This window comes from Tachypleus tridentatus, chromosome 10 (genome assembly GCF_004210375.1).
Source record: "Tachypleus tridentatus isolate NWPU-2018 chromosome 10, ASM421037v1, whole genome shotgun sequence".
NCBI classification, from domain to species: Eukaryota; Metazoa; Arthropoda; class Merostomata; order Xiphosura; family Limulidae; genus Tachypleus; species Tachypleus tridentatus.
The window spans coordinates 174,593,677-174,710,486 of NC_134834.1; the positions used below are offsets into that span (position 1 = coordinate 174,593,677).

Consider the following 116,810-nt stretch of genomic DNA (forward strand, 5'->3'; position numbering starts at 1 on the left):
GGAGCACATGAAATGTGTGATTGATTTTCTTTCCAATGTTTCTAACACTTAATTAAAATATGTTATTATGCACAAGCAAGAAAATTAACGTTTATGTCAACATATTGTTACAAAACAGACATCTGATGACATTAGAAGTTTAATACAACAAGTTATACCAGGAATGTTCATCTTCACTCCATGTTATTTAATATGAGTGATTTCACAAATTGCAATAGATATAGCTGTCTTAAGAAGAAATAAGTTTTAATCTAACTTATAATGGGAATGGCCAGATCCAGTTACTTTCAATAGTACAATCGTACACTAGAAATAGTCTGAAATATATGAATACAACGAAGCTTACTAGGAATGTTGTGTCTTCAGTTAATATCAGTAGCTGAAGCAGAGATACTAAGAAATACGTATGAACAACGAATGTTACTCCTTTGTTGCTTTTAAGTTAAGTTTTATAAAATTTCAGCATAACATGTAAACCGTTCTTTCTGCAAGAAATTATGGAGAAACTTCGTTATGTATTTTATTACGTTTTGTGAATTTTCTATTAAAATGAAAAGGAGTAAAAGTAAGTTTTCAGACGTATGCTTACCACAAAATATTAATTTAGACAGAACCCAGAAGAATGAGAGTTAGAACCACTGCCATATTGGGTTCATTGAGGAACCAACTATTTTTACTGAACATGGTAATATGAAAATTCTGAAGTATTTTAGCTCTTCTCAAATATTGATAGGGAAACCACATTTATAGTGAATATTTCATTAAAACAACTAAGCAAAGGAAATCGCGCTAAAATCTACAATAATTGGGTTATTTCATAGTAAGAATGATAAGTACATTTTATTCGGAACTTGAAATTAACTTACGATTTGAGAAGAAATTATAGGCTTAATCAAAATTCGCGTCATTTTATCAGTCACCAACGTTTAGATTAATATTAAAAAAAAAAAGACACATAATACTTCGTTGTTTGAAAATTCTTCCACTATATACGAAACGAGTCGCTTCTTCGTTTCACAATGTTAAAGTTGTGAAAACCTAAAGTTCTTCAGCTTAATTAGGAAGAGGAAATACCCTCAGTGTCTTTGAGTGTCAAACATTTTTTCAGGTTATGCAACTTCAAGTCGTATTGTCTTTCTACTTTGTTATGCACGATATAACTTTGACAATATATATTTACATTAAAGTCAGTTATATTGGATCTAAATATTCAAATAAACTCACTTTAATATTCTGGTAATTGTACATTTTAACTATTTTAGAATATTGCAGGACAGGCTGAACTGTTTATCTAAGAGAATTATAAAAACGTCTCTTGATTTTGTTAGTTGTTAAGTGCAAAGGTATCGAAACAAGAGTTTTAGTGACGTAAGTCTGCTAACTTACAGTTGAGTCACTGTAGGCTATGTAAGGACATCAGTAGCTGGTTTAGTTCTATATGTTCATACGATTTACGATTGTTTGAACTAACTATTATTAGATAGCAGTCGCTTTTCTTTCACTTCCATCTGTAATGATGCGAAATATAGGAGTATATCTTGACATTTACGGTGTATTCTTTAACATTAAAAACAAACCAACAACATAACCACAGGTTGTAAAATGCGAGTAAACACTCGACGTACGTATGCACGAGATTTCAAGATAGGTAAACTTTGCATTCCACACTAAAGTTTACCGTAATAAGCTAAATGTTTTTCAACATGTGAGGCACTTCAAATTCAAAATAGAGCTCAAATACACAGAAACAAAATTTACCTAGAGTTTGTTCTGGCAGCTAGTGAACAGAAAGAAAAGAAATGTTACTTGCAGATGATGTTTTACTTAATTATAAAAACACTAAAACATGAAAAAACCATCCACTTTACACAGAAAAAACTAGTTCTAATAAAGGATGTTTCCCTTTATAATAGAAGCTAAATAAATGACTTTATCAAAGACGTTTTATTGAAAAATACAAGAACCAATATATTCTATTTATAAAGAATTTCTAACTTTATAGTAGAACAATAAGGGGGTAGTTGTTATGAAGGATGTTTTAGTGAATAATACGAGAACGAAGAGATTTTCTTTATAAAAGATGTCTAACTTTATAGTAGAACAATAAGGGGGTAGTTGTTATGAAGGATGTTTTAGTGAATAATACGAGAACGAAGAGATTTTCTTTATAAAAGATGTCTAACTTTATAGTAGAACAATAAGGGGGTAGTTGTTATGAAGGATGTTTTAGTGAATAATACAAGAACGAAGAGATTTTCTTTATAAAAGATGTCTAACTTTATAGTAGAACAATAAGGGGATAGTTGTTATGAAGGATGTTTTAGTGAATAATACGAGAACGAAGAGATTTTCTTTATAAAAGATGTCTAACTTTATAGTAGAACAATAAGGGGATAGTTGTTATGAAGGATGTTTTAGTGAATAATACAAGAACGAAGAGATTTTCTTTATAAAAGATGTCTAACTTTATAGTAGAACAATAAGGAGGCAGTCGTTATGAAGGATGTTTTAGTCAATAATATTAGGTTGAGGAATAATGCGTGAGCGTTTTTAAATAATTTCATTCAAGCATTACATGCAAGACTATACAATACTTCAATGCATGAACACATTACACCCAAAACATTTATTATGATACTTTATTTCATGTAATACCTAGGTATATAGTATGCATTGTTTTAAACGAAATTGCAAGAAATTAAATGCGAAAAGGAGATGGTGTCGAAAATGCTCGATTTTGTCCACTTGACATTCCATTTAATGAGCTGAAAATGAAAGCAAAAATTAAAGACATATGAAAATCAAACACACCATCTATTAGAGCAAACAATTATCTACCAAATGACATGAAATATTTTGCGAAAGCATTTCATTTATGAATATATTTTTTTAACTTGAAAAAACGCTCACGAATTATTCCTCAACCCAATACAAGAACGAAGAGATGTTCTTTATGAAAGACGTTTAGCTCTGTAATAGAACAACAGTGTAATAACAACAATAGTTTATCTAATAAAGACTGTCTTAACAGTGAAGGGGCAAAGGTATTCTTTATAAGGAATGTCTTACTTAAAATAATAATTATTACACAAGAACCGATAATTTTACAAAGGAAGAAACAGGATGTTTGACTTTAAAAATAAAGTAAGTTTTCTTTATAAGTAGAAAAAGAATTTTCTTTCATAAATGGTTGATTGGTTGATTTGTAATGAATAAATGATTTTTAATTTCATAATGGAATAACAATGGAATTAATCCTTGTAAAAGGGCTATCTTGAAATTGTTCATTTTCTAACTTATACTCACGCGGGGCAAAGGCCATGTCTGAGATTATCAGGCTCAGGTATAACCGTATGACTGTTGTGTTTTTTTTTCGGTTCTATATACCAAACTTATGGATGAAGTATATATTGTTTGTTTGTTTTGTTTTTTTTAAATTTCTCACAAAGCTACTCGAGGGCTATCTGTGCTAGCCGTCCATAATTTAGCAGTGTAAGACTAGAGGAAAGGCAGCTAGTCATCACCACCCACCGCCAACTCTTGGGCTACTCTTTTACCAACGAATAGTGGGATTGACCGTAACATTATAACGCCCCCACGGCTGAAAGGGGCGAGCATGTTTGGCGCGACGAGGATGCGAACCCGCGACCCTCAGATTACGGGTCGCACGCCTTAACACGCTTGGCCATGCCGGGCCTAGAGTATATATAGTTTTTATAAATCGCTCACAGATGAAAGATCGGAGTCATCATGTCTTATTGAATCCCAGACTTTGTTGTACACACAGTATGACTCCTTAATAACTGAGTCACTGCAGGCCCAACAGATTTCCTCTTTAACAGAAGAAATAGAAATACATTTATTCAGTGCAACGATTTGTTTTGCAATCGTCGCAAACCAGTTATAGAGTTTCTTATGCAAAGATCTCTCAGTGGCACAGCGGTAAGTTTAAGGACTTTTGGTGTCTCATTCCCCGCGGTGGACATACCAGATACCTCATTCTGACTTTGATTTAAAAATACCCTTATGTATGCTATATCTAGCTTAACGATTGTAACAGAACCATTTTAGTTTGAGCGACAGTTTATTTTAACAAAAACTGAACTTATTATCGTACAAACACAATTGAGTTGTTTGTAACTGACAACCTTGTTTCCTGTAAAGGTTTATAATAACTAAAACTGATCTTATGAATCTTTCAAACACAGTTGAGTTGTTTGTTTATAACAACGTTTTTTTCTGCAAGGGTTTATAATAATTAAAACTAAATATGGACACAGCTGAGTTGTTTGTAACTGACAACCTTGCTCCCTATAAAAATTTGTGCGTTATGAATCTTACAGATAACTGAGTTATTTTAGGATGATCTTTCTCTGTGTAAAGTTTCATATATTTATAAACACAAAATAACCCTATCAGTTTTAAAAGAATGTCTGACAATGTTATTTTCCGGACAATTTGATTTTATGTGAAGTAAGTTTTAAAGAACAATGTACTACAACATGAAACTATGTAGAATGGAAGGCAGCTGAAGACGAAAGGCGAAAGACTTTCGAAACGTCGTCCTCTACACTTGTGTTTCCACAACAGGTAGTTGACGTCCATTCTACAAAGTTTCATGAATACTCTGCCTAAACAATCTATCAAAGAGTGTACTACATATTTCGCTTGAAGACACACTTGAAACTGTTTTTTTTCTTAGTTCAGTCTCTACCAGCGTGAAGATTATTCCAAAAGTCACAAATGATAATGTTGATTTGAGAACAATATTGTAAATTAGGAAGGTAGAACACCTCCACCTTTAAAATGGTAATGTCTTAAAACCTGTTTATTCTAGAACTATTGACTTTTACCAGAAGGACAGTGAAAACCATAAAGAAATTCGTATTTAAAGTGCCTGTAATACATCTTAAGATTTATAATTTATATGTTGACAAAACTTCACCAAAGGCTCGTTCAGAACCAATGAAAACATACTTTAAATTAGTATGTTTTAAGATTTACTTAATTCTAGGGTGTACTAAACTTTACAGAGGCATGTTCAGAATCGTAAGAGCTACATATTTAAAGTGATTATGTCTTTAAAACTATCTGTTCTAAGTTTAATCAGCGGCATATTTAAAGTGCTTGTGTCTTAAAACCTACCTGTTCTAAGTTTACTCAGTGGCATATTTAAAGTGATTATGTCTTAAAACCTACCTGTTCTAAGTTTACTCAGTGGCATATTTAAAGTGATTATGTCTTAAAACCTACATGTTCTAAGTTTAATTAGCAGCATATTTAAAGTGATTATGTCTTAAAACCTACCTGTTCTAAGTTTACTCAGTGGCATATTTAAAGTGATTATGTCTTAAAACCTACATGTTCTAAGTTTACTCAGTGGCGTATTTAAATTGATTATGTCTTAAAACCTACCTGTTCTAAGTTTACTCAGCGGCATATTTAAAGTGATTGTGTCTTAAAAGCTCTGTTCTAAGTTTAATCAGCGGCATATTTAAAGTGCTTATGTCTCAAAACCTACCTGTTCTAAGTTTACTCAGTGGCATATTTAAAGTGATTATGTCTTAAAACCTACCTGTTCTAAGTTTACTCAGTGGCACATTTAAAGCGATTGTGTCGCAAAACCTACCTGTTCTAAGTTTACTCACTGGCATATTTAAAGTGATTATGTCTTAAAACCTACATGTTCTAAGTTTACTCAGTGGCGTATTTAAAGTGATTATGTCTTAAAACCTACCTGTTCTATGTTTACTCAGCGGCATATTTAAAGTGATTGTGTCTTAAAAGCTCTGTTCTTAGTTTAATCAGCGGCGTATTTTAAGTCATTATGTCTTAAAAGCTATCTGTTATAAGTTTAATTAGCAGCATATTTAAAGTGATTATGTCTTAAAACCTATCTGTTCTAAGTTTACTCAGTGGCATATTTAAAGTGATTATGTCTTAAAACCTACCTGTTCTAAGTTTACTCAGTGGCATATTTAAAGTGATTATGTCTTAAAACCTACATGTTCTAAGTTTACTCAGTGGCGTATTTAAAGTGATTATGTCTTAAAACCTACCTGTTCTAAGTTTACTCAGCGGCATATTTAAAGTGATTATGTCTTAAAACCTACATGTTCTAAGTTTACTCAGTGGCGTATTTAAATTGATTATGTCTCAAAACCTACCTGTTCTAAGTTTACTCAGTGGCATATTTAAAGCGATTGTGTCTTAAAACCTACCTGTTCTAAGTTTAATCAGCGGCATATTTAAAGTGATTATGTCTTAAAACCTACATGTTCTAAGTTTACTCAGTGGCGTATTTAAAGTGATTATGTCTTAAAACTTACCTGTTCTAAGTTTACTCAGTGGCATATTTAAAGTGATTGTGTCTTAAAACCTACCTGTTCTAAGTTTACTCAGTGGCATATTTAAAGTGATTGTGTCTTAAAACCTACCTGTTCTAAGTTTACTCAGCGGCATATTTAAAGTGATTGTGTCTTAAAACCTACCTGTTCTAAGTTTACTCAGCGGCATATTTAAAGTGATTGTGTCTTAAAACCTACCTGTTCAAAGGAAAGTAAACTTCACTAGTAGAACATTGAGAATTAAAAAAGAACATATGATACCTAGCTGTTGTTTGGTGCTCTAAACCTAATCACAGGCAGTGTACGTGTCATAAATATTGGACAGGAAAGTTTGAACACCGTAAAGTGTCTTTTAAAATCACTACTTAAATAGTTTTGACTTTATTCCTTACTCCCTTAATAATAGTAGATTGGTGATAATACTAAACTGTTTGTCATTGTGCCGGATATTAAAGGTTTATGAACACTACATTAATGTATTTTTGTAGGTATACAGGCAAGTTGATTGAAGATGACCGAAAGCACACAGATCATATCGTGTATCAAGTTTCGAAACATCGTGTTTCGTGTTACATTGTCTTGAATAAAACTTATGATTTTCATTGACTGTAGAGTGAAATTTAGTTTCTATTGAACAAGTACTTATTAACATATAACTTCCATGAAGTAACTAAACACTATGAATGTATACAAGATATAGCTGAATTTGAGTTTGAGAACGATTTTCTTCGAAGGAGAAACACGTTTACTTCACATAAAATCGACATATATCGATACCATCTTGCTCATTGCGGGTATTTAAAACAACAAAACTGCACATAAGATTTAGAAATACAGTTCATATAATTTATTTGACAATAATCGGTATTTCGGATGAAAGGAATTTTGAAATGTGTTGTCACTATTGACACAACATGAACATCAAAGAAACTAAAACAAAAATTCAGTAATAATTCGTCAGCAGTTGAAATGTATCTTTAATAAAGAAATATAAATTACACCTATTTATGATAATGTAGCGTTGATTTGATTGTTATTTGCTGAAAAACGTAAAGCTACACAATGTGATGTTTATGTTGTACATACCACAGGCATTGAAATCTGATATTTTGGAGTTGCAAGTCTTCTGACTAATTGCTGAACCCCTAGGGGCTTTTAGTGCTGAAAATTAGGGAAACAACTGACAACGTTTGTGACAGGACAATTCACTGAATGTTATAGACACAACTAGGTCTGTTTGTCATAGGACAATCCGTTGAAAGTTTTGATACAACAAGTTCTGTTTGTTTTAAGACAATCTGTTGAAAGTTATAGGCACAACGGTTTCTTGTTATGATGACACGATTCTTTGAAAGTTATAGACACAACTGGCTTTGTTTGTGAGAAGACAGTCCCATGAAAATTAGAAACACAACTGACACTACTTTTGATAGAGCTGTCCGCTGGAAGCTAAAGACACAAGGAACATCGTTTGTGATAAGGAAATTCACTGGAAGCTAAAGGTATCACTGACATTGTTTATGATAGGACAATCCGCTGAAAGATAAAGACACAACTAACACTGTGTCATAGGAGAATCCCCTGGAAGTTATAGACACAACTGGTTCTGCTTGTAATGTGACAATTCGTTGAACGTTATAGATACAACTGGTTCTGTTTGTGATAGGACAATTCCATGGAAATTATAGACACATGTGACACTATTTGTGATAGAACAATTCGTTGAAAGTTAGAAACACAACTGTCTCTGTGTGTGATATGTCAATCCCCTGGAACATAGAAACACAACTGTCACTGTGTGTGATATGTCAATCCCCTGGAAGTTAGAAACACAACTGTCTCTGTGTGTGATATGTCAATCCCCTGGAAGTTAGAAACACAACTGTCTCTGTGTGTGATATATCAATACCCTGGAAGTTAGAGATACAACTGTCTCTGTGTGTGATATGTCAATCCCTGGAAGTTAGAAACACAACTGTCTCTGTGTGTGATATGTCAATCCCTGGAAGTTAGAAACACAACTGTCTCTGTGTGTGATATATCAATCCCTGGAAGTTAGAGATACAACTGTCTCTGTGTGTGATATGTCAATCCCTGGAAGTTAGAAACACAACTGTCTCTGTGTGTGATATGTCAATCTCCTGGAAGTTAGAAACACAACTGTCTCTGTGTGTGATATGTCAATCTCCTGGAAGTTAGAAACACAACTGTCTCTGTGTGTGATATGTTAATCCCCTGGAAGTTAGAAACACAACTGTCTCTGTGTGTGATATGTCAATCCCCTGGAAGTTAGAAACACAACTGTCTCTGTGTGTGATATGTCAATCTCCTGGAAGTTAGAAACACAACTGTCTCTGTGTGTGATATGTCAATCCCCTGGAAGTTAGAAACACAACTGTCTCTGTGTGTGATATATCAATCCCCTGGAAGTTAGAGATACAACTGTCTCTGTGTGTGATATGTCAATCCCCTGGAAGTTAGAAACACAACTGTCTCTGTGTGTGATATGTCAATCCTCTGGAAGTTAGAAACACAACTGTCTCTGTGTGTGATATGTCAATCTCCTGGAAGTTAGAAACACAACTGTCTCTGTGTGTGATATGTCAATCCTCTGGAAGTTAGAAACACAACTGTCTCTGTGTGTGATATGTCAATCCCTGGAAGTTAGAAACACAACTGTCTCTGTGTGTGATATGTCAATCTCCTGGAAGTTAGAGACACAACTGTCTCTGTGTGTGATATGTCAATCCCTGGAAGTTAGAAACACAACTGTCTCTGTGTGTGATATGTCAATCCCCTGGAAGTTAGAAACACAACTGTCTCTGTGTGTGATATGTCAATCCCCTGGAAGTTAGAAACACAACTGTCTCTGTGTGTGATATGTCAATCCCCTGGAAGTTAGAAACACAACTGTCTCTGTGTGTGATATGTCAATCCCCTGGAAGTTAGAAACACAACAGTCTCTGTGTGTGATATGTCAATCCCCTGGAAATTTTTACTCCTTTGTTGTTAGGATACAAAAATTATGTTATAAACACAATGATATTAATAATGAGTTATTATTAACTAAAACTTAGCAGTAGAAAGATGTTTTAGTTCTGATGTTGTTGATAGAGCTTTTAATAAACTAAGAAACAGGAATAAAAATATTAAATTACAACACTTACTGAAAAAAAAACCGATAAAATAACGTTTGGTACTGTTCTCTGTACCAGGCTTATTCTGTCAAATAATGAAGAAATGTAAAAAAATACATATTTTTCCGATATACAAACCGATAAAAAATTATCCAACTTCTTAATACAGTTAAATATAACATTGGTTTAATAGAAAACATTTGGTATATGTAAAATATGATGTGAATATAAAATTGCTTACATTGGGCAAAATAGAAGAAACATAAAATTAATGAACACGAATGAAACGTTAAAAAAACAATGATATTACATTATGACCTTTAGCATAACACATCAATGAAACTAAACAGAATTTAATGGGGAATTTATTTAGTGTGGATACACTTGAATCTATTGAGATAATTAAATATTATAAAGTACATTTGAATTATTAAATAAGTATGATAGACCTGGTGGAAATGTTGTCAGTAGATGGTGAGAAATTCTATAATATATAAACTGGTCCTCTGGTAATTATGTAAATGTGGGTTATATTCTTGAAAACGTTACATTCCTGAAGATGGCGCATTTATGTACTTCGAAGCATGTAGGGCGTACGAGACTGTTTTCCAGTTTCGTCGGGTTGTTTATTGATTTTAATATCGTATCATAAGTTACTGGTATATTATTGTACTTTTAAGAGCGAAAACTGTCTTATTTTTAGAATTATGTATTAAATAATCATTGTTTATGTCATAATCGTGAGTTTTTAACATTGGCACTGTTTATGAGAGGACAGACCGCTGGAAGTCAAAGAAAAGCTGACACTGTTTATTACAAGACAATCCGTTGAAAGTCAGAGAAACAACTGACAGTGTTTGTGATAAGGCATTTCGCTGTAAGTTAAGGACACAACTGACAGTGTTGTTGATAGGACAATCCCATGGAAGTTAGAGAAACAATTAACATTATTTGTGATAGGAAGATTAGCGGGAAGTTAAAGAAAAACTGACATTTTTTGTAACAGGATAATCCACTGCAAGTTAGAGAAACAACTGGTTCTGTTTGCGATAGGACAATTCGGTGAAAATTATAGACACATGTGACACTATTTGTGATAGAACAATTCATTGAAAGTGAGAAACACAACTGTCTCTGTGTGTGATATGACAATCCCCTGGAAGCTAGAGATACAACTGGTGTTGTTTGTTTTTAAAATTCCTTGGCACATGTGTGATGTTATACGCTAAAAACTCACGATTAAGTGGAATATCAACTTCAGAAGTTGGATTACAATATCAGACACTATAAAGTGTAATATCAACTTCAGAAGTTGGATTACAATATCAGACACAATAAAGTGTAATATCAACTTCAGAAGTTGGATTACAATATCAGACACAATAAAGTGTAATATCAACTTCAGAAGTTGGATTACAATATCAGACACAATAAAGTGGAATATCAACTTCAGAAGTTGGATTACAATATCAGACACAATAAAGTGGAATATCAACTTCAGAAGTTGGATTACAATATCAGACACAATAAAGTGGAATATCAACTTCAGAAGTTGGATTATAATATCAGACACAATAAAGTGGAATATCAACTTCAGAAGACTAAAGAAAAGATAACGAATATTGTGCTTTGGTAAAAAACAAGTTTCTCAGCTGAAAAAGAAAAAACATACAGTGTATTTATTGCATTTATCTCTATCTAAAGAAATGACTGAAGACTGAACGGCGTGAGAAAGGAAGTTATGAAAACTAAACAGGAAAATATTTCTAAATGAATTACGTTGGACAATAAGTTTGAAATTTTATTAGCAAAGATAAAACAAGCAAATGAAGAATGTTATAAACTAGAGTTATTACCAGAGAAATACAGTAGATTTTAAATAATCTTAACTTTATAAAAAATAATTCATAGTTGGTGTTAAACGATAAACAGTTTGGTGTTTTAAAGACTAAATTGGAAACTTTCATTTATGGTAAACCTTTTCTATAATCATTCAACTACATCGTAAGTCTTGTCACACTAAAAAAAACTAGTGGTTTTTACTCCTTTGTTGTTAGGATACAAAAATTATGTTATAAACAGAATGATATTAATAATGAGTTATTATTAATTAAACACAGAGCAGTAGAAAGACGTTTTAATTCTGATGTTGTTGATTGAGCTGTTAATAAACTTAGAAACAGGAATCAAAATATTAAATTAAAACCATTTACTGAGAAAAAGCTATGAAAGGATGTTTGGTAATGTCATTTGTACTAGGCTTATCCTGTCAAATAACGAAAAAAATGTCAAAAACAACAACATATTTTTCCGATATACAAACCCATAAAGAAAATTATCCAACTTCTTAATACAGTTAAATATAACATTGGGTTAATAGAAAACATTTGGTATATATAAAATATGATGTGAATATAAAATTGTTCACATAGGGCAAAATAGAAGAAACATAAAATTAATGAACACAAAAGAAAAGTTAAAAACGTAAATATTACTTTATTACCTTTAGCAGAACACATCAGCGAAACTAAACATACAATTTAATGGGGGATTAATATTCAATATATTTGAATCTGTTGAGATAATTAAATGCTACAAACTACATTTAAATTATGAAATAAGGGTGAATGACCTGATGGAAATGTTGTCAGTAGATGGTGAGAAATTAATTCTATAATATGTAAACTGGTCTTCTGAAAATTGTATAAATGTAAGTTATATTCTGGAAAACATAACATTTCTGAAGATGGCGAATTTATGTACTTCGAAACATGTAGAGCGTATGAGACTGTTTTCCAGTTTCATCGGGTTGTTTATTGATTTTAATCTCGTATCATAAGTTACTGGTATATTATTGTACTTCTAAGAGTGAAAACTGTCTTATTTTTAGAATTGTGTGTTAAATAATCATTGTTTATAAAATAATGGTGAGATTTTAGCACTTGTACTGTTTATGAGAGGATATTCCGGTAGAAGTTAAAGAAAAACTGACACTGTTTGTTACAAGACAATCTGCTGAAAGTTAGAAAGACAACTGACACTGTTTGTTACAAGACAATCTGCTGGAAGTTAGAAAGACAACTGACACTGTTTGTTACAAGACAATCTGCTGGAAGTTAGAAAGACAACTGACACTGTTTGTTACAAGACAATCTGCTGGAAGTTAGAAAGATAACTGACATTATTTGTTACAAGACAATCTGCTGGAAGTTGAAAGACAACTGGCACTGTTTATTACAAGACAATCTGCTGGAAGTTAGAAAGACAACTGACACTGTTTGTTACAAGACAATCTACTGGAAGTTAGTAGGACAACTGACACTATTTGTTACAAGATTAGCCGCTGAAAGTTAGAGACACAACTGAAACTGTTTGTGATAGGACAATTCACTGGAAGTTAGAAAAAACAATTGACATTATTTGTGATAGGACGATCCAAGGGAAGTTGAATAAAAACTGGCATGGTTTGTAACTGGATAATCCACTGCAAGTTAGAGACACAACTGACATTGTTTGTGATAGGACAATCACTGGATGTTATAGAAACAATTGACATTATTTGTGATAAGGCAATATCCTGGAAGTTAGAGAAACAACTGGTTCTGTTTGTGATACGACAATTCGTTGAAAGTTATAGATACAGCTGGTTCTGTTTGTGATAGGATAATTCCGTGCGAATTATAGACACATGTGACACTATTTGTGATAGAACAATTCGTTGAAGGTGAGAAACATAACTGTCTCTGTGTGTGATATGTCAATCCCCTGGAAGTTAGAGATACAACTGGTGTTGTGTGTTTTTAAAATTCCTTGGCACATGTGTGATGTTATACGCTAAAAACTCACGATTAAGTGGAATATCAACTTCAGAAGTTGGATTACAATATCACACACAGTAAAGTGTAATGTTAACTTCAGAAGTTGGATTACAATATCAGACACAATAAAGTGGAATATCAACTTCTGAAGTTGGATCACAACATCAGACACAATAAAGTGAAATATCAACTTTAGAAGACTAAAGAAAAGATTACGAATATTGTGATTTGGTAAAAAAACAAGTTTCTGAGCTGTAAAAGAAAAAACATACAGTGTATTTATTGCATTTATCTCTATCTAAAGAAATGACTGAAGACTGGACGGCGTGAGAAAAGAAGTTATGAAAAACTAAACAGGAAAATATTTCTAAATGTAAAATTACGTTGGACAAAAAGTTTGAAATTTTATTAGCAAAGATAAAACAAGCAAATGAAGAATGTTATAAACTAGAGTCATTACCAGAGAAATACAGTAGATTTTAAATAATCTTAACTTTATAAAAAATAATTCATAGTTGGTGTTAAACGATAAACAGTTTGGTGTTTTAAAGACTAAATTGGGAACTTCCATTTATGGTAAACCTTTTCTATAATCATTCAACTACATCGTAAGTCTTGTCACACTAAAAAAAACTAGTGGTTTTTACTCCTTTGTTGTTAGGATACAAAAATTATGTTATAAACAGAATGATATTAATAATGAGTTAATATTAATTAAACACAGAGCAGTAGAAAGACGTTTTAATTCTGATGTTGTTGATTGAGCTGTTAATAAACTAACGAAAAGGGACAAAATATTAACTTAAAACCATTTACTGAGAAAAAGCTATGAAAGGATGTTTGGTAATGTCATTTGTACTAGGCTTATCCTGTCAAATAACGAAAAAATGTAAAAAAATACATATTTTTCCGAAATACAAACCCATAAAGAAAATTATCCAACTTCTTAATACAGTTAAATATAACATTGGTTTAATAGAAAACATTTGGTATATATAAAATATGATATTAATATAAAATTGTTTACATAGGGCAAAATAGAAGAAATATAAAATTATCCAACTTCTTAATACAGTTAAATATAACATTGGTTTAATAGAAAACATTTGGTATATATAAAATATGATATTAATATAAAATTGTTTACATAGGGCAAAATAGAAGAAATATAAAATTAATGAACACAAAAGAAAAGTTAAAAACGTAAATGTTACTTTATTACCTTTAGCAGAACACATCAGCGAAACTAAACATACAATTTAATGAGGGATTTATTTAGTATGAATATATTTGAATCTGTTGAGATAATTAAATATTATAAAGTACATTTGAATTATTAAATAAGGACAAATAACCTGATGGAAATGTTGTCAGTAGATGGCGTGAAATTCTGTAATATGTAAACTGGTCTTCTGATAATTGTATAAATGTGGGTTATTTTCTAGAAAACATAACATTCCTGAAGATGACGTATTGATATTATTCGAAAAATATGGAGCGTATGAGACTGTTTTCCAGTTTCATCGGGTTGTTTACTGATTTTAATCTCGTATCATAAATTATTAGTATATTATTGTACTTTTGAGAATGAAAAACTGTCTTATTTTTAGAATTGTGTGTTAAATAACCATTGTTTATAAAATAATGGTGAGCTTTTAACAGTGACTCTGTTTATGACACAACTATCCGCTAGGAGTTAAAGAAAAACTGACAGTGTTTATGATAGGAAAATCCGCTGAAAGTTATGGACACAACTGGCACTATTTGTGATAGGGCAGTCTCCTGGAATTTAAAGAAACAACTGACACTGTTTGTTACAAGAAAATACATTGGAAAGTAGAGAAAGAATTTATATTATTTGCGATAGGATAATCCACTGGAAGTTAGAGACACAACTGACAGCATTTGTGATAGGACAATCCGCTGGAAGCTAGAGACACAACTGACACTGTTTGTGATAGAACAATCCGCTGGAAGCTAGGGACACAACTGACACTGTTTGTGATAGGACAATCCGCTGGAAGTTAAAGACACAATCGACATTGTTTGTAATAAGACAATATGGTTCCCCGCTAGTATAGCGGTAAGTCTACGGATTTACAACGCTAAAATCAGGGGTACGATTCCCCTCGGCTGGCTCAGCAGATAGCCCGATGTGACTTTGCTATAAGAAAACACAATAAGACAATCTGCTGGAAATAATCGGATCTTTTTACTTATATTGTTTCAAGTAGCTTTAACATAAATAAACACTATATATTGAATTAAGATTATCTTTAGATCACAGAAAATTCTTAAACCAAAAATAAAAAGCATAATTATTTATACAGAAATTGCTCCTAAAAATCTTCAAGAAAAATTACAGTTAATAATAATTAGCCCTAATAATGAGTGACAGGTAAACCACTAATAGCTTTTATGATCACTTTGTCTTCGGTCGTCATCACATGTGATCAGTTTTCCGCCCTTATCTTAAGAGCACGTGATTAGGTTGAGCTTGTTTAGTGAATTATTAATCACTAAGTTAGAACTGTGTATGAAAAGCTTCATGTAATATGTCTATCAGATTTTGACAAAGTATTTATTACTCTTTTCTTTAATAAATATATTAAAATCTATTTAATATTGTAAATACTAGAATGCTTATTGAATTAATCGAATTCAATGCTGTAATTTACATAAACACAAACTTACGTCCAGAACAATTTCAGAGTCTGTGTTTATATGACCTCTCGTATATAAGTTCTGATTGTTTTAATTCACTAGCATTTTTAAGGTGACCTTGCTAAAGTGAGTTTGCCAGATTTGAAAGTGGATTTTGGAAACGAGCAAACCAAAGGTAACTACTTCTTAAAAACAAAAAACACGATACATGTTTAGATGTATGTTGGAGTATCTAAGATTAAGATAGAGATTATCAGTTATTGATGTCCTGAAGTTATTGTGTGAACTATGTGACCTATAGTGAGAAAACACGTGCACCGTGTAAAATAACTGACTAATCACAATCCCTGATAATGTTTAATAAAATAATAACTTTGAACAGTGAAGTGTTTGGTTTGTGTTAGATTATGTAAAAGTAGGCGCAAAGAACGTTAGCTGTTATGTTAATTTGTAAGATTAAATTTCATAATAACCTCATTAGGCTTTGTGAAAAGTGGCAAAACATTATAAATAAATTGTGCTTATCACAAAATTTGCTAAAAGGAAAAAGCTTTGAATCAATAATATACGTGTCAATGTTATTGCCCTCTTTCAGTGATGTTGAGAAAACCCACTTGTAGAGAAATATATATGCAAAAAAAGCTCGTTTGGGTTGAGAAAATATTTTACGTAGAAGAGCGAACAAAGTTTCGACCTTCTTCGGTCAAGAGCCGTTAGATCTAGTCAGGATTACGGAAACAAAACATTGTTGGTTTAAACAAAGTATCATCAACCTGCATGAAAATAACAATGTTACTTTGTTTAATGTAACTTAAAGATAAGTTACAATCTTACTGAACACTGTATATTGAAGTTATCGACAAACTGACGATCAATGCAACATGCCAAACTTAATTCATAAGAATAACTTTCAGAAAACTAAATTTACATGAGAGTTAGACACGACAATCTTCGCGTAATATACTTTTAAGAGAACTAAACACTGTTTATAAGAGTTGCAGACACAAATGTTTGTCATAAGACAATCTTACTTTGTGTAAACACTAAACACTATTTATGGGAGCTACAGAAACAAATGTTTGTGACAGGACAATCTCACTTCGTGTAATATAATTTTAAGAGAAGTAAAGGCTATTTATGGGAGTTGCAGACACAAATGTTTGTGACAAGACAATCTTACTTCGTGTGATATAATTTTAAGAGAAGTAAACACTGTTTATAAGAGTTGCAGACACAAATGTTTGTGACAACACAATCTTACTTCGAATAATACATTTTTAAGAGAACTAAACACTATTTACAGGTGTTGCAGATACAAATGTTTGTGACAAGACAAACTTACTTCGAATAATACATTTTTAACAGAACTAAACACTATTTATAGGTGTTGCACACACAAATATTTGTGATAGAACAATCTTACTTGGTGTAATATAATTTTAAGATATCTAAACACTATTTATGGAAGTTGCAGACACAAATGTTTGTGACAAGACAATCTTACTTCGTGTGATATAATTTTAAGAGAAGTAAACACTGTTTATAAGAGTTGCAGACACAAATGTTTGTGACAAGACATATCTTACTTCGAATAATATATTTTTTAGAGAACTAAGAGAACTAAACACTATTTACAGGTGTTGCAGATACAAATGTTTGTGACAGGACAACCTTACTTCGAATAATACATTTTTAACAGAACTAAACACTATTTATAGGTGTTGCACACACAAATATTTGTGATAGAACAATCTTACTTGGTGTAATATAATTTTAAGATATCTAAACACTATTTACAGGTGTTGCAGATACAAATGTTTGTGACAAGACAACCTTACCTCTAATAATACATTTTTAACAGAACTAAACAATATTTACAGGTCAGTGATGTCGAGAAACCCACTTGTTGAGAATTTATATAAAAAAAGTTTGGGTTGAGAAAATATTTTACATAGAAGTTCGCTCTTCTATGTAAAATATTTTCTCAACCCAAACGAGCCGTTTTTGCATATAAATATTTACAGGTGTTCCAGACACAAATGTTTGTGACAAGACAACCTTACTTCGAATAATACATTTTTAACAGAACTAAACACTATTTATGGAAGTTGCACACACAAATATTTGTGATAGAACAATCTTACTTGGTGTAATATAATTTTAAGATATCTAAACACTATTTATGGAAGTTGCAGACACAAATGTTTGTGACAAGACAATCTTACTTCGTGTGATATAATTTTAAGAGAAGTAAACACTGTTTATAAGAGTTGCAGACACAAATGTTTGTGACAAGACATATCTTACTTCGAATAATATATTTTTTAGAGAACTAAGAGAACTAAACACTATTTACAGGTGTTGCAGATACAAATGTTTGTGACAGGACAACCTTACTTCGAATAATACATTTTTAACAGAACTAAACACTATTTATAGGTGTTGCACACACAAATATTTGTGATAGAACAATCTTACTTGGTGTAATATAATTTTAAGATATCTAAACACTATTTATGGAAGTTGCAGACACAAATTTTTGTGACAAGACAATCTTACTTCGTGTGATATAATTTTAAGAGAAGTAAAGGCTATTTATAAGTGTTGCAGACACAAATGTTTGTGATAAGACAATCTTACTTTGTTTAAACACTAAACTATTTATGGGAGTTACAGAAACAAATATTTGTGACAGGACAATTTCACTTCGTGTAATATAATTTTAACAGAACTAAACACTATTTATAGGTGTTGCACACACAAATATTTGTGATAGAACAATCTTACTTGGTGTAATATAATTTTAAGATATCTAAACACTATTTATGGAAGTTGCAGACACAAATGTTTGTGACAAGACAATCTTACTTCGTGTGATATAATTTTAAGAGAAGTAAAGGCTATTTATAAGTGTTGCAGACACAAATGTTTGTGATAAGACAATCTTACTTTGTTTAAACACTAAACTATTTATGGGAGTTACAGAAACAAATGTTTGTGACAGGACAATTTCACTTCGTGTAATATAATTTTAACAGAACTAAACACTATTTATAGGTGTTGCACACACAAATATTTGTGATAGAACAATCTTACTTGGTGTAATATAATTTTAAGATATCTAAACACTATTTATAGGAGTTGCAGACACAAATGTTTGTGACAAGACAATCTTACTTCGTGTGATATAATTTTAAGAGAAGTAAAGGCTATTTATGGGAGTTACAAACACAAATGTTTGTGACAAGACAACCTTACTTCGAATAATACATTTTTAACAGAACTAAACACTATTTATGGAAGTTGCACACACAAATATTTGTGATAGAACAATCTTACTTGGTGTAATATAATTTTAAGATATCTAAACACTATTTATGGAAGTTGCAGACACAAATGTTTGTGACAAGACAATCTTACTTCGTGTGATATAATTTTAAGAGAAGTAAACACTGTTTATAAGAGTTGCAGACACAAATGTTTGTGACAAGACATATCTTACTTCGAATAATATATTTTTTAGAGAACTAAGAGAACTAAACACTATTTACAGGTGTTGCAGATACAAATGTTTGTGACAGGACAACCTTACTTCGAATAATACATTTTTAACAGAACTAAACACTATTTATAGGTGTTGCACACACAAATATTTGTGATAGAACAATCTTACTTGGTGTAATATAATTTTAAGATATCTAAACACTATTTATGGAAGTTGCAGACACAAATGTTTGTGACAAGACAATCTTACTTCGTGTGATATAATTTTAAGAGAAGTAAAGGCTATTTATAAGTGTTGCAGACACAAATGTTTGTGATAAGACAATCTTACTTTGTTTAAACACTAAACTATTTATGGGAGTTACAGAAACAAATGTTTGTGACAGGACAATTTCACTTCGTGTAATATAATTTTAACAGAACTAAACACTATTTATAGGTGTTGCACACACAAATATTTGTGATAGAACAATCTTACTTGGTGTAATATAATTTTAAGATATCTAAACACTATTTATAGGAGTTGCAGACACAAATGTTTGTGACAAGACAATCTTACTTCGTGTGATATAATTTTAAGAGAAGTAAAGGCTATTTATGGGAGTTACAGAAACAAATGTTTGTGACAGGACAATCTCACTTCGTGTAATATAATTTTAAGATAACTAAGCATTATTTATGGAAATTGCAGACACATATGTTTGTGACAAGACGATCTTATTTCGTGTAATATAATTTTAAGAGAACTGAACACTGTTTATGGGAGTTACAGACACAAATGTTTGCAAAAGGACAATCTTACTTCGTGTGATATAATTTTAAGAGAAGTAAACATTATTTACAAGAAAATGGAAATTAACTTACTGGGTTTACGTGAAGATATACTTGTTTTTCCAAGTTGTTTAAGAAAATGAAATATCTTAGGTACAACGTAAAAAAATAAATAACACTTCTCACAACTGCTACTGTTTGTTTTAGGACAGTATCGTACCGTGTGAATGATATTTGGTTAACTAACTACTAATCATATTATCTTAAAGACAAATTACAGTTTGTATTGCTTGTTCTACGAAAATTTTGTACTGTGAGGAAACTTGGAATAATTGAACACGATATACTTAACATTGAGATGTGATTGTAAAACAGTGTTCTTCACCATATCAGTGTTTCCTTCACTCCAGATACTCTGCGAAAGCCTCCTTAGGTTTGGTAGCTAAACTTTACCAGTTTGTATGCCCCAAGCAGTCATCACTCAGATCTGAGTTCTATCTGTTGGTGTGTATATCTTGATGTAAGTTTTATCTGTTGGTGCGTATCTCTTAATGTGAGTTCTATCTGTTGGTGTGTATATTTTGATGTCAGTTCTATCTGTTGGTGCGTATATTTTGATGTGAGTTCTAGCGGTTGGTGCGTGTTTCCTGATGTGTGTTCTATGTGTATGTGTGTATATCCTGATGTGTGCTCTATATGTATGTGTGTGTATCCTGATGTGTGTTCTATGTGTATGTGTGTATATGCTGATGTGTGCTCTATGTGTATGTGGTTATATCCTGATGTGTGTTCTATGTGTGTGTGTGTATCCTGATGTGTGTTGTATGTGTATGTGTGTATATCTGATGTGTGTTGTATGTGTATGTGTGTATTCTGATGTGTGTTGTATGTGTATGTGTTTATATCCTGATGTGTGTTCTATGTGTGTGTGTGTATCCTGATGTGTGTTCTATGTGTTTGTGTGTATATATTGATTGTTTGTTCAGTTTTTCATCGGAAACTTAATTTCCTGTAACTTGAAGTAACACCAACGCCAATGCGTTCCTAGTTCCATTTAAGCCAATAAATAATGTCTTGGTTCTCTGTTGATAATTAAATACCATAAGTGGAATCAACCCTCTTTTCGAGATATATTATAGTCCAAGGAGGCGCCGCTCAGAGTTTAATCTGAAACACTAAGTTTCAAGTATCTAATGGCTGTAATACTTTCTATTTTGTTGCATTATTCTAATTTGCATTTGATAGAATGAGCATTTCACTTTCTAATTAAATTCTCGTAGCCCATTATTTTTCAGCTTTAATTAACCATTTTAGGTGTACTTATCCCATTCTTCTAGCTGATCTGCTCCACAGAAGATGCACTGTAAAAGAAATCATTGCAATAAGTCCATCCGCATGAGATGAACTATAATCAGCTGTAATCTCCACGTCAGGCAGTTTGATATAGCTTACGTCATGTTGTTGATATCTTTCTTTGACCATCTTGCTGTGGCCACAACAAGTTGTGTTCCCTAATTCCCTTCTGTGCTCGAACTCTAGAGATGGTGCTTGCTCTTCACAAAAAGAATGTAGTTATCGATTTTTTTTTATTAAAAAACAAAAGTTGTCATAATAATTGTCTTGGAGCGGCTGCCATTCAGGTAAAATAACTGACTGGCTTCACTGAGACATTTTCTGTCAACTCAAAGATTTCGGAGCGTTCGAACGTTGGAAGTGTTTCTTAGTTGGCTGAAACACTGCAGATAGCTTCTGATATTTGGAGGTCTTATACAAATTATTTCAAACGTCATGGACACTGAGATTACGTCATGAGACACCAGAGCGACGCTTGTCAGACCCTGAATGAAGTTACATAGAGTTGATCAGTTGGAGTCATGTCTTGCTGTGTAAATAACACAGATCATTGGTACCCATCGTCAAACATCAACTGGGTCCTCTGCATCTGTTCTTCATTACTGCCACAATGAATAACTCAATATTCCGCAGAAACACATCTGACGAAGCTTTTCAACATTTAAGTCGTAGTTATCTAATTTGTCCTCAATGAGATATTCGACAGTGTCAAAGATTTAACCATCCATGATCAGCAGAGACATGTGTAGCTTTGTATTGCTTTCTAGCATTTCACTCTGATTCAACTGAAGAACTTGTTTCATTGCAGCATCCAAGTAAGATGTTTATCTGTGTAGCCTGTTCTTTTCATGCTGAGAATATTCTGCTTTAGTGTTTGTTTCAGATAAAATTAGCTGAACACCAACAGAAACAGAGTTTTGACTTTTCCTCCTCATATGGATGTGTTTCGTCTATGTTATAGAAGTTGCACTGTCTGTATTTTCTCAAGTGGCTATCCTGGTTGTGTCTTCTCAGGTAACTGAACTGCTTGTATTTTCTCAGGTCGCTACACTGGTTGTGTTTTTTCAAGTCACTACACTGGTTGCATCATCTCAATTGGATACACTGGTTGTATCTTCTCAAGTGGTTACACTGCTTGCATTTTCTTAGATTACTGCACTGTTTGTATCTTCTCAGGTGACTGCATTGTTTGCATCTTGTAAGGTAAGTGCACTGCCAGGCCACTGAACCCTTAAAGGATATCAGGGTATCCTGGCTCGCTCGCACCTACGAGGTCATTGATTAACGTTTTCAGTATGGGCTGTGAGGGCAAACAAGTGGAATATTTGTTGGTGTGCGCCTCAGAACCAGGATCATTTGTTATCTTCCCACCTTAGACGAACTCGTGTGCACGTGTCTAAAGAAAGTAACGGGAGCAACAAACGGTGAATTAGAGACGGCGATCTTGACTCACAACTGAGTTTAGTAGAGACGGCGATCTTGACTCACAACTCAGTTTAGTGAAATCTCTAGTCATGGCCTCGATCGTTCTTAGATCCCTGCAGAATAATCAGTGGTTCCAAGAAATAGCAAGTGTGAGTTAGCGAAATGCTAGACAAGAATCAACACTTAAATTTAAGTCTCTATTAAGTGCCACAGAAATAGGTCAAAGTCTTGTGTTAATTCAAGATTTACAGAAGCTCAGCATAATATTTGCAAGTTCATGGCATAACTGATAATCTTGCCTTCTGTTCGAAATAATACAAATAAATGCTATGTAATATAAAGAGATCTTATTTACTTTAAATTATTCTTGTTAAAGCAATAGCAGTTTTCGTTTTTTAACTGTACATGTCACTCAACTACCTCTTCAACAGCTAAAAAATCTTATGTTTATCTGTGTAATAATATATTATTTCCAATATATTAAAAATCTTTCGAGAAAAGATATAATACTGTGTTAGTGTGGACTGGCTATTTATACATGTAATGTTTGTATTATCAAAACTATACTGATGTTTGATGGTGTCCAGTGAAACAAATACATTTTTCGGCCCTTAACTTACCCCATTATTTCGTTCTTTCAGTGATTTCAGCAGTCGCCCCTCCCCCTATTTGAGTTGTTGCCTTATGCGAACGCACAACCAGCATTACCAACGATACGGCTTTGGTCACTGTACACCAATCCTCAGAGAGATAAACTTCAAATCTAAATTTTATATATAATGTATTGTTTTTAAAATTCGAGAAGAAGTTTTGTATGATATAAGATTATAGAGAAACAAATATGGACGACCAGTTTTTACTTACTTATTTATTATTGTTTTTTGTTTTTTTTAAAGTTAGTGTTAAAAATGAACAGTCTTCAGAAGAAAGCTGTTCTTGTTCTTGGAACCAGGTTACAACTGAATATTCATCTTTTTACTTTACAGAATCTTTGAAACAGAAAGAGGTGTGAAATCGACTGAACATAAAATCATCTTATTTGAATTTGAGTATTTTTCTTTTAAAGAGAAAGTCACGTTGGACTATTTGTTGTGTCGACCAAACGGAATCTAGTAAATTACTCTTAAGTGATTTTAACGTTTTACTTAATGACCAGGAAACATCATTTCATTTTTGTTTGTCTAAGCGGTATAACTAACGTGTAAAATATTCCAACTAAGTTTTAGTTCCGAGAAGTTATGTTGTGGTTTTATTTCTGAATACTTTTTGCACTATAAGGAATTATTTCAGAAAGTTTAAAAATTAGTTTATTTTATATTACTAAATATCTGTATAAAAATTGAGGGCTTTACTAAATGAATCCTATGCAAACCTTGTGAATAGTTTTTATTTATTCCTATGATGAAGTGGTATAGAAATAAAAACATACCTACCAGTTGAACTCTAGAACAGGGGAGAAAGCCACGTGAAACACGGTGTTCTGTTTGAGATTGTTACATACAGAAAGTCGAAGAAGGGTTTAAGATCACAGCTACTGACTTCCCACGACCCCGAACTTCCCGGGCTAGAAGGATTGACACCGCTGCGGACACGCCCACAGGGTTACGTAAGCAGATGGTGGCTGTGTCTATGAAGGGTTAAAACCTTTCTTTCAGCCGTTGGGAGAAAAAAAAATGAATGAAAGGAAGGGGATATCGACAAAAGGACAACAGGCAGGAAGTATCTGAGGCGTGTATAAACATACATATGTGCAGCGATCACATTTGGTGTATGCTAAAATCCGTCTGCAAGCGTGTGAGTTCGCTATAATGCCTGAAGCATGAGACGTTGCCATGGCCTACTGGCCTAGGCAAGGCAAGGGCGCCCAGTGCTGAAAAACCTGCCTGGAAGTAACGGCGAGAATTCCTAGTTATACACACGTGATTACGTCTAAAAAACAGACGCGTCACTGAGTTTTGTTTTTTATGACTTTGCTTGTTTAACGGCAGTAGTTCTGTGGTCAAGTTAGACATGTATTTTTCAACCGTAAGCAGACAAACACAAGCAGCCATGTTGATGCGATGACGTCATTGCGAGACGGAAGAGGTAAGCTTGCGAAAAACATCCTGGAATTGAAAGACTGTAACCGACGGATCTCTACCACTTCCATCATCGTCCCTGAGATAATAGTACCATCATATGAATATAGAATCAGACCTTATGTCTGTGTTGTGAACATCAGGAAGTATATGGTAAGTTGAAATACATCACAATTCTCCCGTTTGATGCAGCTTTATTTGACACAAGTACGTATCATTATTTACCTTCTATATCTTTCAGTACAGATTAATAATTGAATTAAATACTCATATGTATATATATATATAAATTAGAAGAAGAAATAAATCACTACTATTAACAAATCAAATTCATGTTGTAACAAGTCCGTGCTATAAACGACATTAAGTCTCATGCCAGACCAAGTGAATAATATCATAATGAAGCGTTATACAAACTTATAAATTAGAAGGAATATTTATTTCACAGTAAACCAGTCTTACAACTTATACAAACTGATAAATTAGAAGGAACATTTACTTCACAGTAAGCCAGTCTTACAACTTATACAAACTGATAAATTAGAAGGAACATTTATTTCACAGTAAGCCAGTCTTACAACTTATACAAACTGATAAATGAGAAGGAACATTTACTTCACAGTAAACCAGTCTTATAACTTATACAAACTTATAAATAAGAAGGAACATTGACTTCACAGTAAGCCAGTCTTAAAACTTATACAAACTTATAAATAAGAAGGAACATTGACTTCACAGTAAGCCAGTCGTATAACCTAGACGAAAACATTAAAAGAAATGATGGGAACGTGATTCATATAGTAGTTATTCGTGAGAAAGTGTTACCAGAAAACAACGATGAGCTTGTGCGATGACCATAAATGGAGAAGATTTTAAAGTTTATTTTACTATAATACAACACTGTAGAAACTTCTAAGAGTTTATCGTATATTAGAGTGTGTGTTTGTGTGAGTGTTTTTCTTATAGTAAACCCACATTGGGTTCTCTGTTGTGTCCACGAAGGAAAACCAACTTCACACATCAGAGTAACTAATATTGTATGATATCTTATATCTTGGTATATTATAAGTAAAAACAAAGAAGCAAATTAATAGGAAGACTAAATATAAATATGTTTACTTAATCAAAAGTAACACGGCATTAAAATAGGTTAAAACCTATCTCAAAGATAGTTATATTATAAATATTCAATCATATAAAAATCAAATAACAGTTTGCTCGATGGAGCAACTGACATAAATAATACTAAATGTACATATCACAAAACGTGGGCGACATAAGCAACAATAAATGTTGATGACACAAATGTAAGTGATGTATATATAATACTAAACGTTCCTAACATCACATGTAAGTGATGTATATATAATACTAAACGTTCCTAACATCACATGTAAGTGACGTATATATAATACTAACGTTCTAACATCACATGTAAGTGATGTATATATAATACTAAACGTTCTAACATCACATGTAAGTGATGTATATATAATACTAAACGTTCCTAACATCACATGTAAGTGACGTATATATATACTAAACGTTCTAACATCACATGTAAGTGATGTATATATAATACTAAACGTTCCTAACATCACATGTAAGTGACGTATATATAATACTAAACGTTCCTAACATCACATGTAAATGATGTATATATAATACTAAACGTTCCTAACATCACATGTAAGTGATGTATATATAATACTAAACGTTCCTAACATCACATGTAAGTGACGTATATATAATACTAAACGTTCCTAACATCACATGTAAGTGATGTATATATAATATTAAACGTTCCTAACATCACATGTAAGTGATGTATATATAATACTAAACGTTCCTAACATCACATGTAAGTGATGTATATATAATACTAAACGTTCCTAACATCACATGTAAGTGATGTATATATAATACTAAACGTTCCTAACATCACATGTAAGTGATGTATATATAATACTAAACGTTCCTAACATCACATGTAAGTGACGTATATATAATACTAAACGTTCCTAACATCACATGTAAATGATGTATATATAATACCAAACGTTCCTAACATCACATGTAAGTGATATATATATAATACTAAACGTTCCTAACATCACATGTAAGTGATATATACAGTCATGTGTAAAAGTTAGGACACCCTATGAAAGCCTGTGTATTTCCGTAACATTTTTGGACATATAGATATTTAATCTCAATTTCAACAATACTGAGAGATTATAGGAATATAACTAAACAATTAAAACTGAAGAAAAGACTTTTCAAGATCTTCTGTAAATGTAATTCTACAAAAATGCATATTCTAACTGAGGAAAAAGTTAGGACACCCCATATTTATTCCCATTTAAAATGGCTCAACTCACACACAGGTGTATCACACCAGGTGCACGTGATTAGAAGATCGTTACTCAGCATTTTGAATGAGGCTTGCCCTATTTAAACCTCAGTTTTATGTGCTCCTGTTGAAGTAGAGTGAGCACCATGGTGAGAGCAAAAGAGCTGTCTGAGGCCTTCAGAAAGAAAATTGTAGCAGATTATGAGTCTGGTAAGGGATTTAAACAGATCCCAAAAGATTTTGAAATCGGCCATTCAACTGTTCGGAAAATAGTCAACAAGTGGGAGGCTTTCAAATCAATTACCAACATGCCCAGGTCTGGTTGTCCAAGCAAGTTCACCCGGAGAGCAGACCGCAAGATGTTAAAAGAGGTCTCCAAACACCCTAACATGTCATCACGGGACCTACAGCAGGCTCTGGCTACTGTTGATGTGAAAGTGCATGCCTCTACAATCAGAAAGAGACTGCACAAGTTTAACTTGCATGGGAGGTGTGCAAGGAGGAAACCTTTACTCTCTAAGAGAAACATCAAGGCCAGACTGAAGTTTGCCAGAGAGAATGTAGACAAAGACCAGGACTTCTGGAATAATGTTCTTTGTACAGATGAGTACAAAATTGAATTATTTGGACACCAGAACATAAGACATGTTTGGCGTAAACAAATACAGCATTTCAAGAAAAGAACCTCATACCAACTCTGAAGCATGGAGGTGGAAGTGTCATGGTTTGGGGCTGCTTTACTGCAACAGGACCTGGACAGCTCACAATCATAGAATCCACCATGAATTCTACTGTGTATCAGAGGGTGCTTGAGGATCATGTGAGACCATCTGTATGAAAATTAAAGCTGAAGCGAAACTGGACCCTGCAACAATGACCCAAACATATCAGTAAATCCACCAAGGACTGGCTAAAAACTAAGAAATGGAAAGTCCTGAAATGGCCGAGTCAAAGCCCAGATCTTAATCCCATTGAGATGCTGTGGGGTGACTTGAAACAGGCTGTACATGCAAGAAACCCTCAAACATGTCACAGCTGAAAGAATTCTGCATAGAGGAGTGGGGCAAACTTTCTTCAGAACGATATCAGAGACTGGTAAATGGCTACAAGATGCGTTTCACTGAAGTTATTTCAGCCAAAGGGGGTAACACTAGCTATTAGGGGGTAGGGTGTCCTAACTTTTTCCTCAGAATATGCATTTTTGTAGAATAACATTTACAGAAGATCTTGAAAAGTCTTTTCTTCAGTTTTAATTGTTTAGTTATATTCCTATAATCTCTCAGTATTGTTGAAATTGAGATTAAATATCTATGTATCCAAAAATGTTACACAAATACACAGGCTTTCATAGGGTGTCCTACCTTTTTCACATGACTGTATATATAACACTAAACGTTCCTGACATCACATGTAAGTGATACAAATGATAATAAAGAGCCATTTCATGGCATGCAAGTCGTATGAATAGTACTAAAAGTACATCCCCCAACATGCAAACTATAAACATAATTCTAAAGGTACATCCCCCAACATGCAAACTATAAACATAATTCTGAAGGTACACCCCCCAACATGCAAACTATAAACATAATTCTAAAGGTACATCCCACAACATGCAAATTATAAACATAATTCTAAAGGTACATCGCACAACATGCAAATTATAAACATAATTCTAAAGGTACATCACATAACATGAAAGTGATAAATATAATCCAAATCGTCTATTCTAATATATCTGGGAATGGTTGTCCTGCAAGTATAACTACAGCTTTATCTGATCTGGGTAGCAATAGAAACATAGTAAAATATATTATATTACTGTTTAACTAAGACATCATTATTATTAACCCTGTGTTTCGGATTAGAATATGTATTATATGATATTACTGTTTAACTAAGACATCATTATTATTAATCCTGTGTTTCAGACTAGAATATGTATTATATGATATTACTATTTAACTAAGACATCATTATTATAAACCCTGTGTTTCAGATTAGAATATGTATTATATGGTACTACTGTTTAGCTAAGACATAATTATTATAAACCCTGTGTTTCAGATTAGAATATGTATTATATGGTATTACTGTTTAGCTAAGACATCATTATTATAAACCCTGCGTTTCAGATTAGAATATGTATTATATGGTATTATTTTATAGCTAAGACATCATTATTATAAACCCCGTGTTTCAGATTAGAATATGTATTATATGGTATTACTGTTTAGCTAAGACATCATTATTATAAACCCTGTGTTTCAGATTAAAATATGTATTATATGATATTACTATTTAACTAAGACACCATTATTATAAACCCTGTGTTTTAGATTAGAATATATATTATATGGTATTACTGTTTAGCTAAGACATCATTATTATAAACCCTGTGTTTCAGATTAAAATATGTATTATATGATATTACTATTTAACTAAGACACCATTATTATAAACCCTGTGTTTCAGATTAGAATATGTATTATATGGTATTACTGTTTAGCTAAGACATCATTATTATAAACCTTGTGTTTTAGATTAGAATATGTATTATATGGTATTACTGTTCAGCTAAGACATCATTATTATAAACCCTGTGTTTCAAATTGGAATATGTATCATATGTTATTACTATTTAACTAAAACATCATTATTATAAACCCTGCGTTTCAGACTAGAATATGTATTATATGGTATTATTTTTTAGCTAAGACATCATTATTATAAACCCCGTGTTTCAGATTAGAATATGTATTATATGGTACTACTGTTTAGCTAAGACATCATTATTATAAACCCTGTGTTTCAGATTAGAATATGTATTATGTGGTATTATTTTTTAGCTAAGACATCATTATTATAAACTCTGTGTTTGAGATTAGAATATGTATTATATGGAATTATTTTTTAGCTAAGACATGATTATTATAAACCCTGTGTTTCAGATTAGAATATGTATTATATGATATTACTATTTAACTAAGACATCATTATTATAAACCCTGTGTTTCAGATTAGAATATGTATTATATGGTATTACTGTTTAACTAAGACATCATTATTATAAACTCTGTGTTTCAGATTAGAATATGTATTATATGGAATTATTTTTTAGCTAAGACATGATTATTATAAACCCTGTGTTTCAGATTAGAATATGTATTATATGATATTACTATTTAACTAAGACATCATTATTATAAACTCTGTGTTTCAGATTAGAATATGTATTATATGGAATTATTTTTTAGCTAAGACATGATTATTATAAACCCTGTGTTTCAGATTAGAATATGTATTATATGATATTACTATTTAACTAAGACATCATTATTATAAACCCTGTGTTTCAGTTAGAATATGTATTATATGGTATTACTGTTTAGTTAAGACATCATTATTATAAACCCTGTGTTTCAAATCGGGATATGTATCATATGTTATTACTATTTAACTAAGACACCATTATTGTAAACCCTGTGTTTCAAATTAGAATATGTATTATATGGTATTACTGTAAAGCTAAGACATCATTATTATAAACCCTATGTTTCAGATTAGAATATGTATTATATGATATTACTATTTAACTAAGACACCATTATTATAAATCCTGTGTTTCAGATTAGAATATGTATTATATGGTATTACTGTTTAGTTAAGACATCATTATTATAAACCCTGTGTTTCAGATTAGAATATGTATTATATGGTATTACTGTTTAGTTAAGACATCATTATTATAAACCCTGTGTTTCAGATTAGAATATGTATTATATGGTATTACTGTTTAGTTAAGACATCATTATTATAAACCCTGTGTTTCAGATTAGAATATGTATTATATGGTATTACTGTTTAGTTAAGACATCATTATTATAAACCCTGTGTTTCAGATTAGAATATGTATTATATGGTATTACTGTTTAGTTAAGACATCATTATTATAAACCCTGTGTTTCAGATTAGCATATGTATTATATGGTATTACTGTTTAGTTAAGACATCATTATTATAAACCCTGTGTTTCAGATTAGAATATGTATTATATGATAATACTGTTTAACTAAGACGTCATTATTATTAATTACGTGTTTCAGATTAGAATATTTAGTAAATGATATTACTAGTTAACTAAGACACCATTATTATAAACCCTATGTTTCAGATTAGAATATGTATTATATGGTACTACTGTTTAGCTAAGACATCATTATTATTAATTACGTGTTTCAGATTAGAATATTTATTAAATGATATTACTATTTAACCATTTTTATAAGACACCATTTTTCGCGAATTATTGTTGACATTAGATTTGTTATTGTCAACATTTTGTTCAGAATATCTAATTAAATAATTGGTTACTTAATTCGCTCGAGGATTGAGCAGTCCCGTTGAGTCTCGCTCACGAAAAACAACAACAACAACATAAAAACAAACCTATATGTACATACGTATATGTAATTTGGTAAAGAGAGGTAGACGTGAGATATTCTTCGACAAGCATTCCTTCAAACTATGATTTTTCAGGGTGAGCTGGGATCTGTTATTGCAGTGAAATATGTAGCTCTAATAACGTTTTGATACAAATGCGAGTAATTATTACAAATGTTTTATGATCACGTTACTCTATTGTAGCACACATGTTTCGAAAGTACAGAGATTGTGAATACTATGTTAGTTCACACAATACTTGTGGTTTTCAGTTGAATGTTACCTCCCAGTTTTATCTTTATTACATTTTACTATCTATGAATAATTTTATTCAAAAGAGTATATTCTAAAAATTGTAATTGTTTTATCGTGTAAAATAAGTTACCATATCCTCACAACAACGTTTCAGTAACTGATGCTACAGCTTAGGTCAGCGGCAGGTCAAAGGACTTACGACGCTAAAATCCATGGTTGTATACCACAGGTAGAGAAAGCGTAGATGACTCATTATTTAGCTTATGTTATTGTTATACATAAGAAACGTTGTTTATTGACAACAACGCTTAAGGAGTTTCGAAACGAGTGACGTTTCGGTACTCATGATGAGGCTTCTTTTCTGGAGTTTTAAATATTTATGAACAGCAACACTTCTTTCGGCACTTGATAACTTTCTTCTCCTTTTGGAGTTCGAAACGTTCAGAAATTGCCTTTCGCTAGGCGTTCCTGTGTTTAAATCAGTCATTACTAATATCTAACTATAAGTCAGAACATGTGTTCGATGGAAAGGTGTGGGTTATGTTCTTCTGGCAGTTTTGTTATTCAATGGGAATAATGCTGTGTTAGGGCCGAATTATTACTTAGTGATCACTTAGCTATGACACTTCTTTAATTCAATTAATTAATTTAATACATGATAAATAAGGAGAAACTGAACAGATTACGAACTTTTACCAGACGCGAAGTGACTAGAACTTTTTCTATCAATTAGATCAGTAAAGCCTGAGATTGAAAACAGTATATTAAAAACTATTAGGTATACATAAAAATCTGATAGCAGATCACAGAGTAACAAATATATGACATAATGTATTTAATTCTTGATGTTCTACGACCAGATAAATGACCAAAGTTTCTCTTTCTTGGTTTCAGACAGATACAGTCTTATAAGTAATGTAAAAATCATGATGAAACAAAAACCGATATTTAAATTTTGACCACTTATCCATTTCTAGACATTAGGCTTAAGAAACGAACTATATTTTGGTATTTTTTAAAATTATTATTATAATGTTCTTGCAAAAAGAAAAATTTAGGATATGGAAATTGAAAAGTACTTAGCTGCATTATTGGAAATTGAAAAACACTTAGTTGTATTATAGCATTAACTTGAAATACACAAACGTAATAGTAAAGATTGTTCTAAATAAGACAAATAATTCGTACGATGCTTCAATTTTCAAGGTATATGTTTGTTATTACACTGATAGTAAAAGAAACAACCACAGCGTATTAGGTTTTTACATCTAATTAGTTTGCTTTCAGTAAAAGTGTGCATAGTGAGTGGAATCTTTATATTTTGTCACTTATCTGATATTCAGTAAACATGTATCCAATCAGTGAGATGTTTAAGTTTTCCCCTTTTTTACACATCTCGAGAAATTTAGAGCACGTTGCTATTATCTTAATATTAGTTCTCTTTCTAAAAATGGTAACCTTTGAGTCCGACTATGTACAGGCAGGGGAACTTAAGCCTAGTCATGCTTACCTCGGTTTTATAAACCTTTTTATTCCCAGAAAAAAAAAAAACAGGTATTTTTTTAATGTTGCATGGAGATGTCTTTGACAGTCAATATCACGTGTAAAAACACACATATTTGTGACACAAAGAAGTTTTGAAAGCGCTTTCCATGGACTTAAGCCTAACCACAAAAAATAACCCGAATCAATTATGCAATTGAACATCTGTACTAAACATTATTAGATAAAGCAGGTTTTCGGTATATAGCATAGTTAATATAAAATTATTATTAATTTAGTCGCTTAAAAATGATGTCATTGTTATATTAACTTGACTTATTACTTCTGTCATTGACATGAACATTCTTTGATGACCTAATTTACTATTTCTGTTATTTATCTGAACATTCTTTAATGACTTGATTTAGTACTTTTGTCTTTTACTTGAATATGCTTTGTCGACCTGATTTACAACTTCTGTCACTTGTGTGAACATTTTTTGATGACTTGATTCAGTAATTCTGTTGTTTACCTCAACATTCTTTGATGACTTGATTCAGTACTTCTGTTGTTTACCTCAACATTCTTTGATGACTTGATTCAGTACTTCTGTTGTTTACCTCAACATTCTTTGATGACTTGATTCAGTACTTCTGTTGTTTACCTCAACATTCTTTGATGACTTGATTCAGTACTTCTGTTGTTTACCTCAACATTCTTTGATGACTTGATTCAGTACTTCTGTTGTTTACCTCAACATTCTTTGAAGATATGATTTACTACTTCTGTTGTTTACCTCAACATTCTTTGATGAATTGATTCAGTACTTCTGTTGTTTACCTCAACATTCTTTGATGACTTGATTCAGTACTTCTGTTTTTTACCTCAACATTCTTTGATGACTTGATTCAATACTTCTGTTGTTTACCTCAACATTCTTTGATGACTTGATTCAGTACTTCTGTTGTTTACCTCAACATTCTTTGATGACTTGATTCAGTACTTCTGTTATTTACCTCAACATTCTTTGATGACTTGATTCAGTACTTCTGTTGTTTACCTCAACATTCTTTGAAGATATGATTTACTACTTCTGTTGTTTACCTCAACATTCTTTGATGAATTGATTCAGTACTTCTGTTGTTTACCTCAACATTCTTTGATGACTTGATTCAGTACTTCTGTTATTTACCTCAACATTCTTTGATGACTTGATTCAGTACTTCTGTTGTTTACCTCAACATTCTTTGAAGATCTGATTTACTACTTCTGTTGTTTACCTTAACATTCTTTGATGACTTGATTCAGTACTTCTGTTGTTTACCTCAACATTCTTTGATGACTTGATTCAGTACTTCTGTTTTTTACCTCAACATTCTTTGATGACTTGATTCAATACTTCTGTTGTTTACCTCAACATTCTTTGATGACTTGATTCAGTACTTCTGTTGTTTACCTCAACATTCTTTGATGACTTGATTCAGTACTTCTGTTATTTACCTCAACATTCTTTGATGACTTGATTCAGTTTTATTTATTTGTTTGTTTGTGAATTTCGCACAAAGCTACTCGAGGGCTATCTGTGCTAGCCGTCCCTAATTTTGCAGTATAAGATTAGAGGGAAGGCAGCTAGTCATCACCACCCACCCACAACTCTTGAACTACTCTTTTACCAACCAATAGTGGGATTAATCGTCACTATATAACGCCTCCACGGCTAAAAGGGCGAGCATGTTTGGCGCGATGGGGATGCGAACCCGCGACCCTCAGATTACGAATCGCACGCCTTAACACGCTTGGCCATGCCGGGCCGTACTTGATTCAGTACTTCTGTTTTTTACCTCAACATTCTTTGATGACTTGATTCAATACTTCTGTTGTTTACCTCAACATTCTTTGATGACTTGATTCAGTACTTCTGTTGTTTACCTCAACATTCTTTGATGACTTGATTCAGTACTTCTGTTATTTACCTCAACATTCTTTGATGACTTAATTCAGTACTTCTGTTGTTTACCTCAACATTCTTTGAAGATCTGATTTACTACTTCTGTTGTTTACCTCAACATTCTTTGATGACTTGATTCAGTACTTCTGTTGTTAACCTCAACATTCTTTTATGACTTGATTCAGTACTTCTGTTGTTTACCTCAACGTTCTGTGATGACTTGATTCAGTACTTCTGTTGTTTACCTCAACGTTCTTTGATGACTTGATTCAGTACTTCTGTTGTTTACCTCAACGTTCTGTGATGACTTGATTCAGTACTTCTGTTGTTTACCTCAACATTCTTTGAAGATCTGATTCAGTACTTCTGTTGTTTACCTCAACGTTCTGTGATGACTTGATTTACTACTTCTGTTGTTTTTCATATACTCATACTTTCCCAAACTGACTGATTACTTTTGACTTTCTATCTGGCCATACACTGCAGACCTGAATTATTACTTTTTGTTTATCATCTTATATTTTTCCGACCAGATATATTTTTTCTGTTTTTGTTTTTATCTAACCACACTTTGCTGACCTGATTTTATTACTTCTTGATTTGTTTTCTTATCTGATCATTCTTTGCATACCTGAATTAAATGATTACTTCTATTTTATTTATTTAACCATGCTCTTTCCATCTGACGTATTACTTCTGTTGCTTTTTAATCTAACCATACTTTGTCTTTCTGACGTGTTACTTTTTGATTTTGACTCTACACAGGGTTTATTCGTAGCTTTTATTTGATCATACTTTGTCCACATAAATTATTCAATTCTGGTTTTTTCATGGACGTGGACTTTATTTCTGGTTATTTTCTGACAAAAATTAAAATTAATGCATGTAATATTTCTTACCGGCTTTTTTACTATCGGTAGTTTGACATTGAGGTACTGTTGACTAGCTGCCATCGTTCTGGAGTATCAGATGAAATGAGGATGACTTTGTGAAATATATTTGTGATGCGAGATCTGTAATGAGCGTAATCTTAAATCTGTCTTGGTTGGTGATGACGAGAAACTCACTCGAAGTAGAAATTATCTTAAAAGGCTGAGATGTGTATTAAAGCTTTATTAAAATAAAGTAGAGAATCACGTTTCGACCTTCTTAGGTCATATTCAGGTTAACAAAAATTAAAATGGTTGCATTGCGAACTCATATTTTATTGGCGTAGTTAACTACACTATCCCTCCTAAGCCTCACCTCAAGTATAACCTTTAATATAATTTAAACTGTTATCTTCCTAAACTTAACATTGTCCCCACCCACCAGCAGACAAAGAGTTAATACACTCTTTTTCTAGATATTAAGCACAAATTTTGCACATATAATCCTTTGTGTAGGTTTGTGCAAAAACAGAAAAACAGTTTCACAGTTATTTTGCTAAACAAAACAATTAAAATTAATGTTGTTTTTTTTACTTCACTTCTTATACCCTGTGTTCATCTGACCAGAACTCAATACTACTGTTTTCATATTTATACTGGTACTTATCTGTATATATGTATACCGAGGTATTTACCTTGTGGTGTTTATATCATCGTCTCTTCATATTGATTCTTATTTGTAGACAACATGCTGGTATTACTTGATGAAAGTTACAACAGCTGGTAGGTTCTCTTGCCAGAATTTTTGCAGTTGAAATATCTTTTCTTGAACATGCTTACCACCACCACCACCACCAGCAGCTGATCATGCTACTTTTACCAGCATATCCATGACTAGTTCTATGAACACAAAGCAGGCGGTAGCTCTGCCTATATAAAGGTGGTTCGGGTTGTTCATTAAATGTATTCTAAATATCTCGTCAATAAGTCATCAGAACTTTACAATACAAACTACACAGTGGTTCCTTTAATAACAATTTATATGTAGTGACTGAGTCACAAGTTCTGGTAATGTCTGTAAACATAATAGTTAAAATGTTTGAATTTCTTGTTCTTTCGTCTGTTTCTTTTATATTACATGATAAATCAAAAACCAAAACAATGGTGTTAACCAGTTTCACTGAAGTGACATGGTTTTAAACGGTGTATTTGCTTTTACAAGTGTTATTAGATAGTAGTAATTTAATAAATTTATAATTCCAGCCTAAACGATGCTACCATTACCCCTTGAAGTTAACTTTCTTACAGAAATTTTGGGCTCCTTTCAAAAGCTCAAGTATACGATGAAACAGTAATTACCAACCAATAATAGATAAAGAGTTGGAGCCTCATTGTATTTAGAGCTTGGTTATAAATACTACTTTCTGTGTCTGTTAAAATAATGTATTAAAATAATAAGCAAGGAAGTAAAGAACAACTTTTCAAAACAATGATGTAATTGTAAGGATGTATAATATTAATCCTTCATAAACAATACAAACAAGATGGTATTGACATCATCAATACATGATAGCACAGGTAAGAATTAACATGTAACAACATATATAATCATTATATCACAGTTTGGTTTAATTTATTCTATTTTTGTATGTTAAGATTCTACTACACTGTGTGCATGTAGTATTATGTAGTGATGATGTGAACACCATCCCTACTTTCTTGTTTCTATTGTTTTTGAAGGACTGACACCAGCTATCATTGTTTATAAGTCTTCCCCTTGGTGGACTTAGCAGCTAGCTTGATGTGGCTTTACTGTAAGAAAAAAACAAACCTGTTTTTTTAAAGTTTTTCTTTACTTGTTTATATCTAACTAGTTCTCCTGACATATAAGTTCTACCAGCATATATCAGACTAGTTTTATAAGTTATCTGAATACTTCTACCGGTATACATCTGATTAGTTCTGACACTATATATCAGATTAATTCTAACGGTATACATCTGATTAATTCTACCACTGTATATCTGATTAGTTTTACCGGTATATACATGACTAGTTCTATCAGTACACATCTGACTGATTTTATCCGCCATATATCCGATTAGTTCTACTGGTATATCATGACTAGTTCTATAGGTGTATACATGACTAGTTGTATCACTACACACCTGACTGATTCTACCGCTATATATCTGATTAGTTCTACTGGTATATCATGACTAGTTCTATAGGTGTATACATGACTAGTTGTATCACTACACACCTGACTGATTCTACCGCTATATATCTGATTAGTTCTACTGGTATATCATGACTAGTTCTATAGGTGTATACATGACAGTTGTATCACTACACACCTGACTGACTAGTTGTATCACTACACACCTGACTGATTCTACCGCTATATATCTGATTAGTTTTACCGGTATACACATGACTAGTTCTATAGGTGTATACTTAAGCTAGTATTTCTCCGATCAGGTGTATTATTTAAACCTACACCTTGTTTACTTCAAGATCACGATATTAATGGCCAAGTGTTTCCTCTTACATCACGTGGTTAACAAATAGTTCTGTGTAAAGCGGATCTGGGCTTTTGCATTGTAATACACAACTGGTAGTTAAGGTTAGGTCTACCTGTCCTTTAAAATGTTATAAGATAATAAACACCTCTTTAATTGAATGTTAGCACTGTTTCAGGAAACATATTTGCTATTCAAAAATATCTGATGATGATTAAATAGATCCATTTAAAAGTAAGAACAATCACAACAATTATAACAACGAGGTAATACTTTAATTATAAGGTTACAACAGGTCGTTCAGGTGTCGATTTTGTAAAATACCTGATAAGTGACAATTACAAACTTTCGATGTGCAGTTGTGGACGCTCTCTAAAAATTTGGCTTTAAATAATATTTTATAAGTGGGAAAACTCAGTGTTTTCACTGTAACGTATAAAATACGCTAGTGAGATCTGTGTTCATATTATCAAAGAAACACACTAGTCAAATCCCAGTTTTCTCACAGTAGTGTATAAAATGTTAGTAAAATCCTAATGTTTCATTGTAACGTATAAAATACGCTAGTGAGATCTGTGTTCATATTATCAAAGAAACACACTAGTCAAATCCCAGTTTTCTCACAGTAGTGTATAAAATGTTAGTAAAATCCTAATGTTTCATTGTAACGTATAAGATACGCTAGTGAGATCTGTGTTCATATTATCAAAGAAACACACTAGTCAAATCCCAGTTTTCTCACAGTAGTGTATAAAATGTTAGTAAAATCCTAATGTTTCATTGTAACGTATAAGATACGCTAGTGAGATCTGTGTTCATATTATCAAAGAAACACTCTAGTCAAATCCCAGTTTTCTCACAGTAGTGTATAAAATGTTAGTAAAATCCTAATGTTTCATTGTAACGTATAAAATACGCTAGTGAGATCTGTGTTCATATTATCAAAGAAACACACTAGTCAAATCCCAGTTTTCTCACAGTAGTGTATAAAATGTTAGTAAAATCCTAATGTTTCATTGTAACGTATAAAATACGCTAGTGAGATCTGTGTTCATATTATCAAAGAAACACACTAGTCAACTCCCAGTTTTCTCACAGTAGTGTATAAAATGTTAGTAAAATCCTAATGTTTCATTGTAACGTATAAAATACGCTAGTGAGATCTGTGTTCATATTATCAAAGAAACACTCTAGTCAAATCCCAGTTTTCTCACAGTAGTGTATAAAATGTTAGTAAAATCCTAATGTTTCATTGTAACGTATAAGATACGCTAGTGAGATCTGTGTTCATATTATCAAAGAAACACTCTAGTCAAATCCCAGTTTTCTCACAGTAGTGTATAAAATGTTAGTAAAATCCTAATGTTTCATTGTAACGTATAAGATACGCTAGTGAGATCTGTGTTCATATTATCAAAGAAACACTCTAGTCAAATCCCAGTTTTCTCACAGTAGTGTATAAAATGTTAGTAAAATCCTAATGTTTCATTGTAACGTATAAGATACGCTAGTGAGATCTGTGTTCATATTATCAAAGAAACACTCTAGTCAAATCCCAGTTTTCTCACAGTAGTGTATAAAATGTTAGTAAAATCCTAATGTTTCATTGTAACGTATAAGAGGTTAGTAAATACTTTGTTTCTACACGGTAACAGACACAAAGGTTATTCAAATCTTATAGCTTTTGACAGCAACGAAGAAGAGTGTTCATAAAAACAATAGGTGCTTTTCCACTGTAACAAAGAAAAACATTACAAAATGTGTTTTATCACAGTAAAATATAATAAAAAATTATATATATTTCAGTGTTATCACAGTAAAATATAATAAAAATTATATATATTTCAGTGTTATCATAGTAACATATAATAAAAGGTTATAAATATCTATGTTATCATAGTGAAATATAATAAAAAATTATAAATATATCAGTGTTTTCACAGTAAGATATAAAAAAGGTTATTAAATATCTCAGTGTTATCACAGTAAAATATCAAAAGGTTACTATATGTTCCAGTTTTATCAGAGTAACATATCAAAAGGTTATTAAATATCCCAGTTTTATCAGAGTAACATATCAAAAGATTATTAAATATCCTAGTTTTATCAGAGTAACATTTCAAAAGGTTATGAATATCCCAGTTTTATCAGAGTAACATATCAAAAGATTATTATCCCAGTTTTATCAGAGTAACATATGAAAAGGTTACTATATATTCCAGTTTTATCAGAGTAACATATCAAAAGGTTATTATATATTCCAGTTTTATCAGAGTAACATATCAAAAGGTTATTATATATTCCAGTTTTATCAGAGTATCATATCAAAAGGTTACTATATATTCCAGTTTTATCAGAGTATCATATCAAAAGGTATCAGAGTAACATATCAAAAGGTATCAGAGTAACATATCAAAAGGTTACTATGTATTCCAGTTTTATCAGAGTAACATATCAAAAGGTTACTATATATTCCAGTTTTATCAGAGTAACATATCAAAAAGTTACTATATATTCCAGTTTTATTAGAGTAACATATCAAAAGGTTACTATGTATTCCAGTTTTATCAGAGTAACATATCAAAAGGTTACTATATATTCCAGTTTTATCAGAGTAACATATCAAAAGGTTACTATATATTCCAGTTTTATCAGAGTAAAATATCAAAAGGTTACTATATATTCCAGTTTTATCAGAGTGACATATTAAAAGGTTACTATATATTCCAGTTTTATCAGAGTAACATATCAAAAGGTTATTAAATATTCCAGTTTTATCAGAGTAACATATCAAATGGTTACTATATATCTGTTTTATTACTGTAAATTTCCAGTATTTCTCAGTTTTATTCCAGCAAAATAATATTCGTTAGTCCTAGATAAATATTTTAAGCTAACAATCCAAAACAATCTGTACTGTAAAAGTATAATAACAAACAAAAACTAACAAGAAGTATTCGTGTTCGATATACTAACTAGTATAACCAAACTGTTAAGAAAGTAACAAAATAATGTTATATATCACTAATGGAATACAGAAACACTAGCTCGAACCTTTGGTTTAGAAGTATATTTGTTTGTTCCTCTTTGTCTCTTTTAACCAAAGAGATTCATTAAGTCACTCATACTGTATGTAAATGTCACTAGCGAGTCACACCTTTAATAACCAATTACAAACGTTACAGTTATTGTGTCAAGTTAGCAGCAGTAATACAACCAAAAATATTTATGCAAGTACAAAAGTAATTAAGAACTTGAGCCAACCTTGATAATATAACAATTTTAAACAGCTATACAGAACATATGGAGTGTCATATTTTAATAAATACATAAAGTTGGCTACAGAAAGTAATAATTAATGTAAAATCTTCTGCAAGAGCCGAAAAGGAAAATGATAATTTTCTAGAAAGAAGAAAGTTCAGTAAAAATCAGAGCACATAATATGCAAAGATACAATATCAATTAATATGACAAATACAGTGACTATTAAAACTGACGTGACTAAACTAATGACATAATCTCGTATCATATATGGGACTATTACGTAACTCTTAGTAACTATATATAATAAGAGCTGAAAACAAACGGTAGGTAAAATCAGTAGTAGGCTACACAATAAAACTGTTTATTATCACCCTAAACAGTATTCCAAGGTATTAAAATGTAAACATGAAAATATTTAAAAGTCTGTGATAACCTATTAAACTTCTAAACACATAGTCTTTTGCAAGAATTTTGTTGACTTTTCCACAAACTAGAATGAATTTTAGGTTTAATTTCACATTGAGAGACCCCGATGATGTTGAATTAGCATGAGTTTACGAGCTTCGTCCAAAAAACCTTGTAATGATGAACAAATTATATTGTATGTAATAAGCTTAAAATATTTAATACTGTAACGTGTAACATTTGGATTATTTGTCTTTGGGAATGGAAACTTATAATTTCAAAGCTGAAAGTGTCTGTTTTATTGGAAACGTTAAACTACTTGAATGTTTGATACCGATGTCTAAATCCAGAAATTTTTCATTGTTTTAAGTGGAAGAATATTTTTTTCTAGAGTGACCTCTCTTGGATAACTTTGTCTGGTTGTGTATAGTAAACTCTGATAATTTAGTGTAAGAATGTCCTTTTTTTTTTTTTTGCACTTGCAACTGTGACCTTTGGGCTATGATTTTATTGGTGATATAGGCATAGAGTAATGTGTTTACTGACATAAAGTAGTAATTTACACGAAATATTAACTGACTCTGAAAGTGTTGTTGTTTACTTTATCAATATGAAGACTATTGAATAACACTATGTAACACAGATTTTGTTCCTGGATAGTATGTGTTATTTCTTAATTGCTTATTTTGTAAAAGTACAGAAAATGACCATCACAAACTTTGCTTTTGTGATCTGGATAATGAAATTTAGAAATTAACCTATTTTCTATGTAAAAACGGGCAAATTTGCACATTTTCATTGACATAAGGTCTGAATAAAACAATACATGAATCAAGATTTACATATATTTATACTAACGGTATACAAAATGAACAAAATGTTTAGAAGTGAGTAGTTTTCGAGATTTGCGACTCTAATGTAAATCACTTTCACGTATCAGCCCCCAAATATAGTTTTCGTTATATGCTCCCAGGTCACAAAAGGAAAGTTTGAAGAGAAAACAGATCTTTTCCATTTACTTTAGGCATAACCAATTGGGACATAACACTTTCTGCCCAGGAACAATAAAAAGTATAAATTTTGTTACACCGTGTAATTATTTTAGTTTTACTTGTGTAAATATCACTGAAATCAAATGTTTCTGTTGTTACAGTTTTAAGGACTTTATATTCAACGATAATGAGTGCATAATACTGGTTCGTTTGACGATAACATATTCCTTCAAATGTTCCTTAATGTATTTCAGAACATTATCCATCATAGCTTACAAATCTTTCCTCATAACACTTTTAACTCCAGCAATAAGTTTGAATTTGTATGATGCTTTATGTAATACAAAATAATTTAGGTATAACATTGCTTGACTTAACTGAATGTAAAACAAAGTCTGACAAAAATACTAAAACGGAACTGTGTTAGCAAATAAAGATTGCTAAAACTTCAGTTTTTCACAATAATGCTTTCAAAAAAGGCTTATAAAATATCACGTTTTTACACAGTAGCTTAAATAAAGATTATTAAACTGTAAGTTTTCTACAATAATAATGTCTTCTACCAATACTTACAATGGTCATGTGATTAGGGCACTCGACTCGTAATCCGAGAGTAGCGGGTTCGAATCCCTGTCCTACCACACATGTTCGCCCTTTCAGCTGTTTAGATGTTATAATGTAACGGTCAATCTCAGTATTCGTTAGTAAAAGTGTATACTAAGAGTTGGCGTTGGTGGTGATGACTAGCTGACTTCCCTCTAGTCTTACACTCCTAAATTAGAGACTGCGAGCTCAGATAGCCCGCCTGTAGCTTTGGGCGAATTCAAAAACAAACATGTAAACCTAGATATTTCAATTTGATTATTTTCAATCTCCCACTTTTGATAGCTTCGTTTTTTTTATGTTTATTCACTCAGACTGGCTTTTAAATTTGATTTTCACTTGTTAATCAAAATATTTTGTCTTGATGACTTCTATTGATTTAAACTTTTAATTTTAGTGTGAAATCATTGACCTAAAGATTTTAATTTTACCTTGGTAGTAATTTAGAGTTTTAATTCTATACTTATGTAGTTTTGTGGTGGATACCTTATTTTTGATTATAAATAGTTCTTGTGCTATGGTTATGAACAGAACTTCGTTGCTTGTCATGGGCTGTATGAGCTTCACTTTTGCTACATTATTTGTTTTATTTGACAATATTTGTTTTAAGAGTCTTGTGACATAACCTAGATAAACTATATTATTACTAGATAAACAGTAAAATATTTCAACAACAATCGGTTTATGAGTCTTGTGATATGAGCTGTATGACAAAGGTAAACAGCAAAATATTTCTCCGGCAGTCATTTTAATAATCTCGTGACAGATGATAAAGTATTGTTTATTTTCTCATATCTTTACAGCACAAATCGATCTGATCCTGCTCTGTGCTGATTGGTCTTATTGGAACACAGAAGGTGGGGCTGTAGCTAGGCGTGTCTTTTCTGAGACAAAAACAATTTAAGATTATTTGAATGGTAAGAAGTTTCTCTAGACGAAAATACAAGGATATCAGGTCTTCACTGTATGGTAGAGCTTGTAAGTGACACCTGAGCCTTGGCGAGTTACAGTTAAGATAAAAAAAACAATATCACTTAGTGTTATTAATTAATAATTTCAATAAGATATTTGTAGCTGTTATAGTATAATTTGATGAAATAATTATTTTAGTGGAAAGTAGTACGTAACATGTTAAATATATGTGGGTTGTGATTGTTACGTTGTTTGCAATTGGTGTTCGTTCACTTTCACGGACCAATACAAAGAATCAATGCACAACAATTTGCTGGACTTCATCACGTGGGAACGTGGAACTGCCAGAACTAAAGTGTGCTATCGTAGTTTTAGATAAAGAAAACACACTGTAATGATTCTCGTTGACAGAGAAGGAGAAAACTCTTACATCAGTCAATGTTAGTCCATCATAGTATTCCCAAAACACATAATACTAAATAATTGACATCCCAATGTATCATGAATATTAGATTCAAATGGTTTACTTGTTACAGTTATAATCTTAACAATCAGGAAGTCTCAAATGGCTAAAATATGATGTTCCAAAACGTCATGTGTTACTGCTACCACCATCTGTTAGTAAACAGCTAATTTCTTATGTAAACTGTTAACTATATAAACTTTTCACAGATATTATCTTAACGTATAGTTAAAATACAGCTTTATGGCAGTAGTATTCTCTATTGAAGTTATAGACAGAATGATGTCATTCAAAACACTGATGGTAACTTATCACCACTTAAACTCAAAATATAACAGAAGTTATTAAATAACCTGACTCAGCCGTCATAATGGCTTAAATTATATAACATAAAAAATCATAAAGGAAGGGGGTGCATATTACAGTGTATATCTTATTCAAAGGTCATATAACAAGAGACAGTTGATCCTTGGACACAAAGTATGATTGTGTCACATAACAAGTGATACTAATCTACATCAGTTACGTGATGCTTTTCCTCTGTTTCTAACACTAACTTACCTACCGGGGTAAATTTTTAACTCACTCATCTTAATATGTTAATCCGTTCAAACAAACTTAGTAATTATATTAGAAAAATACCGGGTGTGTCTTTCACGTTTAATTTATGGTTAAAAAAACCTCCCATTGTGTAGCAACACGAAGCAAGGGATGCCAGAAGACATTACTGGATTTCTTAATCTGTCAATATCGGACCCATTTCGCTATAAATGAAATATTATCTTGGGATGAATGATAAATCCAACCATTAGATGGAAAGGAACGTAGTGTAATGATTTTGGTTTCCTGGAAAGTAGTCATCATTGTCTAATGGTAATTTTTTGTGCTGTAGGTTTGAGAGGTCGATTAATAATCAGACGCGGATGACATCTAATAGCTCATGTATTTTCTAGTGAATACGTCCATTCTCCTTGTTCAAAGTATATACTGAGAGATCACAATCGTACTGTTTATTGATATATGATATTCGAAAATTAGATGTACATTTGGATGTTTTACTGAATTGTTGGGTTAATGTACAATTTATACAGTGAGATTATTTCAAAATTATATGCTAATTTTGAGATGGGTACAGGTTATCTAACCGCATATTTAAAACCTACAACTTTTAAACGTTCGTGTTTCTCCATAAAATAGTTCTAATTAACGCTGTTATAATATATAAATATATAATATTATTTATTATTTTTGCCATAATCAAAGAAATTATTCAATAAATGAGTAAATTTTGGAATACAGAATTAGTTGATAATACGGTAGTCTTAGGGATTAGGTAACAATGACGCTTTATATACAACTTTCAGATAAAAACTATTAATCGGGAACATCTTCGAAGCGTTTACTAGGATTAACTATTAATCCGTTATATTATTGGTACAAAATATAGAGTTAGTTAAGTTGATCAACTCCAAAGTAGACTAATTACCATTCAGATTCCCAGAACAATGTACAAGACTAGCTAATTACCATTCAGATTCTCAGAACAACCTAAACGGCGAGCTAGTTACCATTCAAATTCCCAGAACAATTTACAAGGCTAGCTAATTACCATCAACAACCTACAAGGCTAGCTAATTACTATTCAGATTCCCATAAAAATCTAGACGGCAGTCTAATTACCATTCAGATTTTCAGAACAATGTACAAGACTAGCTAATTACCATTCAGATTCCCAGAACAATGTACAAGGCTAGCTAATTATCACTCAGATTCCCAGAACAACCTACAAGGCTAGCTAATTACCATTCAGATTCTCAGAAAAACCTACAATGCTAGCTAATTACTATTCAGATTCCAAAAACAGTCTACAAGGCTAGCTAATTACCATTCAGATTCCCAGAACAACATACAAGGCTAGCTAATTACGATTCAGATTCTCAGAACAACCTACAAGGCAAGTTAATTACTATTCAGATTCCCAGAACAATCTACAATGCTAGCTAATTACTATTCAGATTCCAAAAACAGTCTACAAGGCTAGCTAATTACCATTCAGATTCCCAGAACAATCTACAAGGCAAGCTAATTACGATTCAGATTCCAAGAACAATCTACAAGGCAAGCTAATTACAATTCAGATTCCCAGAACAATTTACAACAAGCAGAACACTCTCAAAGTAGATCTAAAATTTTAGGTACAAAGAATTTTTACTTTAACTTTTATTGAATTAGTTTCTTACCAACTGAAACTGTGTGAGACTTTAGGTATAGGATACAATAATAAGGATCACTATCTGACTTTGAATAGAAGAAAATAATCATCCTCTACTACTCTACAGTACTGGCCTGTCTTGTACTTGTTACAATAGAATATCACCCACCACTCAGTGATGTCGAAACAAACCCACTTGTAGAGAAATATATATGTAAAAACGGCTCGTTTGGGTTCAGAAAATATTTTACGATGATATTTCACAAAATAGAAAGGTAAAAAACAATCTTACAAAAAGAGACATTAATTTCATTAAAAACCTAAAACAAGACAAAAACATAAAAATTTTAAAAGCAGATAAAGGTAACGCAAAAGTCATAATGAACACGAATGAATACATCCAAAAAATGAAGAACATCCTATCAGACACGAACAAATTTAAACCAATACACACACATCTAACAAAGACACACGAAACGCAACTAAACAAAATACTACTAAAAATGATAAAAGCCAACACAATTTCACAAACACTTTATTCCTACCTACGTAAAACCGACTCACGCACACCACAAATATACGGCATCCCCAAACCTCATAAATCAGATTGTCCATTACGACCAATAACGTCCACATATGAATCGTTTAATTACAATCTTGGTAAATACATAGCATGCGCATTCTCTAAATATGTAACATAAGCCAGCTCATTCATCAGACTCTTTTAATTTCAAGTCTAATCTAAATCAACTTAATCATAAAGCCTTAATGGGCAGTTTTGATGTTATATCCCTATTTACAGAAGTTCCAACCACTGAAGCCTGCAAGATACCCTTAGAACTCTATATCCGAGATCCTAACTCATCTATAGACATTCCCAGCAACCAATTAGCAACCCTCATAGAATTCATCACGATGAAGACAAACTTCATGTTCAACAACCACAACTATATACAAACAAATGGCCTAAGCATGGGCAACCCAGTATCACCAGTTCTAGCCAATATTTTTATGACACAAATTGAAACACAAGCAATTAACACAGCATTACATCCACCACTATACTGGTACAGATATGTAGATGACACGATTGCGGGATTCAGATCTACAGAACACACACTTAATTTTTTCAATCACATTAACTTTATACATCCCAACATTAACTTCACATGCGAACAGGAAGAAAGCAATCAATATAATTTTTTAACATCAAAATTACAAGAACCGAGACACAATTTAAAACAGAAATCCACCGAAAAATAACCCATACTGGACTATACATTCCTTGGGACTCAGCACATGAAACAAAACAAAAACTCAACATACTAAGAAACCAAATAAACACAGCCATAAAACTATGTCACCAGATAAAATTAACGATGAGTTAGACAAAATAAAACAATACTTCATCAACATCAATAAGTTTCCTCCACAAACCGTAGAAAACATTATACGTACACACCTAGACAAAAAGCAAAATCAACTAGCAAAAGTAAATATACCCCATGATTTAAAAAAGTCACGAAACCATATACTACTGTATACCATATATTCCCGACATCAGCAGAAAAATAACCAACATTTGGCAAAAACTAGTAACAAAATATGACATTCCAGTTAATACCAAATTTATTCAAAAATCAGGCACAAAACTGAGGTCTATACTATGTAAAAACCACACTGACAAACACAACACCAACATTATTTATAAAATACAATGTGATAACTGCCACAACTTCTGTATTGGAGAAACAAGTAGAAAAATGGAAACCAGATTCAAAGAATACGTTCTTTGAACGTAAAAAGTCACCTTCACACGATTTCGAACACTACAAATCAAATAAACACAACATAACCATAGAAAACACTCAAATACTAAATAAAGAAACAAACATAAACAAACGCAAAATTAAAGAAGCCTTACTTATACAAGAACTTAAACCCAAAATAAACCAATACAAAGGAATGCCTTTATACCTATATTAATATAATAAAATAAATCATATAAAATTATATATTCAAACATCTAACACCACCCTCTACATTCCGACACACAGTTACACAACCCCTTTTAAACATGTGGTCATCTTTCAGTCAGTTATCTCTTTCTTTCTTTGTGAACCTGACGATGACCGAAGAAGGTCGAAACGTTGTTCGCTCCTCATCGTAAAATATTTTCTCAACCCAAACGAGCCGTTTTTACATATATATCATCCACTACCACTCTACAGTACTGGCCCTATCTTGTAGTTGTTACAATAGAATATCACCCACTACTACTCTACAGTACTGGCCATATTTTGTAATTATTACGATAGGAAACCACCCACTAGTTTTCTGTTGTAATTGTTGATAAAAATAAAGTTACCAATATTCACTGCTTCATACAACTTTACGGTGCAGTATCTAGTAGCTAGCACAGTAAATATCACAACCTACTACTGTAAATGACTTTTTTCTAAGCTTATTAAATCATAAATGTCATGAAACCATATGCAACATTTTATTTCCTTGTATATTTATGTAGTTTTCCTTCACGACAGTTAAACTCTGTTGGCCTGTCTTGAAAGAAGACGTAAAAGACTGAGAGGGTTTGACTCCCACACTCAAGACGTCACGGACTGTCGACAACAAGTAGAGCATATAAAGTCCACAAAGGAAAGGAAATAATATTTTCTTCTGTTGTAAGAACCCACTCCCTCCTTGTTAGTGACTTTTAAGCGTTTTCATTCTTTGTTTTGTGTCCTTTTTTTATCATTATTGAGAACTACTTTTACTTTTATTGATGTGATTATTGTTAAATGTTTGGTTACGGTATACAGCAGAACGTGAGGGAGTTAAAATGCCACGTGACTATTGCTAAACTCCAGAACGAGGTATTAAGGAGAACCCGGGGACATTGTAAAGCCACACGCTTTGAGCCTTAGAAGGAAATTTTGACGAACGAACAGCCGACAGGTTGTGGTTGAAAGACGTATAACAAAATACTGGCTGTAATCAAACTGTAATGCACTAGTCCCGTATAAAACAAGGGAAGTTTAAGTTATAGCCGATTTATCGTAAAAAAGTGAATCTTAAGTGAAAGTATAATTTATAACAACACAAACACACAGAGCTTGGAATTTTAATCTTTCAACAACGAACTCTTCTGGACTAGTGAACGAACAAGAAAGTGTAATATGTTTATAGTTTCCTATCTAGAATATGATGGAATTTAAATACACCAACGCCTTGAGTTCTGGAAAATTCAATTGTTTAATATACATAAATACTCTTAGGAAAATGTTCATTCATGTAGGATTGTTGAATAATAAAGACGTTTAATTTCCACAAACATTTTTAAGGAAATGTTTATTCATGTAGGACTGTTTATTAATAAAAACGTTTAAAATACACAAACACTTTTAGGAAAATGTTTTTTTCATGTAAGACTGTTGAATAATAAAGACATTTAGTATACACAAACACTTTTAAATAAATTTGTATTCATGTAAGATTGTTGAATGATACGCGATTTAATATACAAAAGAACTTTTAGAACAAATATTCATGCAAGGTGCTGAATAATGCATAACTTAAAACACACACCAAGAACCTTTAAAACGAATGTTCAGGTGAGCGTACTTAATAATACAAGGACTTAAATACACGAGCACTTTTAGAAGAAGTGTTCAATCTTCTAAGAGTGTTGAATGACACATGAGTTTAATTACTAAAAGCAGTTTTATATAAGTTGCACTATAAGGTTTCACAAAGAAACGGATTATATCTGAAATCATCACGGTTTCTCATTTGATTTTGCAAAACTCTGTAGATGGCGCTACGAAAAAAATATTCTTCATTATTAATTAAGCAATAATTTTGAATTCCAGATTCTTCTGAAATTTTAGATTAAAAACATGGTATTTTTTATAATACGTATGTACTAAATCGTATAGATTATGATGTATTGATACAAATAAGCTAATTTTTACACTTCTATGTAAATTCAATTGATAATTCTCACGTGTCGTATAAAACAACATTGTGTAACTATCGTTCATTCTAACTCTCAAAAATCAGCTTTAAATAGCTTTATGAAAAAAAGTTGATTCATAATAGATTTAGATTTTCGAAGTAAAAAGAAGAAACACTCTTCTCGATAATTTTTGCATTTATAAATTATTCAGATATTTTTAATTGGTCCACGTAAAGCTATAAATATATTACCTGTTTTATTACCCTTATAAGAAAATAAATAATTTACCAATTCAACTAATATTAATTACTTGTGGCCTCGCTTTTATTTACATGTCCTTACAACTACGTTATTAGGTTTCATGTAGAAGAAGTGAGATTACTTTGCTTGCAACAAAACTACTGAAATATAATAGTTATATCTTAAAAAAGACGATATCCTGGTTTTAATATTTAGATACACGGGTACATTCTACATGGTGTCTTATTGTATGGTTATAAAATGGAGTATGTTTTAGCACTAACCAAAAGCTTGGTTTCTTCCCTCTTATCATGGTTTCAGTTCTGAAGTACCACGTTTATTAATGTTAAGTCCACGTTGTGCGTCACAGCCTTTCATTTTAAATAATATTACTTTATGATCCAAAAGAATTACCTACTTAGATCAAAACTATAAAATAATCCTGTAATTAGTATAGTTCATTAAATATAATATTCTCTCGTTCTTACATATAAATATCATTATACATTGTTTGATCAGACGTTTTCGGGCGTAAGCCTAATAATATGTCACGAAGTTCGGCCAGTTCAGGAGATTTAGACTAAACTTAAATCCACATAATAATCTAAGAATGTAAATTAATATATAAAATAAAACATAATAATAATACATCAAACATAATCAACTTAGATATGTTAAAATTTTGATTAACACTTAGTGACAGTTGTCTGGACAGCACTCCACTGATGTTGACGTTATTTAGTTGCTTGTAAATTAATTTATTTATAGTTTATTTGATTATCTATTACCATTATATATATAGTTTTTGTACACCAAGTTCTCAGTGCCAACATCGATGAAGTTTCAATACACACAAGAGGAAGTCAAGACTGATAATCGCTGCTATAGCAACAGGGCAAACCCAGTCTAGCATCAACAACTGGTATATCATGCATTGAAATTCCTGTTCTCGAAATAACATGATATTACTTAGCATATTTAAAGAATTAAAGAGTTCTATCGCAGCACGTTTATTAGTGCGCAGACCAGTTTAATCAAACCTAATAATAAATATGATATATACTCTACCACTGTAAGAAACCTAGTCTTGTTCATTTGATCTGCCCTTGTCCAGGGTTACTGGAGGAAACCCATTGAATCAGTAACAAAAGGTACATCGAATGATATATTGGTCTCCATAATAATTTTGCCAATGATATTAATATATTTAAGTATACTCATTGAGAACAAAAACTATAAAGTGTTAGCTAAGTAAGTCAAGCGCTTCTTATCTTTTAAATTTAAAATCAAATATCATTTAATTAATTTGTATTAGATAATGAAATCAGGCATTTTGCTCATCTGTTATCGGGCGTGGCACTGTTCTATTTTCCCGTCTTCTTAGACATTAATGCCTTAATGATTAACAAATTGGTCTATTAATTCACTATATAACGTAATTGGTCAACAACACAAAATAGGCTTACTGTTCATTAGCTGCTAGGCATAACAGCAACAGGGTAAATAAACTGATTCAAGTTGATTACCGTATTCTAAAAATAACCCGAAAGTAATGAGAGTATTTTTAAGAAAGAAAGTGAACAATATTAATTAAGCCTTACATTTCAAGATCTTAATATTCAAATGAGTGAACGGTAAGTTTACAAACTTATAATGTTAAAATCATGGGTTCATTTCCCCGCAGTGGACAGAGTGTAGATAGCCAATTGTGCAGTTGTGCGCTAAAATACACACACACACACCTTAGGTATCAATCGCCTTAACTCAAGAGAACACCTTTCTATTTACAGTAGGGATTGGACATTTAATGACTTCACATGCTGATAATTTACTAAAGCGACACACCTTAACTGAGCAATCAAGAACAGGAAAGCCATTCTGACGTAGAATGTTTTTGATATTGTCACGTTCTTTATGTGCAAATTCAGAGGTGCGTGAGATTTAATATGCGCGATGAACTACGACCTTCATCAAGTTATATTTACACACAATTAGTATATAACCTGTAAAATTAAGACAAAATCTACCAAGCGTTTTTATGTAACTTGAAATTCAAGGTTACCAACACAGTTAAGAACTGTGTCAAAAACTGTAGAGTTACGAAGTGATGTCCAACAGTAATTTTTATTTTGTGGTTGCCATAGAAAGAGGATTTTAGGTTATTAATACAACGAGTTGATAGTATAAATTTTATATATTTTAACATTCTTATAAATATACAATACAAAAATATTCTTCCACACTGCAAGTAAAAAGTATTAAATAAATGAATTTAAGACGACGTCACATTAAACGTTCTTTTACTTAACAACTACATGCTCTCATTTTTAATCGTTAAAGTTTTGATTTGAGTGAGACTGAAAATAACGTTTTGGTCCTTAGTTTAAAAATTGGTGTATTTAGTCAGTTAAAAGTCTGATGCTACTTTCTATACTTTGCGCAGTTTTTATAGTTTGCGCTCAGACAACCAAAGTAGTTTAAACTTTGGGAATGTTTAAGTAATATTAGAACTCGTGTTACTAAAAGAGCAATAATTTCTTTTAAAAATTATAATTCTAATAACTAACTTAATATCGAAGTAAAATTGATAGAGTAAAATTACGAAGATATTTATTAAAATTAAGGAAAGGTAATGCGTTAACACAGAACTCATAGATTAGATTATCAGGATGTTTTCCAGGGATTTTTTTGCCACCCGTAATGAAGAACGTACATCATTACCTTTAGTTTGAAATATTTTAAATTAAAGCCATTGTTTGATAGGATATTTAAATTGTTATTTTGAAGAGATATATTACTAACTATATACGTTGAAAAACAGTTTTGAATTTTCTAGTGGAATATATAATGTACAGTTTGACAGTAAGGTTTATCATACTAGTTTTGGCATTAAGTCTTTACATAGTTTAATATCCATTGGAAGAAACAGTCTATTTAAGTGTATATTCATATTTTTGCAACAAAGGAATTGTGTTTGTACTTACTGGTGGCATAGCTGTAAGTCTCACAGCTGTAAGTCTCATAGTTGTAAGTCTCATAGCTGTAAGTCTCACAGCTGTAAGTCTCATAGTTGTAAGTCTCATAGCTGTAAGTCTCACAGCTGTAAGTCTCATAACTGTAAGTCTCATAGCTATAAGTCTTATAGTTGTAAGTCTCATAGCTGTAAGTATCACAGCTGTAAGTCTCATAACTGTAAGTCTCATAGCTATAAGTCTTATAGTTGTAAGTCTCATAGCTGTAAGTATCACAGCTGTAAGTCTCATAACTGTAAGTCTCATAGCTGTAAGTCTCACAGCTATAAGCCTCATAGTTGTAAGTCTCATAGCTATAAGTCTCATAGCTGTAAGTCTCAGATTGGCTCCTTTTTTAGCTAATCATTTTATTTTCGTGAAAGAGGTTTAAGGATTACCCACAGTCTTTAAAACCATTATGTTAACAGAGATGGCACTTTTCAAGGAACTGGACGATGTTCCTTACTTTTTGGTGTTCTTAAATAATAAGTACAAAACTTTAAATTTACTGTTGATTGTCAGTCACATTATAAATAACGGTGTGTGTTTGAATTGCTCCAGTTATATACCAACTATGTTTAAAGGAAACATGGCGAATATCTTAGATTATTGGGTATACAAGATCTCAATCACCTGTGAATGTTTGAGTAAAAGTTTGAAAACATCAAATCACTTTTACGTGAAAACGGTTTTCTTCTTTTTTGACTGATCTAGTACCCCGTGGTTACGATACTTCAGTGGACTGAACAATCACTTTCGAAAATCTTACCCTCTATGGGTAAATATTATTTATATTTGAAAAATGTATAACCTTGCCACATATTGATAAATATTTTATTTTAAATATCTATAATTTTGTCAAATATCGTGTGTTTTTCTTATAGTAAAGCCACATCGGACTATCTGCTAAGCTTACCGAGGGGAATCGAACCGCTGATTCTAGCATGTAAATTCGAAGACTTAGCGCTGTACTAACGGGGAAAACCGAATATCGATGAATATTCTTTGTATTTTAAACGTATATAACCTGTGCTAAATATTGGTAAATAATGTTTGTTATTTTAAACATATATTACCCGTTATGTCCCGGTAAATATTATTTGTATTTTAAACACATATAGCCTTGCCATATATTGGTAAATACGTTTTGTTTTCTTTCATTTTTAATAACAGTCACTGGTAGAGTGTATCAACGTGTACAACTGGATGTATTCTAAAGTAAAAATGTATTTCTTTAGCTATAAAGATGCTACTTCTTCATTGAAAACATCAAATGTAGTTTATCAGGTTACTTACCGCTGCTGCAAGCAAGTTTATATTAGTTCTACGACAAAAAAGTCGCTGACGTGAATAAAAGAACACGCAACTTTCAGAATGCGGAATGAATCGAGTGTAGTGGAACATGCCCTAGGTAGGTTTAATGTAGAAATACTTTCAAATTATTTCAGGATCTGAACAAGAGGCGATGATGAACAAAGCCTCCGAATGAAAAAAAGCTTAATCATTCAAAAGCTGGGTCCGAAAATTAACTAGGTTAGTTCAGCGTATAAATGATCCACGTAACATTTACATCAGCGCCCTCCTGCAAGAAGAAGGGAACTCTGACGGCCCTAAGGGTTGTCACGCGTCTCTCTTTATCTCAAATAATTTCCAAGAGTCCTTTATGGACTTAAAGTCAGCCTCGTGGTGGAATTATCAGGTAATAATAAAGTAGAAAAAATAAGATAATCATATAGATATAAATATAAGTTTGTTTCTTTATTAGTAATGCTAATTTTCGGTACTCTAACTGGCAGCTAGAATATTTATTTGTGTTCTATATACACGTGAATAATCGACTGTTCAGTCACGAAATCTTCATAAGGTGTTCCAATGTTGTTACAAAAACAAACAATTCAGTGCACGACACTACAAGGTTTTCATTATAAACAAAAGTAATTCATTAAAGGTTGGAAGCTGGTCTCACTTCATCTCGAAAAGAATGTATAAGGTTTATTACTCAAGCTTGGATTTTACTGTTTTAATCAATTTGTTTGTTGTTGTTGTTTAGTGTGTGAGGTTTATTACTCAAGCTTGGGTTTTACTGTTTTAATCAATTTGTTTGTTGTTGTTGTTTAATGTGTAAGGTTTTATTTTGGAGTTCTGTTTGAGCATTGACGTGTAAAATATAAGAGTTGTTAATCAAGTCTGGTTTCCACTGTTTTAATTCGTTTGTTTGTTTTTGTTTAATGTATAAGATCAACCACGTTTACCACTCAGTATCTGTTTTTACTGTTGTTGTTGGTATTTTACTTTATCTGTTTGTTGTTGTTTTTTATTGTATAAGATTAACCACGTTTATCACTTAATATTTGTTTTCATTGTTTTACTTTATTTGTTGGTTGTTGTTTAATGTGTAAGGTTTATTACTCAAGCATGGATTTTACTATTTAATTAATTTGTTTGTTGTTGTTGTTTAATGTGTAAGGTTTATCACTCAAGCTTGGCTTTTACTGTTTAATTAATTTGTTTGTTGTTGTTGTTTAATGTGTAAGGTATATCACTCAAGCTTGGTTTTCACTGTTTTAATTAATTTCTTTGTTGTTGTTTAATAAATAAGTATGATTAGTCAAACTTGGTTTTTACTGTTTGTGCGTTGTTTTTCAAATGAGATGGTTGCTGTAATTTTGATCATCGATTTACTTCATCGGTACTCTAAGTCCTCTAGTGCGCATGCATTACGTATATTAAATTTATTTGGATCTCAATACCTTGTCCTAGTTTCATACGTTTTATACTGTGTGTGTTTGTAACAGATAACATTATTCAAGTTTTAACATTAAATATATCCTCGAAATTTTGCGAAAAGCCCTATTTTGACACTGTCTTTCAAAATATTCATAAGAAGTATTCGAAAGTACACTTAAAATGTATTATTTCTTCAAATCTGGTGTATGTCTCTTAAATGTGTATATATATATTTTGATTTTTAATGGAGTTTTCATTGTTTATTGTGTACGTTTAGTGCAATATTTCCCAACTTGGGTACGAAATTTTGTTTATACGTAATACAATATAGAAGATATGTGTAGCCCTTATAAAGTCGTGAAACTTTGTTTATAAGTAATACAGTTTAGAAGATATATATACATATATACCCATTATATAGTTGTAAAAACATATGTCTGACTGCAGTTTACTCTCACGTATTTCTCATTAGTTGTTTGTTGTGTCTTCAGTAATTCTTTCTGTATTATTATGAACTGAATATAGGTATTCAGTGTTATAATGAAGTTTATTGCTAGTTAAGTTAATTAAAACCAATGTTCTTCCTGGACTGTGTTTCATCTTGGTTTTTATATAAACTTATTACTTTATTCATTCAATCTTAACTTAAAAAATGAATTTCAACTGAAACATGTTCAGGGTTAAATATACCTCTTACCTTTGTACTGCGATACTGCAAAAATATATTTTAACTGAAATATATTTAGGGTTAAATAAACTTTTTACTTTCTATCCGCAGCACTTAACTCTGTAAATGTACTTCACCGAGTATAAACAAAACACACTTCTTAATTTAGTAACGTAACCTTTAACTCTAAAGTTATATTCATAAGTACACATTGCTTAATATATATTAATAAAGTTACTTTTGTGACGCAACATTACCTGTCCGAGATGGACAAATTACGAAGAATGCGTAAAACAAAGCTCGGCTGTTTAAGTTATTTTATTACAAAATATTATACTAATAAATTGTAATCTTGATGGAGAATTTGGTTAAACCTTTCTCAATGACTGGTGTGTTACGAACCTGCAAGCACTACGGTGGATAAAATAGTTTAGAAAAACTGGTTTGAAAACGCTGGTAGAATGTAAGAAACTCATGGATAACTCTAGAGCCAACAAACGACTATTTTATATGACGGTATGTAATGATACCATTGTGTTAATTTTAAGAAGAAATGAAGTGATATATCTAGGAGTGTAAAACAGACAAAATAATCGAATGTTTTATCTCCATGAAAGTTTTCTTTCTCAGGGTGTTCTATTTCTTTGAAGATTCTGCTTTGCTTAGATACATTCAGAGAATTAATACCAAAAACTATATATATATATATGTTGAGAAATTTAGAGAAATTGATAGCTGCAGAAGGATTTAGTAGGCCTCATGGAATCATTGGTCTCATCATGACTTTACATGTAAAATTAAAACGGAAGTTAACGACTGTCAACACAATAAGCTAATGTCAAATTTTAGCAGATGTTTAAGAAAAAAACACCTAATTTTCTGCGAAGTTAGAAACGACCACATACACACTTGACATGCATGAATTGTTCTTAATTTCATAACTCATATATTACGTCATTGTAAATGAATGATAAAGTAAAGTAAAGAAGAATTATTAGATCTTAAGAACCTGATGTATGAATGGTGAAGTAAGAAGATAAGTAGAACCAGTCTAACCATTTATCAGGTCCTTAAGACCTGCTTCTTCTAGCCTGCTTACTTTATCATTCATTTATCAGGTCCTTAAGACCTGCTTCTTCTAGCCTGCTTACTTTATCATTCATTTATCCGGTTCTGAAGACCTACTTCATCTCTGCTTATTTTATCATTTATTTATCAGGTCCTGAAGACCTAATTCTTCTCCTTCTTTTTGATTTTCTGTTACCGATGCATCAAAAACGAAATCATACAAAATATAGTATCAGTAATGGTGAATATTTATAATACATTTTTCGAAACTTGTAATAAAATGAACTTGCGTTACTTAACAAAAGACATATTTGTTTCAGGTATAATGAAAGAACAAAAACGTTTTGCCTAATTTAATTCAAGAGGAGAAAGGAAAATTTGAACTTAAGACAAACCGGAGCAAGTAGACCAAACTATTTATAATCGTAGAATGAACAAGAAAACAGTCTAATAAGTTATTACCTGTAGAATCAGTTAGTTTTGTATATAAATACTGTAACCCGAGTTACAGAATAAACAGTTATTAACAGTATAACCAGCTAATTTTGTTTATAAATATTGTAACCCGAGTTAGAGCCTAAACAGTTATTAAGCCTAGAATCGGATAGTTTTGCTTATAAATACTGTAACCCGAGCTATATACTAAACAGTTATTAACCGTATAATCAGCTAATTTTGTTTATAAATATTGTAACCCGAGTTACAGACTAAACAATAATTAACCGAAGAATCAGCTAATTGTGTTTATAAATACTGTAACCAGGGCTACAGACTAAACAGTTGTTAACGGTAGAATCGAATAATAATCCGTGATGACGAGAAAACCTACTTGTAGAGAATAATATATATGTAAAAACGGTTGATATGGATAGAGAAAATTCTATGTAGAGGAGCGAGCAGTGTTTTGACCTTCTTCGGTTACACCACACAACAAAGTTTTTGGTTCTTGAACACTGTTGGGTGTTCCTTACAGATTTTCGACTGCTGATCACGAAAATCACATCTAAATTTGCCCATCACGTACCGTTTTATCGAAATCTTCAGTTTCACCAGGACATTGCTACAATGGAAAAACGATATCAGGGCAACTGGAATCCGTCAGTGCTTGCTGACTACTGTTGGACACTGCAACGTAATGCACCGGACATTGAATACAAACGAAAATCAGGAGCAAAACACTTTTAATTATGTTGAATTTAATAGCGTATTAGAAACATAAACGCAATTAAATACGTTATTGTCGGTAAACAGTTAACTGTCTATTTCTCAGAGTTCCTACGTGATGAAGCAAAACCAAAACTATATTTGTGCATACCCACCAAGTCCCTGTCACAATCAGCAAAAACTTTTCAGGAAGCAAAACTTTTCAAAACAATTGTTGTGCAGTGTTATCGTCAGATTCACAAAGAAAGAAAGAGGTAACTGACGATAGCTGATCACATGTTTGAAGGGGGTTGTGTAATTGAGTGTAGGAATGTAGAGGGCGTGCTTAGATGTTGGATTATATTTATTAATATAGGTATAAATGTATTGTTTTGTATTTGTTTATTTTGGGCTTGAGTTGTTGTACAAATAAGGCTTCTTTAATTTTGCGTTTGTTTATGTTTGTTTCTTTATTTATTATTTGGGTGTTTTTTACGGTTATTTTGTGTTTATTTGATTTGCAGTGTTCGAAAACGTGTGAAGGTGACTTTTTGTGTTCTGTGAATCTGGTTTCCATTTTTCTACTTGTTTCTCCAATATAGAAGTCGTGGCAGTTATCACATTGTATTTTATAAATAATGTTGGTGTGGTGTTTGTCATAGTATAGATCTTAATTTGTGGCTGGTTTTTGAATAAATTTGGTATTAACTGGAATGTCATATTTTGTTGTTAGTTTTTGCCAGATGTTGGTTATTTTTCTGCTGATGTCGGGAATATATGGTGTGCAACAATATATGGTTTCGTAATTTTTTGATTCTTGAGATATATTTACTTTTGTTGGTTGATTTTGCTTTCTGTCCAGGTGTGTGCGAATAATGTTTCCTACGGTTTGTGGAGGAAACTTATTGATGTTCATGAAGTATTGTTTTATTTTGTCTAATTCGTTGTTAATTTTATCTGGTGAGCATAGTTTTATGGCTGTGTTTATTTGGTTTTTTAATATGTTGAGTTTTTGTTTTGTTTCATATGCTGAATCCCAAGGAATGTATCAAATCAAATAATTTTGTTTATAAATACTGCAATCCCAGCTACAGAGTAAAGAGTTATTAATCGTAAAATCAGCTAGTTTTGTTTATAAGTATTGTAACCCGAGCTACTAACTAAACAGTTATTAATCGTAGAATCAGTTATTTTGTTTGTAAATACTGTAACCCGAGCTACATACTATACAGTTATTAATCGTAGAATCAGTTATTTTGTTTATAAATACTGTAACCCGAGCTACATACTATACAGTTATTAATCGTAGAATCAGTTCTGTTAATAAATACTCTAGCCCGAGCTACAGACTAAACGGTTATTATGCGTAGAATCAGTTTTGTTTATAAAACCTGTAACTAGGGCTACAGACTAAACAGTTAACCGTAGAATCAGATAGCCTTGTGTATAAATGATGTAACCTCAGCTAAAGAGTAAAGAATTATTAACTATATAATCATTTAGTTGTTTTTTTTTATAAATACTGTAACCCGAGCTACAGACTAAACAGTTATTACCCGAAGAATCAGTTCTGTTAATAAATACTTTTGCCCGAGCTACAGACTAAATAGTTATTAACCGTATAATCATTTAGTTTGTTTTTTTTATCAATAGTGTAACCCGAGCTACAGACTAAACATTTAATGTATGTAGAATCAGTTAGTTTTGTTTGTGAGTATTGTAACTCGAGCTACAGAATAAACACTTTATAACCATAGAGTCAGTTAATTGTGTTTATAAGTATTGTAACTCTAACTGACTTTTTGGTGATAGTGCTAATTATTTTGTGTGTATTGCATTATTAAGGCAACTGCAAGTCCCATTGAAGTCCTATACGTTCTTGCAGGAGTAACATTTTTGAAAATATAATCATATCTAGTAAAACATCAGGTTCTTTAATACGTCTGTAACTCTCTCTGAAAGCATTTAGTCTCTGGAAAAAATAAACTTTTCAAAATTTTTCTTCAACAAAACTATGAATTTTGACGTTAAAGTAACAGATATTTGCCCTTTATTTACCGTTGTGAACACTCGCTAACTCAGCACATGTTGACTGTAAGAACATGCTACATGTTTTGCATGAGATTACAAACTGTGTTACCTTTAGATTGGAAAACGTATTACCTTTATATATTCCAAAGCATGTTACTTTTGTAAATACCAATGTGTGTTACCTTTATAGATTTTGAAGTGCGTTACCTTTATGAATTCCAAAGCATCTTACTTTTATAGGTTCCAAACTGTGTTACTTTTATAGATTCTAAAGCATGTTACCTCAAGATATTTCAGAGTGTATTACCTTTAGAGATTCAAAGATGTTACGTTTAGAGATTCTAAAGTGTGTTAGTTACCTAAAGAGATTTCAAAGTGTGTTGCATTTAGAGATATTAAAATATGTTACCTCTATATACTTCAAAGCATTTTACTTTTAAGAATTCCAAAGTTTGCTACCTCAAGAGATTCCAAAATTTGTGACCTTTAGAGTTGTGAAAGTGTGTTAGTTACCCCCCGAAAATTCAAAGTGTGTTACGTTTATAGATTCCATAGTATGTTACCTCTATAGATTCGAAACTGTGTAACCTTTAAATGTTCCAAAGTGTGTTATTTTTATAGATTTCAAAGTGTTATGTCTATATTCAAAAGTATGTTACTTTCGAGATTTAAAATAAACAATGTACAGAAGAACTAAATCACTGAGTAAAGGGTACGAAATTACATTCTTTCTTGAATATCATGAATTTATATTGATAACTAGAGGATACAAAAGTATGTTATAATAATCTGAGGAAAATATAAAACTGAGCACATTTTATAGTGAAACAAGTTACCACGATATGCTGTTTTTGTTACACAATTTCACGGTATTAACACAGTCGTAGATTGTCTGTAAAACCTAACATCGTCCTTTCGTGGCAAGAACAGATACTTAATTCTACTTTCATAATTTGCAGCTATAATAAGTAGTACCTTAACACTAGTTTTCCATAATTTTTTACTCTATGCACCGGAGTGACTAAATAGTAAACGAAGAGTATAATGAAAAGGTAGAGATCCATCTCCTCACCCTTTAATAACTAAACCTGTAAAGATTTAAACATATAAAACACTTGTTTAAATTTAACTAAATGCTGTATAAAGGTATAAGGAGTAGGTAAAGATGACCCTACCTCGACCATCGTCAGCGCATTTAAATTTACTTGGTAGTACTGGAAGAAAGGAAGATCTAACAGATATATAACAAAATGTATACTTACATTTGTGTTACTTCCTCTTGCAATTTTACACATAGAAACAAGTGTACAACCGTCACATTCTATCAGGTTAACACCTATACAAACAAGTTTACAACCGTCACATTCTATCAGGTTAACACCTATACAAACAAGTTTACAACCGTCACATCCTATCAGGTTAACACCTGTAGAAATAAGTATAAAACTGTCACATCTTATTTGGTTAACACTAATAAAAACAAGTGTACAAGCGTCACATCCTATCAGGTTAACACTTATAGAAACAAGTGTACAAGCGTCACATCCTATTAGGTTAACACTTATAGAAGCAAGTGTACAAGCGTCACATCCTATCAGGTTAACACTTATAGAAACAAGTGTACAAGCGTCACATCCTATCAGGTTAACACTTCCAACTGTCGTTGGTCCTTCTCCTAGCCACTTGAAATAGAACAAGGTGTTTGTTGGACCCAGTGAATATATCAGAACTTGAAATTCAACAGACAAGTTCTGTTGGTGAACAAATGTGTTTCATGCGGCATCCATCTTTTGTGGAATTCCATAAGCTGTATTGATTATAACTCGCTTTTATATTCTTATATTATATCCTACCCTTCTCATTGATACTGGTACACCTTTTATTAAGTTGTTATAAACTGATATCTGGATGCCTAAATATTATATCTCAATTCACTCAAAAATAAGATAAAATGAAATACGTGCTTCTTAGGAACATATAATAGGTTATAAAATAAGACTATTGTGTGAGAGGTCTGACCTTAAAGATAGCTGAAACATTTCACCAATGGACATTTGGACAGTCAAATAAAAAATGTTTTACTGTCTTTGGACAATATGGACACTTATTTGTCTCAGTTGATTTGAATCGATGTAACATTTCTTTAGTATTTAATATATTGTAAGCAACCTTAAAGCTTAGATCTCTTCTTATATTTTCCGTTTTTATTACGTAAATTTTTCTGTTTGTATTCAGTCCACCTGATGGTGTTGATCTTGTATTTTCGGTGTTACCACTGGTGTTAGCATATCAGAAATCTCTTCTATTTTCATCGTATTTTATTTGATTCTTTACATTCTTTAACTAATGGTTCTGTAAAAAAGTGGAAATAAAATGGCGGATTAAATAATTAAATTACTTAAGTGTTTGTATGATTCACTAAAAAATTAATTTTGTCTCCTAGAATATACTGATAAAAGAGACCACAGTTATGTTCTGAGTACAATATTTTACTTGTTAAACTCGTAGTCAAGACTATTAAATGGTTTTTAAAGTTTAAAAGACTTAGGCCTCCTTATTCTTTTGGTAAACTTACTATATTTCTTACAAATTGTTGAGATTTATTAGCCCATACAACCTTAAAAGACTAAACTTTTGATTTTTTAAATTTCCTCTTTATTCGGAGGTAAAACTCGACCAATATTAATTAATTTAGGATACATAACTTGTTTCATTGTTTGAGCTTTCTCCAGTAGCAGTATCTTCATATCTACCCATTTATTTATTACTTCTGCAACTTCTAAAATTTTGATTTTCCAGTAAAATCTGATTAAATCAAATGTATTAAATAAATACCCCAATTTTTACAGGATTTGTAGTTCAGTTTATATTTTCTGGTGTGTCTGTTCTTCTTCATTTACTTAAACAAAAGGCATCTGATGTCGAGAAAACCCACTTGTAGAGAAATATATATGCAAAAACGGCTCGTTTGGGTTGAGAAAATATTTTACATAGAAGAGCGAACAACGTTTCGACCTTCTATGCAAAATATTTTTTCAACCCAAACGAGCCGTTTTTGCATATATAAAACATCTGACTTTTATTATTAATTTTTGCTGCACTGTCTTGACAGAATTGTTCCAATCTCATACTCTCTATAATAGATTCTTCACTAGTGAGGGTTAAAGGTTCATCGTCTGCATGCGCCACACATTTCTGTTCGACACTACAGTCTCATGGTATTCAAAAACCTTTAAAACCAAAACTAGCGTTTACATTCGATAAAAAAATTCTAAGACTGGGACAAACAAAGTGGGAAATAGAGGACAGCCTTGTCCTTCACCTGACCTTCCATAGATTATTTTATGTTAAAAATTCATTTATATTTATTTTAGATGTTTTTATGTTGATAACAATTATTTTAACCCATTTTATAAAATCCTTGTGGAATTCATATTTATTTACGACATGAAATAAAAGTTCATGATTAGTTCTATCAATAGATTTTTCCTGATCCAGTAATATTACACAGAAAGAAGAGCTTCCTTTATTTAAAAGAAATATTATATCCCTCAGTATATTAATGTAAAAAAATATCTTGATCAGGTATACCTGCTGCTTGTGATGTTGTAATTAACTTATCTAAAACTTCAGTTATTCTATTATTTATTACTTCTGTTAGGATTTTGTAATCAACATGTAATAGGTCCATAATATTTTACCAAATCAGAATGGTCCCTCTCACAATGCGGCGTTATTACTTCTGCCTTAAATGTTGGGAAAAATAGTGAATTATTTAATATATATGCCAAATTCTTGTCTATGGTTGACCAAAATATAAATATCTACAGGTAATCCATGTACTCCTGGTGTTTTATTTAAGGATAAAAAATTTACAACTTTATATATTTATTCATTTGTGAATGAATAATTTAAATTATTATCTACTTCTAATTTTGATAAATGTTTAGTAATCTCAAGCTCTCGCGACTGGTTTAAATGTATGTAGTTCATATAACATCAGGTTATGTATGACACGTATAATTAGCGTATTTTAGGCTTACTAATAACAAAGAGAAGTAGACAACTAGTCCTAACAAATCAAGAAGTGTTATATCATTGAAATAAATATTATCACCTATATGTTTTTTCCACCACCTATATGACATAAAAACAACAAGTTATTAACATAAAAATATATTTTGGCAGTGTTTTGGTTAACACTTATAGACTTATTTTCCATGTCAGACATTTAGACCGAGGTATGATTCGTATTCAAACTTATCTTTTCTTTCCTCGTGACGTTTTGATTAGAAAAACCTAATACTTGGTGATGAGAGCTGTTTAATAGTAGTCTTCCCTTTATTCTATCGTGTAGTTATGCAAAATTTCCATGTAACAAACGTTTCCTCATGAGTAAGACTTAATTCTGTCCGTCCTCTATATAATTTTGTTTTTCTATAATTGTAATAGGTTCCAAATTGTAGTTAGGTGAAACATGTTGGTACCCTAAACGTGCACTATAATTAAGATTTGGATCATGAGTTAATATTGATGTTATCAATTTCTGTAACTGATAAATCAAAAATTGTTACTTTTCCTGTAGATAAGTAAATTAAGGAAATGATATTATCTTATGAAAGCACAGTAAAAACTGCAACTAACTGGGTGAAAACAAAGGTATATCATTAAAAACTTTATAATGGTTTGACTTATCACAGAATTAACTTATTGTTCTGGATTCTACTATTTCATTTCTACTTCCAGCGGTTTAAACAACGCCATACCTTAGCTACGGGGCTCCTGAAACCAAAGAAGACGTTAACCCTATCATGACTGGTGAGCACCATTAATACGTTGGATCCTACACGACCCACCAGTGAATCGTGCTCTTATTTTCTTTTGAAAGGTTCACTTATTGGCTGAGACCCAACGACTACGTATACAGATAAGAATGGGACATCAAGACAATATTTCTTTTCTAAGTCCACTTATTTTTTTATGTTTTATTAACCTGATAGTTGTATATAGTATAAAAAAACAGATTAAGCAAATAACTTTATTTAGACATAAATAGATTAAAAATGAATTATGCAAAAAAATTGTTATTTTAACATAGTGAATGTTAAAAAAGCATAAAAAAGATTTTTAAAGCAAAATGTTATATAAATTATCAAACATATTGTTTCCTAAAGAGACCAGTAAACAAATAAATCAGTTCACCATGAAAATAAAAATAATGAACAGTAAGAAAGCAGTGCAAAGTGACAGTCATCATTATAGGTATAATTTAAAGTTATATGACCTAATGCCTTTTATTGAAACAAGTAATGCACACAGCAGGCCTACCTTCACATTCATCATAGTATGTGCGGAAGTTTTTGGTTTTTCTGTTTGATTCTTTTGCAGCCATTTTCTTTCTTATTTCACTGCAACAGCCAATTCATCTTTTACAAATTATTCTGTTAGACTTGTCTTTTTCAGTATAAGTCTTTATAATGTGTCGTGTGCTGGCTCTTCTTGCTGTTGTCCTTGGTATTACTGCTGCTTGAACATTTATTTGACACAATGATTTAATGATTGATTTTCGAAACTCATGCATTTTTTTGGTGTGCTTTATTGCATAATACCAAAGCATATACCACTGCTCTATTTAGCAAAAACTCAAAGGCAATCTTATTATACCATCTAATACTCTTCCTAAGTGGCAAGAAATAACTGGACATGATATGTCTATTCCTTGTTTTATGATATTGTAATTGAGAACCATTTTGTTTTTTTGACATCCGTGTCATTGATTCTCCGTACAGTATCTTTGAAGTTCAGATCATACTTTGTTGACAACGTAAGAACGTTACATCTGTCTTCCCATTTTGCAATCATAATTCCATTATCTTGTTGGCAACCTACAATTTCTCTCTTCTTTAGTTTTACACTTATAATTCCCTTGGGGTTAGTTACCCTTTCTGTTTGCTTGTAATGTTCTCACAAGATGGGTTTGATGCCTTAGCAGCTCCTTTGCTAAATTGATTGATGTATAGAAATTATCTGTAACGATTGTTATCTCTGCATCTAGATAATCTTTAACAAGATCAAGAACTATCTGAGTTGCATCGGTAAATCCATCTAAGGGACGCCCTCGCTGTTGCTGTGTATCATCTTTTCCGGCAAAAAACAGTGTTGGTGCAGGTGTAACCTTGGGGATCACATAGTTTATACACTTTTAAACCATATTTATGTACCTTCTCATCATTACATTGACGAAATATTAGGTGATTTCGCCATGGCACCATTGTTTAATTTACTGCTATACATTCATCTGGAATATTAGCTCTTGTAAAATGTTTTTTTCAATAATCTCAAGTTATCTTCTAATTTTTCTTAAATGATTTCTTCCAGTTGTTTGATCATCTGCAAAATATACAAAATGTAGGAGTGTTTGAAGCCTTTTCTTGAAATTATTTGTGGTATGTAAGAAAAGACATTTCTGCCAGTAGTAGGCGATCTTTTGGTATCTCACAAATCCCATGCACATAATAATTCCAAGAAAGTTCTTTATATCATCACACTTAGTGTCATTCTTTACCTTCGTGTTATCAGTTTGGTGATAATTGAGATTTATTTATTGAACTATAAAATCATGAACTTCATCATTGACCGTAAGCTCAAACACGTCGAAAGGCGTTACTATAGCATTTGTCGATTTTCTGGAAGGAAATTTTTTGAATAGAACTGTTTATTGGGCACTATCCATAAGATGAAGTGTGTTGTTAGACATTACCATTACTTTCAGCTTAATTTTCATACTCTATATTTTCAAAATCTTCAGATGTGAAAGCTTTTTCATCTTTTGAGTTTGAAGTTTCGTTTCTAGAAGGTTCATAATGTAAATTTTCGTAATCTTTATTTTCAGGATCTAGATTTTTCTCAATTTCCGAAGAATCAGATCGTGATTTTCTTTTAGAAGCATAAAAAAATAATTACTGGCTAATCAGATTGGAACTCATATTTCAACATATCTTATAGAAAAAATATTAAAGATATCTGAGCAAAGGGAAATATAATTATTATACATTGATTCATATGTCAAATATTCTATGCTTCTAAAATTTTAGCACGACTCCCAGGTTGGGTGTAGATAGCCCTCGAGTAGCTTTGCATGAAATTCAAAACAAGCCCAGGTTGGTCATGTGAGACAGTAAGACTACATGCATTCTTAGGTCCCAAACGACCCAACAGTGGTTCGTGGGTATGTGTGTTTTCCTCATAGTAAAGCCACATCGGGCTATCTGCTGAGTCCACCGAGGGGAATCGAACCCCTCATTTTAGCGTTGTAAATTCGTAGACTTACCGCTGTACTAGCGGGGGGGGGGGAAACTTCGTGGGTCAAAAAATGATCTTTACAACGTCTTTGTCTCATACTAACATGATATAAACATTTTACACTCTTACTAAAAAAAAGTAATTGTGAAATTAATAGTGAGACCCTGGAAAGTACCGGCAAATTAGGCTTGGGAGCCAACGTGTTAAAATGTGAAGTTCACATCTCCATAACAATTTTCAAACGTAAATAAAAAATATAATTTAGCTTTAGTTCAACAATGTTTTACTCAAAACTATTTTAGAACTGATACCTTTTAACATTTTTTCTAGTGTAATTCGCAAAGAAAAATGAACAAATTGCTAAAAATTTTGTGCAGCTACAAGAAGACTTGCCTGTAAACAATTAAATTAAAATTGCTCATGCCAAAGCTCAGGCTTATATTTGCCGAGAAAATACCACCTTTTTAAAATACAGCATTTCTGTTTGTTCTTTCACTCACCAGTCCAGTTCTAAAATAAGGAGAGCTGTCTATATTGATGTCTTACTGTACGGTATTGTCTACGTTCAGTAAGATTTATCATAAATACGAGGACGTGATTTCAGACATGAAATAGGGTCGCATAATTTATCTTAAGTTCTATATTAGAATACAATAATTCAGTTCCAGAGTATGGATTAACACCTGACAAGTCCTATATATCCAGCTTGTAATGTGATATAGAGGTACACTACCATAGGATGTATATCAATTTTTGGATTTAGGTTAACGCTTGGTAAATACTAAAAATCAGTTCGGAAGTATTAGTCGAAAAAGTACATGGTACAAATCAGGATATGGACTGATTTATATCACATAATAGTTTGTGAACTAGGTTTGACACCTAGTATATGTTAGAAAACTAGTTTGTGAACTTTGTATGACACCTAGCATATGTTAAAAATCGGTTTGTGAATTTTGTGTAACACCTAGCCTATCTTACCAAACCAGTTTATGAACTTTGTGTGACATCTAGTATATGTTAGAAAAATAGTGTGTGAACATGATTTACCATTTATGGTAATATGTAAATTAGTTTCAGCATTTTTTTAAAGCTAGTTTTTGATCTACTGCATGTTACATATCAGTTACCAAACTTGTGTTGTGACACATTGTGTATGCTACAACTTAGTTTTTGAGTCTATTAACCAGTTTCTGAAAGCGAACTGATACTGAGGTATTACAGAACTATTATTTAGTTCCTGAAATATGTTTGATGCAGAACTTGTAGCTGTTACTGTAATATGTAGAGATAATTCACCTGAAAAAATGTTGTTATACAAATTATAATAAACAAGTGTTAGTTGCTCAATATTTTACCAATACCAATATAACCCAATAACACATACATCAAAGTGTAGGTTGAACTGAATCTTCCTTGGACTTAGACTTCAAAATTAAACAATTTTTAAAATACTAAGTTTACTTATTGTAACTGAATCAATATTAATTGCTCTCTTTCTTCAACCTAAAATATTTTTTTTACAAACTTCACTGATTTAGTTTCAGTTGCTCAGTTTCTTCTACCTAAAATGTATTGTTTTATAAGCTATACTGATTCAGTTTCAGTTGCTCAGTTTTCAGTTTAAAATGTATTGTTTTACAAGCTCTAGTGATTCACTGTTAGTTGTCAGTTTCTAAGTATCTTTTACATAAAACATATTGTGTTAAAAACTGTACTGAGTCAGTGTTAGTTGCTCAGTTTCTACTACCTAGAATATAGTATTTTACATGCTGTACTGATTCTGTTTTACTTGTCACATTTTCTGAGTATCACTACCTGAAAGGTGTTTTGCTAGCTGACTCGGGTAATTGGCCAGTTTCTGAGTGTCCTTTACCTGTGAGACAGTGTTCTGAAAGCTATACCAATTCAGTTAATTGTCCTTTATTTGTAAGACATTGTTTTAAACGCTGCACTGATTCAGTCAATTGTCCTTTATCTGCAAGACATTGTTTTAAAAGCTGTACTGATTCAGTCAATTGTCCTTTATCTGCAAGACATTGTTTTAAAAGCTGTACTGATTCAGTCAATTGTCTTTTATCTGCAAGACATTGTTTTAAAAGCTGTACTGATTCAGTTAATTGTCCTTTATTTGTAAGATATTGTTTCAAAACCTGTGCTGATTCAAGTAATTGCCCAGTTTCTGAGTGTTATTTTCTCTATATACAAATGACACAGATTCACTACCAGTTGCTGAGTTTGTTAATATTCTCAGTTTTACTGACCAATGCTACTTATTCAGTTTGTTCACTTTAAATATACTGCCTGCAATTTATACTAAACCAATATTTGTTGCTTTATATCAGAAATATTTTTATTTCAGTTATATTTATTATTTTACAGTTTTAGCGATTCAGATGTTAAGTTTCCTATACCTGGAAGGTATTGTTTAATAAAATTTACTGTTTCAAAATAGTTTCTGAGTCTCTAATTCTTTAAAGATGATTGTATATGAGCTAAACTAAATCTGCATTAATTACTGATTTATAGCAACTTGTCTTTTTGAAATATTTTCCTGTAGAGTTAGTACTGACGTCTATAATGGTTATTGATATGTAACTGAGATAAAGAACACTCTGATATTCAGCACATAACTTGTTTTTCAAGTAAAGAATGTTCAGGAACTAAGTATCACTGAATTCATATAACTTTTGTAGAAACATCTTTAAAATAAAGAACATCCAGAAGCTGAGTAAATAATATTGAATCATGTAAATGTTATTGAAATATATGTATAATAAAGAATTATTTGAAACTAATACTGATTCAATATAGGTTATTTTGAAATATTTTTCAAACGAAGACTATTTGGAAACTGAGCAAGTCTTACTGAATGAATTCCAATAGTAAAAGGTTCACTGGTTTCTCCATCTTCTTCTTAGTGTGACTTTAGCTATTTGTGTTTTGTTATTACAGACATAATTACCTACAAAAAGTGTTTATTAACAACCTGTAGTTGTTCTTCAAGAACTATGTTCAATATTTAAGGTAATCTGTAGATAGTGAAATAGATATTGCTAGGTAATGTATAAATAATAAAATAGATATTGCTAGGTAATGTATAAATAATAAAATAGATATTGCTAGGTAATGTATACATAATAAAATAGATATTGCTAGGTAATGTATAAGTAACAAAATACATAATGCTAACTACACTGTAAATAATAATACATAATGTTAAGTAATCTGTAAGTAATAAAATACATAATACTAGGTAATCTTTAAGTAATAAAACACATAATGCTTGGTAGTCTGTAAATAATAAAATACATAATGTTAAGTAATCTATAAATAATAAAATACATAATGTTAAGTAATCTATAAATAATAAAATACATAATGTTAAGTAATATATAAATAATAAAATATATAATGTTAAGTAATCTGTAAATAATAAAATATATAATGCTAAGTAATCTGTAAATAATAAAACACATAATGCTAGGTAATTGTAAGTAATAAAACACATAATGCTAAGTAATCTGTAAATAATAAAACACATAATGCTAGGTAATTGTAAGTAATAAAACATATAATGCAAGGTAATCTATAAATAATAAAATATGTAATGTTGAGTAATCTGTAAATAATAAAACACATAATACTAAGTAATCTGTAAATAATAAAACACATAATGCTAGGTAATTGTAAATAATAAAATACATAATGGGAGGTAATCTTTGAATAATAAAATATATAATGCTAAGTAATCTGTAAATAACAAAATACATAATGCTAGGTAATCTGTAAATAATAAAATACATAATGCTAGGTAATCTATAAATAATAAAATACATAATGTTAAGTAATCTGTAAATAATAAAATACATAAAGCTAGGTAGTGTATAAGTAATAAAATACATATAGCTAGGTAATCTGTAAATAATAGAATAGATGTTGGCAGTTAATGTATAAAAATAAGCTTATACCTTTTCCAAATTAACTAACAAGTTGGTATGATTGTGTAACGTTATAGCATTCTAACTGTAGATAATGTAAAAACTACTTAACTATATGGACAAATATGCATATATTTAATATTTAGTTTGCTTTATGTTTCTTTCCATAATTCACTTTCACTGTGTTTTGAAGTAACTTGAACTGACAGGATTTTAATACAATATATAATTGATTAATATTTCAGCGATATACAGATGATGAAATGTTGTTTTGTTTGGAATAAATCACACTACCTTGATAAAAAGTTTAATAACGAACAGATCACAGTCACATAAGTTTCCTGTACCAACTAACAATACACTTGTTATAGATGTTAATTACCTACAGATATAACTTGAATACCACTATACAACGTAGGTATAAGTAACACATAGAAATAACAATGTTAATTTCGGAGGAAAATACGTCGTGGAAGAAACCCGAAAATATTCCATATTATCGATTGTTCAAAAAATGCCCCATTTCTGAGCTCATTCCAGTAGTTCTTATTTATACGGTTATCTGCAGTTACCGTGAAACTCTGTTTTATCATTAATGTACTCCTCTGCATAAAAAGCATTGCTTCCAGTGATAATTAGATGCAGGCTTTGTTAGTTGGACTTTTTTTCACGACTGCGCAATTCAACGAGAAATACTTTAGTTGGTCACTGACTCATAAAACAAGTAATGACAATAACTGTATCCAGAGGAAAGAGTGCTACGATAGCTGTAGTGGCCGACTATTGGATAAAACCTAGCATACACAGTCTTGAATGGGTACCTATTTTATGCAGAGGAGGCCCTGACGGGAGTAGCCAACCAATCAGTATTGCCCGAGGGATGACAGCCACACAGCGTCGGAAAGAAAAAAAAAAAGAAAAAATAGAACCTTTGGTGGAGCAGGTCAGAGAGAAGAGAAGAACGGAAAGCAGTAGTCTTCTTGTGAGAACGTAGTGTAGTGGATTTCCTTTTGTTATTCAAAGTTCTACTTTCTTTTTTTCAACTAGAGACGATGGTACTGAGATGATAGTTCATCACTTTCCTTTATGGTAACCAGCGTTTTTTAGAAGATACAGAAAATGTTAAGTAAAAAACTTCTCAAAATGGAGATGAGGCAGAGGCGCGAGCGGCAGCGTCGTTGGGTTGAGCTGAGTTTGTATTCACAATAGCGCGCACACCGGTGTTCGTCGAACGTTGTAACCCTAACTGCAACTGAGCACGGAAACATACCACAGTAAGGATTCCTCTTTAGCCTTTTTTTTTCCATATCTATAGGCTATTGTAAAGCTGTTAATTTTTTTTCTTATAATTGTGCCTGTCCACACCTCCTGGTACAGAATTTACTTCAGACTGTTGTATATACTTCGTAACTACGGAAAAAACATTAAAAAAAGGGGCTAATCACCACTTTCAAGTTGTATTTCGTTTCTGGTAAATATGTGATCAAAGTCCTGTGGCGTACCGATGAAGAACTCAGAGAATAAATACCAGAATGGCGTTTTCTGACCGATGAAAAGCTTGTTTTTCTTTTCATAAGCTATTGACCGTGTTATTTACAAGCGAATCGTGAGTAGGATCAGCCTTCCGAACACGAAGTAAAGCATACCTTATTTTAGTGAAATGAACTGGCAAAAGGTGGGGATAATTATTTCATTGTAAAAACTTGAAAAAACAAAACAAATACAAAATTAAAATACTATTTTTGTCTATAAAATCTAAAATCCTTCTGCTTACAAACTAACGTAGAAAATATTATTTAGTTACAACTGGTAGATTTGGATTATCAGTTATCTATTTTATATCTAGACTGAAAACCTGTTAGGATTTAAATGCCGCTTGTAAATACTAACAAGTGAAAACATGGCGTAAAATAGTTAAAGGGTTATAAAAATGTTGTACTGTTGATGTCACAGAGTAGAGCACCTAATTAGTCATGATTACCAGCGTGGGAAATTATACAACCGAAATTCTATATTGTGTGTTGTAGAACGTTTTATTAGCAGATTGTTCTCATGGAAGACTTAATTTGGCTCAGAAATAAAAGAAATTCAGGCAGGCGTGTTTATTTTTTCTTGGGGGGAGGGAGATGATTATATTTAGCCAACAGCTAGGGGATATTTAAAAATTAAATAAGATTAGCCTTCAACTAGTCAGTTTTTAAAAATTTAAGTAAGATTTGTCTTCAACTAGACGATTTTTTAAAATCAAATAAGATTAACCTTGAACTAGATGATTTTAAAAATTAAATAAGATTAGCCTTCAACTGGACGAGTTTTAAAAATTAAATAAGATTAGCCTTCAACTGGACGAGTTTTAAAAATTAAGATTAGCTTTGAGCTGGACGATTTTAAAAAAATTAAGTAAGATTAGCTTTGAACTGGACGATTTTTTAAAAATTAAGTAAGATTAGCCTTCAGCTAGACGAATTTTTAAAAATTAAATAAGATTAGCCTTCAATTAGACGATTTTTTAAAAAGTAAATAAGAATAGCCTTCAACTAGACGATTTTATAAATTAAATATTCTTAGTCAACAGTCAGAGAATTAAAACATTAAATAAGCTTAACCTACAGTTAGAGGATTAAAAATATTGAATTAGCTTAACCTATAACTAAAGTTTTTTATAATTTTGACAACCAACGAAATTGTTTTTATGTACTTTTGTTTTCAAATCTGAATTTTAAAGAATGGTTTTCTAAATGTACGTTAACCGCATTACCAGTACTAAGAGAGAAATAAATACCTGAAATAGAAAGAGTTCGATTAAAGTGTTGCCATTATACTATAAGTTAAACTTTTAAATTATATCAACCAAATTTTTTTTGTTATTGTTGTTTGAACATACAGTAACCCCAGAAATGGGGAGGGTTATGCGTCACTCAGGTGTTGTACAGTACATTTGAACATTTTTCGGTTACAGAGATCGAAATAAAGGTTTTTTATACATTCTTATAAGTTTTGCACGGAGAAGGAAGCACAGAAGATCGGTTGGTTACCGAGAGCGAGGTATGGAGTCCTTACTGTGATCACAAAAGGTAGGAACTTCTTACCATGCTCGCGATAATTACTAACCTTACAACGTTGCTACACGGGACACCGCCGAATAGACAATCAACGCCATGTCGCACAAGGAATAGCAGCGACGGCCTTTCCGGGATTAACGAAGTCTAATACCGAAGAAATCAGGCTTACTCCCAAGAGAAAACCTATGTAGGACTATTACATATATTGTTAATCAGTAATGCTTGTAAATTCAGATGCTGCGACTACAGTTAAGCCTAAAACAAGAGATATCAGAAATCTTAGAAACACCTGGGATTTCGAATATCGTATCAATTATTCTGTTGCTGTATATGATTTAATGTTGGTACGTATTGGCTTAATATAAATTCAGAAATATTAAACAACAACAAAGTTGAACACACAAGACATCAGAAGGACCGTAAACGCCAACTGTTTCGAATTCAACACAACACATCAGAGGTACCATCAACACTACCAGGTTTCTTGATTTCAGCTAAGCCTAACTTAAAGAAATGGAATCCTTCGAGTAAGTTTACTTTATAAAGGAGAGATTGTTAATACCATCAACACAAATATAAATAATCTGAAACTAATATTCCAGATATATGTTATTTGGCTAAATTTTTAGGTGTGAAAGTTAGTGTGAAATATCGAATAGCAGAATTGCCAAGCTTTTCATAGTCGTAGTGAAGGAAACTCATTTTGATGACGGAAGATGTTTGTCGTAAGATTGTTAATTTGCAGAATCTCATTAAATCACAGGCTATCAACTTTCAGCTGTATAAAATAAAAATCACAATTTAGAATAAGTGGAAATTTTTAATTTGCTCTTTTTTTTAAAAACGCTGATAATTATAGCTCGTTATAAAATGATTATACCGTTGTTTATTGGAGTGGGAAAGTTAGCTGGATAATGATAATAACATATATAAAACTTCAAACATACATTAGCACTTTGAAAATGATAAACAAATATTTCGTCTTAAATCTGCATTTTACAGTTACTTTGATATAGTTTATTACCTTTATGTATTTAATACATATATAATATAAAACGAAACTGGGACCTCAGAATTATAAATTACAAACATTATAATGCACTTTAATGCTTATAATTAACATGGACAATACGAAACGAATCTAAGACCTCAAAATTACATGTTATAGACATTACCAAGTACTTTATTATACATAATTAACACAGTCTAAACCAAACAGGCCTGAATCTTAATGTATGTATAAGAATTATGATCTAGTGTATTTCTGAAAAAAATATACTAACTATAACATTTTATTGTGTTAGCCCTATGAAACAAATCTATGAACTTAAGAGTAAATATATACAATACAGTAATAATTACGTGCTCTATTGTTATGCCTGAGTGATGTAGACATTACTACATAAATCGCATAATAATTTTCACATGATGTATCAGTCTTGAAAACAACAAATCAATATTGTGTTGTTAAACCTTAGACAGTACCTATCTATGAATTAAGCTTTATATATTACAGTCGTTATCACTGGGTTTATTGTTGTGTGTTGTCAATTTCTATACAATACCCATCTATGAATTAAGCTTTATATTGTATAGTCGTTGTCATTGGTGTATACTGTTGTGTTGCCAGTTTCTGACAATATCTATGAAGTATGCTTTATATATTACAGTCGTTACTACGTAGTTTATTGTGTATTTTTTATTTCTTAGAAAATAAAAATCAGTCTGTGACACTTAAGTTTATACGCTGTGATCATTCCTTGTACGAGATTAATTATTTTGGGCCTTTAATCTAGACTATGAGAAACATCCATGATTTTAAGTTTAATATTATAGTTAATATCATTACTATTAGTTAATACAAAAAATGCCAAACAAATGTTATGTAAGTTAATCATGCGTGTAGGACTATCAACTAGACTTAACATTACTGTTGAGCAAAATAGTCATCATAACAATATTTACATTCTATTGTCGTTTAAACTAAGTAACAGATAGGTAACAACACTGTGTAACTAAGCTAACAGAAATCGATAGGTTTCTCCTATCTAAATGTGTCGTATCTCTTTTACTGTTAGGTACTAGCTCTATAAATGGATATTGTGTTATGTGTCTGTCTGTGTGCCCGTAACAGTCAAGTGCTAGCAATGCAATTTCGAATGTATGCTTTAGGTAAATGACTACTTGTGTAACGAGGTTTAAAAATGTAACACTGCAGTTAATATCAGAGCAAGTTACTAGTTATATATATGTGTGTGTAGAACAAGGTCTCAGCATTGTAACACTAAATGTACCATTACAGAAAATTTACTTCTTATATCTATGTGAATGTGAATATTTAATTCTTTAACATTAAACATGATGCTGTGGACAAGTTAATAATATTGACTCTAGTATTACAACAATACTTGTATTTATGTACCTGTTAGAATATTCAAAACTGTTATGGGAAATGTATTGCTATAGACAGTTGCTATTTGTTGCATCTCTAACATAATACAGCACTGTAACGAAACGTACTGGAATAAACAAGTGATTGTCTTGTTACACAGAAGGCGGTGTTGTAGACAAGTGATTGTGTTGTGACACAAAATGTACTGTAATAGACAAGTGAATGTATTATTACACAGAATGTGACATTAGGGACCATGTAACCAAGAAAGTCACAAACTGATAAAAATTTGATGTGCTTGTTGTTTTACTGAATGATTGAGTAACCGATAGAACCAGCGATTCTGGGGTTAGTAAATAACAGTAGTAAATGTAAGCTCGTTATGTGTATATAGTGGTTCCTTGTTTGAAGGTGTTTTAGTTCATCTGATAATAACGTTTTTATGGTGGATTTGTATGCAAATTTAGAAAATGTTATATCAAACCTGTGATATGTTTTGGTAAATATTTAGTCTTTTCCAGGTTCGAGATACATTTCCAACACGTCTTTAGTTCCGAGAAAATAAATTGCTTTCCTTTGCCGAGGAAGTGAACTACTTTCCTACGTTCACATGACAACAACGGTCTGGCTTAGAGTTGTCGTCGCTTATACTGCGTGTGATCTTACAACTCGTGCAAAGACGACAGAATGCGGTGTTGTCCATGATATACAATGTACAAGTAACAGACTAGGGTGATGAACGATTACACTTTAGTCATAAAAAGTTTAGAATTTTTTAGCCATCGTTAACTTCGAATATTCGATAAATGTGTTTGTATTGACTAAAGAAAACAGAAGAGAAGAACCAAGTGCTATGTAATCAAAACGACACGATAAAACCCAAGCTTTCGTCTCTACATCAAGGAGGTCGACTATATAGATGTTGAAAAGTGTTTTCCAAATTATGACTCGACCTAACTGCATGGTCTGCAATTTGTTCACCATATCGACAGAGGATTATAAAAATGTATACGATTCTAAGAACTTATGAACATAAAAAAGAAGAATGCATAAGTATATGTCAACCACACTATATCTTCCATATCCAATTCCGATTAGGCCTTTCGCCAGATACCAAGGTGCCATTTGTCTCGAAAATTGTGTGTATTAGATCGAATAAGATAAGTATAATTATTGACAATATCATGTAAGCCCTACATCAAGAGGAATTGTGGTAAAGATTAATAACATGTTATTTATCTATTTTAATATTTGAATTCAAATTTATTAATTTGGAACTGGCGAAGCTAATATCCTTGTTCTTGGAGTGGTTGAAGTAGCCATAACACGAACGGAAAAAAAACAAAAACCACATTGGTAATTATTACAAATTATGAATGTAAGCAAAGATGAATATATAATAATATGGCCACCCCATTTCATGTGTTATATCCAGTGCCGTTGAGTTCATTCTAAAGACGTTTCGTTGGCTGAGATTTTGTGAAGATGACTCAAGTTTGTGTAATGTTCTTGGAATCCAACAATACAAGCATAGATGATTATGGAATTGTCTTGGAAGACTTTCTGTCCAATAAGGTGAAAATTTAATATTGTTGAGTGGACATGATCGACAACAATGTTCAGGTACGTTTTATTCACTCTTCCAATACCACCAACAAAAGCGTTCACTAAACCATTACACCACCTACACCAGTTTATATTGTCAGAAAAATAAAAGAAAGGCCAACAGTTTCATGTAAATGCCCAACATTGTGTTATTATCGTAAGTTTATTTTTAACAAAGCGTCTTACTTTAAAGTAGTGTTTAAGTCAACATGTAGGTTGTTCATCATCCTGCTTAATACCTGTTAAAATTTACACTAAACACTAGAACTATTAAATTAAAACTGTTATATAGACAAAGTACTTCAAATACAGCCACAACTATTAATTACAAACTGTATGGTTGTAAATCGTGTAAAACAATATTATAGATCAAGCTATAAAACATGTAGAACCATCAGTTAGAAACTGTACTGCTAGAAGCAAACCGAAACTGTATTGTAGATAATTAACTGGATCACGTGTAGAACAATAAAAATAGGGACTGTATTTTAAACAATAAACTTAAACTTATAGAACAATGAAGTAAGAACTGTGTTATAGGTTACAAATCATAAACATATAAAATTATTACATATAAACATTACTGTAGATATCAAACGAAAAACAGTAAAACACTGAAGTAGAAGTTTAACTGTAACAATGAATTGGAACACATGTAGAACCAGTAAGTAAGAATTATATTGTAAATAATAAACGAAAAACTTGTAGAACAACAATGAAGAAGGAACTGTTTTGTAAATAGCAAGCTGAAACACATGTACAGCAATGAAGTAGGAGCTGTATTATAGGTAGCAAGCTGAAACACATGTACAGCAATGAAGTAGGAGCTACATTATAAGTAGCAAGCTGAAACACATGTACAGCAATGAAGTAGGAGCTATATTATAGGTAGCAAGCTGAAACACATGTACAGCAATGAAGTAGGAGCTGTATTAAAAGTAGCAAGCTGAAACACATGTACAGCAATGAAGTAGGAGCTATATTATAGGTAGCAAGCTGAAACACATGTACAGCAATGAAGTAGGAGCTGTATTATAAGTAGCAAGCTGAAACACATGTACAACAAACGAGTAGGACTATATTATAGGTAGCAAGCTGAAACACATGTACAACAATGAAATAGGAGCTGTATTATAAGTAGCAAGCTGAAACACATGTACAGCAATGAAGTAGGAGCTACATTATAAGTAGCAAGCTGAAACACATGTACAACAATGAAGTAGGAGCTACATTATAGGTAGCAAGCTGAAACACATGTACAGCAATGAAGTAGGAGCTGTATTATAAGTAGCAAGCTGAAACACATGTACAGCAATGAAGTAGGAGCTATATTATAGGTAGCAAGCTGAAACACATCTACAGCAATGAAATAGGAGCTGTATTATAGGTAGCAAGCTGAAACACATGTACAGCAATGAAGTAGGAGCTATATTATAGGTAGCAAGCTGAAACACATGTACAGCAATGAAATAGGAGCTGTATTATAAGTAGCAAGCTTAAACACATGTACAGCAATGAAGTAGGAGCTATATTATAGGTGACAAGCTGAAACACATGTACAGCAATGAAATAGGAGCTATATTATAGGTGACAAGCTGAAATACATGTAAAGCAATGAAGTAAAAACTATGTTATAGATAATAAACTGAAATAATACATGTAGAACCAATCAATAGGAACTTTACTGTAGGTAATAAGCTGAAACACAGAAAAACAATGAGGTTGGAACTAAAGTGTATTATAGATAATAAATTAAACCATACTTAGGCCTGTTATCTGAGAATCTTATAAGTTCGAGGTGACAAATTAGGGAACGTGTTAAAGTATTAACTGAGAACTGTATTGTTGATACAGAACTTATTAGGACCTGTAACGTGTGTGTAGCTTTAGAATTAAACGATATTAATACAACAAATTATTGAGCTGGAATGAGCATCAAAGTCCAGCTAATTAGTATTCTACAGATAGACTCAAGATTCGTAGAACTACATGCATGTCGAGTGTAAGAATTCTCTCTAACTTGCAACTTGAGTTTTCCCCTTGACCTTGCCCACTTTACAATGTGGTAATAGATTTCTGTTTCTCAAGAGCTCTGTGTTTTTTTATCGTGTACAAGATGAGATATTCAATTTTTTAAATTAGTATAGTATTCAAAGGTTTCTCTGTTTTTCTTATTTGTTTTGTGTTGACTTTCTTTGAGTTACTGGGTAGCTATACCATGTAAAGCAAAAGTTCTGTGTTTTTCCTGTTGTTGTGGAATGCTTAAAACCTAGGATGTTTAGGCATATTAAGAGCCATTTATTACATAACATGAGCTAGTAAAATAAAGGTCAAAACAATGTCATTAAAATGCATATACTTGCATAACTGTACAACGTATAAATATATCCCACGATTTAAAAAATCACGAAACCATATACTGCTGCATACCATATATTCCCGACATCAGCAGAAAAATAACCAACAGTTGGCAAAAACTAGTAACAAAATATGACATTCCAGTTAATACTAAATTTATTAAAAAAACAGGCACAAAACTGAGGTCTATACTATGTAAAAACTGCACTGACAAACACGACACCAACATTATTTATAAAATACAATGTGATAATTGCCACGACTTCTATATTGGAGAAACAAGTAGAAAAATGGAAACCAGATTCAAAGAACATAAAAGGTCACCTTCATACGTTTTCGAACACTGCAAATCAAATTTGTCTTACTTATACAAGAACTTAAACCCTAAATAAACCAATACAAAGTAACACCTTTATACCTATATTATAAATAATAAAATAAATAATATAAAAATATATATTCAAACATCTAACACCGCCCTCTACATTACACAACCCCTTCAAACATGTGGTCAGCTATCGGTCAGTTACCTCTTTCTTTCTTTGTGAACCTGACGATGACCGAAGAAGGTCGAAACGTTGTTCGCTCCTCCACATAAAAAAAAAAATAATTCTCAACTAAAAACGGCTGGTTTTGCACAAATTATTTGCAGAATCTTTATTCAGGAAAAAATTTGCTTCTGGTGTAATATCACAGTGCCCTTCTAATTTTTGTATTGATACATTTTACCTTGGGCCAAGAGCTTCAAACCATTATTTGGTTGACCATGGTTTGATTTATGTATCATGACATAATGGCATGTGCCGAATGACTTCGAATGTGCCTTAAACACTCTGCGAAAACAGATTTTCGAAATTCCACACCTGTGTTACAACAATCTAAGAAAGCAGGACTTTTGTCTCATTCGAAATAAGGGGTTTCTTTCTGGACAGTTTAGCCCGCTGAAATAGCAGTATTGTTAATGGTTAATTAGCCTCAAAACTATTTTAACACTTTATAATTCAAACGATCACGTGTCAGCACTGACGATAGTTCTGCTGTAAACAGTCAGCATTATTAAGATCTGACATTACAAAGTAGCAGAACTTGTTCGCATGAACAGTCAAAATAATATTGTTATTAGGCTGTTAAATACACATCGTCAACAGCTATCTATAATGTATTAAAGCTACAGTACGATCATGATGACTGGACAGAAGCAGCGACATAATGTAAACATATGTTTTAAGCAACACAAATTTCAACTTCAGAAGTCGCAACTAGTGTTTATCAGTTTTGGTATCAGTGTGATAACTGAACCATAGTTGAAACACATATTTTTAACAACAAAACTTGCATTGCTGTTTAACGATAACGGTAGATTTACTAGGACTGAATAGAAGTTCCCATCTGTAACACTTGTTGCATAACCAAATATACCTGTTTAGACAACTGAAGTTACATAAGAACACATGTTTAGATAACAATAGTTGTATAACTAAATAAAACATTTTAGAACGTTCTTTACTTGAAAAAATATGATATACTACAGCTTGAGAAATATAACATTAAGTTGAAATGATTAACCAGGTGCCAACCTCTCATCTCCGTAGATTACCCTATATATTTATACAGCGATTTGTTTTGGCTTTTGTTGTGTGTGTGTTTTTTTTGTTGTTTTTTTTTTACTTTTGCGCAAAGCTGCATGAAGGCTATCTAAATTAGCAGTCCCTAATTTTGCAGTGTAATACTAGAAGGAAGGCATGTAGTCATCACCCACTGCCAACTCTTGGGGTAATCTTTTACCAACGAATAGGGGGATTAGCCGTAAAATTATAATGCCTCCACGGCTGAAAGGACGAGCATTTTGGTGTGACAGGGATTCGAACCCGCGACCCTTAGATTACGAGTCGAGGGCTCTATACATCTGGCCATGCCGAGCCATTTTGTAGTCAAGCATCAAACTATACGATGGGGTATTTGCGCTAATTGTTCCTAAATTAGCAGTGAAAGACTAGTCGCAGCTATTCATCACCATCCACTGCCATGGGCTACTCTTTTACCGACGAAAAGTGGGTTGAACGTAACATTATAACTCCACAACGGTTGTAAGGGCGAGTATGTTTGGTGGTATGGGAAATAGAAAGAGTTCTGATATAAATGGGGTTGTCATTGTTTTCACAAAGCACGGTAGTGTTTACTACGGAGGGATGAGCCAGAAAATGATCGCCGCCGCATGCCACGTATTGCTCATTATAATCTCAAAGCTATAGAGACCTTCAGTTAAAAAAAAAAAAAAATTCACTGACGTTGAGATCCGGCGAGTAGTGAAACAGCTAAATGTTCTGACGCCAGAAGGGTTAGCTCACCAGCTCTTGAACTTGTTGCGATGATTTACACCTCAAAATCTTGCATTTTAACTGGTGAGTGTAGAACCAGTATAACATTCTACTGACTTCAACAAATGATATCGATAAAGACAAGTTATTATCCCAGGCTAAAAGTGCATCTCATATGGCGAATACATACATTAATATTTAAAAAAAAATGAGGGTGATGTAGAATTGGCATTGCGAAAACGTACAGAAACGAGATAGGGATGAAGACATAAAAAACGTACAAAAATGCGTACATAAGTAAACTCTGAGTCAATGTTAGAAGTGTATGGAAGTTGACCATTCTTAGAGTTTATAGCATCATTCAATTTAAATGTTTTTTTTATGCAAACCTGGCTTCATGCAAATAAATATAATTTAGCATTTAGTTGTAAATAAAAGTTACGGAAAAGATTTAACTACTTAGGTAAGGATATTTATATGGTTTTGTATGTTCATGCCTAACTTTGTTTTTGTACTTTTTGGCATCATCATCTCTACATGATACTTATTTTTTCAATTTTTTTTACTACTTGTGTATGATAAGGATTTGTTGTAGAACTATCTGCTAACAAATACGGTGGTGAACTGTGTTTTTTAAGCTTGTAGTACGGTAAGTAGAGTCACAGTGAACAAGGAACAAGAAAATTCACTTACTTATTTATATATTTCACCCTCACTGTTATAGTGGCAACTGTCAGGACATCGTTTATTATTAACTGCAGTACCTTATCAACAAGATCCCTAACGATATATTTCGTCACGTATATGCAAATAAATTGTGTAAATTTAAGTAATAACCGCATAAAAACACACAGGAAGCTATAAAACCCGAGACAAGAGCTGTGAGCTGCAATTTGTAAACTGACATGGATACTTATAATTGCTCTTGGATTTTACTGAAGTGAGTTAATCCTAGATGGTGGTTTTTTTAAAGCTATTTTTTATTTCCGTTGGAACGAGCCAGGTATCAGTGTTAATGTTTTGAAGGTTGATCCTTGTAATTGTTGTTTTGTTTTTCTTTAAGTGAGTCACGTCTCAGTGTTGTTGTTTTCAAGGTTAAATTTGACACATGATGAGTTGAATTTGGTTTACGTTGCAGTAAATCAGACCTCAGTGTTGTTGTTTCCAAGGTTAAATTTGACACATGATGAGTTGAATTTGGTTTACGTTGCAGTAAATCAGACCTCAGTGTTGTTGTTTTCAAGGTTAAATTTGACATATGATGAGTTGAATTTGGTTTACGTTGCAGTAAATAAGACCTCAGTGTTGTTGTTTTCAAGGTTAAATTTGACACATGATGAGTTGAATTTGGTTTACGTTGCAGTAAATCAGACCTCAGTGTTGTTGTTTTCAAAGTTCATCCCGATTTCAGATTAGTTGCTTTTTAATTTTCTTTGAAGGGAGTCAATTAAACTTGTCACTAGGTTAATAGTTTGTGGTTTTCGTTGGAGTGAGTCAGGCTTAATGTTGGTGTTTTCGAGAATAATCTTAACACCAGAAAGGAGAAACATCCAAGGTAGATGTAGTTATTGTCTAGCTGGTGCACACCTCACGCTTTTATAAATTCTATATCATTAAAAGAGGGGGTTGTATTCGTACAGTGCGATGCAACACAGTAAACTGTACTTCCATACGTTTAAGAACTGTCGGGGTAAAATGAGGCTATGACGTAATCACACGTTGGTTGAATATTCTTGACACAACTCTCTTGGCCCGGCATGGCCTGGTGGTACACAACTCTCTTGGCCCGGCATGGCCAGGTGGTACACAACTCTCTTGGCCCGGCATGGCCAGGTGGTTAGGGCGCTCGACTCGTAATATGAGGGTAGCGGTTTCAAATCCCTGTCACAACAAACATGCTTGCCCTTTCAGCCATGGAGGCGTTATAACGTTTTGGTCAATTCCACTATTCGTTGGTAAAAGAGTAGCCCAAGAGTTGGCGGTAGGTGGTGATTACTAGCTAGTAAATTAGGGACAGCTAGCGCAGATAGTTCCTGTGTAGTTTTAAGCGAAATTCAAAAAACAAACACAACTCTCCATCGCCATAGAGAAAGAAGAAAAATATGTTTATATCCTTTAACTTTCCAAATAACGTCTGATCTTAGACAACCACTCTGTTTGTTACAGCAAGATTAAAAAGTGAGAACTCTTGCTTATGTGACTGTTGTCTTCTTTCTAGCAAACTCTTGTTAGATTATCTTTCAGTTTAGAACTCGCTAAATGATATTAAACTATATAAGTATAGAAGTTCTGTAGGTGTAAAAACAAACATTATTTACAGTCGTCATTCTTCCTGACTAATACCCATATAAGTTATAGTAACACTTATTTTTTACGAAGCATTCAAATACTATAATATGTTCTACCTACTCATTCAAAAATGTAATATCTTTTATCATCTGTATTCTCAATCTAACTTCAATAATCTGATTTCATTTATAGCCAATTTAAGACTATATTGTCTTATATATAGCGTCTGTCATATAGTTCTTGAAAGTTCTGAACCTTCACAACGAAGACACTTATTTGATTCATCTAGTCGTTCAGTTATCAAATAAAAACTTACCTGCAATCGCCAGCACTAAGATATATGTATGTAATATGATCAGTTTAATATTCCAAACCTATCGTCAGTACTAAGTTAAATGAATGTAATACAACCAATTTAATATTCCAAACTGGTCGTCAGTACTTAGTTAAATGGCCCGGCTCGCGGGTTCGAATCCTCGTCACACCAAACATGTTTGCCATTTCAGCCGTTGGGGCGTTATAATGTGACGGTCAATCCCACTAATAGCCAAAGAGTTGGCTGTGTTGTGATGACTAGCTGCTTTCCCTCTAATCTCAAACTGCTAAGTTAGGGACGGCTATCGTTGATACCCTCGTGTAGCTTTGTGTAAAATTCAAAACAAACAAACCAAACACACAAAGTTAACTGAATATAATACAATTAATTTAAGATTTAAAACCGTTCGTCAGCACTAAGTTACTTGGATGTAATACAACTAATTAATTCATATAAAATGGGCTTCGGTGTTAAACTATATAAATAGTCCAGCAGCCTCTATGAAACTTGAATATAGGGTCTATATAACGTTTTTTGGAGATTCTATATCTTAAGGTAATGCATTTTATAAATATAACTGATGACACTGTCACAGTTGAAGATTTGGATATATTGGCATTATCACTCGTCCCACTATGGTCCCCACGTGATACATATTAGCTAACTTTGTAAAAATTAAGTAACGTTGTTTTGGTAATTGAATGTCATTTATTAAACATTTGTTTGTACGTCAAGACGACTGATGAAATGTTTTATTTGTCTTCCTTTTTTTGAGATAAGCTTAATGACAATTTTGTCTCACGCCTTCTAGACGTGAGCAGAATATAGTACATGTCACTTTTACATTACTGCATTGTCCAAACTTACAAGATCTATTGCCCTCACAAATGCACTTGATTGACTTTAAGATGTCTGGAGGAGCAAGTGCAATATTCATTGGCACAGTTGTAGGCGTGTAGCACAGACTTGTCATCACTTACCGATGGATGATCAAGTGGGTCTGAATCAAGAGCACTTTTTATATACAGTTTTCAAGATAACCCGTCTTTATATTTTCAACAAAGGCTTCTGTTGTTGGTAAAGCACTAAGCCTATGTGTTGTCATATTGCCTTGTCTTTGTTAATCTTTGCTGTCCTTGATTTCTGCTGTTTTTGTTGGCACGTTTCGATTGCCCATAGCATGCAATCATGACCTTGGTTGCCTCTTCACTGGCATCAAGCGTAACAGCAGCAATGTCATGCATTAGGATAGGGAAATATCTAGCTTACAGGGTATGGTAATACAGCAATTGTAGCAAAATACATTTATGTTCCTATACTGTAGCACATCTGTATGTTCTAGCTCTCTACTGGACTGCCGATTCTAATAGAGTGATAGAGTGGTAACATTTTGCTCAAGATAATGGTGAAAGAGTGGGAGAAATATCATATCATCTGATGATACCGATATTCACAAGACTTTTAGTTTGCAGCCATTACCATTTGTTGTAGAAATATGGGCTATCTGTGCTCTGTCTACTAAGAAAATCGAAACTCAGTTTTTGGTGTTATAAATCTTCAGATTACCGCTTATTTACTGGTTAGTGTGGTAAAATATAATAACCGAACCATCAATGAATGTGTAAGCAATTCCTCTCTTTTCAGTAGAATTACTGATGTTGATTTAGCTTTGACATTTCTCATGCCACAAGATACCATGAATATTGAATTGCCCAGCTGTGGTAATCTTCGTGTCATCATAGCCAGTAAACATTGTATTTTCAATTCTCATGTCACCACACCAGAGCCTGTGAACATGGTATTTATTGGTAATTCTTGTGTCATCGGAGTTTATGAACATCGTATTGGTAAACCTCGTGTTACTAGAGCCTGTGAATACAGTATTGGTAATCCTTGTATCACCATAGTATGTGAACATAGTATTAGTAATCTTTGTGTTACCAGAGTTTATTATTAAAATTTGTTTAATCTTGGTCATTATATTGTTTTATACACGAATAATTTTAATAGGTTTAAAATATTAATTTATTAATTATTTTACTTATTATTTGTTGTTGTTTTTTTTCAAATTTCGTTGATTGTTAGGCTTAAGAAAGTATACACTTGCATGAATGTATCTGTATTAATTTTTCATCGAGTGAACTGACCCAATATGATTACCCAGAGAATACATTAAGGAGTATTGAATAACCAAGCGAGAGAGATGATGTATTCTGTGATCACACAAAGAAATGTTTACATGACAACAAAAGAAATAACAGCTAAAAACATAAATAGGTTATTCAACATTTAATGTAAGTTTTTAGAGGCTCACATTTCAGAAGTTGTGTGGGTTATGCCATTATCGAGATAAACTATTATAAGTATTTCTTTATAATTATTCTTCAATATTTACATACCAAGAAACTTCGCAAAACTAAGAAACTCTTGGACTGAACTACTACAGACACTTGGAAATATTAACATACCAAGAAAGGTAGAAGGAACTTCAAATAATTTGAATCATTTATGTAACTGAGGTACTATTATAAACTTATTATTTATTAACATAATTAGAAAATCAGATAGCATATGGAAATGTCGATCACTTCTGGCTTTTACAAATGAAAATGACTGATCACCATTGTCTTTCACTAAAAGAGTCAGTTGGTCAACTCGGTTTTTATTTTGACCCAATTCTAATATCCTACCACCCCGGTAAAAAACAAACAAACAAACCGTAACTCATGTATATGCTTCCTTCTCAACATTGATACATAGTTGATATAATAGTTATCACAACAGCATGCATTGTACCATACGAACAGTTTTATCTATTGTGTAAGGAATTTTCCATGTTTTCTTAATTCCATAATCAAGGTTTATCAAAGTACTTAGTCATTTATACAGCACAAACTATTAAAACGGATGTGTTTCACTATCTTATAAAGTCATACATTTATATGTTTAATACCCTTTGTTAATTTCTGTTCACACAGCATTCTGCTCTTAGTCAAGAAGATTCAGTTGCAGGAGATCGGAGGATCAGTTTGTAGCAAGGGCGTGAAGGAGAAAGCGTCTGTTTTGGGACACGTAACAGCGACTGTAAATATTCTCCTCAAACTACGTTTGAAGGAAATAATTTGAAGAGAAAGTCAACTGTGTTAACGAGAATCATTTATTATCATAGTTATGGGATAGATGGCAACATCTGTCAACATGAAGATAACGAGCAACCAAGACTTATGGCCAGAGAAGGATCAGATGCATTCAACAGGGTCGTTTACAGAACTGCTAGAATGTTAATGAACAGATACATTCAAATAACTGTCTGAACTAAAAATCTAAGGTCGACAGCATATGATATTCGAAGAATGGTTACTAAATTCGTACTAAGTTTCAAAGAAAGGAAGAAAGACTTGCTAAGAATAATTAGTGTACTTTGAGGTTCTAATAAGTTGTGCTTGTAACTTCTTCACCAATGATTAGGAATGAATGACAGAACTTCTAAGAATTAACAGTGTTAGATTGATCAAGTTGAATGATCTATTTCTTCTGGATAATGTCTAAGGAAAATGGATGATGATCCTAATTAAGACAATATATGGGCAAAAACATGCAGAAAATCCAGGGAAATCCAAAAGAATGACAATGGAAGAGATAGAAAAAGGAAATTCATGGAAGTAAAGTGTTTTTAGAATACCGTATTTCAGGTTGAAAGGCCGATCGTTTAAATCATCCAGTGGCAACAGGCGTCTTCAACTCGTTTTCTGAACAATACTGATCTGTTTAAAATACTTCCATGCATTACTCGCATATGGTGAGATAAGTGAGAATACCAGTATGAAGCGTATGAAAGAGAATAAGAACAGATCGTAGGTGTTTCCGTCTTTAGGTGGCCATATGACGTAGAGAAGATATCAGATTGATGTCCGTGTGTATTTTATTACACTTTTTATCCACATATTAGAATAATTATTTACTTTCTTTACTTGTTTAGAATTGTAGAATCGCTGAACAGATGAAATCATAAACTTAAGATGACCAAATCTAGTTTAATCTTTAGTTACCCTTGATGTAATGGTAATATTATTTTAATTTTGTATTTATCAATGTTTTAGCATAAATATACATAACATTTAGGGTTTTCAGCCTTTAGGACATTAATACTGATTTTTCCTATCAAAATACATATAATTATTTGTTTATTAGATTTATTAAATAAAAAAACGTGCGACATGAATAATGTGCTAGTTAACAGTTGGTTAACAGTTACCAAGTTAGTCTGGTTATTCAGAAATACTAAAGTGAAAGTTAAATGGAGAAAACTTTTGTTGTGGTATTACTTTTACTCGTTTTTGTTCATTCAGATGTTCTTTAATCTGCTACAGACTGTGTAGAAATATGTATATTTTATTAGTGTTCCAAACCTGGTGTAGATTAACCGATGGTGTGGTTGGCTAGAAAATTTAATTCTCTCGAATACTTCGCAACATAAATGTAGAAATGGGCTGCTATTAGTCTGAGCTTGATGTAGGAAAGACTGCTACGATTGGTTTAGGTGTACGTAGGAAATGTTACGATTGGGTTATTTTAATGTTGGAAAGGCTGCAATCAGATTAGATTGATGTGAACAAACAGTTAGGTGTATTTATAACGTGAAAATGCACATAATGCTTTAGAAAGGCTTACGGCCAGTTTGAACAAAATAATCACTGGTCAATCATTTGTTCAGCTGTGTGATTTACTTGTATTCTTGAGATTTAAATATTTAAAGACTGATACTAACGTACTTGGACATTAGTTTAACATGACAAAAATACAGGTGTTGTGTTATGATAATTAAATTGTCTAAAATGTAAGACACATTGTCTCAGCTTTATATCTGTGCATACTCAAATACAAACATTTGTACCTATCACATACAGGAGAGAGAGAGAAATATGAAACTATAACTAGATCGTATGTACAAGTACACGTGTACCTGAAGTAGAATTGTAGATGTTAAATTAAAAACGTATGAACTTACCAGTTAAACATGATCTGAAAGTGAACATGCAATCAAATTTCATGTGTAAACAGGCAGGTTTCTTGTCTCAAAAATTAAAAGAGTAAGACTATGACCTAACTTGTTCAGCTTTTAGACCTTCACTTCTTACTTCCTACAGGCTTAGGTTGTTCTCTCTAGTCTCTCGTCACTATATGTAAAACCTTGCTCTGAGGTTGCACTCTTACAATAGAGTACTAATTGATCTACTTTTCAACTCTAGTATCTGTGTTGTTGTTTTTTTCTATATAAACTGGAAAATTGAAGAGTTTTGTACAGTTTAAATATAAACGTCTGTTATAACAAAAAAACAGCCTTATTGGTAATACAGAGATGCCAACCATTACGATTTGAGCGTAATCATTACGATCTTGGTGTATTCATTACGACTATACGCTCATATAGACAAATATTACGACTTGTTGCAACTCCCAAATTATTATATATTATATAGGCCTATACAATAAAGTGATAAATTGTTCCCCCAGGGCTTCAAAGGGGTGAAAAGAAAATTTCTAGTGAGATACAAATAAATTTTGATAATAAATAAAAGACATAGTCCAAATGGCTACTTGCGATAATCATGTTTGTGCTTGAAATAATAAAAAATATTTATATCTCCGACGTCTACCAATAGTTTGAGTGCGGTGCTTCTCCATACTGGGTACGTGGGAGAATCCATAGTTACGTCATCAGTGCTTGTCAGCCAATCGTAGACGGGTATTTTTTGTTTTCTAAGCGGCATAGAAACACCAATGCGATCGTTCACAAGATGGAAAAAAAAAGAGGCCTTGTTTACAAGATTGTCTTGTTTCTGGCAAATCTAAAAGGACTAAAACTGTAAATCAAAAATTTAGGAAAGAGTATAGTGCAAAATATCCGGTCATTGCATCAAAAGTCAGTGACAATCATGCGTTTTGTACAATTTGTCACATCGATTTTTCTGTGGCGCATGGCGGGACAAATGATTGTTCCAGACATACAAAGATGGCATCTCACGAACAAAAGGCTGAGGCGAAGACAAAAAACGATGCAGATAACGACATTTATGAGTAAGAATTCAGAATATGAAATCATAAATGCAGAAGTGATGTTCACGCAATTTGTCATTGCTCATAATTTACCCCTAGCTGTAGCTGATCATGCAGGACATCTATTTAGAAAAATGTTCCCAGACTCTGATATAGCGAAAAAATATGGCTGTGCTAGAACCAAAACTAGAGACATTATACAAATGTTGGGTTGTGAAGATGACAAATTGATTTCAAGCATACTTACTAACAGTGTTTACAGTTTAGCCACAAATGGATCCACAGACATGGATGACTCAAAACTGTATCCAGTGGTTGTACGATATCTGTACGGGCTCTGTCTACAACCATTATGCTCAGTCATTTGAAATAGCTGGCATCTCTGGTAATACCAAATGTTCCAAATCATGTCCGCTGGTGGATCAGCAGTTAGTTTCCGATCTTACGTTCCATGTGACAAAACATTAAACAGTTAATTTAATATAATTTATTCTGTTTCATTACTATGCTGTTTAGGTTAGGCTTCTTTGTTTGAAGTTAAGCACAAAATTACACAAACAACTTTATTTGCTCTGCTTGTCACGGGTGTTGAAATCCGGTTTCTGACGATGTAAGTCCGTAGACATATCGCTACGCCACTGGGGGTTCTAAACTATGAAAGCTTGTATTCATAAACCGATGTGTCACTGGAGATTCTAGGTTATGAAACCTGGTAATCACAAATGGTAGATTCTATCGTAATTAATTTTATTTAAGCTTGTATTCATATACCGCTTTGTCACTGGGGGTTCTAGGTTATGAAAACTTATATTCATATATCGCTTTGCCACTGGGGGTTCTCGGTTGTGAAAGCTTATATTTATATATCGCTTTGCCACTGAGGGTTCTAGGTTATGAAAACTTATATTCATATATCGCTTTGCCACTGGGGGTTCTCGGTTGTGAAAACTTATATTCATATTCCGCTTTGCCACTGGGGGTTCTCGGTTGTGAAAGCTCATATTCACATATCGCTTTGCCACTGGAGGTTCTAGGTTATGAAAACTTATATTCATATATCGCTTTGCCACTGAGGGTTCTAGGTTATGAAAACTTATATTCATATTCCGCTTTGCCACTGGGGGTCCTCGGTTGTGAAAGCTCATATTCATATATCGCTTTGCCACTGGAGGTTCTAGGTTATGAAAACTTATATTCATATATCGCTTTGCCAATGGGGGTTCTCGGTTGTGAAAGCTTATATTCATATATCGCTTTGCCACTGGGGGTTCTCAGTTGTGAAAACTTGTATTCATATATCGCTTTGCCACTGAGGGTTCTAGGTTATGAAAACTTATATTCATATACCGCTTTGCCACTGGGGGTTCTCGGTTGTGGAAGCTTTTATTCATATGTCGCTTTGCCACTGGGGGTTCTAGGTTATGAAAACTTGTATTCATATATCGCTTTGCCACTGAGGGTTCTAGGTTATGAAAACTTATATTCATATACCGCTTTGCCACTGGGGGTTCTCGGTTGTGGAAGCTTTTATTCATATGTCGCTTTGCCACTGAGAGTTCTAGGTTACGAAACCTGGTAATCACAAATGGTAGATTCTATCGTAATTAATTTTATTTAATTAATACTCGAATACATCAATATTTGATGGAACTCCATAATTACAGAATACAGGAAATCAAAGACAGATGTACGTTTCGTAAAACCTTCGTTTAGTACGACCACTGTTTTCCGCGCAAATATATTGTCAGATACAGACAGTCTCCAGTTAACAATGTATGTATGGACAAAACTTTAGTAGTAATGAATATTTGTGAGACGTACAACTGTCTTTGACTTCACAAATTTCGTAATAATTTTTTTTATAAACTTCAGAACATTGTTTTAATTTACGTAAAAATTTAGACCTAATACACCGTAAAAAATACGCAGCCTTTTTTATAGTTATGTAGACAAGTAAAGTAAAAACTTTTTTTAAAAAAAAGGAACTAAATGTAAGTGTGATTAACATCAGTCCTTCAAAAACAATAGAAACAAGAAAGTGGGGATGGTCTTCACATCATCACTACATAATACTACATGCACACAGTGTAGTAGAATCTTAACATACAAAAATAGAATAAATTAAACCAAACTGTGATATAATGATTATATATGTTGTTACATGTTAATTCTTACCTGTGCTATCATGTATTGATGATGTCAATACCATCTTGTTTGTATTGTTTATGAAGGATTAATATTATACATCCTTACAATTACATCATTGTTTTGAAAAGTTGTTCTTTACTTCCTTGCTTATTATTTTAATACAGTATTTTAACAGACACAGAAAGTAGTATTTATAACCAAGCTCTAAATACAATGAGGCTCCAACTCTTTATCTATTATTGGTTGGTAATTACTGTTTCATCGTATACTTGAGCTTTTGAAAGGAGCCCAAAATTTCTGTAAGAAAGTTAACTTCAAGGGGTAATGGTAGCATCGTTTAGGCTGGAATTATAAATTTATTAAATTACTACTATCTAATAACACTTGTAAAAGCAAATACACCGTTTAAAACCATGTCACTTCAGTGAAACTGGTTAACACCATTGTTTTGGTTTTTGATTTATCGTGTAATATAAAAGAAACAGACGAAAGAACAAGAAATTCAAACATTTTAACTATTATGTTTACAGACATTACCAGAACTTGTGACTCAGTCACTACATATAAATTATTATTAAAGGAACCACTGTGTAGTTTGTATTGTAAAGTTCTGATGACTTATTGACGAGATATTTAGAATACATTTCGATGAACAGTCCGAGTTACTGCCTGCTTGGTGTTGATGGATATGAGTTAAAACTAACATATTAATAAGTATGTATATAAATTACCAACGAAACTATGTAAAAGTCAAATTGTAATGAACAAAATGAGAAATAAAGGATTGTGTTTGTTATACTCATATCAACCACTTTGTTCGTGAATGAATAACTTAAATTAAAAGATGAACCTTATTCGGTGGCTCAGAGGTAGGCTTAAGGACTTATTACGCTGAAAATTGAGTTTTAATACACACAGGTTATAATGGACGTCAAATCAAAGCTGAACTTGACATCGAAGTCCATTAAATCAGTTCTCGATCAAACCATTCAAGTATAAAACTCGGTTGTTTATATGCGTACACATGGCATACAAAACTTAGAAATGATATTAAACCTTTGTTCATTATGTGGGAGACTGTTTATAAATAACATTATTTATCGACGTAAACATGATAGTAATTACTCCCATGATGTGGGAGAGCTTATAAATAACATTCAAGTATAATAATTACTCCCAGTTCTCTTATAAATAACCCAAACATTCAAGTATAATAATTACTCCCATGATGTGGGAGACAGTGTTTATAAATAACATTATTTCAGTTTTCGATGTAAACATTAAAGTATAATAATTACTCCCATGATGTGGGAGACTGTTTATAAATAACATTATTCCAGTTTACGATGTAAACATTCAAGCATAGTAATTATTCCCATGATGTGGGAGACAGTGTTTATAAATAACATTATTCCAGTTTTCGATGTAAACATTCAAGTATAGTAATTACTCCCATGATGTGGGAGACAGTGTTTATAAATAACGTCAAACTAGTTCTCTACCCAAACATTCAAGTATAGTAATTACTCCCATGATGTGGGAGATAGTGTTTATAAATAACATCAAACTAGTTCTCTACCCAAACATTCAAGTATAGTAATTACTCCCATGATGTGGGAGACAGTGTTATAAATAACGTCAAACTAGTTCTCGATGTAAACATTCAAGTATAATAATTACTCCCATGATGTGGAAGATAGTGTTTATAAATAACATTATTTCAGTTTTCGATGTAAACATTCAAGTATAATAATTACTCCCATGATGTGGGAGACAGTGTTTATAAATAACATTATTCCAGTTTTCGATGTAAACATTCAAGTATAATAATTACTCCCATGATGTGGGAGACTGTTTATAAATAACATTATTTCAGTTTTCGATGTAAACATTAAGGTATAATAATTACTCCCATGATGTGGGAGACTGTTTATAAATAACATTATTTCAGTTTTCGATGTAAACATTCAAGTATAGTAATTACTCCCATGATGTGGGAGACTGTTTATAAATAACATTATTCCAGTTTTCGATGTAAACATTCAAGTATAGTAATTACTCCCATGATGTGGGAGACAGTGCTTATAAATAACATTATTCCAGTTTTCGATGTAAACATTCAAGTATAGTAATTACTCCCTTGATGTGGGAGACAGTGCTTATAAATAACGTTATTCCAGTTTTTGATGTAAACATTCATGTGTAATGCTTAGTTACTCCCATGATTTTATATGACAAATAAGCTTGAAAGTTGTTATTTCATATTACAGTATCCAAATTTGAACCTAACATCAGTCTGCTGTATCATTCAAAATCGTGTTCTTGTCTTTTATTTCTACTAATTACAAGCTGTACTATATAACTTAGGTGACTCATTACTGAAATATTCTCGTCTGTCATACCTAAAATAGTAAGGTACATTCTAAATCTGTCAAAATATCAGCTAAAGATATGCTTTAGTCCATCATATATACGCACCAAACTTTCAGATAAAGATATGCTTTTGTTTGTCATATCTAAATATCTGAAGTGACAAATAAAGATATGATTTTATCTGTCATAACCCCAACAGCGCTAAGGCCTTATGTGGTATCAGATAATGACCGTCGTACTCGAACTGCAACATAACTATCACATTTCTTATCCACCGCATTTTTCCTTTACCGTTTCTCTCTGTCTCTTTTTATTCTGTTTAGTCTGCCAGTTCGCTAAGGTAGAGAAGAGTTTATACTATGTGATATATGCACGTGTAAACAACGCAGTTAAGAACTGTCCCGACCCAAAAGGAACTAACTCTGAACTGGCCCAAATCCCTACTGCTATGGAAAGGGAAACTGCCATACACGAAAGAGTGCGGTGAATCACGGTGGAACACAAAATAGATAGGGTGGGGAGAGAGAATCTTTATGTTTAACTCGGATGTGTAACCTATTATGCACACGTGACAGCCGTTTAGACTGACAAAATAATCTCTCTGTCACACACTATAGTTGAAGACATTTACGGTTAAGAAATAAACCAAAAGGCAAACACAGGTAGAAGTTTCTCTGACAGCTTTCATCGAGTTCTCAGCAAACAGTTCTACGACGTAACGATTTCTTCGTTAAGAATTTGAAAACAAATGTGAGTGTTTTTCTTTTTTCTTTGTACTTCTTTTTAAACGTCTGATAATTATTCTGGATTTGAGTAAAAACCCTATTGTTTTAATCAAACATTTAACATCATTTCCTCTTAAAACATTATTGGATAAGAAAATAATATGAACACTATTGTCAAATTTTAAAATAAACATTATTCTGAAATGAACATGTACCCAGTATCAAACATTAGATAGCTAGCGGAGAAATGAAAACACCACTAGGCTTAAAATATGTGATAAAAATCTTGTTCAGCTCAGATGTTTCACTTTATCAGTTTAACTAAATTGTTTGTGTGTTTGTTTGTTTTTGAATTTCGCGCAAAGCTACACGAGGGCTATTACGCTAGCCGTCCCTAATTTAACAGTGTAAGACTAGAGGAAAGGCAGCTGGTCATCACAACCCACTGCAAACTCTCGGGCTACTCTTTTACCAACGAATAGTGGGATTGACCGTCACATTATAACGACCACACAGCTGAAAGGGCGAGTATGTTTGGTTCAACCGGGATTCGAACCTGCGACCCTCAGATTACGAGTCGAACACTTTAACCCACCTGGTTTTGCCGGGCCAACTAAATTGTAAATTGTAGATTCAATACTATCAGAGTTTTAGTATTTGACGAAATGCATCTTGGACAATGTTTTCTGTTATACAGAGATAATCAAAAATGCCTCTGACTTTCAATACGAAATGGACACAAATTAGGGTGAACGTAGAAGAAACGCTTGTGCTTAAAACGATTTTAATCCATACCTTCGTTTTCAGGAAAAGTATTTAAAAATGGTAAAAATGTATCTGAGGAAATACAACTACTACAGAACGGGTTACAGAAATACTACATAACAACTACTAGAGAGTGAGCTACAGAAACACTACACATTACTACAGAGTAAGTTACAGGAACATTACATAACAACTACTACAGAAAAAGTTACAAAAACACTACACACTACTACAGAATAAGCTACAGACACTACTACAGAGTAAGCTACAGAAACACTATATAACAACTACTACAGAGTAACTTACAGAAACTACACACTACTACAGAGTAAGCTACAGAAATATTACATAACAACTACTACAGATTAAGCTACAGAAATATTACACAACAACTACAGAGTAAGCTACAGAAACTATATAACAACTACTACGGATTAAGCTAGAGAAGAACTACACATTACTATATTACATAACACACTACTACTGATTAAGCTACAGAAATATTACACTACTACTGCTACAGAAACTACAGGCATATTACTACTTAACACCTAATAACTACTACAGAGTAATCTACAGAAGTACTATACACAGAGTAAGCTATAGAGGCACCAGACACTACTACACACAGAAGCTACACTACTAAAGAATAAGCTACAGAAATATTACATAACAACTACTACAGATTAAGCTACAGAAATATTACATAACAACTACTACAGATTAAGCTACAGAAATACTACATAACAACTACTACAGATTAAGCTACAGAAATATTACATAACAACTACTACAGATTAAGCTACAGAAATATTACATAACAACTACTACAGATTAAGCTACAGAAATACTACATAACAACTACTACAGATTAAGCTACAGAAATATTACATAACAACTACTACAGAACGGGTTACAGAAATACTACATAACAACTACTAGAGAGTAAGCTACAGAAACACTACACATTACTACAGAGTAAGTTACAGGAACTACATAACAACTACTACAGAAAAAGTTACAGAAACACTACACTACTACTACAGAATAAGCTACAGACACTACTACAGAGTAAGCTACAGAAACTATATAACAACTACTAAAGAATAACCTACAGAAATACTACATAACAACTACTACAGATTAAGCTACAGAAACACTACATAACAACTACTACAGATTAAGCTACAGAAACATTACATTCTACAGCAGGGTAAGCTGCAGAAACACTACATAACAACTACTACAGAGTAAGCTACAGAAATATTACATAACAACTACTACTGATTAAGTTACAGAAATATTACATAACAACTACTACTGATTAAGCTACAGAAATATTACATAACAACAACTACTGATTAAGCTACAGAAATATTACATAACAACTACTACTGATTAAGCTACAGAAATATTACATAACAACTACTACTGATTAAGCTACAGAAATATTACATAACAACTACTACTGATTAAGTTACAGAAATATTACATAACAACTACTACTGATTAAGCTACAGAAATATTACATAACAACTACTACTGATTAAGCTACAGAAATATTACATAACAACTACTACTGATTAAGCTACAGAAATATTACACACTACTGCAAAATAAACTACAGGAATATTACTTAACACCTAATACAGAGTAAGTTACAGAAACACTATACTACTACAGAAGCGCTACACACTACTACAGAGTAAGTTACAGAAACACTATACTACTACAGAAGCGCTACACACTACTACAGAGTAAGCTACAGAAACACTATACTACTACAGAAGCGCTACACACTACTACAGAGTAAGCTACAGAAACTATATAACAACTACTAAAGAATAACCTACAGAAATACTAAATAACAACTACTATAACCTACTGCAGGGTAATACTACAGATAACAACTACATAAGCACTATAGCTACTACAGATTATGCTACAGAAACACTACAACCACTACAGATTATTTTACAGAAACATTACATTCTACAGCAGGGTAAGCTGCAGAAACACTACATAACAACTACTACAGAGTAAGGTACAGAAACACTACACACTCCTACAGAGTAAAATACACAAGCACTATACACTACTACAGATTATGCTACAGAAACACTACACACCACTACAGATTATTCTACAGAAACACTACATACTACTGCAGGGTAAGCTATAGAAACACTACATAAAAACTACTACAGAGTAAGCTACAGAAATATTACACACTAATACAGAGTAAGCTACAGAAAAACTACATAACAATTATTACAAAGTAGATTACAGAAAACTACATAATAACTACTACAGAGTGGGTTACAGAAATACTACATGAGAATTGCTACAGGGTAAATTACAAAAATCTACATAACTGCTACAAACTAGGTTGCAAGAACACCATATAATGAACTACTGAGGAGTAGGTTACAGAAACATTACTGAGGAATAGATTAGAAAGCAATAATAACAACTGCATTGTATATCTACACCCGTTTTCTGTTTGAAGGTGTATCTAAAGCTTTGTGAAATTGGTGACTCGTCATCATGGAGGTACTCATGTTGTATTTGTGCTGTTTTAAATAATGTGTTTGTTTCCGTACCCAAATAACCTAACCTATCGGTTAGCTGCAAACTACATCAGTCATTTTAAATTCCAGTCAGGATTAAGAAGGAGAACAAAAGATAATCTTCAGTATAGAACGTTTCTTAAGTTATGTGTCAAGAAAGACGTTTATTCTTAGATGCTTTCATGAAACATAATCTTGATTTTCAATTTTTAAATGTTCTATCCGAAGTATCGTATATAAATACGTTTATTTACAGACTGACAGGTTATTTTCAAGACATTGCAAGCAATGGTAGGTTTTGTCATTCGAAATGAGTTTACAGTTGTGCCGAACGATTGAATTTCGTAATTTCTATAAGCAGATAAGAATCCTGGACAGAACAAACGTTGATTTTATATGTCAGTTGCTAAATTACTAATCTTCTAAGGCACGAGAAACGAAGACAGAGATAGGGTCATATACACGAACTGCCCTGACAAGAACCTACAACGATATAACAAAAAGCGACAGCGTTGATTGGGTAACAATCCACATAAGAGCTTCTTTCTTCCGATGATAAAACCTTGAAAATATTGAATTTCAGAAGGAAAGGTAAGCTCATACTTGTCTTTCTGTGAAAATCTAAAGAGACAGAGAGAGTAAGCAGACGATTTTGTATGTCGTTCTTAATGCAAAAGTAAAGTTGTTTTTTAAGTGCGTGTCATCATTTAATGACTTGTTTCAGTTGATGTTTGGTCGAACGACAATCGATTTTCACTGACCTTTTTTTGAAGGTTACGTGTTCAACAGAAATAACATTTTCTTTTATTGCTTTCACTGGAACATATGTTTGAAAAACGATGTTTTTTAGCTTGAAAATTATTTTTCTTTCCTACATGCAGATTAAAAATCGTGACAGTTTATTTAAAAGATAACGGAGCTGTGATAACCATGATATTAAACATCTAAACACTTTCACTGGTTAAAGGTGTAACTTACTCTTCGTACAATATCAACGTTATCATCAGTAGGGTACTTAGGTTTGTCTTGTGTTTTTACTAAGTCGACCAAATGTTTGCACGAAACATTGGTCCATAGCAGGGGCGTAGATCCTGGGAGGGGGGGATGGAGGGTGTACATCCCCCTTCATTTTAGGTGGGGGTATGGTGCATATAATCATCCCCCCCTACAGTTTGGTCTGTTGAATTGTTTTATGCATCACAGGTCTACAAATAGTGTGTTTGTTCTTGTGATTCTCGGGTTCTTACCAATCGGATTACATAATTAGGCCTAGATGTAGGCTTTTTCAGTAGCCGAAATGTACATCTTTAATATAGGCGTGCTTCTAAGCTTTTCGATCTAAGCGATAGTTCGTAAGTATCAGTCAGTAGGCCTAAGTATACATGCAAGTGTCGTGGCAACATGATTACTCTGTGACTGCATGTTTACAACTTTCAGGTTCACGTAATCAGAGATTACCAATTTGCAAATTGAACAATCCACATAAGTGGTTGCAAAAATCAGTTCCCCCATCGGGTGTAAAAAATCTACGCCCCTGGTCCATAGGCTACATTAACCATTTTATATTCCGACCAGACACAAGGAGAATAAGAAATAATCCTTCTTTCTTTACGGCTAAAATATTTTTCAACTTTTCATAACTGAATTTTAAAGTATCGATCCAAGAATAAAGATAGCAACTTATAAATCTTTCTCACAACAATGTTGGTAACACTAATGTAAGCCTGAACTTGTACAATATTTTTCTTGTTTACAGTATTAAAGGTCAAAATACTGATCTAACTACGTATAATAGCAGCATTTATCGATGCGGTAATGTCGAAGTTAGTAAGTAATCCAATATCAAATAAAAAAATTATAAAAATAAACAATACTGGTTGTTCCTGAAAGAGATCAGAACTTAACGCTAGTTGTAATATGATAGTGTTATTCGGGTTCTTGTTTTCAAAGTAGCCAAAAAAGAACAATAACAATTAACCTAAGAAAGTGCTTTGGGAGTTAAGTGTTCGGTATCACTGTTAATCAGGCTCTGAAAAAGACATGCTTTTATTAAAAAACAACGAAGGCCAACATTTTGTTCCAAACACTCACTAAGCCTTGCTTGCTCATGTTTCTAAAGTTGCTATAACAGAAACATTTACGTTGAAATGTTCATAATAAGGCATTATTGTTCCTCAAGTGACTTAAACTTGCCACACGGGGACTGGGTTCAAGTAATGTTTAAAAAATACAAAAAAAAGTTACTGCGTGAAAAGTGGAAAATTCTTACGCTAGAGCTTATTAGTACGTTAAAAAAATAGTAAGTGGTTACGTAAGCAGTGCAAAATAGCACTAGATGTGCCTACAAAGTGAAACATGGCAGTAGTGTTCTTTTTACATCTGGAAAAAATTGAAAATATTACGTTTATTATTTCAGGAGTGGCAAGTAATGAATTCTGCTTTTTAGTTTAACAGAAGAATAATCTAATAATAAGGAGAGTAATAACATATTAATTTTGGTAAAAACATGATAGTTCGATATTCAGTTGGATTATGCACAAAGTTACAATTTATGATAAAATGATTCCATCATTATACTTAATCAGGTACATTGGCACACTTACCTACGGTGTCAGGGAACTGTTCTTGTAATATAACACCTTGAGGGATATCAACTTTCCAACTTTATTAATATGTTTATCCTAACACGTTAAAATTATTATTTTTATCTTATCGTTTTTCTGTTTCATTAATAACAACTACTAATTTACAACTGGCTGCAGGCAATGAACTGCATTCTGTGAGGCGAAACGCTATGGGCTTCATGAACCATAAGCGCTCTGAAATGTTTCATTAATAATTTAGTTTCACTCATGAAACAAGAATTACAACACGTAAAAACAACCGAAAGCTTAAGAAATATCACAACCTACCACAATAAAAAAACAACAATTTGAAGAACTTGAAGTTTTAGTTAGAACAATCACAACCTACAACAATAAAAAAACAACAATTAGAAGAACCTGAAGCTTCAGTAAGAAACATCACAACCTACAACAATAAAAACAACAATTTGAAAAACCTCAAGGTTTAGGAAGAAACATCACAACCTACAACAATTAGAAGAACCTGAAGCTTCAGTAAGAAACATCACTATCTACAACAATAAAAACAAAAATTTGAAGAACCTCAAGGTTTAGGAAGAAACATCATAACCTACAACAATTAGAAGAACCTAAAGCTTCAGTAAGAAACATCACAACCTACAACAATAAAAACAACAATTTGAAGAACCTCAAGGTTTAGGAAGAAACATCACAACCTACAACAATTTAAAGAACCTAAAGCTTCAGTGAGAAACATCACAACCTACAACAATAAAAACAACAATTTGAAGAACCTGAAGCTTTAGGAAGAAACATCACAACCTACAACAATAAAAACAACAATTTGAAGAGCCTGAAGCTTTAGGAAGAAACATCACAACGTACAACAATAAAAGCTTTAGAAAGAAACATCACAATCTACAATAGTAAATAGAAAAACAAAAGCATCAGGAACAATTTGTGTGTAGAGTTTGTAGGTTGGAAGAAAAGATGGAAGCTATCATAATAAAAATAGAAGCAACAGTTTGTTTGTTTATTTGGAATAAAGTACAGAATTACACAGTGAATTATCTCTGCTCTGTCCACTACTGGTGTCGAAACTTGGTTTCTATCGATGTGAGTTCGCAGACATGCCGCTGTGACACTGAGAAGCAGAAGAAATAGATAAAGTGTAAACTGTGGGAAATGGCCAGAATATTTCAACAAGAGCTTAAGTGTTTACATATAAGGAATACATCAGCTGATAATGACTCTTAGGAAGTTAGAAAGAGTACTCGCCTTTTTTATTGAGCAAATATTTCAGCCCTTGGCTTCTGCAGATGAGGAACTATTGGAGGGAAGGAAAACAAAAGGGCAGTGAAGGATATGGATAATAAGGAAGTTATAGATGATTTAATGGTATGTGGATTGTGGGGCAAAAAGGGGGAAAATGCTTAGTTTAAGCTACTCAGGAGTACAGGTGAAGAGTATAACTGACAGAGCAGGAGATATAATAAGGGCGCTAGCAGAGGTGAAGTTTATATTGTGTATGTAGGAACTAATCGTGTAGCGAAAGGTAGGTCAAAGGAGCTAATTAATGAGCACAAGGGCGTTTAAAGGAAAAGGTCATACCTTAATTTTGTTAGAGATACTGCCGATAATTAACTGTGGGAATGAAGTAAGAAGTAGATTATTAGGGCTAAATGCTAGGTTTAGGTTAATACCTAACGATGAGCAGATTGGCTGAAAGCCCACCTCTAACACAACTTTTCCATACAAGAACAAATATCTATGATACAAATTATTTTTCAAAACATTTAAGGCTAAAGCTTCATGTGTTTTAGCGAAAAAAATTGTTTTAATTGTCGATATAAGTGTGTACTTTAATGTAGCATTAAAGTGTAATTTAAGATATCCTAAAGATCTGTGGTAAACAAGAAAATTTAGAGATTTAAAGTTGGCTGAGCAGATAGCCCGCTGTGGCTTTGCTATAAGAAAAACACACACACACAGATTTAAAGTTTAACAAAAAACTTTTTTTTTTCCAAAACCTAGATCTAGAACATCCTTCCATAAAGAGCAGACTAAGGAAAATAAACCCAAAATTTTAATATTTGAAAAATGTGGTAAAACAATTATTCAACAATATTTCTCTAACCGGCGAATGGAGAGCGAAAGCGAAACTGGATAAAATTTGCATAAAATGTAAAGTTTAAATATGCGAAGTTTGACATTAAAGTACATACTGAATGCATAATTTCTCTTGATGAAAACGTAAACATTTTCGAACATACAAAGATCTTAGAAATTAATTGTTGGCCACTAAGGCTAAATGCTATAACAATGAGCAGATAGATTGGTTGTTGGATCAGTTTTTTGGAATGGATGGTTTACATTTAAATACAGTAGGATATTGTTTGTTTACTGCGACTATTGACTAAGACTAAACTGGTCAGGGGCGTCAGAAATTACATGCACAAAAGATAAGAGGTAGTGAAAAGTTTAACATAGGAAATGAGTATAAAAGTAGTTATAAAATAAACTTAAGTGTTACTGTTGTAATGCTAAAAACAATAAAACAGATGCCTTTAGAACACTGATAAAAATAGATGATTTGATATAAAGAGAATACCTGAAACATGGTTAATCGTAGGTAATTTTATTGTTTTGTTTTGAAAATTTCACGCAAAACTACTCGAGGGCTATTTGTGCTAGCCGTCCCTAATTTAGCAGTGTAAGACTAGAGGAAAGGCAGCTAGTCATCACCACATACCGCCAACTCTTGGGCTACTCTTTCACTAACGAATAGTGGGATTGACCGTCACACTATAACGCCTCCATGGCTGAAAGGGCGGGCATGTTTGGTGCGACGGGTATGCGAACCCGCGACCCTCGAATTACGAGGCGAACGCCTTAACTCACTTGGCCATGCCGGGCATGTTTTAATGATAGAAGTTTCTTTTAAATACAGGATTACAGGCTATTTAACAGGTACAGAGGGGGTGGAGGAATGGCTTTATTTGTAAAATGTGACTGTGAGTTACATCCTATTGAATTTAAGGATATCAAAGATAATGCCAAGGAGACTGAATCCATTTGGTTTTTGTTAATGGATATGAAGGAAAAGCAGTATTCGTTGGTAAAAGAGTATTCCAAGTGTTGTGCGGTGGATGGTGATGACTAGCTGCCTTCCCTCTAGTTTTACACTGCTAAATTAGGAATGGATAGCGCAGATAGCCCTCTTGTAGCTTTGCGCGAAATTCAAACACAATAATAATATAGGGAAGAGACTTTCAGTGGGAATTTATTATGGTCTACCAGATGATAATGATGAAATTAATGATAAACTTTACAATGATATTAAGATTTCAGCTGTTAATAATTAAGGATGATTTAAGTTCAGGCGTATAGATTGGGAAAATCTAGAATCAAACCATGAGAAAAAAAAAAAGTTTTGTAAACCGTTCAGGATGGCTTCCTTTACCAGTTAGTCAAGGAAGATATTATAAACAATGCTGTTTTAGATTTATTGTTATCTTCTCAGATAGAAATGATTGAGAGGGTGGAAATTTGGAAAGTAATCATTGCTGTATTAGGTTTGATGTTTTGATGCATACGGAAATAAGAAATAATGATGTTTTGGTTACAAATTAAAGAAAGGATGCGATAAGAATTATCTGTTATGAATTGGGCAGCTGATCAACTTGGAGACACTAAGCAGATGTGTAAATCTTTTAAATATATATATATATTTTTTTTAGTATTCAAGTTAAACTTATTCTTTATAGAAACAGAAGATTGGTTATAAGTACAAACCAGTTTGGATCACAAAGAAGTTAAGAGAAATAATTAAATGAATGCATCCTAGATTTACGAAATTTAAATTGACTGGTCTTACAGAAGATTTAGAACAACATTAAATTTGGTGAACAAGAAATTAGGACATTAAAAAGGATGTATGAGAAAACGATGGCTGAATATCTAAAAATTAACAGTAAGGATTTCTTTAAATATATTAAGGGTAAACAAAATGTTAAAATGGAGTTAGGACCTTTAAGGTATGATTAAGGAAGGATAGTATCGGATGATTGTCAAATAAATGGGTTAAAAATGTCTTTGTCTTCAGTTTCTTTACTAATGATGATTTAATCAGTATTTCACGTCTTGAATAGTTGATGGATGGAAACAAGTTCGAACAAGATGGCTACAGTAAGTCTGAGCTTGCAAAGAAAACATTGTGAAGTTTAAAAATCGTAAGCTTCCTTGCAAGATAATATCTTTCAAAGTGTTTTAAAAGAGGTTAAGGATTGAATATGTGAGCCGCTTGGTACTTTTTTTTTGTACATTTTTGAACAGTGGACAGGAACCAGAGTTTGGGGAGTTAGTCACTCACTACTAACTTCAAGGGAACTAACGAAAACTGTCCCAGTAATTATAGACCCATTAGTTTTACATCAGTTGTGGGAAAAGTTTGAAAAGTCTGATAAATATACTTTACAAAGTTATCTAACATATTTAGAATTTTATTGGATAGTCAACATGGTTTCACTAATAGAAATATTGCCTTACAAATTTTGGACATACTTTGAAAATGTTACTCCGTATGTATATGTTACCGATCTAGTGTGTTTGGATTTTCAAAAATCATTTGGCAAGGTGCCATATAAAAGACTTGTAAAACATGATATCTTTATGTGTGGGGTATAAGTTAACTAACTACACAGAAGATTGGCTAAATGGAAGAATGTGGAGAGTTGTTACAAATGGAGTTTATTCAAACTGGATTAATATCACAAGTGGGGTAACTCAGGGCTCAATATTAGGACCTTGGCTCTTTTTGAGTTTCACAAAGAATGGTCAACAAATTACTTGAATTAGCTGATGATATTAGGGTCTTGGGTGTTGCTAGCTGTGAAGACGCTGCTGATGATTTATAAACGGATTTGGATCACGTTATACTTGGTTGCTTGTTGAATTTCCAAACTACTCGAGAGGTTTCTACGCTAGTAGTACGTAGTTTCAAAGTGACAACGGCCCATATGTTAGACATATATAGAGAATATATAATAATTTCATAGTACTACAGCATAGTTGGAATACATCAATTGGAATAGTTTTTAAACTATGTTGGTTTTTCACAACTACCTTCAAACTTAGAAAAATACATAAATTAGCGGCTAATTCAGCACCTTATTCAGGGGGATAGTTACTATCCTTCAAGATACTTTAAACAGTACCAACTGGCTGATTCCAAACCTTGTTCTGTGGTTGAGGATGAAGTTGGTACAAGTATTAAAAAACCCTCTCGTTTTAAATAAATTTAAGTAAATTAAAATATCCTTAAACGTGTGCTTGAAAATTACAATGTGTAAAATACGATAAAGTTTAACATTTTATTGAAACAGAGAACATTTGATTCGCTTAAAAATTAATCCAATAGTAATATGCAAAAATATCTTGTAAGATATTCATATGATAAATATCTTATAACTGAAATAACTTTCGTTTTTGTTTCCCTTTATTACTTCTATATTTTTTTTAGTTACTTACATGCTCTCAAAGGCTCAGTGATAATTCTGATGTCTTATATCGCTAAAAATCAAGTGTCAATACCTGCAGTAATCAGAGCACAGATAGCCCATTACGTAGCTTTGTGAATAATAACAGAAACTTACCGTCTACCTGTATCAAGTTTCTACAGAATATCCCACGTATCGGTTTTATTTAATAGTTTGTGGGAAATGTGAATAACAATAATTCATGATAATTCTGAAGTTTTCTTATTATTGGACACTGAGAAAACTGTGAAGGATAAAAAATTCATGAGGACAGTTAAATGTATTACTACCTAATCGTTTAACTGTAAACAAAAATTTGTAAGAAAAAAGTATTAAGTTTATGAGAATTACTTCAAATCATTTTCAACTTACCACGACCAGTTCCACTTTATGTAAACACTGCAGTTATAATATATAAATAGAGCTGCTTATGCTCTAGAATAACAGTATTAGGAAGTTCAGTCGCTAGAGAACTGAGGGAACTGAACAGCGGGTGATCTAAGATAAAAATCTTAGGAAGTTCAATCCCCAGAGAACTGAGGTAACTGAACAGTTGATAATCCAGTACAAGAATCTTAGGAAGTTTAATCCACAGAGAACTGAGGGAACTGAACAGCTGATGATCTAAGATAACAATGTTGTGAGGTTCAGACCTTACACAACTGAAAAAGTTGGGCTACTGGTGCTCTTAGCTAACAGTTTTGTAGGGTTCATTCTCTGCCTTATTGGGGTAGAGTTTAAAAAATACGAAAAAAATAGACAGAAAAGAATTAAGCTGTTTATTAAATTCTTACGGTGTCTTTACTTCTCTAAAAGAAAAACAAATCCATCATAGATCATAAGTTTTAACAATTTCAACCATGTGCATATTCTTAATTCACAATAAGTTTGATCGTGTTAAGAACGATAGCAACGGTAGAAAGAAATTGGCAAAGTTTAAGCTTTGCTTAGTCACCTACCAGTTATGATGTAATTTCATATCGTATCATCAAGTATAACAAAACTCGTCAGTACAACTTTAAAACTACACATTATGATTACATTAGCTCTCATCAGCCACAGCTAATTTCTTGATAATAACAATGTTATGTAATAAAGTTTTATACGATTCTGTGAACTTTTGTTAAATCATTAAGGAAATTTGCACATTGTTCCTTGATAATAATTTAAATAATATTTTAAAGTCAGGAAATGTTCAATTATAAAAATGTGATGATGGCAGTCTGTCATGAAGTATGTAACCTGGGGGGAGGGGGTTCTGGCTAATTTGTGGGAGGATTATGTGATGATGGCAGTCTGTCATTGTCATGAAGTATGTAACCAGGAAGGGTTGTGATGATGGCAGTCTATCATTGTCATGAAGTATGTAACCAGAAAGAGTTGTGATGATGGCAGTCTATCATTGTCATGAAGTATGTAACCAGAAAGGGTTGTAATGATGGCAGTCTATCATTGTCATGAAGTATGTAACCAGGAAGGGTTTTGATGAAAGAGATTATGTGATGATGGCAGTCTATCATTGTCATGAAGTATGTAACCAGAAAGAGTTGTGATGATGGCAGTCTATCATTGTCATGAAGTATGTAACCAGAAAGGGTTGTGATGATGGCAGTCTATCATTGTCATGAAGTATGTAACCAGAAAGGGTTGTGATGATGGCTGTCTATCATTGTCATGAAGTATGTAACCAGGAAGGGTTTTGATGAATCTGTGAGAGGATTTTGTGATGATGGCAGTCTATCATTGTCATGAAGTATGTAACCAGAAAGAGTTGTGATGATGGCAGTCTATCATTGTCATGAAGTATGTAACCAGAAAGAGTTGTGATGATGGCAGTCTATCATTGTCATGAAGTATGTAACCAGGAAGGGTTGTGATGATGGCAGTCTATCATTGTCATGAAGTATGTAACCAGAAAGGGTTGTGATGATGGCAGTCTATCATTGTCATGAAGTATGTAACCAGGAAGGGTTGTGATGATGGCAGTCTATCATTGTCATGAAGTATGTAACCAGGAAGGGTTGTGATGAATCTGTGAGAGGATTTTGTGATGATGGCAGTCTATCATTGTCATGAAGTATGTAACCAGAAGGAGTTGTGATGATGGCAGTCTATCATTGTCATGAAGTATGTAACCAGGAAGGATTGTGATGAATCTGTGAGAGGATTTTGTGATGATGGCAGTCTATCATTGTCATGAAGTATGTAACCAGGAAGGGTTGTGATGATGGCAGTCTATCATTGTCATGAAGTATGTAACCAGGAAGGGTTGTGATGATGGCAGTCTATCATTGTCATGAAGTATGTAACCAGGAAGGGTTGTGATGATGGCAGTCTATCATTGTCATGAAGTATGTAACCAGGAAGGGTTGTGATGATGGCAGTCTATCATTGTCATGAAGTATGTAACCAGAAAGAGATTTGATGATGGCAGTCTATCACTGTCATGAAGTATGTAACCAGGAAGGGTTGTGACGATGGCAGTCTACCATTGTCATGAAGTATGTAACCAGGAAGGGTTGTGATGAATCTGTGAGAAGATTATGTGATGATGGCAGTCTATCATTGTCATGAAGTATGTAACCAGGAAGAGTTGTGATGAATCTGTGAGAGGATTATGTGATGATGGCAGTCTATCATTGTCATGAAGTATGAAACCGTGAAGGATTGTGATGACGGCAGTCTGTCATGAAGTATGTAACCAGGAAGGGTTATGATGAATCTGTGAAAGGATTATGTGATGATGGCAGTCTGTCAATAATTCAGAGGCAGGTTAAGCTAATAACAGGTAATTGGTGCGTTCAATAGGGTATACTTACTCGTCGGTTATTTACAGACTCACTTAGTTACGGGTTCATTTAGTCGGCAAATTGTATCGTCACCGAATCATTATGCAATGGATTCAGTCATGGCTGGTAAATTATTAATGAGCAATTGTGAGTAGAAACAATGGTTTTAATCAGTTACTGAAAATATCGTTTTTTACACATTTTATTAATAAGTGGGTTAATAGTTTCAGTTATAATAATATCATTCATTTCAAACTCTGACATATAATTATTCAAATTGTGTACATATATATACAGGTATATAAGTACATACAATTTAAAGAATATAAACACATTGGGTAAGTTTTATGAATTAATTTAAATTAACGCATTTCCTAGCATTCTATTACCAAAATAAAGAAAATCAGACAGATCAACTTGTAGGTGACTAACTTAATACTTGAGAATGTTTGCTACTTGAAGAATTCGACGACTACAAATGTGTTAATGAATAAACGATCCTATAGTGACTGTACTTCATGACCTTGGAGAAGATACGATGGAAGACATAGATTAATACAGTTAGTGAATAGAAAGTTTAAATATCTGCCAAGGCTTGGCAGAGATACAAGTGATTCTGATGAACCTTCTCTGCCCAAGTAAACTGACCAAACAGACATTGTTAAATAAAGTGCTGACTTCCCACACAAATGGTATTATAAAAAAAAAGCCTTATAAATAAGGGAGACTACATCCTAGGTAAAAAAAACGTTACTACAATAGTTAGTGCTTATTAACGTGGCTGTGATCGTAACTCAGAGATAGGATGGATAAGACTAAGGTTGAGGAAGCTGAACAAAGATACAACAGAACAATTTAGGAAGAACAACACAGCTGGTAGAGATTAAAACTAATTTGAACTAATAACAAAAGTAAAACTTGACAATGAGAATCGCGAAGAGATAATAGAGGAAGAGAAGAAAAAAAGGGGACAAAATAAATCAGGATGAATGACAAGATTATAACACGAAGATGAAGAAAATTGAGAGATGCGATGCAATATATAACGTGTGTGAAGCGCGTACAAAGGATAACTTACCGTCTGTCCCAGTAGAACCAATTAAAGTAAGGACAACGAGGTTATCTCTGAAACTGAGGATACGAAAGAGAAGTTAGAATGCTATGTAAAAAAAATTGTTCGAAGGTAGCAGAGAAAAGAAAATAGCTACAGAAGTAGTGTAACCAACTGAAAATGGCTCAACAAATGTGGAAATGAAGGTATAGGAAGCCATTTAATAATTTAAAACTTGGAACTTTTTGAAGCATAGACGAGTTTCCAGCAGATATTTTATAGTTTAGATATGCAATTTAATTTATATCTCACTTTGTAGAGGAGGGGCAATACCAGTAGACTTTCAAAGATCTGGTTAATATCAGCTTGACCAGTCATGCATCTGAAGTAATCCTTAATAAAGTTAAGCATAAGGCCAACAGTAACGAGACTTAAGATGATTTTAGAAGAGGTAGGATTATGCGAGAAAACATATTCGGCCTCAGGATGTTACGTGAAAGAACTGGAGCCAGGAAGCAGTAGTTCGAACTGACGGAGAACGAGTGGCGAATTTAAGGTTATGTGGGTCCCCTCTACCCCTACCTAAATACACCATTGCGGAGAGATGAGCAGTAGGTTTGTTATTAAGAGAGGCGTGTGATATGTATGTGTGAAGTCACCGTTCTTATTATAATCTATATACAGGCTAGCTGATGAGATATATAATTACTGATAAAGGAAAGGATAATAGCTAAGGTAAAAAGAATATATAATGATAATTATATCGTAATAACGATATAATAACGTGTCGCAGATGATGATATGCGGAAATCAGAGGAGGAGTGAAAAACACGATTATTTGACTGGTTTATTGATAAAAACTGTGGACTTAAAATAAATTACAATAAAACTAAGATGTTGATAATATCGCAACCTCATTTAGCTGAGGGAGTTGGGAAAAGGAAAGAATTTTATTTACTTACCCGACGGATATCAACAGTGATGGAAAATGTGCAAAAAAAGAAAAGCGAAGGCTGTGAATATCAAAGCTACATTCGTCAGGCTTAAAGTATCGCTCAGAAAAATGTTAAATTGCTACAATGGTTAGTCCTACTTTATGATGTGGAAGGATGGACCTTGTCAGTTGGAACGAAATGAAAGTTGGAAACATTTGAAATTATTGTTGAAAATAATGGAAAAATGCTAAGATGCATGGATAACTACTGGAAATATGCAGGAAATATACTACTTTGGGTGTATTACTAGACGATTGTTAGAGGTAAGAAGAGAGAGAGAAAAACAGGCAGGGACTCACTAGATAAACATTAGAAAAACTCGACATAAAATGCTTGAATTAGGAAAGCTGGTACAGTCAGAGAGAACAATGTAAAACTATAGTCGTCGATCTTTGGATATGTTTAAAAACAATAAAAAATGATATTGTACAACAACAAGCGTTAATTATACATATTACATATAAAAAAACCAGATCTCCTACAGTAATACTCTTTAAACATCTACGTTATAAACAGTAGTAACGTAACCTCTATTTCTGTAGTATTACAAGTTAAAATGAAAACTTCTGTTGTAGAACAATAAACGTTAAATATACACATTACATATAAAGAACCAAATCTACAATAATACTCTTCAAACATCTACGTTGCAGACAGTAATAACGTAACCTCTTTTTCTGTAGTATTACAAGTTAAAACCTACATTACATAAAACAAACTTCTATAAATATACTGTGTAACAGAGATTAACATAATTAACAATGTTTTATACTGTAAAAAAACATGTAAATTAAAAGGTAGTGAGTGTTTAATCGTTACTTGTCATGGCCTGACGGTAATGGTGCTCGATTCACAGTTTAAGAGGAGCGGGGTCAAAACCCGTCTCCGTACTGGCCTATCTTTTCAGTCGCGGGGACGTTACAACGTGTCGATTAATCTCACTCTTTAAAGCTCAGGATATGGCGCC

The 116,810-nt window shown here is 32.4% G+C and overlaps 3 long non-coding RNA genes across 10 annotated transcripts; 2 read left to right on the forward strand and 1 right to left on the reverse strand.

Moving 5' to 3' along the window:
• Window positions 1–14,254: 14,254 nt before the first annotated feature.
• Window positions 14,255–24,886, reverse strand: LOC143230964 (uncharacterized). Its single transcript, XR_013016714.1, has 2 exons — window positions 24,453–24,886; window positions 14,255–15,466 (listed from the first exon to the last, which is right to left on the reverse strand). It is a non-coding gene; the product is annotated as an uncharacterized LOC143230964 (long non-coding RNA).
• Window positions 24,864–72,588, forward strand: LOC143230961 (uncharacterized). Of its 6 annotated transcripts, none has more exons than XR_013016713.1 (3): window positions 24,864–25,250; window positions 45,037–45,150; window positions 67,412–68,972. It is a non-coding gene; the product is annotated as an uncharacterized LOC143230961 (long non-coding RNA). The 6 variants fall into 6 exon arrangements; XR_013016711.1 differs by lacking the exon at window positions 67,412–68,972 and adding an exon at window positions 50,364–51,323 and having other exon boundaries at window positions 45,037–45,211; XR_013016712.1 differs by lacking the exon at window positions 67,412–68,972 and adding an exon at window positions 50,348–51,322.
• Window positions 72,589–74,351: 1,763 nt separating this feature from the next.
• LOC143230965 (uncharacterized) lies at window positions 74,352–97,261 on the forward strand. 3 transcript variants are annotated; one of them, XR_013016716.1, is made up of 4 exons: window positions 74,352–75,182; window positions 79,874–80,985; window positions 91,227–95,004; window positions 95,724–97,261. It is a non-coding gene; the product is annotated as an uncharacterized LOC143230965 (long non-coding RNA). The 3 variants fall into 3 exon arrangements; XR_013016715.1 differs by having other exon boundaries at window positions 79,884–80,985; XR_013016717.1 differs by lacking the exon at window positions 74,352–75,182 and adding an exon at window positions 77,054–77,497 and having other exon boundaries at window positions 79,884–80,985.
• The last annotated feature ends 19,549 nt before the right edge of the window (window positions 97,262–116,810 follow it).